Genomic DNA, 105,584 nt, shown 5'->3' on the forward strand with positions numbered 1-105,584 from the left:
CGTTTGTGTTTACCCTGTGTTTACAGGCTCTGCTACTGCTTCCCGTGGGATGACTGACAGCGACAGCTCCTGCCTGGGGGGCAGAAGCCTTGGCCCAGAGCCACCCCAACTCACCCTGACGGACCCGGAGCCGCTGTCCAGGGAGCAGCAGAGCCCAGGGTGGCTGGAACCCAGCTGGAGGGCTTGTCCTTCCCCAATTCCCTACCCTCCCTTCCTGCCCCAGGGTGGGGTGGGGTGCTGCTGGGATGCTCACCCCACTTCCTCACTTACATGCTTCACTCTAACTCCTCTACTGCACAAAGCATTTTCATTTGAAAACAAAAGGCCGCCGAGTACCAGGCAGGCGTCCATCGGCCTTGGTAAACACTGAATCTCATGCCCGTTTTGTGGTCTGCTTTTTTTTTTTTTTCTTCCCTTTCCCATAGAGGCACAATGTCGGGACAAAGTCAAGGGGCCCAGCCGTGCTGGCCAGTTCCTGCCAGCCCTCCCGTGGAAGAGACAGAAGATGGCACTTCTTGCTGCGGGTGGGAGGTGAGGTGGGGGTCCTGCCTGCAGTCATCGCCCCCTTTTTCCAAATGCAAAGTTCTGCAGCTTGCCTCTGGGCTGTGCATGCAGGGACTGGGGAGGCCCAGGTGAGTAGTGGTGGTAATGGCACCCAGGGCAAGGCAGGGTGCTCCAGGGCAGTGCCGGTTGGGGAGCAGGGGGATCAGGGGGGTGATGGGGAGGGGTGCAGGCCCCTCGTCTCCTCCCCCCAATCCCTGCCTGTCCCTGGTGCCACTCTCCAAATGGAGTTCTTTATTCTTGGAGAGATGACACTCCTCTGGCCTCCAGACTCTCCAGTGCCTCTCACTAAAACTAAGTCCCAAGTCCAGAAGCCCTGGTCCAAGCTGACCAAGCCAGGTCAGTGTCCTCCCTGTCCAGGTGGCTTCCTGGCTGGGATCACCACCTTCATCAAGGCCTGTGCGTCCCATGGGAGGGGAGGGGCCTGACAGAAGGAGCAGGGGGAGAGGGCAAGATGGGGTATAGCCCAGGACCTAGGGTCTCCGTGCTCCTGACCTTGGCCTCTCTGGGTCTGTGGGGGGTGGGGGTGCAGCTCACCAGTGCACTGCCAGTGACATCAGAGGTGGGCGTGATCTGGGCCCTCCTGTGGGCAGGGCCAAAAGGGAGCCACTGCTTGGTGGCAGCCGCACCTACAACAGGAACAGGTTTCTGTCCATTGCGCTTGCTGACAGTGCTAGGGCAAGGAGGCAAGGCTGGGTGACCTGCAAGATTCTGGGATTTCACAGTAAATTTAGTGCACTTGTGGCCAACGCAAGGCTGATACCCCAAAGGGGCTCTCAGAGAAGTCTATGGGGAGGAGGGAACCCCCAAAACTGGGCACTGACTCCTGTCCCCCGCACACCCAAATGGAGCCCCGGAGGTGCCCTCTCCCCACCTCCATGGGGCCACAAGGTCAGCAACACTGTCAACACACAAGACAAGGATCAGTAGCCCCCAGACCCAAGGTACACGCAGCAGGGGGCTATCTTCTCGGGCTGGCAGGAGGACGGCTGTGGGCAGGCCAGTGGGCAGGTGGGCAGTGGTCACTGCACGCGGCGGCAATAGTAGCCCAGGACCTTGCACTTCTCGCATAGGTGCTGTGGGTGCTCCTTGCTCTGGTCTGACACATCCAGGCCGTCTGGCTTCTCTAGGGGTCTCTGTACAGAGCAGGAGGATGGGGGCCCAAGGAGGCAGGGGAGAGAGAGAGAAAGGGAGAGAAAGAGTGAAGCAGAGAGGATCTGTAGCCAGAAACCACTCTGCCAAGGTCCCAGGGAGCTCCTCCTGCCTCCTGCCTGTGGTCTGTCTCCAGGGCTGAGGCCCTGGGTGCCATGGTCTTGCCTCCAGAAGCCTGGGGGCACACAGCATTTGGTTCTCCCCATGACCTGAAGCTCACAAAAATCCAGCACCCAGCACCCACCCCTTCCTGGAGCTTCTAGTTGCAGCCACGCCAACTCAGGCTGTCTTGGGAGCCATGGAAGGCTGTTCACAACCTTCGCTCCACAGGTGCAGCCAAATGCATCCAGCCCACGTCCGGGGCCTGGCCCTGCTCAGTGAGTCATTGCACCAACAGGACCTCACTGTTTTCTTTTTAAAAAGATTTATTTATTTTTATTGAAAGACAGATTTACAGAGAGAAGGAGAGACAGAGAGAAAGATCTTCCATCTGTTGGTTCACTCCTCAAGTGGCCGCAACAGCTAGAGCTGAGCTGATCTGAAGCCAGGAGCCAGGAGCTTCTTCCAAGTCTCAAGGCTTTGGGCCATCCTCTACTGCTTTCCCAGGCCACAGGGAGCTGGAAGGGAAGTGCAGCATCCAGGACACAAACCAGTGCTATATGGGATCCTGGTGCATACAAGTCAAGGATTTAGCCACTAGACTACCGCCCTGGGCCCAACTTTGTTGTTTGTTAATGGGAACATGGAGGTAGCCCAGGTGACTGGCCACTTGCTCACCACATGACTCAGGGAGCCTTAATGTCCATCCCTGGGAAATGGGCTGTTTGCAGCGCTTCACTGGCAGGGTTTTGATGTTTGTGAATGGGGTGGTGTTGGATGTGGACCAATTTCAGTCTGTCTCCTGCCCCCTCTTCTGCCCTTCCTTTCTGGGATCTCCAACACCAACAAAGTCCACTTCCCATCCAGCTCCCTCCTACACCTGGGACAGCAGCAGAAGACAGTCCAAGTGATTGGGGCCCTGCACCCACGTTGGAGACCTGGATGTTGTTCCATGCTCCTGGCTTCAGCCTGGCCCAGCCCTGGCCATAGTGGCCATTTGGGATGTGAACCAAATGACAGATGATCTGTCTCTCTGTAACATTCTCTCTGGTCATTGCTGTGTAAGCTTCAGCAAGCCACTTAACCTCTTTGGCTCAATTTTCTCCTCCATAAAATGGGGTTCATAAGTGGAACTGGCTGGATAAGTTTGCTGGGAAGAGAAACTAAGGCAATGCCTATAGGATGATGAGATTAATGACCACTGCAGGGAAGGCCCTGGAAACACAGGGCAGTGTTGCCCTCGTGTGCCATCACTGTCATGATGTGGGGCAGAGGAACCAAGCAGCCCTGGTGGGCAGGGTCTTGCTCTCATCCGAGTTAGGTCCCCTTGGCCATGGCCTTATTAACACTCCTTTGAGGACCACTGGGTAAGTGGGTAAATGGGGGGTAAACGACCAGGAAGATTCCCCACCTCTCAGCAGCTGGGACCACCCCCATACCCTGCAGTGTTTTCTTCTCCTGGGGTGGGGGATGCAGGGCCTGCAGCGGGGAGCTGCCCCAGCTGGAACCTGACAGGAAGCAGATGTGAGGGTTGTATCCGGGGTGGGGGAGGACAGCCTGGGTCAGGCTAGTGACAGGGTAGATCACTCCAGCCCTCTCCAACCCTCATTAGGAGAGGCCCTGAGCATTCCCCTCCCCACCAGCTCTTCAAAGGCCCCTGACTACTGGGAAGATGGGAGGGGGCACCCCTCCCCGCCTCAGTACCCCTTCTGTCATGGCCTCCATGCAGGAAGAACAATTCTGAGAATCTGCAAGGAGAATCTGGGCACTGGGCAAGTGAGACCCCTTGAAGTAGGCTGCCCTGGTGACCCATGTCTGTCCCACCTCTGCCCAGAGCCTCAGTGCCCTTCTTCTGCACACAGTAGGTGTTTGGTAAATGCTGGTGAGATGACAGGGAGGGGAGGAAAAATAGCCATGTGCGCTGGCGAGATTCTTACAGTAGGAAGCCGGGGAATGCTGGGGACAGGGAGGCTGTGCTTGGGCTGAGTCTGGCAGGATGGAGGTGAGGCTGATGTGAATCAGAAAGGGGCCTGGCCTGGGAGAAGGAACCCAGCCTGGAGCCCTGCCTGCTGGGTGCTGGGAAGCTGCAGCCAGCCTGGGGAGCCCTGCTCAGGTGCGTGAGGGTGGAAGAGTCATAAAGACTGAGACCTCACACATGTATACAGACCCATGTGTCCCCCTTCCCTCCCCACCCTGCCCACTTCTGCCACAGAAATGGACTGTTGACCACCTCTGTCCCCAGCCAGGCAGCACAGTGCTCCTTCCTGTTCACCTCTAGCTGTCGTGCTCTTCCCACCTCGCTGCGTCTCCAGGGGTCCCCTGGCCAAAGCGACCCTTGCAGCCTGCAGACCTGACAGCTTTGGGCAGCCACCCACGGCTCCCCCAGTTCCTGCGACTGCAACACTCTCAGGCTCTCTTCCCTCTTGCTGGTCCCTGATGTGACAACTGAATGCTGGGGTTTGGCAACACAGGCCATCCGTCCCTTTTCCATCTATCTACACTCTTCCTGCAGGAAACCCCATTTTCTTCCTTAGCGTCTTGAGGTTGATGGTACCCGACCGCTCAGGAGCTTTACAATCACAGATGCCACTGCCTCTGCTTATGTCTCTCCTTGGGGCTCTTGTAAACATCTCCCACAGAACCCGTGTGTCCAGACTCTCACCTTTATCTCAAACACCTGTGTGTGACTGCTCTCTTGGGTCACCACTCTACCCTCATCTTCCAGTTTCCCTCCTGAGACACATGTGGTGTCATATCCAGCCACTTGGCATCAGAATCACCTCCTGGGCTCAGACCCAGTCTGTGTGGGAGTAACAGTGGTGGCTTTCCCACTGGCTTTCCCACACTTTCACTAGACTTTCACTTCCATCCATTCATCCACCCACCCATCCATCCATCCACCCACCTATCTGCCCACCCACCCTTCCCATCTGCCTACCTATCTATCCACCTGCCTACTGATCTATCCATCCATCCATCCATCCATCCATCCATCCATCCATCCATGACTCTCTGACACAACCAGAGTTCTCTGGCTTACAAGGAGCACCTTGAGCTCCTGGGATGCTCTCATGTGGCCCTCTCTGTGCTCGCTGATGTTGACCCTGCCCCTTCCTCCTGCTTTTACACTGAGCTGCAGGCTCTAAGCTCCCCCCTCTAGTCCCTGCACCTCTGCACCTGTTGCACTGTACCCCCAGGATGGTGAGTCCCTCCTTTCCTCCCAAGGGATACTCCTTTGCAGCCTGCCTTCATCAAGTCTTCCCAGTGTGAGATGTTTCCATCTCTTCCCAGGGGCGCTGTGCCTCGCACCCAGCTGTGGGCCCATCTCCACGTGTCACTGGCATGAACGGACACATTCGATGCACACACTCCACAGCATTCTGCTGTCGTCACAGCCTGCTCCCTTCACAACCACAGCTCATTGGCTCTCAGGATCTGGAGACCCTTTTGTCCTCCTTCCTTTCCTGGGGCCGGGGGCTCCCCTCTCTTCCCCCCACCTCAGATGACACAAGTGAAGACCAAACTGGAGTAAGGAAGGAACAAATAAACAGGGAGGGTCGCCCAAGCAGGGAAAGAGCCACTCTCTGGGGAGTTGTTGGGGGGAAACTCGGCCACCTGCCCGCTCACCTGCTTGTGTGGGTACACGTTGATGTGGCACTTGATGCACTCCTGCCCCATGTTGGCCCAGGAATTGCCGCTCATCCATTTTCTCTTGCACTTGGGGCACTTGTACTCGCCAAAGCAGCGCTTTTTGCCCTGGTATGGTGTCAGCCCCTCACCTTTGGGGCGTGCCTGTGGGACAGGAGGGAAGCAGATACAGGGGACAGGATGTAGGAAGCCAGGGAGATGCCCTCCTGGGGTCCCCCACAGCCTCTGCTGTCAGCCTTCAAATCCCCAGTCTGCCTCCATGTGGCACCTTCTGGACAGCCCTGGGCACACTCCCCCATGCTACTCCCTCCCCCCCGCCCCCGTCCGAGCACACATGCAATCCATGACTGGGAGATCTGCCTGGGGCGCTTTCTTAAGACAGATGCCATGAAGGTGCAGCTGGAGGCGGTGTGGACCTGCACGCAGCTGCTTGTGGCTCCTCGGTGCAGCAGTTAAAACAGTTACGGAAGAAGCCACGTGGGCAGAAATTGGTGTACACTGAAAATGAACTCCCCCTTGTCCCTGCTATGGCCTCATGCTTCCTTACCTGGAGGCCAACTTCCTCTCTCTGAGACCACCCTGAGGGAGAACCTGACCTTCACAAGCACACTCATGCACACATACATGAATGGAAACAAGGTGAAGATCTTGTTCTAGCTTCCTTTTTTCCTTTTTAATCTAATAGATCTCGGAATCCCCCATCCAGGACAAGCAGAGCTGTCACACTCTGCTGTAGGCCAGTCCACCATACTAGGTCAGGTTCACAGTGCTGTCACAATACATCACTCTTTCTAAACATCTAGTAGTTTTCATTCTTTTGTTATTCCCAGCAAGGTTACAACAATTGTGTGTATGTTGTATATGAGTGAGTATTTCCCGGGGTAAATTTCTAGAAGCTGAGCACTGCTCACTTCTGATGAAAACACCAAATTGTCAGTGCCCTCCCAAGCTGCAAGTTAGCAGGGCAGCATAGCACACCACCCGGCGACAGAGCCTCCTCACTGCCACAGGTAGAACATCCTGACACAGTGGTGGCTCTTGGCTGCGATGTCAGTCACCATGAGCCAGGTGCAGTCTCCCTGCACACACCACAACCATCTGTGTTTGCTACATGAACTGTTAATGATTTGTTTTCCCTGTGAGTTTATATTTTCTTGCTGATTTGTAGCTACACCTCATATAGGAGAGTCTCCTGCACATGGTTTTTAGAAACAACTTGATTCACAAATCCTGCACTGTACCCATTTAAAATGGGCACCTGCCTAGTTTCACTGCATGGTCCATGTTGTACCATCATCACCACAGTCTCATTTTTCAAAGTATTTGTCACTTTCATAAATAGCCCTCCACCCCACAATAGTTCTTCCTTACCTCCTCCTAAACATCTCATATCCCACCCAGCCCTAGGCAACCACTAGAAAATAGTCCATCTCAATTTCCCTCCTGAGATATAAATGAGCCATGGCCATATTTTCCCTTCTGTGTCTAACTCCTTTCACTGAGTGGGAGGTTCCCAAAGCTCAACTCTGTCACGACACATACAGTACTTTATCCCTTTCTGTTGCCAAATAATACCTCACCAGGAGAACCTGCCATGATCTACATACCCATTCTTCAGATTGGGTAAATAGATTTTGGACTACAGAGTGTTTTTTTTTTTTTTAAGATTTATTTTTATTACAAAGTCAGATGTACTGAGAGGAGGAGAGATAGAGAGGAAGTGGAGCTGCCGGGATTAGAACCAGCGGCCATATGGGATCAAGGCGAGGACCTTAGCCACTAGGCCACGCTGCCAAGCCCTACAGAATGTTTTTATAAGCCATATTAGTTACCTCCACTCCTGAACAAAGAAGACTTCACACATACACGAGAGCACATGGGTCTAGAAGCCTTGCTGGCCAGGGTCAGGGTGGCTGGTCCACCAGGCCAATTGCATACACATCTTCCCCATCTTCTCAGTGCCTACCAGCTGCTCACTACTTGACCTGGCACCTAGGGCTAGCATCCACCTGCTAGTCCTCAAGTCCCACCTTGCACGCAGACCTGGGGAACTCGTACCTCACCAAGTTTCAGAAGCCCCAGGCTGTGTCACAGCTGGTTTCTGCAGGAACACTTTCCCCAGAGGAGCACTCATTGGTGATATCCAGAGGAGGAGTGCTCTCGCAGTCCCCAGGATACGGAAATGCACAGATGCTCAAAACAGAGTGCGGTATTGCATGAACACTTCCTCCCATAGACTTCAAATCATCCCTAGCTTATTTGTAACACCGAATACAGTGTTGATGCTATGCTAACAGTGGCCACCCTGCCTTGTTGGAACTACAGATGCAATTTTTGCGCTTTTATTCCTTGGTGGGTGAAGCCCACAGCTGTGGGATACATGGGGCAGAAGGCTGGGTGTCAGGCGCAGTGGTTGGGCTACTGGCTTCAGTTCTAAAGTCCTGGTGGGCTGTGATCTGGAGCAGGTTGGCAAAGGCAATCACCACGGAGGGTAAGGCTGTAGTGGACTTAGGTGGGCTGAGACCTTCAAATCCAGGAGCCGAACCCTGCTCCCCTTCCCCATCAGGCACCCTCAGTCTTGACTAGTATGCATGGGACAGTGCAGCAACACCCACAAAAAACCAATTCTTCCCTTTGTTGCTGCTTGAGCCTTACCAGAATCTCGGGTAAAAGATGCAAAGGGAAGGAAGGAATGGAGGGCGCAAATCTCAACTTGGAAAGTGACAATAGCACCACTCTGACCTTTGAGTTGGCTTGGAGGGCACTGTCCAACTGTCAGAGGGAGGCCAGTTATGCCAAGGAGGACATGAAGGGTGCAGCCAGTTTGTAGCAGAAGGGTGATTTTGTCTGAAGTCACTGTGGGTCTCAGGCTCCCCTGCCCCATCTGGTGCCTCAGTCTCCCTCCTCTTGCCATTCTAAAGAAAAGTCCATGCTGGGCTCACTCTGCCACGTCCCTGCCTTCAGAGGGCTCAACTTCAACCCCATCACAAGGGATTATACAGGGATGGGAGGAACCGGACACACGGTGACTGGAATGGGGGGAATATGGGGTCTGTTGCCAGCCAGGCCCACTCTGAGGTCTGAGTCTGTAGGTCCTGGGGTCAGAGAGCTACTACAATGCTGAAGCTATGCCAATAGCAGCCAGCCTGCCTTCTCAGAGGAACGATGACAAGAAAAAAGGCTGCACAGGTTCAGTGAACATGCACTATCTGAGCTCCCACAGCCAGGGCAAAGGGCAAGGGTCAAAGTGTCAGAGGGAGGGGTCAAGTCAGCCCCGGACATTGACTGCAAAATCATTTCCCATTGGTCTCCCCTTCAGCAGTGACCAGGAAGGAGACTCAGGCAGAAAAAGGAGACAGAGCATAGGCCAAAGCCAGGATAAAGGCGAAGAATGAGGGCTGGGCCAGGAAACATGGCTCCAGGTGCGGTTAGAGGGGTGGCTACCCTGCAGCAGCCCATCAGGGCCCAGTGATGGGACACCTGGCCTCTAGTGGGAACACCCAGCTCTGACACTGTGGTGCATGTCCCAGAGGCCAGCCTCCCAGCCTATCTGTGGGACCTGGGACCGGTTGCTCAGTATTTCTGCAGCTTGCTAATGACATAGCTGCCAGCCCTGGCTGTGATACACGTGTGTGTGTGTGTGTGTGTGTGTGTGTACATGCAAGTCCTGGCTCAGGGCCTCCCACAGAGTTGGTGCTCAGCAGCCAGCAAGCAGCCCCTTCCTGAGGCCAGCCAAAGGGCCAAGGGTGACCCAGAGGTGCGGGCTGAGGCCCATGGCACAAGGAAGAATATGTTAGAAAACAGGATGGGAAGCCTGGTGCGGGGCTCTCTACCCTTGGCTTGGGAGGGTGACAAAGGCTGATGGATGTTGCTTTCTGAAACTCTTATGGAAGGATCTAGAAAAACAAAAGGAAGGCCACAATAGCTCTGGAGACATGGCTGACAGGAGAAAATGAAGAGAAGTGGCGTTCTTGTGCTAGGCTCTGAGGCCGAGCTGGTCCCCTTTCAAGTCTGACCAGAACCCTGTACAGTAGGAAACAGTAGCACTCCATTTCACAGACAACAAGACTAAGGTGCAGGAAAGGACAGGGTGTGTCAAAGATCCTCCACATGTTTGAAGGGCGGGGCAGGAGGGAAGGCTTCCTGGATTCACGTCCGCTGTCTGTCACCTCCACATGTGTCTGTTTCAGGAGGCCGAGGCCAGCACTGGGCAAGAGAGACACCAGCCCCTCAGCCCAACCTGCCCTGCCCCAGCAGGGAATTCTATAAGACTGCGAATCCTGCCCCATCCAGCCTGGGGTCAGTGGTCAACCAGCAGAGTGGCCAGAGGGGCCACTGGCCTGGGGCCAGCCTGTGTCACATCCTATAATGATATGGTGCTGACCATGTTGTTTGTGCTCACAGAGGAGCGAGCACCTGTCAAAACAGCAGCAGATTTGCTCAAGTGCTTGGGGCCCTGCACCAGCATGGGAGATCTACAGAAGTTCCACGGTTCCTGGCTGTGCTTGGCTCAGCTCCGGCTGTTGCAGCCTTCTGGGGAGTGAATCATTGGGCAGAAGACCTCTCTGTGTGTCTCTCCTTCTTTCTGTAATTGCCTTTCAGATCAAAAAGAGAAACAAAGTACAAATTTCAAAAAAATGAGAGGAGAAAATGAAGAGGATGATTATCAGGCTACTTCCTGGCTTGCAGGTCCCTCCTGCCCACTAGGGGGTGCCCTGTGCTTTCTCAAGAAGGTGAGAGCCTGTGTGGAATGAACATGGTGGCTCTGCCACTGCTTCCCCTGGGTGCCCGCAGGGTGTTGGGCCTGGGATGGTCCCATGGTCATCGAGCTAAGAATTCACTTGTTGGATCCAGCACAATGGCTCAGTGATTAAAGTGCTCATGTTGCATGCCCTGGGATCCCATACGGGCATTGGTTCATGTCCTGGATGCTCTACTTCCATTCCAATTCCCTTCTTGTGGCCTGGGAAAGCAGTAGAGGATGGCCCAAAGCCTTGGGGATCTGCACCCCCATGGGAGACCTGGAAGAAACGCCTGCCTTCTGACGATGGATTGACTCAGCTCTGGCTGTTGTGGCCATTTAGGGAGTGAACCTGTAGATGGAAGTCCTTTCTCTCAGTTTCTCTTTCTGTAAATCTTCCTTTCCAATAAAAAAAGAATTTACTTGCCACCTTCTCCTTTACTCCCTGTATCCCACCTGCTTCCCCAGGTTTATGGGACAGGAGTCTCCTACATACGGAAGATCCTATGGTCTTTGCTAATTTCAGGAGGACATTGGACCCAGGAGGGCAGCTGAGGGCTGTGGCTGTGCTCTCTCAGTGCATTCAGGTCAGATTCAGCCCCAAGGAGCACGACCTCTGCTCTCTGGGTCCTGTTACACCTGTGGACTTTCTCCAGGTTCAGGTTTGCTAACTGTGCCTCCCCAGCAGGGCAGGTAGGCTGGAGAAGCTGCTGGTGTTCTAGCTGTAAGTCTTGTTGGGGCCAGGCCCTTCAGGTCTAACCAAAACTGGGTCCATATGTCAGATGAGAACCCTGAGGCAGGATATGGTCACGTAGCATGCCCAAGGCTACATTGCCAGGAAATGGGAGGATCCAGATGGGAAGCCAGGCGTCTGACTCAGGCCACTTTCTCAACCGTGATGGAGAGAAAGTTTGACAGGAAGGAGGGTACCTGCCAAATGGGGGAGGGGACAGATGGGAAAGGGGCTGCTGCTGACATGGACCTCATCCTCCCGCCCCTGCCCTTTCTTAGCGTGTCCCCATGTCCAGAACGAGGGGTGGGATGGGCTGCTGTCATCGTGTGCCTGACAACCCCATTGTGCCTTCCCTTGGTGGGGAAGAGTGAACTGGCCCCACCATGCACCCAGCTGGAGCCAAAAGAAGCAGGTGGAGGAGAGAAGGGAGGGGCTGCAAGCTGGCACGGTCTTGCCTGCAGCCTGTCCTGTCCCTTCCCAGAGTAGGGGATGAGATGGGGGCTTAAGGTGGCCTTTAACCTGGCTGTAACAAAGCAGCAGAGGCGAGGGGTGGTGTGGCCAGGCACCTACTTACATAGCAGGCATCCGAGGAGGCCCTGGGGGCCCCGGCCTCCAGCACAGACAGCGGGATCAAGAGGCATAGAAACTTCCTGTCGTGAGTCTCGTGCCTCTCTCCCTGCTTTTCTTGAAGCTGGGGCAGTGGAGGGGTCATGGGGCCAGGGATGGGGGGCAGGTTGGGCCTTGCTTCACCTTGACCTTCATCTGCTGACACCCTTGGCACCCAGAGCAACCAGGATGAGAGATTTAGAAAACAATCCTGTTCCAGGGAGAGCAGACCTTACATCTGACCTCTGACCCCAAGTGACAGCTTAGAGTGCACCAGGCTCTGTGGAAAATTCCAGGCCTATGGAAAATAAAGGAATTCTCTGCCTTCAGGGAACGCAGAGTCCAGGGCTTTGAAAGGGGCCAGTCGTGGGACATTTCCACTGATCGCAGACTACATCAATCACAGATGCCCCTGGCTAGGTGCTGCTATACTCAAGTCCAAGTCTGACCTACACCCATGGAGTGAGACATGCAGGCCCCATGTCACTGGGACAGAGACCACACAAGTGAACTGAGTGACAGGCCTGGGGCAATGCACTATGAGCAATGATCTCTGATTGATGCAACAGCTCTCATGTAGGGAAGCTGGGGGCCCTGCAAAGATCCTGATACTCCCATCCACACACACACATGCATATATGCACACTGCTCTGCAAGTGGAAGGCCTGGCAGCTGCAGGTGTCAGAGACCCCTGGGGAGGAAGTGGCAGGCAGAGGGACAGGTAGGGTGTGCCTGCTGGGGGGGAGGGGAGCCTCAAGGGTTCCCTTGTCTGAGGACAGATACCTGGTCTCCTGGTCTCTTGGTCCCTCCACTTCCCAGGCCCCATCCTCTGCTGCAGCCCAGCAGGGGCCCAACCAGCCCAACCCCCTAGCCACCCCTCCCAGGCACCCCGAACGACCGCAAAAAATGCCATCGTGACTCCACAACACTGGGGTTTGTCACTGTGCTTGTGGACAATGGGAGCTTTCACAGTGACAGGAAAAGACCTCAGGAAAGCTCGGGGAGGGGGGCACTGAGTGGAGGGGTGGAGGGGAGGGGAGGGAAGAGACTGAGATAGAGAGAACAAGGGTGGAGTTCCAGGGAAGGCCAGGACAAGGGGCCCTGGGCCTGGTCAGGGGTGAGGGGCAGCGGGGATAGAGAGCAGAGCAAGCAGGAAGGAGCAGAGGGGACAGCTGAGTGACAAGCAGAGAGCCAACTCAGGAAAGAAACCTGAAGGATGTGGAGCCTGGCAGAGGCAAGCGGGCCCCCCAAGTGCCTAGGCCCCTGCCCTGAGCAACCCTGCCTGCACTTGTGAGGTCTCCACCTTGCTGCAGCTCCTGTCTCCATCCCCCACCCACACCCCCAAGGCCTGGTGGGCTGAAGTCATCCCAGGCAGGAGACTCTGCAAAGCAAGGCCCCTGTGACCACGTGAGCAGCCACTCCCTGAGTTCTCTGTTTCCTGTCCCTGGCAAACCAATGTACCCTGAAGAGGGCGGGGAAGGGAAGAGGGGCTGGTCGGGAAGGGCGGAAAACATCCGAATCACGGCGCCTGCACAACACCCGGGCTTCCTCTCTGCACGTGACTGTGGCCACGGCGGCCATGGCAGCTACAGGGCTGGCTGTGACTTGGCTGCAGGTGGCTCTCCTGGGAACCATGTGGCCTCCTCTGTGGCTCTCCAGGCCCTGCAAGGTCCCCTTTGGGGGTAGGGTCCCCTGTGTAGGCACTCAGCCTTGTCTTCTGACCATGCCCCACTCTCCTGCCCTATGCAGCCACAGCCCTGGTTCACTTGGGCAGTCTCCCCAAGTCCTCTCACATCTGGAACACCCATCTCTGTATGACTAAGAGGAGACCCACAATGACCCGAGGTTCCATGTTGCCTCAAACCCTGCTCTAACCAGTGAATACAGCCAGGTATCCTACTCCGGGCAAGCTGGGAGGACTCTCCCATCGCAGGACCTCATGCCCTGGTCCATGTCCCTAGGCTAGACATCCGCCTAGCCCCCACCATCCATACCACCACCTCATATAGAAGGCCTGGCTCCCTCAACTCCCAGGGGAGCCACTTGCTTGGTGCCAAGCCACATCCTGCCCTGACCCAGCCTCCAGAGTGCCAGGCCCAGATTTCACCTGGAAGTGGAAGAGATTTCACCAACCACCATGCTGTTGTCCACCAGCCTTTGTATGTGTCTATATGTGTGTGTGAGTGCACACGTGTTCAGGACCCTCTAGGTGTCTCAGGGCACCAGGCCTTGGGCTGCAACTAGCAGAGGGCAGGGACATGAAGGGTGCCGTGTGGAGCAAGAGGGTAAGGTCCCAGGGTAGGAAGTGGCTAGGCTGGGACTGATCCTCATGTGAACTGTGTCCACTCCCCGGGAGCCCCAGGAGGGCTATGCTGGCTGCTGGGACAGCTGCCTCGGGCTGGCTGGCCCTTGGCCCTGCTGTATCCAACGCTGCTCCCAGTGAGGCCTGGCCTGGCTGTGATCAGCCCAGCACTACCTGGCTGGAGTGAAGGCAGTGCCCAACTCCCATGGGGAACGTTTACAAGGCGGTGAGGCCGCTGCTCCGGTGGCAAAAAAAAGGCTTTAGGGTGAGGGCCAAAGCCCAGGGAGGAGGGGATGGGGAACTCAGCTCAAAATAGTGATGGGGGAAGGGTGTGGAGGGTGGCCAAGTGCCAGAAAAGAAATGCGATCTGCTTTGGCCGGCAGAATGCTGCAGTCAGCAATTCGGGGCCACTCTGGCAGGATCCCGGAGGCTGGGGCTCCCATGGCTGCCTGGCGCGAGGCTGTGGGCTTGCTTGCCTTCCAGCTCCAGCTCCACCCCCTCATAAATCACCTCCCCTTTCTGGGCCACAGAGTGGGAGAGGAGACACACACAAGCTTTCCACCTCTGAGAGCTCCCAGCAGGTGAGTGCCAGGGGCTGGCAGTGCTAAGCACCTGCTGTGTGCCTGCTGGCCAAGCACTGGGCTCCAGGCTTCCTTAAGAGCCTCTCTCCAGGTGAGGCCCAGAGGGATTAGGTCACCTGCCTGACATCACAAAGCAAATGAACTGCGTGCCTCGAACCCTGGTCTTTGTGGCTGCTGTCTGGCTCCCTCATCCCTGAGTGCGTATCTGAGAGTGGAGCGTGTTAGCTAGCTTCTGGGTCACCTGTGATAACTCTAAGAGGACAGAGCAGGCTCTATGACTGGAGCAGGTGCTTGGCAGCTTTCCCCATAGTTCCATGGGGTCGGCTAGCCCTGGCTATGGGAGAATAAGCACTCAGCACACACCTGCTCAGCTCTTCGGGATTTTTCCAGAGGGTTCTGGGGAGGAAACAAAGCTGACATTTCCCACTCCTGAGGGCCAGGCTTCTGTTGAACCTTCTCCACTGTCTCTCCCACTCCCGACTAGGGTGGGGGGTAAGGGCAAGTACACTCCTTGCAGGAGGCAGGGTGGGGAGCTATGCCCCAGTGGTCAGCATCTCCCACTCAGGCCCCAGCTGTAAAGTCTGTGGGCAGGGTCACCACTGGCTATCTGGTATGCCAGTCTCCTACAGGTGCCAAGTTCAAGACACGGAGAGGTTGGAGGTCTGGGTGAGGTCAAACAGTCAGTCGGTGGCTTAGCTGGAAGTCTCACCATTGTCCTGTCTGTGGGCAGCCACATCTGACCATGATCCTGAGAAGGGAGGAGGCAGGGCAGGTACACATTCCAAGGCCTGGTAACCCGACTGGTAGCATCCATTCTCATCTCCACATTTGCACACCCCAGTCCCACTGCCTGGCGCACCCTGCCTCCCAGTCAAACTCAGTGGAAGCCACACTTCCTCCTGGAAGCTTCCCATCTGCCTCTCTGGGCTCTGTGGGGCCCCTTACATTGTGCGGGAAGTGGTACGCATACTCTGCAATCTATGCACAGTGCTCCTTCGCTGGCAGAGCCAGTTCAGACATGCTAATGCAGAGGTGACCCAGGCAGATGCAGGCCCTGAGCTGCCCTGGGCACCTGTCTCAGAAGAGTACTCCCACCGAAGGGGAAGGGATGGCCAGGCATGGTACAAAAGTCTCCCTTCATCCATGCAGTAACCGCTGGGGCAAGGTAGAGGGAGGGGACAGAGGCAGTAGGGGTCCGTGGCCCCTATTCATTCCCAAGCTACACAAAACCAAATCTGCATCCTTCTTTCTAACCCTGGATACCCTAAGTCCTTCATTCCTAACAGACTCTTACTGGCTTCCATGTGAATTTGTATCAGAACCGTGGGGTGGAGAGTATTGCTAGGACACAGCCTGTTAACCCCTACTCCTGGACTCCTGTTCCAAGGATCCTGAGTGAGCCTGGGAAGCAGTGTTTTTAACAAATTCCTGATGGCGGGGGTCCAGGAACCACACAGCTGTGCACGGTACAGATCACAGTCTGGGACAGTTTGGAGTATGGGTTAGTCTGTCTTCTCAGATGCCCAATCTACAGCCTGGGAAACAGAAGCATGCAGAGGGCAAGTTAGAGACAGAGCTGGGAACAGCGCCCAGCACTGTTCACCCAGGAGCTAGGTGGCCTGTGGGCCAAGCAGTCCTGTGTGGGGAGGCAGGGACATCTCTCAAACAGTAGGACTAGCCAAGGTAGCGGTGGCAGCAGCGAGGTGCTGGGGAGGGCTGGCTGGCTGTCCTGGCCCCAACCCAAACCTGTGACTCTTCAGCATCTGGAAATCATCACCAGGAACAATGCTCATGGAGCAGGAGTCCAGCCTGCCTGCTCAGGGGCTCCAGCCCTGTCTGTCCAGGGGAGTGAAGGAACGCAGGGCCTGCAGGCACCTCCTGCCCCCGCCTCCACCACCAATGTTTGCCTTGGCATTGGCACGCACAGTTCCCAGCAGGCCCAGCTGTCAGGAAAAGTCAGCCCAGAGCTGCAGACATGAGGACTGCTGGCCAGGGTGGGTGCCTGGAAGCCTGGACAGAAGCCAGGAGACCCTCAGTTTAGCTTCCTGCTCTGCTTGCAGGATCCTTGGCTTAGGACACATTGGGCCTCAGTTTCGCAGCAGGGAGCTCAGGCACTGCCCTGGCTGGGCTGGCTGCTCACTATACACTGGCATGTGCCAGCTTGGACCAGGCTGTCCCTCAGAGGTCCCCCTTGTGCTCTACAGGCCAGCAGGGGCCACAGAGTGCAGAAGAACCGGGTCATCATGCACATCTCCCGCAGATATGTACTGGGTCCCCACGACCCATAAGGCCCTCAGGTGGGGTGGTGATAAGCCTGGCATGGTGATAAGCTCCAGATGAGTGCCATGAGCAGTGGAGTGCCAGAGCAGAGGCAAATGGGGCCCCGTTCTTTAGATACCATAGGGCAGGGTCTATCCAGAACAGTCTGATCCACTTCCAGCTTCAGATGGCTTATGACTTAGACTGTGCAAAGGCAGGTGTCTCTAACCATCCTCCGGCCACTCCACCACCATCCCTGACTCAATGTCCCCAACATGTTCTGTAGCCTGGGGAAGTTCCTTCCCCATATGCCACCCAGGCAAGGCAAATCCTCCCATGACTTGCTCTATCAGCAAGAGCAATGGCTACCTTGCCATAGCCAGGGAATTAGGGGTGGCAAGGAGGCCATAATCTGTGTGGCACTCCCAGCCAAGGCACCTGCTTGAGATCCTTCAGGAGCAAGCGTGTTACCAGCAGGTGGTACACAGGATTGAGAGGCAGAGATTAGGTCCTGGCATAGGTAAGCACTTGGCCACTCTTTCCCCCACCTCTGGGCCCACGGGAGATGCCAGTTCTTACCCTGTTTGTGTCACATGTGCTTTCAACATATGACTCCGGGGCAGGTGTTTGGCATGGCAGCTTAAACTGCCATTTGGGATGGCTGTAGTTCACATTTGAATGCCTGCTTTGAGTCCTGGCTCCTCTGCTTCCAACCCAGCTTCCTGCCAAGGCATACCGTGGGAAGCAGCAGCCTGGCCCAGCTCCAGGCAGCTGTTTTAGACACTTACAGAGTGGACCAGCAAAATAAATAAATAAATAAACAAACAAATAAATAAATAAATAAATCTGCAAAATCAAAATAAATGCATTCATTAAAAAAAGATTGGCCATAGAGGTAGGAGCTCAATGCAGGGAAGACACATCCCATCTCAGAGTTTGTATTGCACCTCCACTTGTAATTCCAGCTTCCTGCTTTTGCACATGTTGGGAGGCCACAAATGATGGTGCAAGTGCTTGGGTCCCTGCCACTCATGCAGAAGACCTCAGTGAAAGTTGCAGGCTCCTTACATCAGTGTGGCCTAGTCCTGGCTGTACTAAACATGTGGGGTTTGCGAGTGGAATGGACTAGGGGTTGCAGGACTGTTCTCTGCCTGGCTCTTTGTCTCACCTTTCAAATAAAATGAAAACATAAAACTTGAAAAAGTCATGGCCCCTCTGTGACTCTCCATCTGGGAAGGCTACCCCACAAGCCCCCTGCACTTTGTGGTCTCTGCTACAAGCACCCTGGATGCATCCCTTGGCCTGTATATCTGCTGTCTCCACCCCAGTCCCCTATTCCCAGACAGATCCAATTCCCTGAGTGTGGCAGAGCAGGAAAAGATGGATGAAGAAGGGCCTCATGTACATGGCTATCAGCCTGGGCCAGGAGTGGGAGGAGGGGTGAGGGCGAGGCCTGGGGCAGGGGGCGGGCCGCGGCCTGGTCACTTCCTGGACAAGCATGGTGTTGATGTTCCTGCTCCTCAGTGTGGTCATTGTCCCTGGCAGGCTGGAGAGGCGGCTCAATGGGGCCTCTGTCCCTTTCTGTGCAGGCCAGCCTGGCTCGGTGGCAGCTCAGCCAGGGCAGCTGGGAGACGAGTGCTGAGACTTCCTGTCCCTGCTGGGAGTGTTTAGAAGGGAGACAGGAGGAGGGGCTCAAGACAAGCACCCATCTGTGTCCCCTTAGAGAAGGGCTGCCCAGCTGGGGGAGGGGATGGGAGTTGGGAGAGCCAGCCCCTGTACCCTGGGAGCTGTCAGGCCAGGCACATCCTTGCCTCACCTCGGGCCTTGCACCTGCTATTCCCGCCTCTGCCAGAAATATTTCCCCTCCAGATCCGTAAGCCCTTTGTTCCCAAATTGTTATGTGTCTATTCAAGTTATTACAACTTCTCAATGCTATATGACCTAACACTGCAGCATAACCATGTGTCATAAACAACTGTCACTCCCTTCAGTCTCCTGCGTTCCTTCCTTGTATTTGTTTCTCATGTACGGTCCTGGTAGACCCAGCACATGGCAAGTGCTCAGTGACCAAGCAGATGACAGGAACACACGTGGATCCTGACCTACATACCAGGGGATGGGCCCTGCAGGAGCATAGTCCCATGCTAGGTGAGTCTGTGACCAGGGTGGCTGCACAGAGGCCATGGGGTCGGCAGAGCAAACCAGGAGAAGCGGACATGAAAAGGCTTCCCTGCAGCTGAAACACTTTGTGCAAAGCATCAGAGGTGGGCAGGGAGCACTGGGGGATTAGGTCTTACCAGCCAGCACAGGCCAGCCCTCTGGAGCACAAGGGTGGATTTTAGCTCAGGACTAACAGGCAGCAGCCAAAGGCGGAGGATTGGGGCTGGCATGGCCTGCCTGGCACTCTGAGGACTCTCAGGCCACACATGGAGAATGGAGGAACTGGATCGTGTGAGGGTATCAGTCTGAGGCTTTGGCCCCAGCAGTGGGGAGGTGGTGCGGCCGGGCAAGGGGAGGCAGAGAGACAGTGTGGTATGAGTCCAGGGACAGACAGAAGGTGAAGTCAACAGGAGTTGGGCTAGCCTTGGGGGAGGCTTAGTGCTTAAGAATGACTCTAAAATGTGAGGCCTCAAGCATTTTGCAAAGGCAGGCATCTCCTCCTGGCCAGCGCATTTTGCAAAGGCAGGCATCTCCTCCTGGCCAGCGACAGTCCTGGTTCGGGTTGAGGACAAGAGGGACCATGCCACACCTCAGCACTGATGGATGGAAGGAGATCTGGCTACCCCGGTGCAGCTGGCAAGAGTGACAGATGGGACAGACTGGTCAGTGACCACCTGTCTGGCATCTATCCCCTCATTACCTGAGCCTGTGTAAGGTGCCCTAGGGGGCAGGACCACCCCAAAGCTCAACACACACACACACACACACACACACACATTCCCCTAGAAGTGAGCCTATTGGCTCAGATTAGACAGGGCCTAACTAGCAACAGGCAGGTCACGGGAAAGTAGTCATGCAGGCAAGCCCAGTCACTGTTCCAAGTTGACTTCCAAGTTCCCAAACAACTCTTCAGAGCCAAGAAAGAGGAACTGATGGAAGAGGTGTTGAGTCTACAGTGGAAGAAAACCCAGGAGGGAGAAGATGAGGCTGGGAACTGGAGGAAGAGGCAGCCCAGACCCTCCTGAGATGTACTGTGCACACACAGCACACAGTACACACTGGACACATATAATACACGGTACACATCAATACACAGTAAACAATACACGCTGTGCACATCGCACATGGAATATACTGTACAGACATAGCAGGGTACACAACATATACAGTACACACAGCACAGAGTACAATACACAGTACACACTGCACACACACAGTATTCTACACACAACACATACTACACATTGCACACACACAGTATACACTGCATGTGAAATCCAGCCCCAGTTCCTGACTGCAGTCTCTTGCTGATGCACATCCTGGTGTGTGCATGTGTGTGCGTGTGTGTAGTGTAGGGAAGGGAGGGTGTGATGGTTCAGAAAACTGTGTCCCTGACACTAACAAGGAAGACCTGGGTTGAGTTTCTGGGTTCCGTGACCATCCTAGCAGCTGCAGGCATTTGGGCAATAAACCCACAGATGGGAGCTCTCCTCTGTTGTGGAAAAATCAAACTGAAAGAGAAAATGGGAAACCACACTCTCTCTCCTGGAAAATGCCTTTCTGCTTCCCAGGTCCTGGGCTGCTAGCAGAGTTCTGGCTGTGGAACTTTGGAGACCCGGGTTTGAATCCCGGTTCTGCTCTGCACCAGCAGGGAGAATTTACGTTTCTGGATCTCCTGAGCCCTAGTTTTGAAGAACTCTGATGACCTCACAAATGCAAAGTGCTTGGTGTGGAACTGAAGGCTACTTTAGGGGAGGAAATATGGCCAGCATCAACACCCGCAGCACCAGGATGTGGGCACCTCTCGATGCAGCCTTAGAGGTCAGAGGTCAATATCTTCATTCCTCTCTACCCCATCAGCATTGGACTACAGCAGGTTAAATTGTCATCAGCCTTTGGAAAAGCTTCCTGGGAAATCACTGAAATCCGTAATTTCACCCTCTGTATAAACATAAGTCACTCCACGCAGTTTGCTTCAGTAAACACAAGCTCTTGTGCAAGACCCTCTCTGCCATGGTGAGCTGGCAGTGATGTGCCCTCTGTGCCTCCTGGCACCCCAGCTTTTCCCATAAGAGAATCCTGTTCACTCCTCCCAGTGGCTTCATGAATGACCACTCACTAGCCCCCAGCATGGCACGGTCTGGCTCTTCCTAGCCCACCCTCCGCCTCCTGGGGCAGTAAAATAGAAACCAATGAGGGTGAGCAGGCAGGAAAACAGCTCCAAGAGGTCACATGGGGACAGGAAGAGCCCCCTGCCCTGCCCCCCTGGCGACATCAGGAGGCCATAGATTGCAGGTGTATCATCCTGCGTCCCAGGGTCCCTGACACCTCAGAGGAGTCTGCAGTCATTAGAAAGCTCAAAACCAGGACTGGCTGGAAGGGGTCCCACTGGAGGGAGTCAGGATGCTGGTTCCATCAGCAAGGGCACCTATTCGTTTGGGGCCTTGGAGCTGCCATCTGCAATCAGGATTCTGTATACGTGTGGGCAGGAGGAAGCTGAAGGCGGGGAGGGGCTCCTCATGCAATAAGCCTCATGTGTCTGGGCCCACCCCGGCACCCCAGAACCTGGCAGTTCCAGGAGATGGGGCCAATACTGGGTCCAATTCAGAGAGGCTGCCGGGTGCCTAGCAAGCGAGCCCCTTGCACCTGCTCCATCTTCCATTGCTCTGTTGCCCACACTGAAGGAAGGGCCCTGGGATGGAGAGCTCCCATAGGGTCTCTGTTGGCTCCCACCTCCACCACACTTCCTCACCACAAGCAGGGCATGGCATGTGTCCCCTGATCACACATCCCCACCTTGTTTCTGGGAGAAGAAGGCCAGCCCCAGGCCTTGGGCTGCCAACTACCCAGATAGCATGACAGCTCGTAGACTCCCGGAATCCTGAATTGTACACAACGAGTCATTGGAACTTGGGTTCCGGGAATCATTTGCACTCATCACGTGTTCAATGGTCATAGACTGCAGTGGAGCTGGACAACAGCACTTTGGAACACAGCCCCATGTGGGAGGGCTCAGAAGCCCACAGTCTGGCCATGGGATGATCCCAGAACCACAGACTCTTGGAATCCCTCATGCAGAACGTCCATCCGTCAGAATTCTCCTAGCTTCCCAGAATAAAGCTCTGGAATCACACGATCTCCACGGTTTGGGGTTGTAGCTCACACACTGGAAGGAAGGGGACCCCAAGAATGAGTCTCCAGGACCCTTTTCCTCCCTACATTCCAGCACTCACAAGGTCTCATGCACAGCCCACCTCTCAGCTGTGCCACAGGCCAGGTGCTTTTTGCTAGCCATGCAGCAGAAATCACCTGCACAGTTTAAAACTCCCAATGTCCTGGGCTGGGCCTACCCCCGCTCTACTGAACTAACATTTCCAGCAGCAAGGAACCCAACAAAAACACCAGGGGATTCTCATGTGCAGTCACAGGGGACAATCACACAGGGGCAGAGAGAGACTACAAGTATCTGACCTGAGGTCACACAGCGGGGCTCCAAGTCAGTCCCCCAAGCCTCTTCTTTCCTCTGCCTAGACCCGGTTGGTGTTGTCCACAGTCACGGCCTCTGCCAGGGGTAGTCGCAGCAGGCCAGGGCACCATGGAGCTCTGCACAAAGCTGGCCCCTGCACACTATGCTCCCTTCCTCTAACTCACCTATGTAGATAGGTAGGTGGGGCTGAGGTTCCCTGGGGAGGACCCTTGAGGACCTGATCCAGTCTCCACGCTCTGAACTAATGGCAGGGGTGAAGGGGGCTGGAAGGTGGCCAGACTCCAGAGCGAGGCTCACTGGGTTCAAGTCCTAGCAACAACCTTGACACCCTCAGGCTCTTGAGGATGTCAGTGGCTGCAAGAACCAGGCAGCCCTAGGCCTAAGGAATATGGTCAAGGCTTGCTGCCTGCCTCTTCTGTGCTCCCCAGCCTTGCCATGCTCACTTCTTTCTGCCTTCCTCATGTATGTAGGAGAGCCCCATCTTTAAACCATGCCTGCTTAGAAATGTAGCCGAGTTGTAGGACCCTGAACAATCGCTTCCCTCTTCTATGCCTTACTTACCCCTCTGCCTCTCGGGGATCCTTACAGGGCGCAGGACAGAGGGCCAAGCGAGTCAGCCTTTGCAGGGCAGTTGCCTGGGACCCAGCGAGTGCTCCCTGCTGGCATTAGGGGCTGTGCGGTCAATGGCGTCTCCGTGGCATCCAGCTCCAGCTCGGCCTCGGATGCTGGCAGCACACACTGGCGCAGCATTAGCTGCAGGTGCCTGTGTTGGGCGCTCCCTGGTTGCTAAGGTTCAGAGTTCAGGGATTTCCTGGCCACTACTCCCCACTGGGAGATCCCAGTGAAAGTAGAAAAAAAGAATATTCAGCTGGTTGTGCAGGGTGTTTGGGGATGGCAGAGGTGGAGTGACGTCACATGCGGAGAGCTTAGAAGGCTCCATGTGAGCATCACCGGGCACAGGTGGTACATCTCAGGCAGGTGTTAGCCCTTATCATGGCGCTAGCAAGGCTGCCCCCTGAGCCTAGAGAATGAGCCATGGTTCCCATGCAAAGGTGGAGCCAGCAGAGAAGGCTAGGCCCTGTGGCCACCCTCAGTAGGCCTGATGCTAACCAGCTGTGAGACTCTGGGCAAGTGCCTCAACCTCTCTCTGCTACTGTCACAAAAGGAAAGCAGCAAGGCTGGCAGGATGGGAGGGAGAGATGGTGGGGAGGGGCAGGTGACCCACAGAGAGCCTCCCCAGACCAGGCGTGAAGTTGTGGTGAGCAGTGAGGAGAGGGCGCTGGGAAACCCAGGCCTGGGACAAGCACACTTGTGTGACTGGTCAAGCAGCCATTTGCAATGTCAGCTTTCTGTATCAGAATGCTGGTTTGAGTTCTGGCTGCTCCACCTCTGATTCAGCTCCCTGCTAATCGCCTGGGAAAGCAGTATAGATGGCCCATGTGCTTGGACCCCTGCCATTCACATGGGAAACCCGAATGGAGTTCCTGGCTCCTGGCCTACCTCTGGCTGTTGTGGGCATTTGTGGAGTGAACCAACAGACAGAAGATCTCTCTTTCTCTCTCCCTGCTTCTGAAATCAATCAATCAATCTTAAAAAAAACAAAAAGGAGAGCCAGGCGAGAGATGTCTGATTTTTTCCAGTTCCCAACTGGATCCAGGTGTATTTCTTCCTATATCTGTACCTCATTCCTCTGAGGCCCAAATCTTGGAGCATTGGGGAGACGGTGCTGTGAGGGGAGTTAAGACCCCCAAAGGCGGGACAGATTGGTGCAGCTCGCTGCCAGGCCCCGGCCAGTGTGTCTCACATTCCAGATAGAACCACAGGCTGTATGAAGGACCAACCACACAGCCGTGTGCTATGTGGCCAGCCCAGGTGCAGCAGGGAGGGGAGATGGCAGCCACCACAGGAGCGCAGGGCAGGGGGCTAGGTGGGCAGCTCCTGGCTCCAGTCCACTGTAGAAGCCACACCCTCTCTCCCACCCCCAGTCAGCTCAGCAAACATGTCCGCTTCCTGGCAGGGCCACCTTATGACTCCCAAGCCACACAAGGCTCAATAAATCCAGGTGGCCCAGAAGGACCCCAGAGATGATCCCCAAAAGATAGTTCCTTCAGGGCCCGGCATGATAGCATAGTGGTTAAGGTCCTCACCTCACATGTGCTGGGATCGCATGTGGGCGCCGGTTCTGACCCTGACGGCTCCACTTTCCATCCAGCTCCCTGCTTGTGGCCTGGGACGGCAGTTGAAGATGGCCCAAAGCCTTAGGACCCTGCACCCACATGGGAGACCTGGAGGAGGTTCATGGCTCCTGGCTTCCACCGACCGTTGTGGTTACTTGGGAAGTGAATCATCAGATGGAGTATCTTCCTCTCTGTCTCTCCTCCTCTCTGTATATCTGACTTTGTAATAAAAATAAATAAATCTTAAAAAAAAAAAGATAGTCCCTTCAGCTAGGCTGGCAGAAGTTGGGGAAAGTGAGCAGACTCCCAGTTGCAGCCTTGGTTCATGACAGCTCCTGTGGTGGGAGAGGGCTCCACAGAATTCAGACAGCTAATGGTGGGACCCCTGCCAGGGCCCCAGGCTCCAGGAGCATCCAGGCTCCAGGTGAATCCACTGAAAGAAGGTGAGAAACCACCGTGGACAAGCAAACCAGGAATGGGCTGAAGAAGCTGGTGGTTCAAGCAGGGTTTACAGCAAAAAGGCTTTGGACCCGGGCTGGCTGGGGAGGACTCCCTGAGGGAGGTGGAAGCAAGCTGGGTCCTGAAAAGGAGACAGGAAGAAGGGGTTAAAGAAAAGGCCACGAGGTGGCAGGGACCAAACACAAAGGCTGGAGAGGCCTGGGCATGCAGTGAGTGTACACACGTGTGCTGCAGCTGTTGCTGAAGCGGAGCAGGGGAGAGAAGAGGGGAGGGCTTGGGGCCTGTTGCACCCTATGCTGTGTCAATCAGCTCACATGAACTCCTGCACCAGGCTCGAAGCCTTGTGCGTTACCTGTGAGGACAGACAGCCTGGGAGGCCCGGTAGCAGGACCAGGAGCACCCCCGGTGACAGCTGCCCTGTGCTGCATGCTGGCAGATGCCAAGGATGGGATCAGAAGCTTTGTCTCCCCTTTCCCCCACAGAAGTGGCAAAGTCAGCTATAATGTGGTGAACCCATTTTGCAAGCTGGCCAATGTCACACAGTCCAGATTCTCCTGTTCTCACTGAGGTCGAGAGAGGACCAACGCACTGTCCAGCAGAGCCTTCTGCAGAACCACAGAGCCAGCTCCACCTTGCACTATTCCAAGGTAAAAATCAGCTCTGTGAGAGATGCAGACCAAGAGCCTGGCATATGGGAGGCCCTGGCAGGTGAGGAATTAGCAAAATGAGTGAGCGAGTGCTTCCGGTATTCAGAAGAGGACTGTCTCCCTGCCCCCTGGAGCTTGATGGACAGGAGAAATCACAGAAGGCTGCTTGGAGGAGGTGATAGGGTCTAAGATGCAGCAGCTCTGCTCCTGTGCTAAGTCTTGCAGGTATGCTTGGCCCTCAGGCTCTGCCAGCTTTCCTGTATTCCAGGGGCCCAGAGAAGGTGAGGACACGACATTTTATGATTCCTTGGGGCGGGGGGAGCCTTCTAATTGCCATCTGTGACCCTTTCAAAAGAAGAACTGGCAGCTGAGGATGTGGAACCGGAGCTCTTAGGCTCTTTCCTGCCAGGCGTGAGGCAGCAGGAAGGATGTCAAAGTGGCTGCCTCTGAGCCCACACCCTGGACCCCGCCCCCGGCAGCTGCTCTCACTTGTCGGTGCCAGAGGGAGCACTTGGCAAGCCCGTTCCTCTGCCTGCGCCAGCTGATGGGAGCCAGCTGCTCACAGGTACCTTGTCACCCCCTCCTCCCAGAGCACCTACCCTCAGCACCCATGCTCAGAGGAAACCAATCTGGGTGATCCCCAAAATCACGAGAGCCTTCCCAGCCCCCTGACATTTTAGACAGACTCTGGGACCTCCCGGACACAGTAACAACAGCAGTCAACAGATTCACACGCATCATGGCTGCTTTGTGCCAGGCCCTCTTGTGAGCAACTCTTACAGCCTCACAGTGTCCCACTTCGCTGCTCCACCCCGAGCAGAAATTATCACATCTTGATTTTAAACTGAACACTGGGGCTTCAAAAGATGGGGTGACCTTTCCCAAAGGCCTCTAGCCAGTAAGAGGCTGAGGGGTAGGGTGGGCATGGCTGGAGGTCAGACATTGCACATTGGCAGGTTGCTTTTGGGAGGTGCGTTCATAGCTCTGGCACTGCAAGGAAAGGACTTTGGAAGGGAGTTTGAGGCCATAACACTGAGCCTGGGGTACTTTCCGACCATGAGCACCCACACCAAAGCTACCACCTGCTACCAAGCAGCAGGACCGACGCCCCCAGCAGCACCTGTCCCAGCTAACATTCCCTGAGTGCTATTCATGCCAGGGCATGTGCCAAGTGCCAGCCCAGCCCAGCCCAGACCCCTCAGCCTATGAGGGGGCCAATGAAACCCTCTGCAATACTCTTGGATCCCTTCCACACCCCTACCCTGGGCCCACAGTATCATAGAATGATGCTCTCCAGATTCAGCTCCTTTTCCCAACTTGCCTTCTTCCCTCTGTGGATTTTCTAGAACATATCCTCCCAGACCAGGTACATGCACAGGCTGATTTTTGTGATTATAACAAAATACCCGAAGCTGGGGACCTACCCAGACAAGGGATTGATTGAGCTCACACGTTGGCAGTGCGTGGCACTGGTGTAGGGCAAGGCCTGGTGCAAGCTGATATCCAGAAGCAAGACATCACAGGCAAGACAGGAAGCCCGAGAGAGGGGCAGGACCAGGTTTGCTCTCCTCACAGGGACCCTTTCCTGAGAACTAAGCAGGGGAACCGCAAGAAATACCTTAACCACTTGCATGGCCAGGGCCCCAGGGACCAAACCACTCCCCCTAGGCCCTGCCTCCTAAACCACCACTCTGCGTGCCAAGCTTGCAACACAGGAACCTTTGCAGACTCTGGCCAAACCACGTCCCAATCACAGCAGCTCTGAGGCGGTCAATGTTTATAGACCCTTTGAGGCCGAGAATCTTTCACATGTACCTGCATAGGTGAAGATCAAGTGCAAAGTTGTCCCTATTGGACAGTTTCCCCACATGGCTCAGCTCTGGCCTGAGTCCCAGGCTCGTCTTCTGTGAAGGAAATCATCCCCACCACCCTCTGCCCCTAATTACCCACCTTTACCTCTGGCTCTGGCCACCCACCCTACAGCCGGGTCATAGCTGGACTGATAGCTTGAAAGTGTCAGGCAAGGGTCAGGCAAGGGCTGGTGCCTTGGCCTGACTGGCTGCTTTCAGGGACCAGCCTGCTCTGACCTGGGGTCTCAGAGTGGCAGAGACAGGGCCAGGGGAGAAGGAGGGGTGCTGGGCCAGCCTCCCCTTTCCATTGTGGTCTTGCCTTCGCACGTACCCACTGCCTCTCTGGGCTTCAACTGTTCTAGAAGTTCATTCTCTTTCTGGCTCTGTTTTGCTTCTTCTTTTGCAATCTCCAAGAAACCCGAGCTGCCAGATGGGTGGGGGCGACGGTTGTTTTCTGTCTGACATCTGGATTGCATTAGTGGCCTGGGGGCCGGGCTGGGGCACACTGACTCAGGATGGCAGCTCCCCTGGGCCCTGCCCTCCCCTAACCTCTCCTGGGAAGTACAGGTGACAACACCCGCAGACCTTCCTCCACAGAGTCACTGATAACTCCCCCAACACACACACACACACACACACACACACACACACACACACACACACACACACATCTGAGAGTAACTTGAGGTGGTGCTTGCTGAGGACTTAGGAGAATTCCTCCCCCCTGGGGTCAGTGCTAGAAGGGTGACTGCCAGGCAGGGTGGAGCTAGGCCTGACCACCAGCAAGGGCCGAGGGAGGACTTAGGAAAAGGATGTGTGTCCATGGCATACCCTTGCCACCCCCACCTCAGCTCTCACCCTCACTCCTGCAGAAATCAAGTCATGCAGCCCAGAGAGGCTGACTGGCATGCCTTTTTTTTTTTTCAACTGGAACTCTGGTCTTTCGACTACAAATTTGAGATTTCCCTTTAACTCCACAAGCACTCTGCCTCAGCAGCATCGGGTTCCTCACTGTTGGTGTGTGCGGGCCCTGCGCTCCGGATGCATTGTTTTTTAATATCCTATTGTCAAGGACCCACATATCACAGGTCACAGGCATCTTTGCCCGCCTGGCCCCCTTCCACCATAAAATTATTAAACATTCATTAGCTTTCCTAGGACCAGTACTGTGGCACAGTAAATTAAATTTGCGGGAATCCAGCACATGTTAGAAATCTAGCTGCCCTGCTTCTGCTCCAGCTCCTTGCTAATGTGTCTGGAGAGCAGCAGAAGATGGTCCAAGTGCATGAGCTCCTGCACCTATGTGGGAGAGCTGGAAAGTTCCTAACTCTGGTCACAGAACAATCTAACTCCACCCTCTTGGAGAGTGAATAAGGAGATGGCAGATGTCTCTCATCTCCCACACTCTCCCAACCCTCTACCTTTCAAATAAATAAATCTCTTAAAAATTATCTTCCCCAACTACTTTTTTTCTAAAGATGAATAGCCAGGAGGGATTCATAACTAGAGGCGCATGATTCTGGCATTTATTTTAAATTTTTTAATTTATTTTTATTTGAAAGGCAGATTTACAGAGAGGAGAGATGTAAAGAGCTTCCATCTACTGGTTCACTCCCTAAGAAGCCACAACGGCCAGAGGTTAGCCGATCCAAAGCCAGGAGCCAGGAACTTCTTGGATCTCCCACACAGGTGCAGAGTCCCAATGCTTTGGGCCGTCCTCACTTGCTTTCCCAGGCCACAAGCAGGGAGCTGGATGGGAAGTGGAGCAGCCACGACATGAACCAGCGCCCATATAGGATCCTGGCTCCTGCAAGGTGAGGATTTAGCCACTGAGCTATTTTGCCAGTCCCTCTTTATTTGGTTTTAAAACAAATACAGGTGAAAGCATTCCTGGGGACCCCTGAGGGTCTCCCAGTCCCCTGGCAGAGCCCCCACATGGTCCCTTGTGAAGAAGCCAACCTGGTACATACACGGTCAAAGCTCCCTGCGACCTTCTTCTTGGGCTCTGCCTCAGATCTGACCAGCACCAGGAGAAGGGCAACCTTGAAGGCACACACTTGGCTAGCGTGGAACAGGTGCTCAGAGGGAGTCGGTGAAGGTGAACCCACCTTCCTGGCAACCACCTCCACCATGCAACAGCCCTTCTCAATGCCTTTTTCCTGCGTATTCCCCACATCCCCACTCTGGGGTATCTCACAGATGGGGCTCTTTCTGAAAGTCCGCCCCTTCCTGCCTGCGTCTGCATATCCTGCCTCGTGTTGAGTCTCGTCACCTCCTTTTAGTGTCATGGGCGGGTCTGCTCTGTAGCCCTGCCTCCAACATGCCACCAGCCTGAGCCTTCAAACTGCCAGCGCCAGCATGTCACCTGAAACCCCTGCCTGGCTTTCCCCTGCCCTTCAGACACAGTCCAAGTTTGAGCAACTGGGCCCTTAGGCCCTTCCCCTCCTGCTGCAGGCACATCTCCCCACCCCCACGGCAGCAGCACCAGCCTTGTTGGTTGCCCGGAAAAGTTCCTCCTGTTATTTACATGCTCCTTGAGAAGCTTGCCACCCCCTCCCCACCTGCCACACACACACCCCTCCATGCAGGCAAATGCAGCTGACTCAGAACATGACACTGCTGCCCTGGTCCTCACAACCCTGCTCCAGCAGGGTGCAGAGACCATTACAACCAGCCCAGTGAGCAGCAGGGCAGGCTAGGCACACACCATCACATTTCTGAAGTCATCAGGTTTTCGGCTGCCACCAGAGCTGCCAGTCCCAAGTCCACCCACCCTGACATATCCTAGGCCAACAGACACCCTGCAGCCAGGCCAGCAGGAGAATCTAGTAGGCATGCTGACCTGGCCAGCCCAGATCCCACATGGTTTCTGACCACACTGCCCTTGCCCATCTGTATTCCCAGAAATTTCTCTTTTTAAAGGACTCCAACTTGTGCAAATGATATGAATGAGCCCAGTCTCAATGCTAAAGGTAGTGGCAGGATGGCAAAGACGAAACGAGGGCTCTGGAACCAAGAGGGCTTGATCCAGTTGCAGCATTAGGGGGATTTTAGGCACTTGCTTCTCTGGGCCTCCATCTTATCATTCAGCAACTGGAGGTCACTATGGTTCCTACTGAGAGATACATAAAGTAATGCAGGCAACACTTGACCCCCAATGCCTACAGACTCTTGCACTCATCTTGCAAGGAGGGCAGGGTCTCTAGCACCTTCTGTCTCTATTCTGGGGCTCCTGGTCTCCCCCAACATTACCTCTGGGACATGTGAGGGGCCTAGGCAGTCTGAGGCAGTGGGCTCTCGAAACTCCTATCCTATGCTTTAGGTAAGAGAATAATTGGCTAACAAGTTCCAAGCTGGAGGCTTCTGTGACTACTGTTAGGGCCCTGGCCGTGAGTGCATTAACCTTTGGTTCCCTTTCACCTTCCTCAGACTCCTGGAGCCCTTAAGGGAAGCTTTAGTCATTAAGGATCCCTTTAAAACTCATTCCAGAGGGTCTGGCAGCGTGGCCTAGCTGCTAAAGTCCTCACCCTGAACGCGCCAGGATCCCACATGGGTGCCAGTTCTAGTCCTGGCAGCTCCACTTCCCATCCAGCTCCCTGTTTGTGGCCTGGGAAAGCAGTCGGGGATGGCCCAAGGCCTTGGGACCCTGCACCCGCATGGGAGACCTGGAGGAGGTTCCCGGCTCCTGGCTTCGGATCGGCGCAGCACAGGCTGTTGCGGTCACTTGGGGAGTGAATCAATGGACGGAAGATCTTCCTCTCTGTCTCTCCTCCTCTCTGTATATCTGACTTTCCAGTGAAAATAAATAAATCTTTAAAAAACAGAACAAAACAAAACAAAACACCTCATTCCAGGGGCCTGGTGCAATAGCTCAATAGCTAAATCCTTCCTTGCAAGCACCCGGATCCCATATGCTTGCCAATTCATGTTCCGGCTTCTCCACTTCCCATCCAGCCCCCTGTCTGTGGCCTGAGAAAGCAACAGAGGACCAGGTGCTTGGGTCCTGGCACCCACATGAGACCTGGATGAAGTTCCTGGCTCCTCGCTTTGGATCAGCTCAGCCTGGCCATTATAGCCATTTGGGAAGGGGACCCAGGGGATAGACGGTCTCTCTCTGTCTTGCTATCTCCTTCTCTCTGTAACTCTGACTTTCAAATGAAATTAAATAAATATTTTTGAAAAGTGAATTTGTTAATACCATCAAAAGGCAGGGATCTCCAGCTTAGACAACAAAAGTAATATTCAACTATATGCCATCTATAGGAGATAAATATTCAATTGAAACACATGAACAGATAGAAAACACAAGAATGGGAGAAGACTTTTGGTTTGAATAGCAATTCTTGAGCTGGTTGGGGGCAGGCACAGTTGATGTAATTCTTAAGTTGCCACTTGGGACATCTACATCATATTTCTGAGTGCTTGGGTAAGACTTACAGCTCTTCAGTCTGTGATTCAACTTCCTGCTAATGTACATCCTGGGAGCTAGTGGAGGAAGATTCCAGTGTTCAAGTCCCTGTTACCCACATGGGAGACCTGGACAGAGCTCCAGGCACCCAGCTCTGGCCTAGCCCAACCCAGGCTGCTGTGGGTACTTCATAAATGAATCAGCAGATGGGTGATCTTGCTCTGCCTTTCAGTGTGTGTTTGTCTCTTTCCGCTTTCAAATAAAATGGAAATAACCCCCCCCCCCCAAATAAAGTAGCTCTATTAATATTAGACTTGAAAACAAAAAATATTACTATGGGTAAGGTTAAGTATTTTATGGTTATAAAAGGCTCAACCCATTAGGAAGATACAACAATTATGAATATAGGTGCACCTAGTAACAGAGCACTGTAATATATGAAGCAACTGATAAAACTGAAGAAAAATTAGATAATTCAATGATAATTGTTGGAAACTTCAAAATCTCCACTTAAATAGCATAAAATAGTCAAAATACTAACAAGGCAACAGAAGATACAAATTACACTATAAGCTGACTGGACTGATAAGACATTCAAAGAAAATGCCATTAACAGTAGCAGTATTTTTTTTTACCATTGTACATAAAACATTCTGCAGGACAGCCGATGTGCTAGGCTCTGAAATAGACCACAATAAGCTTAAAATGACCAAATAATAAATAGATATTCTATGACCACAATGGAATAAAGTTGAAATCACTAAAAGATATTTTGGTAACTTACAACTATGTATATATCAAACCACATGCTCTTAAATAACCAGTAGATCAAAGAGAAAATCACAGTGAAAACAAGAAAAAATCTTCATGATAAATGAAAACAAGTATGAAACATACCAAAAGTCAAGTATGAAACATACCAAATATCATACTGCTATGGTGCAGTATGCCTGGGACATGCCGACATCCCAAATTAGAGTGCCGGTTCAAGTCCCAGCTACTCCACTTCTAATCCAGCTTCCTGCTAGTATACCTGGGAAGGAAGCGGATGGCAGCCTGAGTACTAGAGTCCCTGCCACCCAAGTGGGAGGTGCAAATGGAATTCCAGGCTCCTGGTTTTGACCTAGTGTAGCCCTGGCTATTGTGGGCATTTGGGCAGTGAGTCAGCATATGGGAGGCCTTTTTCTCTCTCTCTCCCACAACCCAATCATGCTGCCTTAAAAATTAATCAATCAATAAATCTCAATAACCATAACAAAGTTTATAGGACATAGCCCAAAGAGAAGCTCATAGCTGTGGGTATGTTAGTAATGTAGCCTTTCAGATCAAGAAATCAGAAAGAAGAACAGCAAACTAAAGCTAAAATCAGTTGGCAGAAGGAAATAATAAAGACTGGTGAGCAAAAACTCAAAGACCAATGCTCAGACTAACATTACGATAGCCAAGATGGGACTTGATTGCCTCCAGTGATGAGTGAACGGATAAATCAAATGTGGGTCTAGCCATTCAGTCGAGTATTCTTTGGCCTTAAACAGGACTGACACATGCTACAGAATGGATGAACCATGGGGACAAGGTGCTGAGTGAGATTAAGCCAGCCACCAAAGGACAATAATGGTGTGATTCCACTTACATGAGGTACCTGGAGGAGTCAAATTCATAAAGACCAGAAGTACAAGAGGCTGCAGGGGCTGGGGTAAGGGAGAAGGGGAGTTACTGCTGAATGGGCACAAAAGTTCAGATTTACAAGAGAACAGAGCTCTGTGGGGGTGAGTGTCTGGCCTAGCAGTGAAGACCTACTTAAGATGCCCACTTCCCATATCAGAGGATCTGGCTTAGGTGCCTGGCTCTGGCTCCTGACTCTAGATTCCTGCGGATGAAGATCCTGGGAGGCAAGAGCCATTGTTCATATTACTGGGTTCCTGCCTGGACTGAGTTCACAGATCTCAGCCACAGCCTGGCCCAGCCCTGACTGTTTTGGGTGTCTGGTAGTAGCAGTAGAGGAAGTAAACCAGGGGATAGGAGCTTTTCTTTTGCCCAATCTTTCTCTCTTTCATTGTGTGTGTGTGTGTGTGTGTGTGTGTGTGTGTGTGTGTGTACATACCTTGCAAATGAATACATAACAGTTCTGTGGTTGAAAAGTGGTAGTACATTGTACAACAATGAGGATGTATTTAATGCCATTAAACCACATATTTAAAGTGATTAAGATGGTAGCTTCTATGTTATGTGTATTTTACTATATTCTAAAATAAAAAAATTAGATGCATGGTTGAATGTCACTTGAGATGCCCACATTCCATTTTGGAGAGCCCTGATTTAAATCTTGGCTCTGCTTTTGATTCCCTGCTAACATGCAGCCCTGGAGGGAGCAGATGATGAAGGCTTAAGTCCTTGGGTCCCTGCACCCATGTGGGAGTCCAGTAACTTGAGGATCCAGCTCCTGAACTTGGCCTGCTCTAGTTTTTATAGGCATTTGGGAAATTAACTAGCCAATGAAAGAGCTCTTTCTCACTTTCAAATAAAATTGAAAATAAGTAAACATAAATTTTCAAAAATAAAGAGATTAGACAGGGCTGACATTGTGGCACAATAGGTTAAGTCTTTGACTGCAATGCTGGCATCCCCTACAAGCACAGATTCTAGTTTTGGCTACTCTACTGTGATCCAGGTCCTTGCTGATGTGCCTGGGAAAACATGGTAAAATGACCCAAGTGTTTTGGCTCCAAACCCAGGTGGGAGACCTGAGTGGAGTCCCAGGCTCCTGGTTTTGGGCTAACTTAGGCCATGCCAATGTGGCCACTTGAGGAGTAAACCAATGATAAAAAAAAACTCTCTCTATTCCTCCCTCCTCCCCCCTTTTTCTCCCTCTCTTTCTGTAATTCTTCCTTTCCAATAAATAAAAAAATAACTTAAAAAAAGAGGAGAGATTACAGTGGAAAATAATGAAATTGAGAATAGAAAAACAATAGAAAAAATGAACTGGGCCAGAAGTTGATTCTATGAAAAGTTCAACAAAATAAACAAATCTTTAGTCAGAATGTCCAAGAACTAGAGAAGACTCAGATTGCAAGAACTGGAAAATAAAAAGAGGGAACACTGTTACTGACCTTACAGAAATCCCAAGGACTACAAGAGAAGACCTTGAACAAATATATGACAACAGGTTAGGTGCAACAGACAACTTTCAAGAAACATAAGCTATGGTAAATCAATCAAGCAGGTACAGAGAGAATAAAGTAAAAGAAGGGCCTACCCAGAGGGCTTTACATATGCATTCCACCAAATTGTAAATGTTAATACTGAGTTTTCAAGAACTTTCTAGAGGGGCCTGGCACAATAACCTAGTGGCTAAATCCTTGGCTTGCAACTGCTAGGATCCCATATGGGCGCTGATTTGTGTCCTGGTTGCTCCACTTCCCATCCAGCTCCCTGTGGCCTGGGAAAGCAGTAGAGGACGGCTCAAAGCCTTGGGACCCTGCATCATGTGGGAGACCTGGAAGAGGCTCCTGCCTCCTGGCTTTGGATTGGCTCAACTTTGGCCACTGCAGCCACTTGCGGAGTGAACCAGTAGATGGAAGCTCTGACTCTCTTTCTGTGGATCTGACTTTCCAATAAAAATAAAACAAATCTTAGAAAAAAAAACTCTTCTAGGAAATGGAGCAGGAAGAAACACTTTTCAAATTGTAGACATGGAAAGACCTAGAAATCACCATGCTAAGTGCAAGAAGTCAGTTATCAAAGGTTGTCCCATGATTCCATCTACATAAAGCTTCCAGAAGAGGCAAAGCTATACAGACAAAAAGTGTAGGTGTGCTTGCCAGGGCCTGGAAAATCTGGTACCAAAGAGTATGAAGCTATGGGGGCTGGCACAAGAGCATAGTAAGTCTCCTCCTGTTGCACTGGCATCACACATGGATGACAGTTCCAGTTTGGGTTGCTTCATTCTCATCCAGCTCCCTGCTCATGGCCTGGGAAAACAGCAGAGGATGGCCCAAGGCCTTGGGCTCCTGCAACCATGTGGACAACTTGGAAGAAGCTCCTGGCTGCTAGCTTCAGCCCGACTCAACTACAGCCATTGCGGCCATATGCGGAATGAACCAGCAGATGAAAGGTCTCTCCCTCCCTCTCTGTAACTCTTTAAATAAATAAATCTCAGAAAAAAAAAGTATGAAGTTCAACTTGAACATGATACAAATGTTCTACAATCACTGAACTGTACACATTAAATGGATGAACTCTATGAGAAATGAGTTGTATCTCATTAGAGCAATTTTTTAAAAGAGTATTCTACTTCGATGCATTATGGGCATGAATTCTGACCTAGTATTTTCTTTAAAACACATAACAGCCTCAACAATATTCCTTCCCTGGGAGACTTGGTGCAAGTATCCTCTGTGGGAAGTACTTGAGATGGTGCAGGTGTCAGACATGAGGGGCACAGAGGTGACTCAAGCCCAGCACCTGCCCCTGGAGCTCATGGATGTGATTCTGTAAAATCCCAGTTTGCCACAATGCCTGTTACAGGAACCCAAAGGAGAGTATAAGCACACTGCCAGCCAACACCTGATGAGAACTGTGATGGGTCTGGCACTGCGTGTCACTCCTGCCATATTCATCACACGCTCACCACAGACCCTTCCCCACCCCCTGGCCATGTCAGTGATCTGCAGGACCTGATCTGCCAACCTCTGTCCTCCCACTGCCTCAGGAGTCCTTGCCATAGCCCTGCTTGGGAGAGGACAGGGAAGAAGCCCTCACTCAGCCTTCGAAAGAAACAGAAGCTGAACAGGGATGCTGCAGAGGGCAAAAAGCACGGGGCTGCTATTGTGACGAGGGTTCCCAAGCATGTGGGCTCACTTCCCAGCACTGCACTCTCTGAAATTCTGTTCCTGCTGCTGCTGTAAACTGGGACCACTCCTTGGAGGTCTGCCATGGAGGCCACACAGCCAGTGTCATCATGCTCCCTTTCCCAAGCAGCTGCAAGTGCTCGGTTCCCAGCTGCAGAGAAGGCAACGGGAGCATACACATTCACACTCATACCTTCACAGACTCCTGTGTCTCTGGCTCACCATCTATTATGTTTAGAAATCCTCCACACAGGGCCAGTGCCATGGCTCAACTGGCTAATTCGCCACCTTCAAGCACTGGTATCCTATATGGTCACTGGTTTGTGTCCCAGTCGATCCGCTTCCCATCCAGCTCCCTGCTTGTAGCCTGAGAAAGCAGTAGAGGATGGCACAAAGCCTTGGGACTCTGCAACTGCATGGGAGTTCCAAAGGAAGTTCTTGGTTCCCAGCTTTAGATCAGCTCATCTCTGGTCATTGCCATTTGGGAAGTAAACCAGTGGATGGAAGACCTTCCTCTCCTTCTCCTTTTCTCTGTAACTCTGTCTTTCTGGTAAAAATAAGTAACTCTTTAAAAGAAAAGGGAAGAGAAGAAATCAGTCACACTGGGGGAGGCACTCTCACATTTTCCAAGTCTTCCTTCTCCAGAAAGCCTCCTTGAACTGCCAGCCAGGGTGCCTGTCCTGGTGTGTCTGAATGTCATCTGCCTGCTTAGCAATGCTGGCTGTTGGGACAGGTGGCTGTTAGAACAGGGCATACAAAGCTACTCAGAAAGCACTGGGCACCATCCTCTCCTCCTGCCCTGCCCATGACCTAGGCCACACTGTGAGATGCTGTTGTGAACGACTGTGCAGATGTGAGAGGCTGCTGCAGGAAGGCCTTGAGGATCAACTTGGAGAACCTGCATGAGGGGGACTCTTGCTGATTGCATGTACTAAAACCAGGGATGCTGGGCCAGAGGCAGAGGACAGGCACCAGTGGGGCTGCTCCCATAACCCAGGGGTCTAGGGTCAGGGGGCACAAGCCACACAGACTACCCGGGGAACTTGGGCGAGTGTAGATCTGGCAGGGTCCAAGATGGAGCTGTTTTCACTTGCCCCAGGAGACACTCTGTGAGGGACATGTCTGTTCTGAGCTGAGTGCCACAAGCACATCTAGCATCCTGCTCTCCCCACCCCACAATGGTTCTGGAAGGACCTGCTTCCACCCAGCCCCGCCCCCACACCTCCCACATCTGGAGGAGAATACGACAGGGGTCTTGGAAGTTTCCAGGATTCCAGTCTTGTTACATATAGAAAAGAAAAGCAGTGCCACACCATAAAAGAGCAAGTTGGAAAATATGAACAATAATGGGAACAGAAATCACGCATCATCACGCCTGCCACTGAGAACAGCTGCTAACCTTTCTCTCTGGGTGTGAAAGTCACGGCCAGCAGTGAGTCAGGGGCCAGTCCCTAGGGGCCTGGGTTTCAGAGCCACACCCAGCCATGGAGATGTGGTCAATGAGCCACGGCAGGTGGAGGTGGGGGACTGCTCCCAACACCCTGCTGGCCCCCTTCCAAAGAGAGAGAGAGAGGGAAAAGGAGGGAGAGAGAGAAAGAGAGATGCCCAGCTCGAGTGCCACAGGCTCTTGCCCAGTCCTCTCCTGGGGGCACATGGGCGAGGGGGGAGCGCTGGCAGGGGTGCTGCCAAGGCCCTGCTCCTCCTGCTAACCCGGGCTGAGGAGGCAGAGGTGGGGTCTGCGGGGGGAGAGTGTGCACGTGTGCATTCCTGGCCTGGAGCCCGCATTCCTTCCCTGTGAATGTGAGGAGCCTGCTGGCCCATCTTGCCCCACAGGAAGATGGCTGCAGAGCCAGGAAGGGCCAGCAGCTCTTGGTGGTGGTGGTGGGGAAGTGATGCTGGGGTGCAGGAGTCCCTGCCCATAGACTGCTGAGCAACTGGCACAGGCCCAAATGGGGGCCTCTGCCTGCTGTGCATGAGTGAGGAAATCAATATGTAAAGTACCACTCTTCCTGTCTGCCTTCCCGCCACCCTTGCCAGGCTGACTGCCTTACCTGGGGGCAGTCCTTGATGTAGTGTCCTTTGTTGAAACACAGGTGGCACAGGTAGTTGGGAGGGGGCCGCTTGCTGGGCTTGCGGGCCTCTGAGGTGAGGTTCAGGTCTGAGAAGTGCTCGGTGAGGGAGCTGAGGCCATCGGCGATGTTGTTGAGGGAGCCGTAGGGCGAGGCGCTCTTGTACACACTGCTGCTCAGTGCCTGGGAAGGGAGAGACAAGGCACACACATACACACACACAGAGTCATTTGCAGCCACAGTCTGAGCAACGGTGGGGGTGGGGGTATCCTCAGCCCTCACCCCACCCTAAACACCCAACACCCACAAGTTCTCATGGCACCTTTGGCTGTCTCCTGTAGGAGCCAGCGTGCAAATCCCACCTCTAGCAGTGTGTCCCTCGACCTGTCTGTAAAATGGAAATAGTCTTAGCTCCCCAGTTGCTGGGAGGCCAAAATGAGGACACGAGTCGGGACCTACTCAGTATAAGATGATGATGATGATGATGATGATGACTGTCATAATTATTACCGCTAGTCCTTGACACACAACCTGTGTCAAGAAAGTCACCTGGCAGGCCTAGGGCCCCTACGCTAGCTGAGGGAGGGGCCTCAGGCAAGTGGCTGCTGACTCAGTTTCCTCACATGGTCAGAAAGAGGCCCTGCAGTGAGTGTCCATGGCACAAGGTTATGCTGTCTGCTTGGGGACCACCTCGGGTCACCATCTGAGCCCACAGGAGATGGAGGAGTCGCCTTGTTGCCCTCCCTACCACGACAGGAACCAGACAACTCGCCGAGATGCGGCCCAGGCCCCGTCCTAGTATACACAGCCTCTATTTATAGGCGTCCCGGGCTCCGGGCCTCCCGGTGCACTGGAATTCAGTGAAGGTGGGGCTGTGGCCACAGGCTCCCCCCTTTCTGGGGCCAAGGCCAAGCCTGGAGAGAGGGAGGCAGCTTTCCCAGGAGAGACAGTGCCAGGCCCGTGTAGGGGGCATCTCCTGGCCTCAGCTCAACTGCCCAAAAGGGCCAGCTGACGGGGTTCAGCTCTACTCTGGGGTGTGTGTGTGTGGAAGGGTCCTTGGCTCAAGGAACGAGAGCTGGGCATTGCTCAGTGTAGGAAGAGGAGGGAGGGGGCTAAGAGCTCCTTCTGGGGTGGGGTAGGAACACAGACACCTTTCTCTACCCTTCCCATAGGCATCCCCAGCCTGTGCCCCCTGTGGTTTCTCTGTTTAGGGGTCTGCCACTCCCTTCCGTCATCCTCGGACACCCTGCAGTGTGATCCTGGCCCAGCCCTTTCCCTCTCTGGACCTCTGTTATTGCACACAGGGACTGGGTGGGTCACAACAACCATTCCACACCAGCAGTCACACCATGAAAGCCAGGGTCGGTAAAGGACACCATGCGAACCTCCAGGCTCAGCCTGCAGGCGACTCCAGCTCTCAATGATCCCCAGATGGGGAAGGTCCCCCAGAAAGGGGCAGAGTCACCCAGTCCTGGAGGTGTGGGAGCCAGCAGCTGGCCTTACAGGCTTGGGGGTGTTGCATAGGGATGATCTCCTGTGATGGCAGCTGCTGCGCAGACCCCATATCTTTGGGTCTCCTCTCCAGCATGGGAAACTGCACATATTCAAATAGCTGGCCCTCACCACAACCCTGTGAGTCACTGTCCCCATTTCACATGGGGACCCATGTGTCCCCAGCTTGATCGGAAGAACTTGCAACAAACACGGGTTTCCTGGGCCCCTATCTCAGCTCTACCTAAAGCAGCCACCTGGGACAGAGCGGGTCAGGAATCTGTATTCTTTGGTAAAATAGCCATAGTACATGCGCCCAGTGGTGCCCAGTGATGGTAAATTGGCTTTGTACTACAGCCACCAACACCCACCAGTAGAACTTTATCATCTTCCAAAAACTGAAAGTCAGTATTCACCCAATATGATTGCCAGGCACCCACCACCACCACCACCACCACCCACACACACACACACACACACACCACCATTCAACTACAGCCAGGCTCTGTGTGGCCCTGGGAGTCCCTGGACTTCCCAGGCCAGAACCCCCCCAACCCTACTCACCCCCTGCAACTGGGGTCAGGGTCAGGGAAATGGAGAGGCCATGGGCCCAGCCTCACAGAGAGAAGTTCATCCAAACAAGAAACTTGAAGATCCCAGGGGGGTGACTCAGCTGCAAGGCTAGGAACTGCGATTTCACAAAGGACAGCCCTCTCACTTTTTTTTCCCCCTCTCTCTTGCAAGTCCATGGGAATGGAGACTGTTTTGGCAGTAGATTGTCAAGAGGAAGGGGAAGTTTTGTGGTGCCAGAAAGTGCACTAATTACACCCTGAAAAGCCTCTCCCCCGCCTTGTGGCCACACTCCCCTGCCCACGGATGGCTCTCGGGCATCCTGGGGGCTGCCAGAGGCCCTGAACAGTCTGCCGTTCAGGTTTCTCCATGCTCCAAGCCCCATGTCCCATTGTTGCTGCAGAAGGCTCACAGCCGAGCCCTGCCCACGGACAGCTCCATGGTCAGAAAAATACAAGAGCCAGAGCTGCCCCAAGCCCCACCTCTGGACCAGTCCCCCTCACCTCCAGCGCCCTCCAGCCTGTTCCAGTCAATTGCTCCAGCTCCCTGCTCCCAGCCCCACATCAAAACAAATACTACCTGGCAGCTAAAAGGGCAGAAGCGTGTGGATCAGTTGACCCACCATTCCTCCCAGGTCACAGGTGGAGAGACTGAGGCCCAGCTCTTCAGGGCACCCAGCCAGGCTCAAGGGCCAGGAGTCCCGCTTCCCCGGCAGCAAAGGGTGGGTGGGGCCACAAGCCATTTCCTGCTGGCAGCCGTGCTTGAGCTCAGGCCATGGAGGTGAAAGGCGAAGCGGTCTCCCAGCTGTTTTGCACAGTCTGCAGGCATTGGACAGGCAGAGGTCAGGACACACAGAGCTCTGTCCCCTCTGGCAGGGAGCTGGGGCCTGGCTGCTTGGCTTTCCTATCTCTAAAATTAAGACAACAAATGTGGGCGTCCCTGCAGTCTGGCCTTCACAAATGCTCTGGGTACCCACAGCCCAGCCCCAGGAACCAAGGGCATTTCATCAACGCAGGCAGCGCCTCTGCTCCCACCACCTGCAGCTGGAGGGCGGGGTCGGCATCCAGGCCTTCCTCCCTTCCAACTCTGGACCTGCCTGGCTGCTCCTGGGGAATCCCCATGGGGTAAATGAGCTCCTTGCTCTCTAGTTCTACACTTGGGACTCCATCTCTCTATGTTTATCCAAACCCTCTTCAGGACTTGGCTCCTGAGCTCCTGGAACTAGCACCATCTCCTACTCCTGGCTCCAAGGAATGGCACAAAAGATGCGAAGGCAGGTGCTCCTAAGGTAGGACTCCCTGACACTCCAGCAAGCAGCAGGGACCCCAACAACTTGGCTGCAGTCACTGCTCCTTATGCCTGTGATGACCTTGGGCATGGACAGTTGCTGGTGGGCCAGGGTCCCGATCCCCCGGATAAGCAAGGTGACAGCTGTAAACTGTCACCCTGGATTTGGCTGCCCTAGGCCCTGGTAGGAGGTGAAAGCCTCTGGCCATAGAGGCCATCTTTCCTTCCTCCCCGCCCAGTGATCCCCACCACTAGCAGGAAGCACTGGATCCTCAAGCCACATCTAGAGGACCAAATGTTCCCCTGAAGCCTATTGCTTGAACTTCTCCAAACTTCCTCAATGGCTCTGGGCAAAGCTTAGTAGGAAGAGCTGACAGCGATGGTGTATTTGGATTGTGCTGTGGGTTACACTTGGGGAGATGGGAGATCCTCTCCCTTTCTTAGCTCCCATATTCTTGGCAAGAACTTTCTGGGCACGGGCACTAATGCTGCCTGAATGATGGAGCTATAAGCTGAGGCTCAGAGAGGCTGAGAAAGCTGCCCAATGTACCACCAGCACTTGGCTGAGCAGTAATCCAGATCCGACTGTTTCTTGTATCACAGTCCCAATAGGGCCTGTACAGTTTGGTGTCCCACTTACTGGAAGGGAACCCAGGGGAAGCTACCAGAGGTGACATCATACATTAAGCCCCTAGGCTCTGGTAAGGTGAGGCACCAGCTGCTCAGAGCTGTGCCTGGAGACAGTGGTTCCACTATGGAACATGGAGAGCTGACCCCAGAACAGGTGGCCAAGCTGAGCTTTCCTTCCCACCATGCACCTCACCCCAGTCCAGCACAGCCAGAGGGTGCAACAGGGGAAGGGATACAGGGACTGAGAAAAGTTCAGAAGGAAAGAGACTCCTACAGAGATGGGGCAGAACTAGATCAGGGAGGCAGGGACAGCAGCAACATCCACAGGTAAGGGCATGGCAGTGAGTGAGACCTTTGAGAAGGCAGCAGCAACCTGGGCATGGTGGCCAGACAGGTCCAGTCCCCAGGAGGCCTGGCCAGAGCAGGTGCTGAGTCCTGGAGAAGGAATTCTCTGATTCTGGATCCAGCTCTGTATAGTTACGGGGTCCTTATCGCCCCCTCCCCCAAGCCACCCTTACCACCCCCACTGCAATGTGCATACACATGAGAAAACAAGCCATATACGTCACACATGGCCCCAGGCCTTCTCCTGAGGGGGTCTGCACTTGCACCTTCAGGGCCTATCTAGAGATCAGCATACACATGCCTTAGGTGCACAAATGCAAGTGGACGTGACTAGGTTCAGGGAGAGAAAGGAGGCAACTGTGGACAAAGTAAGAAGTGGGTTGATGAGAAATAAAGTTGCCCTTGGCCTGAAGCTGCCCTGAGCCGTGCTGGACTACAGGCTCTGTACCCATTTCCCAGAACATTGGGCCTGGAAGGTACGGTGCCAGCCAGGACAGGGTAGCAAGCCTTCACCCAGAGCATGTAAATCACATATTCCTATACATACCCCAGAAATCAGGATGTCTGAATTAATTAGTTCGCATTCTCTTGGGAGGAAGGAGACAAAAAGAGGACAGGACAAGGAGTTAAGGAATCAGACAGGGGACACAAGCGAAAACAGAGAAGACCAAGGAGCTCCTCTCCCCATTCAGCTGCTAGGAGCATCACAGCCACACATCCTCTGCCCATCTAGCACTGACAGCAGGGTGTCTTTCATGGCCACCATCTATTATTGGTTGAAGTAAGACAGAAAACTTGAAGCTGAGAATTCCAGGACCACAAACAATCTTAACATTCAGCCAGCCTGGGCTATCACTGAGGCTTGGCATGCAGGGGCTCTGATCCAGGAATCCATTGGTGACAAGAGTATCCACAGTTCCCCAAAAGTCATAAGGCATCTGGGAGTGTTGTGCAGGAACTCTAGTTGTCCTGGAATTCTTCAAGGGGTCATCGCCAAAGAACGCACACTGAAGCCTCCACTGGGGTGGGAGGAGAGATATTTCAGCTCAAATAATCCGTCCTTCCATCTGTCTGCCTGCCTGTCTGTACATCCATCCACTAAACATTCAGTGTGCAGCTCCTGTGCCCTGGCATTGGCTGAGCATAAGATGCCAGCATGGCTCCACAGGAAGAGACTCAATTTCCACAACTGTCAGAGCACTGACAACTAAAGTCTTGAGACAGACATGGGCATGGCAAGACCTAATGTCAGGACACACTTCCCCTGAAGCCTGTCACAGCCACAAGACAGGGGTCTGCTCCCCTGACAGCTGGAACAAGTCCTTCTTAAAAGGAGCATCTTTATGTCACAGAGGAGTGGCTGGAATCTGTCCAGAGCACAAGGGCAGGGAATGGCATTTTAGGGAGAAGTCACAGCAAGTGTAGACACGTGAAGGAATGGGGAGGCTTGGTGCTATCAAAAGCTGCAAATAGACAGATGGCCGGGGGAGGACCGAATGAGCCATCAAACACCACCTGATACACACAGAGAACTGATCAAGTGGGTGAGACCCATGCTGGCTTCCTGGTTCTGCCCCGACTGAGTAAATGCATCACTTTCACCAGGAATAACCTGAGTCTCCCTGTCTGGTGCAGAGGGTTCCTACACTTGGGCTGTGATGTGGGAATAAAAGCACCACAATGCATCCAGCATCTACCTCCTAGGCTTCTCCCACACCAGGCCAGCCAAAGCAGGGACATGTCAGAAATCCAGTGTCCACAACCAAAGTTCTCCGCTCCTCGAAAGTTCTGAGCATGGACAAACTGCCATAGGCACTGTGGCTTGCTAAGGTGCCCCTGGTTCCTGCCTGCAATGTACTCAGGCCCAGGGCACAACGCAGGGGAGAGCTGAGATGAGGACTAACTGCAGAGTAGGTTCCAGGGGAAACTTGATAGCTGGGACACAGTTCTTCATCTAATTCTGCCACTGACCTGAGGGGAACCTTGTGGGGCCTCTGCTTTCTCATCTGTAAAGTGGGTACCCTAAGGAAAGAGATGTCCAGAGCACCCCCTAATAAGAGCAGGTGACTGCTGTTCAAGGGTCCTCCTCTAAGTGCTGACAGTGCCTGGTCCCTGTCTCTGACACAAATTACCAAGGCCACCTGCGTCCTCTGTACCACTTAACTCAGAACATTCATGAGGTGAGCCCCGCACCCACCTGGCCATTTTTCCTTCATGGAGGGAAGGTCAGGCTGCCTTGGCCAATGGCCTCTCAAAGAGCAGTCTCAAAAAAGCGGTCTCTCAAAGGTCCTTCCTTCAGGCTGCCCAGCAGTTTCCCTGGAGGGATGGGCAGGGGGAACCTTCCCAAGTTCCAGGCTGAGCTTGATGGGCCATTCCTCACAAGGCCTAGGGCCATTCCTGTCCTCGCCCCCCACCCCAAACACACAGCCCAACTTAACCCAGGCACCAAACAAAGGCTGCTGGGGGTGCGGTGTGGTAGGCTAGCGGCTAAAGTCCTCGCCTTGCACGTGCTGAGATCCCATATGGGCACCGGTTCTAATCCCGATGGTCCTGCTTCCCATCGAGCTCCCTGCTTGTGGCCTGGGAAAGTAGTCAAGGATGGCCCAGAGTCTTGGGACCCTGCACCCGCATGGGAGAGGCTCCAGGTTCCTGGCTTCAGATTGGTACAGCTCCAGTAGTTGCAGCCGCTTGGAGAGTGAATCAATGGACAGAAGATCTTCCTCTCTGTCTCTACTCTCTGTAAGTCTGCCTTTCCAATTAAAATAAATAAATAAATCTTTTACAATTTTTTTCAAATTGAAAAAAAAAAGGCTGCTGGGAGCCAGCTTCGGAGGCAGAGGCCCACTTTTGGGCCCCACCAGGCCAACAGCCGCCTTGGACAGAGGCGGGGCTCTGTCTTAGCCACCTGCAGTGCTAAGATACTATTTCACCCACACCTGTAGGCTCACAGAGGGTAACACATGCAGCCCCAGGCCTGGAGGCTCACAGAGGGTGCTCTCCACGAAACCGTGTGGACACTTTCGCTGCCATCTTGCAGTCTCTAAGCAGCAAAGAGCAGTGAGGGGTCTTTGGTGCCACAGTACATGGTGCCGGTCCAGAGAGGACAACTGTGTCACCAGCTCCCACCAAGAGCTTCCTAAAGGTGGGAGGTACCCACTAAGGGACATGCTGCTTTGGGATGCAGTCCCCCATGGGCCTGGAGATGCTTGGGAGGACACTGGCAGGTGGCCCATAGTGAAGTCACTCTCTGGTCAAAAGCAAAAGCAAAGCTTAGTGGATTTGGTAGTGCAGGCTGTCTCAGAGCCTTTACAGGGCCAGCAATCTCCAGGGCAGGATTTGGCACTTCCCAAATGTTATTTGGCTCCCAGCACTCACAAAGTAAGGGGCCACACTTTCCCGTAACTTCCATCCCCAGGGAAGGGGGAGAAAAATAACTGTCTGAAGAGCTCCCTGGAGAGGTGTGGGGGGGGCTTGGATGAGGTAGGGGGCTGCACACCCATCTTGAGGGGCCCAAGGGGCCGTGCTGAGAGAAGCAGGAACTCCACTTTCCCAGAGGTGGAATCCCAAAGCCCCTGCACTGCTGCAAATTTAAATTCCAAACAAAACTTGGCAGGGAAGACCCCATGCAGGCCAACCCCTGTCTCCACACCCCCATCCCACTCCTCAGAGCTGTGTTCCTTGAGTACCTGCAGGGGAGGGAGGAAGAGAGAGGGACCTCAGCCAGTGCCTCAGGAATCTCTGGGCAAAGAAGTACAGCAGCTGCCCCAGATCCAATTCTGAAACTGAGCTTCTAGCTTCCAGATACATCAACCTTACAAGCAACTGTACAAAGTGCCAAGGCCTGCTTTCAGGTCACCTCCTGGCACTTGCTGTGGCACTTGTACGTGAACTCTGGCACCTCCCTCTTCGCTCCCAGGACTGGCATGCCACTCAGAGCTCTTTGGCTGAGCTTCAGTGTTGAGAGCTGAGGTTCCAGGGGGGTACAATGGGCTTCTGTGCCCCCATGTCCTCACTGCTCCTCACCCACCCCCAACCCCTCATCCCAGCTGCATTCATGGGGTTTTGCTATTGTGGTGGGTGCAGGAGGGGGTGGGCTCTTGGCACAGGGGCTGGCGCAGACGGGCCGTGGTCAGTGGTCAGCATGCAAGTCACATCCGCAGGCACTGCCACCAGGCCTACCAGGCTTTGCATAGAATGGCAACTGACGCTCCTGGGCCCCTGGGGTTCCCCCCGGCCCTGCCATGAAGAGTCCCCTGCAGCCCACATACGGTTGGGCTTCCTCTCCAACCAGCCCCCTTTGTGGTGTTGAGGTGGGGGTATTTTTCTTGTCTTCTCAGCCAGTTGCTATTTGGAGCCATATTAGGTCACTGGCTAAGCCCTTGGGCGCAGGAAAGGCCCGTCCCCAGGAGCACAGCTGGGGCTCTGAGAGGGTTTAGGATGTGAAGTAGGTGGAGAGGAGTGAGGGAATGAGCATAAACGAGACACAGCCTTTCAGAAGTCAGCAGGCACGATTCTCGAGCTCCTGGCCTGTGCATATTAGAGTAGCTCCTTTGTTTTCCCAAGCCCACCCCGACCTCTCATCCCTGGCTTGTCTGCAGGCACATTCCCAACACATTTCCCTGAGATGGCAGGAACAGAGTTCACAGATGGGTAAACTGAGGTCCACACAGGGACCAGCAACTCCCCAAAGTCAGGCCTGTAGGCATTCTCCCACCTTGTCCTAGGGACTGACTTCCTTACTTCTCCCACGCTGCACCTCTTTGTGAGGAAACTGAGGCAGGCCACAACAGAACCACAGGAGGTTAGGCTTCCTGAGTCCCAGCTAGAATCCTAGACACCAGGAACATCCAATGAGAGGACAACATCCTATGCCCACAGGGGCCTCATTAGGGCCCATGCACCTCAGGTCCAGGCAGGACACACACACACACACACACACACACACACACACACACACGTGGGAGCAGAGAGACGCTTGCAGGGGCTCAGACAGTCACAACTGTCCCCTGCCCGGATGAGGGGCTCCCACAGTTGCCCTCCTCCAAGTCACCCACACCTTCCCTACCAAACTGCCTAGTCTGTATTCCTTTCCACAGCCCCACTGCCTGTCTGCTATGGGCTGTGCCTCCCCCAGGGCCTGCACAGAACTCAACAAATGTTTGCTGAGAGAATAAACAACTGAGACAAACCAGATACCCAAGCAACTCCCAACATGGGGAGGGGTCGGGAGAGGGGGAGGGCCTCCTAAGCAACCATCACCTGCAGCAAGCTCCTTGGAGAGGTGGCAAAAATCTCTGACAAGAAACAAAGTTGCCAGGCCAGAAAAGAGAGAGAGAGAGAGAGAGAGAGAGAGCCCTTCACTCTTTACAAAGAGCTCTGGCACTCACAGGCCTGGCACCTAAGATGCCTCTCCAGACTCATCCTCCCTCCACTCCGCCCACTTCTACCAGCACGGGTCAACAGGTCAGCCCTGGAAGTAAGGTCCTGAGTCTAGCGTGTCCCATGCTCATATCCACCCCCCCCCCACCCCAGGAAACGGGCTGAGTAGAAGGCATCTATGAGTCCTCTGCCTCCCACTCTCAACTACTGCGCACCCTGGCAGCCATAGGGCTCCTCCTGCCACCCAGTCAGAACTCACAGTCCTCATGTGTCCAGGCCAGTGGCCTTCACCCCTGCACTTTCACAGGGAGAGCTGCCCACTACAAGTGGAGACAGTGAGGGCCAAGGCCGGGTGTCTGTTATTCCCAAATCAGACAGGAGCAAGTGCCAGCCCGTGAGGAGGAGGCAGCAGCAAGAGGCAGGCACCTGGGCAAGGTCTGGAAAAGACCCCTCAGAGACAGAGTTGGGAGGTCAGCCATCTGTGTATTTATCTAGCTGGGAAGAAGGCCGTGAGCAGCCACTTTGTAACCGAATCCACGGAAGGGCCAGACTTTGCAACACAAGCGGTGCAGGTTTCTTTGGCAGGAGGCAGCTGGGGCAGCTGGAACCTCTCCCCTCTATCTTGCTTGTCCCCCTCCCAAGGGCTCAAGAGGATTTCCCTTTCATTTCCTTCCAAGCTAGGAGGGCAGAGGACAGCCCAGTCTGCTGGGTCAAGCCCCCCAAAAACCACTTCCTATGTTGGCTGGGGGAGGGTCAGCAACTGGAGGATATATCTGGGGGTCCCAGGGTGAGAAGTACAGACACCATGCCTAGTCACTGTTCTCCGAGGACCTGAGGACCACCGAGGTTGGAGGAGAAAAGACTGGAGGCCATCCTTGCTCCTCCCTCCGCGGAATCAGCCAGGAGGGGACAGGGCTGGGCGTGGGAAGGGGAGCTCCCCGCCCTGGCCGCACCCGGCTGTTTGGAGAGACTCCGGAGACACTCGCCCACATCCCTTCTTCCCACCCCTTCGGCACCCGCGCCCTCAGCCCCCTTACAATCAGAACTCGTCGGGCCAAGAGGGCCCTGCCCGAGGTCTGAACTACTCCGGGTCGGGCTCAGCCCGGCCAGGAGGTGACGCGCTCCCGGCGCCCCGAGGACCTCGGGCGGCGTTTGGCAAAGCTGAACGGAGCCAAGCCCAGCCGGGCCAGGCCTGGCAATGCGAAGCCGTCAGGGGGAACGGGCCAGGAAGAACCGGGAAGCTAGAATGTGGCCCGGCGCAGCTAGACGCGGGACCGGAGGAGTGGTGGAGTGGGGGCGCGCAGGGCACCCACCTCTCCGCGCTGCAGCTGGAAGAAGCTGTTGAGATAGCTGGAGTGCAGGGGCGAGCCCAGCTGTTCCGGGCGACCCTTGCCGAAGGCCAGCTCCGGGGGTGCGGCGCCGGCGGGAGGCTCCGGCCGGAAGGCATCAAAGGCACTGGCTTGGTGCGTGTCCTGCAGCGACAGGTAGACCCAGTTGAGCAGCTGGGCCGGCTGGTACACCGAGGCGGCGCTTGTGTCGATGGCCGACAGCAGGCTCATTTTGCCGCGGCGGGGCCGGCCCCTCCCCGGCTGCCCGCTCGCGCCCCCCGCCCTCCAGCGGAGGGGCGGGCACCGGGGAGCCTGCGCCCACTGCCAGCCGCCTGGGGCCCGACGGCGATCGCCTGCGCCCCGCGCGCTGCCCGCCGCCGCCGCCGCCGCCGCCTCCCCCCGACTGCGCGATGGGCGCGCGCGGGCAGAGGAAGGAGGCAGCGAAAGTTGGGCAGGAAACTTTGGGCCCCGCCCCGTCCCGCCCCGCGATCCGCTATCTGCCTCGCGCTGACCCCTTCGGTGGCCGCCCTGGGGGCGGGGTCCACGGAGGTCCCGCCCTGCCCGGCTCCCCATCCTCCGCCTCCATTGGCTGCTCCATGGAAGGGGGCAGGTCGTGGGGGGAGCGGCGCTCATCTGCATGTGCACTGGGCGTTGTGGACACGCCCGTGGGCGGTCCCCTCGCCAGCCCTGCTTCGCTCCCCGCCCGGTCCACCCGGACCCCAGAGCCTGCGGCGAGCTCGGTACCTTCCCAGCCTCATCAATCTCGCCTCGCTCGCTTCGCCTGCCCTCCTTCCCCACGACCTCCTCGGCCCCTCTCTAGAGCTGGCGTCTCCGGGGGCTCCTTTCTTTCTGTCCCGCCGACCGAATCTGCGTTTTCGCTCGCGACCCTCGTAGGCACTCGCGCGTCCCGCTCCCTCCCCTCGCTATCTCCCTAGGACCCTCCCCCTCCCACTAATTCCTTCCAGCTGCGGAATCGCTTCGCAGCCCGGCTGCGCCCAGGGGGGCCGGGTTCCTGTCCCGGGAAGGACTCCCCGCCCCCTTCCCTCCACCCCCTCTCTCCTCTCTTGTTTCTCCTGAGGGCCCCGCCTCGCTTCTCGCCGCTCTTCCCCAGCTCCGACCCCAGCCCTTCTCCGGTGCTTTGGCGAGCAGTTGAAACCTCATTCCCAAGCCAGGGTACCCGGAAGAGGCGGCTGTCACTCAACAACTCGGAAACAACCCGGCTAGGTAGGCTAGATCAGCGTGGGGGAGCCCTGGCCCGAGAGTCCCGCTACCAGCGGGGGCTCAGGATGGTCTCCGAGAGAACTGAGCAGCAGGGCCCGGTGGCGCGGTGCCTACCCAGCAGCATTGACTGCGGGTGGGGACCCCAGGTTCGTCTCTCCCACCAACTCCAGCTTGCCCCCCGCCCCACCAGCCACCTGCCTCTTGGCATTCAAGTTCCAGACCCGCCACTTTTGCAGCCGAGTGACCTCTGAGTGGCCCTCGCCTCTGCGGGGAAGGCCACTTCCCGCTGTGTGAGAGAAGCTTACCTGTGGTCCTGCCCCCGCGGCGGTGTTTGAGGGCTGGTCCAGGTGCTTCAAGAAGCTCTGGACTCTGAGCTTGCGGGGCCAGGCATCTAAGCACATCAGGGAGCTCCTGAACCAGAAGAGCCCTCTCAGAGGACCAGGTGTTGACCGTTCCCACTGGCCTAGTGTCCGTCCCATCTCCATGTTTCCTGAGAAAACAATTTGCAATAATCAATACAAAGTTTATACCGACCATAACAATATCTGCATGCACTGAGGGCACAACTGTATCATAGGAGTACCTTTTATGCTTTTTTAAATATGTATTTATTTAATATTTATTTATTTATGTTGAAAAGTCAGATTTATAGTGAGAAGGAGATAGAGAAAGAAAGATTATGTGTCCACAGGTTCACTCCCAAAGTGGCCACAATACCTAGAGCTGAACCAATCCAAAGCCAGGAGCTTCTTCCAGGTCTCCCATATGGGTGCAGGGTCCCAAGGCTCTGGGCCATCCTCTACTGCTTTCCCAGGCCACAAGCAGGGAGCTGGATGGAAAGTGGAGCAGCTGGAACATGAACACTGGTGCACATGTGGGATCCCAGCACATGCAAGACGTGGATTTAGACTCTTGGCTATCACACTGGACCCTATGCTTTTTTTTTTAAGATTTATTTGTTTCATATTTGAAAGGCAGATGTGGAGAGAGAGAGAGAGAGAGAGAGAGAGAGAGAGAGAGAGAGAGAGAGAGAAGACTCTTCTATCCTCTGGTTATTCCTCAAATGGCTGCAATTTCTGGAGCAGGGTTGGACTAGGCTCTGAAGCCAGGAGCCTGAAGCTTCATCTAGGTCTCTCATGTTGGGTGCAGAGGCCCAAGGCTTTGGGTCATCTGCTGCCTTCCCAGGCACACTAGCAGGGAACTGGATCAGAAAATGGAGCAGACAGAACTTGAACTAGTGTCCCTATGGGATGTCATCACCACAGTTAGAAGCTTAAGCTACTATGTCATGATACCAGCCCCCAGTATCCTTTATGGTTTTAAGCAGTGTTAAACCAATCTGCTTCAAGAGAAGGGAGTTATTTGTTGGGAATAAATGTGTCATAACTGAACTGTGAGAGGCTGAGAGACCCACAGAGAACAATGGAGCCAGGGACAGAATGCATACTCGCAGCTACTGATTCAAGTTCCCCCATGCCTGTCACACTAGGGCAGGGCCAGAGTGAACTTAGGAGCCAGCAACCCAATCCAGATCCCCCACTTGGGCAGCAGAGAGAACCACATGAGCTGTCAGTGCTGCCACTCAAGGTGCACCCTGATAGGGAGCCAGAGTTAGAGACCAAACCAGGCAGGCGAACCTGATTTCCTAACCACCAGGCTCAACACCTCCCCATGGCAAAACCCAGACTTCATATGTGCCAGGCTGCCGCTGTCCTTGAGCTTCCAAAGGACAGGCTGGACTGAGACCTTCCCTGGATCTCAGAGCTCAAAGCTGCTGAACAGAGAGCGATATCTTCCACTCACAAGTACACAGCTGGGCTGCCCAGAGGAGGCTTGGCACAGTCAGTTGCAGCCCAGATCTTCCTGTCTCTGCCCCCACTCACCTTCCAGATGAAGGTAACCTCATGCTGTTGAAGTGCCAACATTTGCCCCTAGCGTGGGTTTCAAAAGCAAATAGGGCACCAGGTTAATGTAATCACTAGGTGGCAAGGTCGAGTCCAGAACCAAGAACTTCTGCAGATCTCAGCTGCAGACAAAGGGTCTGATATCTGTTTCGAGACATACCTGCTGAGGTCCTTCCCAGCCCTTCAGAGTAATTTGATTCTGTAAGGGTGTGTGTCGTACCTGGTGACCCCGCAGATGACCTCTGCCACTTATGCCCATACCCGCGTAGTTCCTACAAATCGCTTGTGGATAGATAGATAGTAGACAATCAGGACTCGCTGCTGGTCAGTGAATGGTTGGGAGATGGAAGGACAAGTGGGTATATTACACTCCCCTTGGAAGTCTAAATATTCCCCTTGGAAATCTAAATGGGTTTGTTTGTTTGTTTGTTTAGTTTGTACTTTTTCCCCTCTGCTTGCCTGCAGCACATCTGATCCATACATGGACTCTGTACTCATAAGGTGATCAATAAATGTGAACAGCTGACAGGCAGTTTGGATAGCAGCTCAATGACCTGAAGTCACCCTTCAGCAGGCCACTGGGGGTGTGGGTACCAAAAGACTGAGACAACACCTGCTATGAGACAGGCACAAGGAAATTATTGGTGTGGGTGACCAGGTGGATATCAGGCCAGAAGCTTAGGGCAAGGCTATACTCTGTGCCCCCTCTTCTGATGTGTACACACAAGAAAGCTTGCACTTAAAACATGAGACATGCTAGCCCAGGCCTGCACTTCAAGGACAAGGAGGCCCCATGGACCAGGAAAAGGAGGAACAAAGATTTGCTGGGGTCACTAGGGAAGTCAGATAGGGATGCCACCTGCTCTTGATCTACCACCATGCCCTTCCTTGGCCAATCTACTAGTCTCTTGGTGAGGCAACTCTAGCAACTCTAGCCCCGTGTAGTATTCTCAGAACAGCATTTAAGACGTGTCCCTGTCCCCTTCCCTGCCTGGTGACTCCAGCAAACCCATGGTCTCCAATATAGGATAATGGAGAAAAGAAAGTTGGCTAAGTCTGGGCCCTCTCTGTCAACCTCAGATTTCCCAGTGATCAAACAGGAATGGTGATCCCATTCCCAGGAGCCTCTGTGATAGTGACTTAGCAAGGTCAGGTCAGGATAGGGAGGAAGGAGGTTTCCTGGCCATCAGTAAGCAGATTTGCATGCGTGTGTGTGTATGTAGGGGGCAGGGTGGTAGTTAGTGGCCTTGATCATTTTAATCATACTCCATAACGGGTAGCACTGAGCCCAGAGAAGCAGCAGGGCTGTGTGATGGAATTAAGGTGCAGATGGAATTGCCACTCCACTCACCTCTTGGCCTTCCTTTCCTACTTAGAAGCTTTTCTTGGATGGATAAACGTTCAAACATCCAAAAGTTGCAATATTCAAGGTCTTTGTGGCCTCTGACTTGTGGCCCTTCCCCCAATCCCTGGCCTCACCATCTGGTAAACTGGCCTTTCCTTACACCTGCAAGGCCTTCTGGCCTCCGTGCCTTTGCACATGTTGTTTCCACTACCAGGAAGAGTCTCCTCTTTCAGCCTTTCTGTAAGTGTTCTCTCATCCTCCAAGACTCAGATGCAAAAATTACTTTCTCCAAGAAGACTTTGGTGCACAAACTCCACTGCCCTCCCACCCCCATCAGCCCTGTAACTCCTTGTTTATGCTTGACCACAGGCTGTGTGCCTGGTACTAGGACATTTGTGTCTTCCCATCCCACCTGGCACCATCCTAAGCTCCCCTGGAGCTGTCTAACCCAGTCTCGGATCAGATCAAGACCCCCTATTTACTTAAGGAATCGATGGATAAACTCAGAATGTTCTTGTGGTTTGCAGACACAGATGCGGGAGACTGTTGTAATGATCTGGAACATCCCAAGACTGCAGGGGCTGCAGAAGAGACAGTGAGCCTCATGGAGCACCCATGGCCTCCTGTCACAGTTTGAATGTGTTCCCCCCAAACTTCAGGGATAGGACACTTAGCTCACAATGCATCTGTACTCACAGGTAGGTCGATTAAGAGACAAAGGAGTTGAGTCCTTGTCTCAGGAGTGGGTTATTTTTTTTTTTAAGATTTATTTTTATTGGAAAGTCAAATCAAAGAGAGAAGGAGAGACAGAGAGAAAGATCCTCCATCCACTGGTTCACTCCCAAAGTGACCACAATGGCTGGAGCTGAGCCGATTCACAGCCAGGAACCAGGAGTCAGGAGCTTCTTGTAGATCTACCAAGCAGGTGCATGGTCCCAAGGCTTTGGGCCATCCTCAACTGCTTTCTCAAGTCACAAGCAGGGAGCTGGAAAAGAAGTGGAGCAGCTGATGGGGCCCGGCGGTGTGGCCTAGCAGCTAAAGTCCTCGCCTTGAACGCCCCGGGATCTCATATGGACGCCGGTTCTAATCCCGGCAGCTCCACTTCCCATCCAGCTCCCTGCTTGTGGCCTGGGGGAGCAGTCGAGGACGGCCCAAGGATTTGGGACCCTGCACCCGTGTGGGAGACCCGGAAGAGGTTCCAGGTTCCCGGCTTCGGATCGGCGCGCACTGGCCCGTTGCGGCTCACTTGGGGAGTGAATCATTGGACAGAAGATCTTCCTCTCTGTCTCTCCTCCTCTCTGTATATCTGACTTTGTAATAAAAATAAATCTTAAAAAAAAAAAAAGAAGTGGAGCAGCTGGGACACAAACTGGTGCCCAAATGAGATCTTGGCACATGCAAGGCGAACACTTTAGACACTAGGTTTATCATTCCAGGCCCTCAGGAGTGGATTTATTAGTGGGAGAATAAATCACTTTCTGCCAATGTGATGATGCTTTCTAGAAAACCTCTCATCTTCCTAGGTGGGCAGTGTGCTCCCAGGACCTAACCCTAAGCCTAAGCCTAGCTTTTCTAGAACGACTGTAGTCTGCATCGTGGGAGGGAGTTAATTCACTCACTGGAGGGCTGCTTATAAGGAGCAGTTCTGATGCTTCCTCTCTTGAGCACATGCCCACTTATGCTTTCTACTCCCCTACCATGCCGCAATGCAGCACATGACTGAGAAACTGTCCCGGCCATCATACTACCTGCTATGGTTTATCTACCCCAAAGATTCTGTGTACTAGAAGTTGGTCACCCTGTGTGGTATGGGATGGTGGGACTTTTAAGAGGCGGGACTAGTGGAAGGTAGTTGGGTCGGGGTGAATCCATCATTATGAGTGGATGAATGCTTTCTTGTGGAAGTGGGCTGGGTTAGTTCTCATGAGAACAGGTCATTGCAAAACAAGGTCACTCATGCCCTTGGTCCCTTCTGCATGCAGTGATTTCACTCTTCCCTTTGTACCATCCTATGACACAGCCAGAGAGCCCTCACCAGGACATAGATGCTACCCTGTTTCTGACCCTCCAGCCACCAACACTGTAGACCAAATAAGCCTCTTTACTATATCAGTTACCACCTCGGGTATTTTGTTAGTGCATTCCCTAACACCGCGAAATCCCAGCTTTCTCCAGCAAAGTACCACCACCTGCCCAGGACCTGCCTGGATACACTGTCTCACCCCAGCAGAGTCACGGTTTCCCCAACCTTCCTGGTCTGGTCCTTGCTACTGAACTCGGATTTAATCAGCTTTGGGATGTGGCTTGTGGGAGACATATTGATAAAAAGGGGGTTGAGGGTCAAAGGTTGGGGAGGGATGGCCTTAGCCTGTCTCCTGTCTCCCATAGGAGTTGCATATGTCTGCAGCTCAGAAGGGGGACCTGATCTTGGATCCTTCACTCTACTTGACTCTGCCAAGGAGAGGATCCTCAAGCTCTCTATTGCTCGCCATTCCTAGAAAGCCTTGGTATTTCAGACATGGAATGAATGTAATGATAGAGTGAGTGGTCTTGGGTTTGTTCAGGATGTTGGAAATTGGAGTTGGAGCCTGGAATCTTATCCTGTGTTCTGAAGCTGTAGAGCTGTATTTACTCGTCAGGATTCCCTAAACAATAACAACTATTCACTCAACACTTGCACTGTATTGTTACCAGTCATGGCAGATGCACAGGGCACAAGGAGGATGCACACAACTCTGGTGCAAAGACTGTGCTGTTCTCCATAAGGAATTTGGACATCTGAAGATTTCACTCTCTGCAGGGCGTCCTAGACCCCATCTCCTACAGATACCAAGCATAATTTGAAGTGGTAGGGGGCCCACGCTGTGGCTGGTCTCCCAGAGTTGGGGCTGAGAAACGGGGAGCCTCCGAAGAGTATTAAAGGAAGGAAAGGCATGGTTAATATGTGCTCCTAGCTACAGAGTGGAGCTTGGGCTGGATGGGGAGGACCTAGTGAGCAGGACACTGGAGGGTAGTGATCCAGTCATCAGGAGTTCACCAAGCACCTGTTTCTGCAAGCACTGTGCAGGGCCTGGAGATCAACAGTCAACCCAACACTCACCAACCTATGCCCTCAATAACTCCCATTTTGCTGGAGGGATCCATTCAATAAGTAATTCAAATAAATAGTAGGAGAAACACATAAAGTAGGGATAGAGGAGGAGAAAAGTCCACAGTCATTATTTTAGATGAGGAAGCCATGGTCTTCTCTGAGGGGCTGGCAAGTGAAGACCCGAATGAGATGAAGGGGTGAAGCTGTGGGACAAAGTGCATTCCAGGTAGACAATCAGTAAGTTCAAAGGTGTTGGGGTGTCCTGGGACTCCAAGGGTGTGTATCTGCAAGTCATGGAGATGTATGAACTGAGAGGCTGGCTTAGGAGAGTAAAGAAGAGATTTGGGGCCAGCCTTGTGGCACAGTTAAGTCACCATTTACAATCCTGGCATCCCACATGGGAGCAGTGCTGAGCCCCAGCTGCTCTGCGGCCAATCTGTCTCCCTGTTAATGTCCCTGGGAAGTAGCAGGTGTGGGCTCAAGCACTTGGGCCTCTGTCACCCACCTGAGAGACCTGAATGGAGTTCCTGGCTCCTGGCAACATCCTGACCCAGCCAGAACTGTTGTAGCTGTTTGGGAAATAAGCCAACAGATGAAAGATTTCTTTCTTTCATATATATATATATATATTTTTTTTAAGATTTATTTATTTTCATTGGGAAAACAGATTTATCAAGAGAAGGAGATATATAGAGAGGAAGATCTTCCATCTGCTGATTCACTCCCGAAGTAGCTGGAATGGCCAGAGCTGAGCCAATCCAAAACCAGGAGCCAGGAGCTTCTTACCAGTCTCCCTTGCAGGTACAGGGTCCCAAGGCTTTGAGCCGACCTTGACTGCTTTCCCAGGCCACAAGCAGGGAACTGGATGGGAAATGGGGCTGCTGGGATTAGAACCAGCACCCATATGGGATCCCTAGGTGTGCAAGGCGAGGACTTTAGCTGCTAGGCTACCACACCAGGCCCAGGCCTCATCTTATTTGTTAGCACATGATGCTGTGATATCACACACACAAATACTCTTAGAACACTCCAAATAGACAAAAGGTAGAAATACCCCCACTGCCTATCAACTGATTAATGGGTAAAGAGGTACGAGGATTATCCAGATATAAAAATGGCCTGAGAACTGATGGCTACTACAACATGGCTAGGTCTCAGAAACTTGATGGAAAATGAATAAAACTATGCACGAAAGGCTAAATTTTGTAGGAAACTGCTGATAGACATGTTTGGAATTGGCAAATCTGTAGACACAGAAAGCAGCTGACCAGATATCAGGGCTGGAAAATGCTGGGAGAACAGTAATTGACTACTCCTGGGTATGGCATAATGAAATGTTCTGGAATTGGATAGTAGTGATGGCTGCACATATCTGCAAATGCACAAGAAACAGCCAATTGGTCATCTCAATGTGAAAAACTCTATGTATGTGAATTACATTTTAATTTTAAAAAAGGAAAACTGAGCAAATACCAGGTCGTGGCAGAGATGGCCTCTCTGGCGCCCCCTGTGGATAATTATGGATTCTGGTGCCATCATCTTGTCATGGAAGGGCAAGATAGCTGGAACATAGAGCAATAACCCTGTCATAACAGCTAGGGCAAAAGGGAAGGTTTGCCAGATGAATGTAGGGATGCCTCACGGTGTCTAAGGGCAAGCAGTGCAGGGCTTGAGAGAGAGTGGAAACAGATAGGACAAAGCTCCTGGGTGGGCCAAGACAAGATCAAGGGCCAGAAGTTTCCTCCAGGTCTCCCATTGTGGATGCAGGGACTCAGGCACTTAGACCATCCTCCACTGCTTTCCCAGGCCATTATCATGATGTTGGGTAGGAAGTAGAGCAGTGGGAACTTAAACTGGCACCCACATGGGATGCTATGTTGCAGGTGGTGGCTTAACTTGCTAAGACATAATGCTGGCCTTCTGTTCCTCTTACATGCTAAAAATAGTTTGTGTCGTCAAGCTGGAGGACAAGACAAGACTGAAGAATACGTGAATCTTGGACTCAAATATGCTGTATCTTTTGTCTCTATCTCTGTGTGCCGGGCTTGTTCTGTCACTGCAAACTGGGCTTTCACCACATGACTGGATCCACCTCAGTATACCCTGGAGAAGGAGGGATTCTTCCACTTCAACTATGAGGAGTTTGAGAAAAGAGCCTCTCTAACTCAACCCGGGCCATGAGGTCAATAGGTGTCCAGGGATGGCAGATAAACCTGGAGAAGTCATGACTGCCTATGTGTTGCTATGGTAACCCCTTGGATGTGGGATGGCTGGGATACAGAATCAGAAATCATTCAACAGATACTGATACTTAGAAGAGCATCAGAGGATGCCTTTGCCAAGAAAGCACCATGATTTGCACACCTGTGGTAGGCACACCTGTGGTAGGCACGTCTGTGGCAGGAACAGCTATGGTAAGCACACTTGTGGTAGGCATGCCTGTTGCAGGAATGCCTGTGTTAGGCACACCTGTGGCAAGAACACCTGTGGTACGCACACCTGCGATAGGCATACCTATGATAGGCATACCTATGGTAGGCATGCCTGTGATAAGCACAGACAGGGGAAACTGAGGTTCTGAAAGGCCCGTGTCAGTTAAGCAAACAGAGCAGGGTTCACTGCCAAACTCTCACTCCCCAGCTCCTTTCATTATCCTGTCTGCTCCCGTCTTTGCAGACTTCTTGGTGGCAGCAGTCAAGGCTGGGGTGAGGCGGGGCATGGATGGGAGCAATGGAGGCTCAGGGATTACAGCTTCAGTCCACATGCAAAGGGCTAGCCCCAGTTCCCGCAGGAGTCGGTGGAGTAAGGGACAGCAGAGTGTATGTTGTGGAAGTCACATCCTCCACATAAGCACAATCACTAGGAGCCCACAGCTCTTCCCTGGGACGGAGGCCATTTGTTTCTGAGCTGTAAACTACTGGCCAACCTGGAGCCCAGCCAACGCTTCCAGGGGAAAAGCTCATTGGATGCCCCCACTCCCAGCTCCCAGAAGCCTGCTCTCCCTGCTCCATGGGATGGGCCCTTGTGTGAGACCCCAGCTGTGGTGACAGGCCTGGGCGTGGTCTGTCTGCTGCAGAGAGCCAGCTCAGAGAAACGTAATCACTGTTTCCACATCCCTGTGAGCCTCAGCCGCAGAGCAGACAAAGCAGATGTGCCCTGGGTCCCCCTGACAGCAGGCAGGGCCAGGCCCAGTGGGAGAAGACACAGGACGGAATGTTCCATCACAATGTGAAGAGATACTTCTAGTGGTTACAGACGCCTCCAGAACAGATGTGGGTTCCAGGGTCTGGCACAATGGGTCAATGGCTAAAACCTCACCTTGCATGCACGGGGATCTCATATGGGCACCAGTTCATGTCCCAGCTGCACCATTTCCCATCCAGCTCCCTGCTTGTGGCCTGGGAAAGCAGTAGAGGATGGCCCAAAGTCTGGGATCCTTGTTCCTACATGGAAGACGCGGAGTCTGCTCATGGCTCTTGGGCCTTGGTAGAACTCAGCTCCATCTGTCCACTGTGGCCATTAGGGAAGTGGAGTGGCAGATGGAAGCTATTTCTCGCTGTCTCTCCTTCTCTCTGTAAATATGATCTGCCTTTCCATTAAAATAAATAAATCTCAAATAAATGTGGGCCCTGCTGTGGGCTCTGCTGTGTTGGAGGTGGATGAGCTGAGATCAGAGGTCATAGGGTAGGGTGGGGAACAGGTGAGGAGTTGCAGTATTAGAGGTGGGCAGAGCTATGGGACCTTTGTAGTCTCTTCCAGCCTGGAGCGCCCACGTTTCTGAACCTCCTCATCTTCTAAGCTTTATTTCTGCCCTGCACTTATCCCCTGCATTAGGATGACTTGCCTTCTGCTCCATGTCCTCCTCTCTACACTGCCAGCATTCCAGAACAACTGCCATGCTATCCTCTTGGGCCTGGACCTTCCCTATCCAGTCCTGGGGAGGTCCCAGTTGGCCTTTGCCAATCAGCATGGTCTTATCTCTTGCTACAGTGGGGAGCTGACCAAGGCCACTGAGGCAGAGAACTGGACATGGGGCCTGGTTGAGGTGTAAGCAGGAAGCCTTGGCAGGGGAAACCAGAGCGAGATGCATGACTTGGGTGTAAAGACTACAGGGGGTCTCTTCCCAACTGGCACCAGGCCTGACTGATGGGGCCACACCTGCTGTGACAGGTGCCCTTGGTGCTCTGGGCCACAGTCAGCTTCCGCACTTGCAGTCATTCATGCTCTTTTCTCTTTCCCAAGGTAGGCAGAGTGCCTGGTGCTACTAAATGGGAGGACTCTGACCTCCAGCTCCATGTTGGTCCCCAAAGTCCCTGGCTCCTGATTCCTGGCTTCACATTGGCTCAACTCCAACTATGGTGGCCATATGGGGGAATGAACCCACAAATGAAAGCTCTTTCTCCTTGTCTCTCCTCTCTGTAAATCTACCTTTCCAATAAAAATAAATAAATCTTATTTTTAAAAAAAGTTTATACAGAAAATCTCTGGAGGACTGGGATGCAGTCTCACAGCGACTTTGTCACCATTTTATAAAGAACTGGAGACAAAAAGAGGTGACTTGGTCAAAGACTCACAGCAAGCAACAGGGCAGAGTCAGGTTAGAACTTGGGCTGTTTGGCTGCTGGTCCCACTCTCCTCAGCTCTGTATTCTCGCAACTCTGTAGCTGGAGATGACGTTGATGGGAAGGTTAATCACAACACTTTTCCTGTAGGTATTAAACAATAAACACAGGCCAGAGGACAGAGAGAAGAATATGGTATCCACTTCCAGTCATCAGCTAAATAGCTAAGAAATCATCCTAGGATTTCCTAGGAGAGGGATTTACATCTGATCTTTCTCACGGGAAAAATCCCTCCAGTGTTTTTCCCAAGAGGAAATCAGCCTTGGAGCTGTTTGTTACCTGAGTGGAAAATGAGCTGACAGCGCCAGAGGGGGAAAAAAATGAAGGCAAAACTAAGCCATAGGAAAAATTTCAGAGGCCTTCTAACCTTGAATTGTTCTGGGATTCATGCATCTGTAAAGAAGGTAGATTTGGGGCTAAGGAACACCATGGGGCCCTTCAGATAAACCCCAGAAGAGGCATGTTCTTCCAACTACAAGGCCTCCAAATGTCTTGCCTCACCCTGAAGATCAAAAGAGTACAGCCAAGATACATGACAACTACCAAATACACAATGTTTTAGAAACATCCAGAAGAGATATGAGGGAGCCAGAATCCTTAAGACTTCCTACAAAGACTCAAGAGTGGCCTAGCACAAATGTGGCTATGAGTCCTACAGTCTTCCAGGATAAACCAGGTCACTCAGTTAGGGCTCAGGAAGGGGACAGTAGGTGTGTCTGGGTATGTCCCTGTAGGAATCCTTAGGGTACAAGCTGGGAGAGACGGTCCTGGGTGCAATGAAAAGGGGTAGGAGTTAATGGCAGAAGCCCCTGGGAAGTGGCTAAAGAGAGAGGATTCCTATCAACAGGACTTCATTTCTAGAGCTCTAAAATCATACACAACATCACCCATGTCACTCTCTCCAGAAGGGTTTGCTGTAAGTCACCGCTGTTAGGAAAATGAGGGTGGATGTGCCCTACAGGGAGAACAATGTGCAGTCTCAAGTTATTCCACTGCCCCTCCATTAGTGGCATTTCTCCAGGCCAAGGATGCCAGCTCCAGCTCTGAGAGTTGGGCAAACCATTCCTTTTGCAACAGGTTTGAATCTTCCCAGCCAAAGAGCAGAAGATGGTGCCCCAGGACCTGACAGGGGCAAGAGAGAGTTGGTGGTGGCTGGCAGGATATCTCTATGCCTTACTGACGCTGGCTCTGCCTACCTGTTATTCTTTGGCTGTGGTTTGTGTTGCGAAGGTCCATGTGCTAGAAGCTGGGTGCCTGGAGTGGGGTGTTGGACTGTGGTGATGGATTCTTTAAGAGGAAGAGTTAGTTCAAGGTCAATGGGTCATGGAAGCACTGACCTGGGAGGAGTTTAGGGTTAGTCTCTCAAGAGCACAGGAGTCAGTTGTCATAGAGTGAGGCTGCCCCCTCTGCCTGCAGTTGGTGCCTGTGCTGTTTCTCAACCATGCAGTGACACAGCTGCCTGATCTTGCATTTCCAGCCTCCCAAGCTGTGAGCTAAATAAACCTCTTTCCTTTATACAATAACTACCTCAGATATTTGTTACAGCAACAGAAAGCAGATTAAGATCACACTGCCCAGGAGTCCAGGTAAGTTTGCTCAGAGGTGCGGGTGTCCGAATCTCCCACCCATGTGGCTGGGGTTGGGAGAACTTGTGCCGGTCCAGGCTTCCTGCTGGGGCTGCTACCTCCCCGTCCACTACTGCCAAACAGTAGGTGAATCCTGAGCTTCAGCTGCTGGCTGCCCGCCAGAGAGCTCTGGGGTATTGGGGGTCTGGAATTATTGCCTAAGGACATCCATGGATAAGGCCACTGCATGTGCAGGTGAGGAATGAATCCAGAGTGACACTCAACGACATGGCCACTGTACTTGCAGGTAAGCAAGGGGACTGAGACCTGGTGGTTTGGAGGGGAGAGACTGGAACATCTATATGGGTCAGACTCATGCACCAGCCCACATGGGAATCTGTAGTTGGGCTTGTTAGCATGGAACATTGCTGACCACCACATGCCAGTTCACATAAAAGCCAAGGCTGGGGGTTGTCTAGCAGGACTAGATCCCAGTACCTGACTAAATGTTGGAACAGGAGATGGGTCATATTTGGCAGGGCCATGACACTAACAAGCATACAAGAGAACCAAGTCCAGTGGTAGTTTCTGTGGGGAATATGTGGGCCTAACCTTGTGGAAATGCAAGTCTCGCTGGTTAGCTCAAGAGCTGGGGTGGTGATGGGCTGAGCTAGGTGTGACCATGGAACCTGCCAATACTCATGGATATAGGGACCAAGAAGAGTCTGAGCAGGTCTAGGCTGCAGCACCCACATGTGCATCCTGAAGCAGGGTGTGGAGTGGGCCAGGCTGCAACATTTACCAGCTCATACTAGGCCAAAATGGATGAGCAGACTGTACTAGTCAAGGGTCTAACATCAGCTGGCATGTGTGAGATCTGGGTCTGGGAATAGCCTGAGTGGGGAAACTTGGGTAACTCCCCTAGTGGGTCATAGCTCCCACTGGTGAACACACCGTCCAGGCCTGGGAGTCGGGCAGGCTGGGCAAGGAAGCTCCAACTGTTGGCTAATGTGTGGGTTGATTTTAGAAGGGGGCAGACCGGGCAGGGCTGAGCAAACCTTAGCTCACTGTCAAGTGCAGAAACCAGGCTGGAACACAGGTCATGCTGGGTGAGGCTCTTACACCTACCAGTTTTCATGAGCCAGGGATGGGAGCAGACTGAGCAGGACCAGGTTCTAGTACCTGCCAGTGAGAGTTGGGACTGGGGGCCAGCCCAGTCAGGCCAGGTTACAGTATCTAAGGCAAAGGCCAAGACAGGTGAGGGGCAATGTCAAACTGGGTCAGAGCAACCATTAGCATGCATGAGAGCTGTGGCTGGGAACAGGCCTAGTTGGGGAGCAAAGGGGATGCCCTGGCTGGGTTGTGGTTCACACGGGTGAGTGTAAAAGCTAGAGCTGGGGCTGCTTTCTGGTCTGGGCATGGCTGCTGTATTCTTTAGCACAAGTGTAGGCTGGGTCTGAGATGTGCCAGACTGGGCTAGACTCTAGCACTCACTGGTACTCGTGAGAACCAGGGTAGGTGTAGGAGAGACTAGGCTAGGTCTCTGCCCCTACTGAGCCTTGTGTGAGTTGTGTCTGGGTGTGGACCAGGCTTGGCTGAGCTGAAACACCCAACAGTAAAAACCAGAATGGGCGAAGGCCAGTCAGGAAAGGTCACTGTTCTTTCTAGAACAGGAGGTGAACTAAATAGGGTTGGCCTATAGACTCATCTGTGTGTGCGAGATCTGGCATTGGGAGAGGTTCTGATGGAGGAGTTTAGGAAACTCCTCTGTCGGCACATAGTCCCTGCAGGTGAATGCAAGAACCACAACAGGGAGCAGCCCAGACCATGTCAGGGAACTGTACCCACCGGCATACATTTGGCATAGGTTGGGGGCGAACCAAGCTGGGCCAGTTCATATCACCTGCTGATGAATTTGAGTGCCAGAATGGAATGTGGATAGGGCCTGGTTGAATCACAGCACAACCCACTTCACATGAGGGCCAGGACTGGGGCTTGCTGGGCTGGGCTAGGCTGTAGCCCCCACCAGTGTGAGTTGGAATTGGGGGTGGGTCGGGCCCAACCAGGCTACAGAACCCACTGGCAAATGTTGGGGAGAGGTGGGTCATGTCAGATTGGGACATAGCACCCAACCAGCTCACGTGAGGCCCAGAGGAAGAGGGGGCAAAGCCAGTGGGGGGAATGTGGAGGGCTCCCCTGCTGGACCACCACTCCCACTGGAGAGTGTGAGTTGAGATGGGGGCAGACCAGGCCAGGCAGGGAAGTAACACCTGCTGGAACCATGTGAGCTGGAACAAGGGAAAGTCAGACTGGATTAACTGTTCCTACTGGTGCATATAAGTCAGTGAGGGTGGGTGGGTTGGGCTTTGCTGCAGCATCAGCTGGCAGATGCTAGCATGGGGGGTGCGAACTCTGTCAAGTTAAACTGCAGAACTACCTGAGAGTACAAGATCCAGAAGTGGGAGTGGGCCCAGTAGGGAAACAATGGGCATCTCCCTCTTGGGTTGTCACTCTGACTGGTGAGCATAAGAACCAGACAGATGGATGGGTTGGGCATGGCCAGATAGGGAGTGGCACTGGCATGTGTGTGGCTGAATAGTGGTGCTGGCTAGGTAGACCTAGGCTCCAATGCCCATTGACATGTACAAGAGCTGAATGGGATGTGGGGTTGACTGGACCAGTCTGTTTTATATACTGGCAAACATGGGAACCAGGGTAGGGGATGGACCTCATGGGGGTTATTATGGGTTGCTCCGACTAGGCTGCGTGTATGGCAGGCAGGATTGGGCTTGGCTGCAACACCCATTGGTTTGTGTGAAAAACAGGGCTGGAGACAGAACTGACCCAGCAATTGCAACCAGTAGCATGTGTATAAGCTGATTAGGGTGATGGACTGTGCTGGACACTATATTGGCGAGCACACACAAAAACTAGGTCTGGGATCACCTCAGATGAAGTTTCTATGGGGATCCCCTCAACTGAATCATTGGACTTAGAACCCCAAGCATGGAGAGAATTAGAGGTCCCATGGTCTGACAGTGGAGTGCATGGGTCAGAGGTGGGCTTCCTCAGTGGATTAGATGAAGCAGTGCACAGCATATCCAGGTGCACATGGAGGATATGGCAGCACATTGGAGTCTGTGGAGAACACCTGGTACCATAACAGGACAGAGGACAGAAAAAAAATTGATTAACTACCACAGCTAAGTGTTGGCAGTGAGTCTCTTGGGCAAATGGTGAATCTAAGGTGGACTGTGTCCATCAGTGGATTCTGGAGAGATTTCATCATGCTTGGAGTGGCGAGATCAACAGTAATTTGGAATTGTTGAACTCATGAGCAGGACCATCAAAGCATGTTCCACATCAGAGACCCTGGGGTGGTGTTGGGTGGCTGCCCTCCATCCTGGGGTGTAGAGGCATTTAGGAGGCTGTTGCTTCTCTCCTTGTTTCCCTCCTTCCCCCAGAAACAGGAAGGAAAAAAAGAGAACATGGAAATTGTGATCTCACCCACCTTCCTGTAGCCCTTGACCCAAATCACCCTAATCAACTATATAAAAATTATCAAAATAAAAACTAAAAAAAATCACACTGCCCTATCTGAGGCTATTGGGTTATGTCACTGCCTGCAAAGCCAGCATCCCACATCAGAGCACCAGTTTAAGTCCTGGCTGATCTGCTCCCCTGCCAATATGCCTGGGAAGGCAGTGGACTTGGGTCATTGCTACTCACATGAGACACCTGGATAGATTTCTACGTACCTGTCTTTAGCCTGGCTCAGACTGCAACAACTTGGTAAAAGAACCAGCAGATTGAAAATTCTCTCTTTTGTCTTTCCCTCTCTGTCACTCTGCCTTTGAAATAAATAAGTCAATCTTAAAAGAAAAACAAACAAAACTTTCCCATTGCCATGAAACTCAAATCTGGGCTTCCGGGCCCAGCACAGTGGCCTAGTGGCTAAAGTCCTCGCCTTGAACGTGCCGGGATCCCATATGGGCACCGGTTCTAATCCTGGCAGCTCCACTTCCATCCAGCTCCTTGCTTGTGGCCTGGGAAAGCAGTCAAGGACGGCCCAAACCTTTGGGACCCTGCACCTGTGTAGGAAACCTAGAGGAAGTTCCTGGCTTCTGGCTTCGGATCGGCACAGCACAGGCCATTGCGGTCACTTGGGGAGTGAATCATTGGAGGGAAGATCTTCCTCTCTGTCTTTCCTCCTCTCTGTATATCCAACTTTGTAATAAAAATAAAATAAATCTTTAAAAAAAATCTGGGCTTCCAAGAAAGGAAAGATTACTTCTGACTGAAGGTGGTGGCCTGAATGGTTGACATTAGCTTTCACTCCATTCCATCAAAGTGATACTAAAATAACAAGAAAATATATAAAATTCACAAAACTCATGAGATCAAGAGGGGGAATTATGCAACCTAATTTTTCAGTCTGGAATGCTGACAGGATCAACTGGAGAAAGCTGAATCATACATGGGCTATGAGAAACTAGGAGGTGAGTTATCTGCACTACCAGACCCCCAAATGCTTAGCAACAGATGGCATCTACTCTACAGGTGACATGAAGGTGGAGCCAAAACCAAAGGTGATTGGTCAAAAGTAGATCTCATTATACAACTGATATAAACACTCTACCTCATCAATAAAACCTGCCTGCAAATGTTTCTAGCAGCCTTATTCTTTTTCTTTTTAAGATTTTTTTTTATTTGGAAGGCAGGGTTACATAGACAGAATAAGAGAGAGAGATTTTCTATCCACTGGTTGACTCCCCAAATGGCCACAATGGCCAGAGATGAACTAATTCAAAGCCAGGAGCCAGGAGTTTCATTTGGGTCTCCCACATGAATGCAGGGGCCCAAGGATTTGAGCTATCCTCTGCAGCTTCCCCAGGCCATAAGTGGAGAGCTGAATCAGAAGTGGAGCAAGTGGGACAGAAACTGGTGCCCATATGAGATGCCAACACTGGCAGGTAGGCGACTAGTCAGTTGAGCCATCACATCAGCTCTTCAGCTTTATTCTTAATTGCCCTCCCCCCCCCAAAAAAAAAAACCTGGGAGCAACTAAGATGTCCTTCAATAGGAAAACAAAGGGATAAGTAAGTAAGTTGTGGTGTGTCCACATAACTGAATATTTAACAGAAATCAAAAGAAATGAACCACGAAGCCTAAAAAGATGAAAATGAATCTTAAATGCACATTGCTAAGTGAAGAGACCAGTTTCAAAAAGCCACAGACTCTATGATTCCAAAGATATGTCATTCTAAAAAAGGCAAAAATGACAGAGATGGGGAAAAACAAACAGCAAATAAGCAACAACAACAAAATCCCAGTGATTTCCAGAAAGGCATAGACAAAGTATGGTATTTTATTTAGGTTTGTATAATTACTTTATATAACACTCTAATGGTGCATTTGTCAAAACCCATATAACTCTACAGGATGAGGAATGAGCTTTAATGCATGCAAAACTAAAACCAATGAATTAGGAGGTCAGCAGATTTCAGGATGGAATGCAGAATGTGGCAAGACAATCTAACTGCATTGTAAGAGTCTTAACCAACTTGACAAATGGGAACAAAAGGTGAAGAAGTAACTTTGGGAGGAAGTGGATTTGGCAATATTAAAGCCCAAAACAAAACCCAAACTCCATGAATCACTGTGCTCTACTTGTCCTGTAGTTATGGCCCATGGGCAAGCATAGCAACAATTCAGATACTGGTGCATATGTGTCCTGAAATTCAGCAAGTAGGTGAGTGGGTGGACTTTGGTTTCCCACGATTGAAATGGGAGGCTAGAGATGAATAAGGGCAGGAGACTGGGATGGACCATTTGGTAATGGATGAGAGCAGGAGACAACAACATCCAGCTTCATACAGACACCATGCAGGTGGCTACATATAGAACTACTTACAGACACCTATCTGTATGTGGGTTTGTAGACACACATACATGTCTTACTCTGTCAGCCTACAAGGCCTGGAGTGATGCTAACTAAGTGTCAGTGAACACCCTAGCATCCAGACCTAATGCAATCTTCCAGCCAAAGGAACCAGGGTTCACTGGAGAAATGGTTCATTCTAGAATTGAAGCTGAAAATATACAAGATAAGCCTGGGACATCTTAGAATGGCAAAAAGTAAAGATTTACCCAATTACACACACACACACACCGACAGGTGTGTGTCAGGAGATAACTGTAAGAGCTCCAGCCAAAGCTGAAGCAATCTGAGTAACTAAATAAAGTAGTATTTTGTCATAGTTCAAAGTATAAAGTAAAATTCTGTTAGTCCATACTAATATAATGATTAAATAAATGGACGGAGGACAAGAGTCAAAACTTCTATTTGGAAAAATTCTACATATTCCCCCCTACTTCAGTCCCTAACAATTAAATCCCCTTAATTATGGGCTGTGCAGAGTGACTTCCTTCTACCCAGTACAAGGGAAGTGGTAGGGGTGGGAGAGAAGGAGAACCCTGACCAGCAATACCTCAGCCAGGTGAACAAGGGCAACATCATCATTGTGAGTCACATTGACGGTAAATAACCTTGACTTACTGTGGTCAGAACAGCACTAGGGTTAGGGTGTTTGACCTAGCAGTGAGGACACCTGCTTGAATTTCTGTGTCTTACATCAGAGCGCCCAGCCCCATCACTCTAGAGGGAAGCCCTGGGTCATCCCGGCACACCCCCTCTACATACACACACCATCCAGTCAGATTTCTGAGTGTCTTCTTCAGATAAGGAGGCAGCCAAAATCAGTCCTCTGTCATTTGGAGAAGCCTCCACAAAAAAAGACAAGCAACTTGGAAGAAGCATAGGCTGTTGTTCTAGGAGAAGAAACCTGGAGAAAAAGCACTCATGAGCATCCTTAGAGAGATGACAGGATTACTGCACACATGGACCACAAAGAAGGAGTTACAAGAAATAAGTTACAGAAAGCAAAAATGAGTCCTTAGAAATTCAACATGTAACAACAATAACAACAACAACAATCAATGAATTCAGAAAATGAAAAGACATGCCAATGACTGGGAGAAAGTGTTTGTAAAAACATACAACCTCTAAAGGACTTGTATCCAAAGAACTCCTTAAAACTCAGCAACACTCCAAATAAGCAACAAGTACAATACCTGCTGGACACACAACTCCTCAGGGAAGATGTGCAGATGAAAAGGACGCAAATGGAGATGTTCACCCGTCAGAAATCTTCATAGAACTACAAATTAAGATGGCAGTGGTCTAGCACTTAAGACTAAGCCAGGGGTTGGGATGCTCACGTCCCATCTCAGGGTGTCTGGGTCCCAGTCCCTGCTCTGTTTCCTGTTGTAGCTTCCTGCTAATGTGTATCCTGGAAGGCAGCAGGTCATGGCTCAAGTGGTCCCTGACACCCCAGTGAGAGTCCTGGAACAGGTTCCTGGCTCCTGGCTTCAGTCTGGCTCAGCTCTGGTTGTTGCAAACATTTAAAGAGTGAACCAACAGATGGGTATGTGCGCGCGCTCTCTCTTTCTCATCAAATTTCAGAAAAGAGCAATGAGAATCCAAAACCTCATGACACCAAATACTGGTGACAACATGAAGCAACAGGGACTCTTTCAGTTAGTGCAGTTGAGAATACAAAACAAAAGAACGACTATGAGACATTTTAGAAATTTTTTACAAAGCTGCTAAACAGGTGGTTATCACATGACCCAGAGATGGTGCTTGTTGGTGCTCACCCAAGAGAGTTAAAGACGTCCTCCTGACAATTGGCACATAATCATTTGTAGCAACTTTCCTGTGCATAACTGAAAGTAACCAAGATGTTCTTTAATAGGTGAATGGCTGAATAACATCTGGTATTCTCACACTGTGGACTATTTCACTCAGCATTAAAAAAATGTATGTTACCACGCCATGAAAAAGCAGGGAAGACACTTAAATGCATATTAGTAAATGAAAGAAATCATCTTTAAAAGGTTCTAGGATCCTAAGCACGTGGCATTCTGGGAAGGGTCAGACCTTAGTGATGATTCTACCTGAAATTCCAGGATTTGAGGAGGAAATGTGAAACAAAACAGCAGAGGGTAGTTTCTTTTTAGTAGGTGACATATTTACGTGACATCTGTTAAAGTTGATGCCTGGAATACATTTAGCCTAAACCTTTAGAATGCACAACACAAAAAGTGAGTCCTAATGCAAATTACAAACCCTAATTAATAATAACACATCCAGATCAGCCCATCCTTTGGAACAGAGGTACCACCTTAATGCAAATAGTGAATAATGAGGAACCTATACGTGGGGGAAGCGTAGTATATGGAAAGGGAAATACATGGGAAGTCTTGGTACTTCTTGTTTAACTTTCCTGTAAATGTGAAACTGCTATAAAAATAAGATCTATTACCGTTTAAATAGTATAAGTAATTTTTAAAAGGGACTAATGTCATGAGGAAGGAAATGAAATTGAGAAACTTCCAGGAAAGAGAGGGGGAGGAAAAAAGCAGAGATTTAGAAATCAGAAAAGATGAGAAATGCCAAAGACCATTTCAAGGTACAACTTCTGAATAACATGAATCAGAGAGAAAATGCTAGGGAGGAAAGACATGAATTCCCCAATCAAAAAAGTCTTGAGTGCCACACACATTACACCAAGATGATGATCCGATGAAGTGTCAGAACCCAGAGCAGAGAAGGTCCTTCAAGACTACAGAGACACGAGGCAGGTTACACACAAAGAGCTGTCATCACAATGGCTTTAGGCTTCACCATAGCACGCAGAAGGCCAGTGCAGGCAGGTCTTACAGATTTTGAGGAGAGAAAATTCTATGCCCAGCTAAGCTATCAATTAAGTGTCAGGGTAAAAATAGAATATTTTGGGGTATTTGATGCCAGTCAGTGTGAGACCCAAGAAGAAAGACAGGGGACCCGGAAAGCAGATTTAACACAGGAGAGATAAGAACCAAAGGCCAAAAACCCTGTGGTCAGCTGTGCTGTGGACTTGGAGAGCAAGTGGTCAAAGATGACCCCATTGGAGAAGTCAAGGTGGATGGCTGGGTCTCTGGACATGGCCAGATGCATCAAGAGGAGATTCACACAGCTGAGTTAGAGTATTGGTGTTTGAGATAAAGCAAAGTACACCAAGCATTTAAAACAACAAGTAAACAAAACAATAATTATTAATTCTCATGGAGTGAAATACTGTTCAAATGAGAAGCAACTGACTTTATGGGTGTGTCAGCATGCAGTGTTTACATAACTGTAATAGACAGGAATCCTGGAAATGGTGCTAACTGAAGCTGCGACACAGCCATGCTGGAGAATAGGGTGGTTCAGGAAGTGTGTGTGTGTGTGTGTGTGTGTGTGTGTGAGAGAGAGAGAGAGAGAGAGAGAAAGAGAAAGAGAGAGAGAGAGAAAGAGCACAGAGGAGATGGGGGTCAGGAAGGGAGTGGGAGGAGTGTATGTCAAAGTGGCCAGAAGGCAATTGTCAAGGCTTAACTGGGAAATTCATAAAGCATCAGCATGGGCAAGTTCCATGGAAGTAAACATGGAGACAATTGTTTAAGAGCTGACAGTGGTTGCCTCTTGGCAGAAAGAAAAAAAGAAGGAAAAAAATCGCAGGGACAGGGTAGTTTCTGTTGTCAAAAAAGAGAATAATTTTTTTTAAACTGAATTCATGGAAGAGTGGAATGGAGTCTTTTTTTTCTAAGATTTTTTTAATTGTAAAGTCAGATATACAGAGAGAAGGTGAGACAGAGAGGAAGATCTTCCATCTGATGATTCACTCCCCAAGCGGCTGCAGGGCCAGAGCTGAGCCTATTCAAAGCCAGGAACCAGGAACTTCTTCCCAGTCTCCCATGCGGTCCCAAGGCGTTGGGCTGTCGTTAACTGCTTTCCAAGGCCACAGGCAGGGAGCTGGATGGAAAGTAGGGCTGCTGGGACTAGAACCAGTGCCCATATGGGATCCAGGCGCATGCAAGGCGAGGACTGTAACCACTAGGCTACCGCTCCAGGTCCAAGTGGAAAGGAGTCTTACACATAGACTGTGCACCTGCTCTGAGCCAGCCTTGTTCCAGACACTTTTCACACTTTGCCTCCTTGCATCCCTCACCTCTGCAAAGCACGTCCTGTGTGACCCCTGTTATCCAGGGCAGGAAAGAGGCCCGGAAACTCTACAAACCTGCTTGGGGAAACACAGCTTGTGAGAGATCTGTCCAGTCAGTTGGTCTGTGTCAGTCTGTCTCCCTGCTCTGACCCCTCTAGGCAGCTCTCACCAGGATATTATTTTTCTTGTGAGCTAGTTCCTGTAAGGAGGAAGGGTCCGGTCTCAGCTCCAAAGTCTTCCTCCAACCCCTGCTGACTTGAGAACATAACTCTGTCAGTGGCTTAATTCAATCCAGATGGAATGCTCCACTTGGCTGTTGAAGCATGCCTATGGGGAATGCTGTGATTTGCAGATAAGTTCTGGGATGAAGGAGGGGCACAAGGAAGCAGGAAGGTGACAGAACATGAAGGCAGGGGTGGGAGAGTCCTTTAGAGATGAATTTGAAGCTGATGTATTTGCCTCCTCCACAATGGTCAGGGCATGTAGCCAGGACTTGGGACTTCAGAAGGACACCAGCCTAGAATCTCAGAGATGCGCATGCTCCACCCATGCATGGTTTCCCCCACATACTCCACAACACCCAGTGGCAGGCAAAGGGGCGGCAGCTGGAGGACAGTGCTGAGTCGGACACCAACTTCCACCTTGAGGAGTTCCCAGGGGACAACAAGAGGGACTCACAACTGAACAACCAAATAAATAAGACCCAGCAGGATCACAAAGGAGCAGTACAGGAGGGGCAGGGAAAGAGGATGGAGGAGGGCAGAAGAGCATGACAGCAGTGGAGGGATTGACCTTGGGTTAGGTCATGAAAAGAGAGTCACCGTGGCCCAAATGCATGGGGAGCCATAGAGTGCAGGTGAGAAGGACTCCCATTTCCCAGATGCCCACAAGTCGCTGTGACTGTAGTGAGGTTAGAGCTGGAAGCCAGGAACTCAATCCATGTCTCCCATATGGAAGGCAGGGGCTATCACGTTAACTCACAAGGACTACTGTACTACAAAGCTGGAGTGAGAAGCCAGAGCTGGGATTGGGCCCCTGTGTGCTCTCATGTAGGACATAAATAGATTGCTACCAGCTAAACATCCACCCCTGTATTTAAAAAATAAACAATGGAGTGGGGGCTGGTGTTGTGGCACAGTGGGTTAGGTTGCTGTTTGTGATGCCAGCGTTCTGTATGGATGCCAATTTGATTCTTGGTTGTTCCACCTGCAGTCCAGTTCCCTGGTAATGAGTCTAGGAAACTAGCAGCAGATAATCCAAGTACTTGGGCCCCTGAACTCACGTGGTAGACTTAAATGGACTTCCAGGTTCCTGATGTAGGCCTGGTACAGCCTCTGGACATTGTGGCCATTTGGGGATTGAACCAGTGAGTTCTTTGTGAGATCTTTGTCTTTCCGTTGTTCACCCCTTTCTGTAACTCTGCCTTTTGGATAAGTAAATAAATCTTAAAAGCAAGCAAGCAAGCAAGCAAAAAAACAGAGAGAGAGAAAAAAAAAGTTACATAGGGTTATTGATGAAAAATAAGATTATTAGATCAAACTGCCCGTTGCGCAGATTTACTTCCCCAGCACGACCTCTTTTAATTATTTGTGCTCTTTGTGCTCTTGTTTATTTAGGTAGTTAGCTCTAAGACTGAATAAAATCCTTACAGATTCTTTTTCTTTTAAGATTTACTTGTTTTTATTGCAAAGTCATATATATGTAGGAGAGGAGGAGAGACAGAAAGGAAGATCTTCCATCCACTGGTTCACTCCCCAAGTGGCTGCAACGGCTGGAACTGAGCCGATCTGAAGCCAGGAGCCAGGAGCTCTTCCGGATCTCTCACGCGGGTGCAGGGTCCCAAGGCTTTGGACCGTCATTGACCACTTTCCCAGGCCACAAGCAGGGAGCTGAATGGGAAGCAGGGCTGCTGGGATTAGAACCAGTGCCCATATGGGAGCATTCGAGGTGAGAACTTAAGCTGCCAGTCTACCACACCAGGCCCTAATTCAATTTTCTAGAAACTTTTTTAAGTCTCTTCACTTCTATGTCTCTTCTTGCTCTCTTTAATATCTGAATGACGATGTATGAGCATTAAGCTGTAACTCCTCTGCCTTATCTTGTATTTCCTCACTCTTACATTTATTTCTATAATGTCAAGATGGCTGATATTTACATTGTGTCCTTTAATCACCACTAAGTGTCTTTGCTTTGTCTACGGGTTACTTTTAAAGATCAAAAAACAGTGATTACATTCTTGTGACTATGTAAATATTACTTAGCATGAAATCACCACGTTATAATTAAATGCTCTTTCTTGCCTTTTTATCTTGTAGCTTATAGCTGTCCTTTTCTCCTTGTGTTGCTGTACTTTACTCTATCCTTCAGTCCTTTTAGTGTCTGAAGGATAAAATGACAAGTATAGCGTTTGTACATTATCATCTCCTCTAGCCAGGCATTTCTGGCCACTTGGGTTTCTGTTCTGTGTCCTCAATTGGTTACCTGGGATAAGAGGAATTCTTTGTTTACCCTTCGGGCCTCTGAAACTCACTTGGAATTAAACACGAAAAGATAATTTTCATTGTTTCCTATCTAAAGGTGGCATTCCTCACCATGCCCTCTGATACCCATGCACAGGCCTATTCGCCCCTGCATCCACAATGAGATCATTTTGTGTATGTGAGCATCTCTTATTTCTACTTGGCCCGTCCTCTCTTAAGCACTCCTGTGCACATCCTGATTGAGCACAGGGTTTTTCTCTAGAGTTTCTGACCATCTGGCCTCTCTGTGCTCCCTGGGCTAGCCTTGCAGAGATATGAAAGTCACCTTTTCCTTGGATCCTTACTCCGGAGTACACTTGCAGATTTTTCTCTTGTTGCTCCTACCACACAGGTTCCCACCCTTCCCTACTCCCTCAGTCCTGTTCACAGGGCAGTGCCTCCCACCCCAGACCCATCCATCCAGTGCACAGAGCAGACACCGAAGTGCAGCTTGAGATGATGCTAATATTTTTAAATCTTCACAAGCTCTTAGTCCTTGCAGTACAGAAAATGACAGCAATGATGCCTCCCTTTCATTCACAATGCCAGGTCATTATCTTATACAAAATATCTATTGCAAGCTCAGAACTGGCCCTTTGCCTTCATGCTCAATCGGAAACCAGTCCTTGGCACAGATTTGTACTCACAGCAGGTGCACAAACTCCCACCGGAGAAAGCAAGCTGCTTTGTAGTAAGATTTTCTTTCATTTACACAAAATAGAAAAATTGAGCACAATCCAGTGAATTTCCCATAGATTTAATTTTTTTATCTTAGTGAATCTTATTCTGAAAGTTTGTTTATTTTCTTTATTTCAGTTTTAAAATAAAAATGTTGATAGTAAAATTTTTATTAAAAATGTTTTACAGGGGACTAGTGCTGTGGCATATCCGTTTAACCTGCCACATGGCATGCTGGTATACCATATATGCACAGATTCAAGTCCTGGCTGCTCCACTTCCCATCCAGCTCCCTGCTAATGCACCTGGGAAAGCAGTGGAGAATGGTCCAAGTCCTTGGGTCCCTGCACCCATATGGGAGACTCAGAAATAGCTCTTGGCTTCAGCCCCAATGGCTCAGCTCCAGACACTGCAGCTACCTGGGAAGTGACCCAGAAGAAGTTCTCCTTCTCTATGTAACTCTGCCTTTCCAAAAAATAAACAAATCTTTGGGCCCAGCACAGTGGCCTAGTGGCTAAAAGTCCTCTCCTTGAATGCGCTGAGATCCCAAACGGGTGCCAGTTCTAATCCCAGCAGCCCCGTTTCCCATCCAGCTCCCTGCTTGTGACCTGGGAAAACAGTTGAGGACAGCCCTTGGGACCCTGTGCCCACGTGGGAGACCTGGAGGAAGTTCCTGGCTCCTGGCTTTGGATCGGCGCAGCACCAGCTGTTGCGGTCACTAGGAGAGTGAATCATTGGATGGAAGATCTTCCTTTCTGTCTCTCCTTCTCCCTGTATATCTGATTTGCAATATAAAAAAATCTTTTAAAAATGAACAAATCTTTAGCCAAAAATTGTTTACAGAATGATGAGTGATATACATTCAAAGCCTTGAAGAACTACACTTTGGGAAATCAGGAGCATGGCTGAGACACCACTTTAATGAACATCCTGGGAAAATGTGTAAATATTTTTGGGCTCACTACCTGCTCAGCATGCAGGCCGTCTCTGTCTGCTCTCTGCTGCTGTAATACCTCTGATGGATCATGTGTAAGGAATGGAAGTTTACGCAACTCCTGGTCCTGGAACCTGGGACGTCCAGGAGCCTGAGACTGGCATGGGTGACAGCCTCCTGGCTGCATCATGGCATGTCCAAGGGCATCGCCTGGTGGGGTAGAGCAGGCTGCCAGCTTGGGCACTTCCCTTTTTCCTCAGACAGCTGCTAACACCAGCCTGGGGCCCTGCCTTCCTCAAATCCTGATTACCTCCTGACGTCTCCAAATACCACAAACATTTCATTTTTATTTCCAAACACATGACCTTTTAGGGCACACATCAAACCACAGCCGAAAATTGGGCCCCATTTGGCCAACAAGGTTAGAGAACGGAGATCCAGGTGCTGCCTGGCTTGAGCCAATGTGATTCTATGTCCCCTCTGAGCAGTGACCTTTGCCCAGAACTGTGATGAACGGGCCAGTGGTGAGCAGGAGGCAGCGTTGACAGATGAGCTGGTGGGCTGGAGGGGATCTGGGGCCAACCTGGTGGGACTTGCTGCAGGGACATTTAGTTATGTTCAGATAAACCCTTTAGCCTGCAGACAGCCGTGGGGCACAGGGGATACGCTGGAGAGGAGTGTTGAGGGGCTGGGGTCTGGCGAGCTGAGTTCTGAGGATCTCGGTCTGTGTGCGGTGTAGGCAGGCTGGGTCTGTTACACACGGGATCTGCTCATGTAACAAGCTTATGGCCAACGCCAGGGTCCCAGGGGGCCACCCTGGGAGAAACTGGAGTGTGGATGAGGCAATACGGAGGAACAGAGGTCTGGACAGCACAGCTCTGGGCAGCGTTCCTGAACCAGCAGTCCCGGGACGAAAGGCTCCCAGCTGCAACCCCGGCAGCTCCCCGCCCCGGCTCAGAGTGGTGAAGGGCGGGTGGAGGTGGGGGAGCCGCTCGTCTTCCCCCTGGTGTCTGAAACCAGGCACTGCAGGTCCGGGCCTTACCCGAGTCTACACCCAAATGCACTGAGGATCCAGCGCCCCTTCCAGAAAGCCTCTCCAAGCTTTCCAGCCTTTTCTGTGCCCCGATTGGCCCCCACGTCTGAAACACACCTCACTCCCCCGCTGCTCGCCTTGCGGTCCCGGAAATGGTCGTTATTAGAGTTTACGGGAAAACGCAGCGTGCACATAGCTTTGTTTCAGTGGTAGGGAGCCCCGGCCTGGGTCAGCCCTCTCAGAAGAAGCTCAGAAAGACTGCAGCCAAGAAGCAACCCCCCAAGATAGAACCAGCTGGGTAGGAAGGTGCGCGGGAGCGCTCCGACCTCACACAGTCACACCTGCACAGCAGGTAGACACCCACAGCCAGCTGCCATGTGTCTTCATGGATGCTGCGGACTCAGGAGGATCAGATGTCAGGGACCCAGTGAGACAAGAGACAGGAGGAAGGGCAACACACGGGAGAGGGGTGGGCAGGAATGGGTCCCAGAAGCCGCCCTACATCAGCAGACCCCGTGATGCAGCCAGGAAAGATCCGCTTGCTTGGCCAAGCCTGCCTGGAACTCTCCCACCCCTGCCCTGGCTGCTGACTAATGTCGTAGGGATGCAAGAGGCTGGGCGAAAGCTGTGGCCAGGGAACCCTGGGAGGGCCAAGTCACAGGATCTTGAGCAGAAGTGAGAACAACAAAAGCCACTGACTTGGGCGTGGGTGACTGGGCGGGAAGATGACATTTCCTTGGTCCCCTGATGTTAGGCATTGTCATGTGACTATCTTTGGCCAATGAAATGTGAGCAGATGCTTTAGCAGCCACTGAGCAGCTGACCCCATCCCATGCTACTGCTACGGATGGGAAACAGTCAGGGCTGGTGTCTGGGTGAAGCCTGATTTGGACCGGATCCCTGAACAACTAGCCCCTACTGTTCTGTGCTGCTCCTATAATGTGAACAAGGAATAAAACTGGGGGCTGGTGCTGTGGCATAACAGATGAAGCTGCCATCTGTGGTGGTGGCATTCCATATGGGCACAGGACTGACTCCCGGTTGCTCTACTTCCCATCCAGCTCCCTGATAATTCACTTGGGAAAGGAGCAAAGATGGCCCAAGTGCTTGGGCTCCTTGTGACCCTCATAGGAGATTCAGAAGTAGCTTTGGACTAGTCCAACTCCAGCTGTTGCAGCCATTTGGGGAGTGAACCAGTAAATGGAATCTCTCTCTCTCTTTTATTATTATATTTTTAAATGATGGTTACGTAGTTGATCAGGGTGGGAAGGATCAAGGGTTAGGGGAAGATGGGTGAGACCATTGTTTCCAAATTTTCTTTGTCTTCTTCCTGTATCTAGGGGAAGGAGGAAAACAAAGCGGAGAAGCCACATCCAGCCTCCCAACCACCCCAGTACCCAGGGATGGGGAATGGCCACCTGATATCAACTCGGGGACCCCAATGTGAAGCATGTTCTGAGGATTCTGCTCAAGTGGTTTTGATAGTTCTGAAATGCTGTTTTTCTTGCTAATCCAGGGATGAGGAAATCCTTCCAAGGTCCATTAGCTGACATAGTCCACTTCAGAGTCTCCATTCACCCAGATATTTGCTGTCATCACTTGGCTGAGGTAGTTCATCAATTTATTCTTCCCTCCTTCCTCTGCTATGGCACCAGATGTCCTCTGCAGACCCCAACAGGTTGCCATATCCTCCATGTGCCTCTGGGTATGCTGTGCATTACTCCATCTTTTCCATTGAGGAGGCCCAGTTCTGACCCATGCACTCCATGGTTAATCCATCGATCCTGGACGTGAGCCCTCAGGTCCCCACATGCTCCCACCTGTGCCGTCCCTCAGACTCCTTGCAAGCCCAAACTCCCAAACCCCCACAAGTGTCCAATTCAGGCCACACTGGGTCCCCTCCAGAACAAATCCACCTGGCTCCCTCTACGCAGGCGGGCCAAAAGACCCAGGAAAGGTGACCCAGGCCTCACCAGACCCCCCGACCTGTGGAGCTCACAGGCCTGACTCCCACTGTGTGGGTGTCTAGCTCTCATTATCTCAAGATTCAGATCTAGCCTTGCTACTAATTAGATAAACTCTATAGGTAAATTACCTAACTTCTCTGGGCTTGTCTTCTCAAACAGGATCAACATAATAAGACTGACCTTCAAGCAGTTATGTAAGAATCAGAGAGGGGCAGGTGTCGCAGCATGGTGGGTGAGCTGTAGTGGAGATGCCTGAATGAACCCTGTGTCAGAATGTAGGTGTTTGACCCTGCCTCTGCCTCTGATCGAGTACCCTGTGATGTGCATCCTGGGAGGAAGCAGGTGGTGGCTCATGTGCTTGGGCCCCTGCCACCTCCATGGAAGACCTGGATGGGGTTCCTGGCCTCTGGCTTCCACTTGGCACAGCCTCAACTACTGTGGACATTTGGGAAGTGAACCAACACATGGAAGATGACTCTGTGTGTGCATGAGTGTTTTTGTGTCTGTGCCTGTCACTAAAACAAAGAGCCATCACCGTTTTGATGGCTCCTGGGCCTAGAAAGCTGTTCTTCCTGGTTTGGTCTCTCCTCGTCCTCACCTCCTTCAGATTCATGAGCCTGGGGGAGGGGAAGGCATTTCTGGAATGAGTTTCCAGGCGCTCCAGCACCATGGCTGCTCGTGGTCTCTGCCTCAGAGCTGCTGGGAGCCCTTCCTAAGCCCCCAGCCAGGGTACAGCTGTCTGCTCCCTGTTCCCCCCATCGCCGGGGGGCTGCCCCATAGGGACTGGGAGAGAGGGAAGCTGACTCCAGGCTGCAGATGTTCACAGCTCCGAGAAGACTGCTAAACTAATCCTGGGACTGCTGGCAAGACTGGGCCCCAGCCTCCGAAGTGGGCTTTCCAGGGCCCCTCCTTCCCAGTCCTGCCTGCTGGCTGCCTAGGTTGAGCTCCAATTTCCAAGGTCTCCAGCCCAGGAGCAGCTGCCTCCCTCCCCACCCCTGGCTTCATATCTCCTCCTTTCTTTCCCCATGATAGGGTCAGAGAGCACAACCTCAGCCACCTGAGTTTTCTCTCGCCTTTCAACTCCTAGACATACTTCCTGCTGCTTTCCCTTTGGCCAACAATCTCAGACTTGGCTTTGATGTTCAGACTTCTACCTATCCCTCGGCTCCCAGGATGCACCTTCGGCCCCTGTGGTGGGGCAGGGCTTCACTTGGAGTAAGAACCTCTTGGTGGGGCAGTGCCCTGCTCCCCTGCACTAACCATTTTCCCGGTCTCTCCTCCCAGATCCCCAAGTGACCCCTCACTGACCCTTCTTTCCAGTCCCCTGCACTATTTCCAGGCAGAGTGGTATGCCTGTAGAGGGGTATGATCTTCAATAGTGGTTCTGTTTTCTTTCTGTTAGGCAAATACTGGAAACGAAGAACCAGGCAGGGCAAGGAACTTGACTGGTGTCAGGAAACAGGAGATGGCAAAGGCAGGATCAGAGCCCAGCTGTGGGGATACCAGGGTTGTGCTCTTTCTCTGCCTGGAAAAAAGGCCCTGACCAGACCCCCAGCCTGGGGGCAGGCAGGGTAGCTCACTAACTGGGCCTGATTAGGAGACCCATTTGAGCAGGGAATGTATGGATACCTCTCTTGCCACCCAAATTCCATGCTGGGGGTGGCTCTGAGAGGACAGGTGGGTGGATACTGTTTCTATGTGGTCATCTACCTCCCCTGGTGGTTCCCCCTCCCCCTCCACCAGGGACCTCAGGTGGAAATCTTCTGGACCTGCATGGGGACTCTCTCAGGCTTCTGCAATGATAATCTAAAAGGGCCCTTTTGACTTTGCACAGTCCCAGTCCTGAGATAATAAAGGAGACCCCCAAATGTTGGACAGCATCACCCCTTAATCCTAAAGAGCTAATCATTCATGGTAGGATTCCAGGACCAGGGAGAAAGCCCATGGCCCGTAGGGGCCACAGTCTGATGTCCCAGGACCCCTTGCCATACTGGGTTTTCAGCATGGTGTAATGAAGGAGCATTAGGCGGGCCATAGGATCTAGGCCCCAACAGAGCTCTGAATGGACTGCTCCCTGCAACTCCAGAACCCCAGGATCCCCCTTTCACCAAAGTATCCTGAAGAAATAAATGCTGCAGGCCTCCTGAGGACTCCAGCTAGGCTGGGATGGCTAAGGACCCCGTGCAGCTCTATTCTACCTGAGGTTGCTCACTTCTGGCTCTGGACTGTGCACCAGGTCTGCATCCTGACCTGTGTCGGGCCTCACTTTATGCGTGGGGACAACACCTGTGCGGCCTGCAGGACCTGTATGGACTTCCCCTGCCCCTCCAGCCTTGCTCCATTCCTGTTTCAATCTCCCTGTGTCCTGGTCTTTTGTGACCCAGGCCTGCTCCTTCCCTGGGTCTCAGATTCAGGAGTCCATTTCTACATCACCTGGGTGTCCCAACCTGGAAACGCTGCTGCCGCCTCTTCTTTCTCTCTCAAAAGTGCATAGTTTGGCTTGAAATCCAGCACCTTTCCTACCAACCATGCACCCTTGAATGGGTCCTCTGTGCTCTGTCATTTGTGAAGTTGGAATGCAACGGTGCACTTGTTCTGAATGCTCCCTCTAAGCCAGGCCGAAAGCTAAGTCCTTGTCACAAGCACGTGAAAGGAGGGAAGGTACCTCTTTTACAATGAACTTGAGAAAGCACTCACTGGCAGAGGGGTGGTGCACATTCAGAAAGGAACTGGTATACACTAAGTGCTTAATCAGTAGGGGACTATTGCATTACAACTGGTGAAACATGAGGGGGCAGTGATTCAGCAGGAGGTGACCTGAAATGCCAGTGCCTACGGTCAAAGCTGGCTTGGAATGGAAGTACAGTAGAGGAGACTGGCATGTGGGCCAGCTGTGGGACCTCTAAAGACAGCAGAGACCAGAGAGAGGAAGAGGGAGAAGGAGCAGGCATTCTGGGGCTACCACATCAGGTCTGACTCTTCAAAGGTCAAAATGAGGGGTCAGGAGGACTCTAGTCTTGTGGGAGGAGACAGCAATGGGGCAAGGGGTTACTGAGAGAGTCATTGCAAGTATGGGTCTGTTCTGAAACCAGCTTGGAGGCCAGATGCGATTAGTTCAATGGGCTAATCCTCCCCTTGTAAGTGCTGGGATCCCATATAGGCACCAATTTGTGTCTTGACTGCTCTATTTCCCTTCCAGCTCCTTCCTTATGGCCTAGGAAGGCAGCAGAAGATGGCCCAAAGCCTCGGGATCCTACACCTGCATAGGAGACTGGGAAGAAGTTCCTGGCTCCTGGCTTTGGATCAGCTCAACTCTGGCCATTGCAGCCACTTGAGGAGAAAACCAGCAGACAAATCTTTCTCTCTTCTCTGTAGATCTGCTTTCCAGATACACAAATCTTAAAGGAAAAAATGTGTGTGTGTGTGTGTGTGTGTGTGTATATATATATATAGAGAGAGAGAGAGAGAGAGAGAGAGACAGACAGACAGACAGACAGACACGGAGAGAGAGACAGAGAGAGAGAGAGAATCCAGCTCATCCCTCCTCATGTGATGCATGTTGCACAGCTTCCCCACCACTACGAAGGCCCTCCCGGATGCAGTTCTTTGACCTTGACCTTCCCAGCTTTCAGAAGTGCAAGAAACACAGTTCTGTCTACATTCCCCTGGAGTCAGGCATTCTGTTCCAGCAACAGAAAACAGACTCAGCAAAAAGCCTGAAGGAGGAAGTCTGGCTCTGCTACTTAACCCTTCATGGTAAGTGCTGTCCCTTGTGAAATGCCTGCCAATGTTTGCATAGGACTGGCCTGGCCTGTCCAGTCTATTCCTCCTCCAATGACCATGAGGGCTCCCATGAGTCTCTGCCCCTAACATTGCTTTGACTTTTATTCGGAGCCCCATACCCCACCACAAGGTCAAAGAGGATAGGGAAAGACCAGGAATGGGGAAGGGCGAGAAGGGTGAGGATGAGGCTGAGCTCTTGCAGAAGTTTTTGAAAGCTGCTGCTGGATGTTCACTGGAGTCCAACAGTGTCACAAACCTATCTGTGTCAGCCTCACTGCAGCTCACCTGAGGCCGCAGTGTCCTGGGGCTAAGCAGGTGTCCCCAGGGCTGAGCAGGTGCCCCATCCAAATTCTCATTCCCAGCAAGCGTGGGGCAAGCGTGGAGGGGGGCTGGCTGCCTCCACAGCAGCCAGGGGAGCAAACAAGTATGTCGGCTCCTGCCAACCAGCCTGCAGGCCACAGAAGGGCCAGCCTGGATCTGAGTTGAAGCTTCCAGGCACCTCTTCCAGCCTCTCTTCTCCACCTGAGTTCTCTGACAGGTGGCCATGGGAGCCAGTGGGCATCAGATCTACAGAAAGGGTTTCACCTGAAACCCCAAGGGAGGCAAACACACCAACATTTTGGATTCGTCGTGGCTCAGGCAAACACACTTCAGCTACTGGGTTCTCCTGAAGGGATGATGGTTTGATGGCTTCGTCCTAAGAAGGGGTTTACATTTCTCCCCAAACACCCAGTCCCCAGCCCCCAGGCCTGGCTTCAGGCCCTTTTGGCATGTAATACACTTGACTTGAACCCTGGTTCCCAGTCCCAGATCCGAAGAGGGGGCTGCCCCATCCCCATTAACCTGCAGTTGCCTCGCCAGGCTTGAGCTAAATAAAGCCGATTCTTGGCCCACACTTCTGTCTCTAGAAACTGAATGCATTTTTCCCACCCCATTTTCCCTTCTATCCACAGCTGTGTCTTCCCACTGGCCTTGCAAGGAGACAGTGAGAGGACTTCTGTCCTCAGCCTCCAGGCCCTGACCTGGTCCCTAAGTGGGGGAATGGGGCCTCACACCTAGACCCTTGTGTGGGGCTCCTCCCCTGCCTCCCAGGCACATTCATGCTTTCTGAGCCCCTGCTACACAGTGCAAGACTATGGTCTACGTGCAAGACCAGACACATGCTCCCTACCTTGCCTCTCAACCCATAATGCTCACATTCTAGGGAGGGGAGACACACAGCGATGACACAGGGAGCAAGTCCACGCTGACTGGTTGATGCATGCAGGGAGGGCGCCAGGAGGAGAATGGGGGCAGGGCGTGCAGTGCAGGCAGAGAGAGAGAGGTCAGAATAGGTGTTCCTGAGAGGATGACAGCTGAGAGTTTGGCAGCACTCCAGGCCTGCTTGCTCAGGGTCCTGGCTCCCTGTTTCATGGGGTACCATGAGCCACATCTGGGGACTGACCTGTGCTCAACCTCAGCATGTGCACAACTGGGGACACACATGTCCTCTCTTTATCTTGCTAAACCCTCATTTCCAGGGGGAGCATTGTATCTACCATGTAAGATGTCCACATCCCACATCAGAGGACCTGGATGGATTTGATCCCTGGCTATGCTGGTTCCTGACACCAGCTTCTTGCTAATGTGGACTCCAAGCAGTATAGCTCAAGAAACTCAGTCCCTGCCGCCCATGTGAAAGATTCTCCCTGAAAGTGTGTGGAAAATAAATTTGCAGCACCTAAAAGCTTGCTCTGTGTCTTTCTTTCTGCCTGTCTCTCAAATTATTTATACATTAAAAAATTCAGCTTCTATCTCTGAGACATAGAAGAAGTCAAAATTGCTGTCTCTAAATTTATCAGTGCCAAGTGAAATTCTACTGTGACACAGCCTTTGTAAATTCAAAACACCAATACAAAGCACAATTTTTGGTCATTCATACAGTTGTATTGGCAGTGTTGTGGAAGGCAGGCAGGAAGTTGCTGGGGGAGGCAGGGGCAGGGTGGGAGCTGGTCTTCTCCCTTGTCTCCACTCCCCACCCCCCACTTCCCGTCAGATCCAGGCCATCCTGCACGTCCCGGGGTAAGCGACATTTGGACAAGGACAGGCTTAGTGCAGTCACACAGGAAGTGAGATGGTGCTGCAGGGTGGCCAACTCTTTTCATGCTGAGAGCCAGCAGGAAGAGATGCTTACCGATATGTACCTTCCTTTGAGCAGTTAGGAATGCGTGCACAGCATGGCAGAGCAGAGGCCCCAGCTGGGGAAGGACAGGGCCACTGCCCTGCTTTGCCCCAGTGTTTTGTAGAGGATGCTGGGAGGAACCTTGGCCCAGGCCTGGAGTTGGAGGGAGTGTCTCTGAGCAAGATTACTGCTGCTCTGAGCATGAGGCAATTGTGGGGACAAAGTAGATTAGCTGACTGGAGTGCTGTGACAACACAGAGTAAGTTTTTAATGCTTCCTTGAAGATGAAGATTAAATCCTTTTGAGAACACTCCCTGGGGAGGGCCTGTGTGGACAGCTCTAAGTCCTTCCTACCCTGGGTCTTTCTTCCTGTGGCCACAGGGATGGGACCAAAGGCTCAGACTAATCGGTCTGCCCTGTTCCAGTTCCGTGTGCCCCCTTGTGAATCTTAGTGACCCGCAGTGCATCTGCAACGCATAGTCTCCCTCACCAGGGCGAGGGAGGCACCCTCGTGCTGGGCAGTCTCTGCGCCCCCCCACCCCTCTCCATCACCTCCCCCTTTGCACTTGTGTCTTTAGCGGCCCCTCTGTTTTGTGCTCAGGAGGCTCAGTTCACATATGGAGTCCCCAGGCTGCCTGGCCTCTGCCTTTCATTAACCAGTGCAGGGCACAGCGGAGTTCTGGAAGGCTGGAGGAGACAGAGAGGGCAATTCTCCCTCACTCTGCAGCTGGGTGACCTCCGACACTGCTGCTGCCTCAGGCAGCTCCTCCTCCAGGGCTCCAGCTGACAAGGCATTGATCACAAGTTCCTTTCTGTATTAGTCAGCTCTTCAGCAACTGAGAGAAGCTGCCGAGGAGGGAGGAAGGTGGATTTAAGCTCATCAGTTTGGAGGTCCACATTCAAGGGCAAGGACCTACATGAGTCTGGCACCTGCCGAGGCCAGTGGATGGTGGAATTATTGAGTAAAGGGAGAAGGTGACAGAGAGCTGGGAAGCAGAGGGTCCAGGCAACGTGCTGTCACCTTACAAAGCCACCAGGATTCCATCACGGGGGTTTCACTCCATCAACCCAAGCCAACCCAAGCCAACCCAACCAATCCAGTCCAACCCACACAATGCAACCTAACGCAATGCAATCCAATCCAATCCAATCTAACACAATGCAATACCATCAAACCAAGCCTACACCCTGTAAGCACCACTAATCCATGACATCAGGGCTTGAGCATTCTCATCACTTGGGGAGCCAAATCCTGTTTAAGTCGTAACACTCTCCAGTCCCCTCCAGCCTTGGTCTCCCACTGTTGCTGGTCTCCCTGTTCCCTATGTGTCCTGTAGCCTGCCCACATGCTGTTGGCACCCTCTTCATTAGAGCACCTTTTAGGAATTCCTCTGTGAGCATTCTGTGGTTCCTGTGGAGCCCCTGGTGGGTGCAGCCTTCCTGGGAATATTGTGCTCCCAGCTCGGGGTTTAGACCTGGGCATCCTGACTGGGAGTCTGGGTTCCAGCCATCATCCCCAGCCCTCGTTCCTCTCCTGGAGCAATCCTGTCTTCTCCCACTGCATGTCTTCCTAGACGCATCAGTGAAAGGAGGATCTCTCTGCGTGTCTTTCCTTTTCTCTGTAACTATATCTTTCAAATATAACAATTTTTTTAAAAGATTTTACTTATTTTTATTACAAAGTCAGATATACAGAGAGGAGGAGAGACAGAGAGGAAGATTATCCGTCTGATGATTCACTCCCCAAGTGAGCCACAACGGCTGGTGCACGCCGATCCAATGCCGGGAACCTGGAACCTCTTCCGGGTCTCCCACGCGGGTGCAGGGTCCCAATGCATTGGGCTGTCCTCGACTGCTTTCCCAGGCCACAAGCAGGGAGCTGGATGGGAAGTGGAGCTGCCAGGATTAGAACCGGCGCCCATATGGGATCCTGGGGCGTTCAAGGCGAGGACTTTAGCTGCTAGGCCACGCCGCCGGGCCCCAAATACAACAATTTAAATAATCTTTTAAAAAAATTCAATTGACAATAAATCTAAGAGTTTATCATTTGGCCACATGATCCCCTCCACTGATCTTTATGTCTGACTTTAGGTCCATCCTATGCCAGGACCATATGTCTTGATTACTATTATGTGTTAAGTTTTGAAATGGGAAAGCTTGGCTCTTCCAAATTCTTTCTCTCTTTCAGTATTGCTTGGCTGTTCTGAGTCCCTCGAGTTTCCATATCGTTTATTCCTGGAGTGTTGCCATCTTAACAGCATTCAACCTCCCAGGGCCATCAGCACATGATGTCTTCCCACTGATTAAATTTAGTCCTAAGTATTAGTTTCTATTTGGAACCATAGTAAAAGAAATTTTTCAAAGTTCAAATTTTGGATTGTCAGTGGCTACTCTGTGGAACATCTTCCTTTTAAGGTCACAAAAAGAGGAATATAAATACAGGTGGAAAAGAATCTTCTAAGAACCTGTGTTTTTACTAAGAGAAACATGGTCAGTGGAACTAAATGAGACACAATCTATACAAGGCGTATTGGCATCCAGTCCTCAGTCAACCAAGAGGGATGGAGAAAAAAGATCGTGCAGCTGCCAAGCTCTGTTGGTCTGGGAAAGGCAAGGATGAATAGTCTCCAATGCACAGCCCTGTGTCTTCAGGAAGATTCTGGCCATGTTGGAACTCAGCCCCACCCTCCTCCCCAGGGCCTTTTGGATGTATGTCCAGCTGTGGAAGAGGTCATTGCATTAGCAGCATTCCCAGAGAATCATGGTATCTATCAAATGCTACCTCACAAAACCAGGAGAATGAGAGAGTAATTAATGGCAAATGACGCAATGGCAGGAAAGTGCCAGGAACAACAGGTGGAAATTATGTTCACCATATATTACCATGAGCTCTTAAGTGTCAGTAGTTCTGAGATACAAGCTTTCTAAGCAGGTACTTGAGCTCCCAGGGACACCTGCCAAGGTAACCTAGGAGATAAGACTAAGTTGGCAGAATGTGAAGTGAAAAAGAAACATTCTGGACTGGTGACTGGGAATGTTGCACTGCGAGTAGTAAAATGGTCAACCCAGGGGCAGTGTTATGGTGTAGCTGGTGATGTCTGCATCCAAAACAGGCACTGGTTCGAGTCCTGGCTGCTCCATTTTTTAAAACTGATTTATTTTTATTAGAAAGGTAGATTTACAGAGAAAAGGAGAGACAGAGAGAAACATCTTCTGTCCACTGATTCACTCCCTAAGTGGCTACAATGGCCAGAGCTGAGCCAATCCCAAGCCAGGAGCCAGGAGTTTCTTCTGGGTCTCCCGTACAGGTGCAGGGTCACAAGGCTTTTAGTCATCCTCTACTGCTTTCCCAGGCCACAAACAGGAAGCTGAATGGGAAGTGGAGCAGCCAGGACATGAACCAGTGCCCATATGCGATCCTGGCAGTTGCAAGGCAAGGATTTAGCCACTAGGCTATCATGCCAGGCCTGGCTGCTCCACTTCCAATCCAGTGCCCTCCTAATGTGTCTGGGGAAGCAGCAAAAGATGGCAGAATGTGTGGATCTCTGTCACCCACATGGGAGACCCAGAAGAATCTTCTGGCTCCTAGTATTGGCCTGGCCCAGCCCTGGTCTTTGTACTCATCTGGAGAGTGAACCAACAGATAGTGAATGGAGAATTGATCTTTTCTTCCTTTCTGTCTCTCTCTCTGTAACTCTGACCTTCAAATAAAGAAATCCTTAAAAAAAAAAAAAAAAAAAGGTGGTGGTGGTAGTGGAGGTGCATGGGGATCAATCCAGGACAACACAAAAACAGTAGAAGCAGGCAGCCGAGGATTTCCAGAATGTACCAGAAGACTTCTTGTCCATCTACCACATGTTTACTGTGAAGGATGGAGGTAATGAACACAGGAATACGGCAAACACAACAACATGCGCCTGGAAAACAACTTGGCTAGACTTGTCACTGGTGAGCACAAAAACCAGGGTTGGGGTGGGCCAGCCAGGCAAGATGGTGACACCAGTCAGCATACATGAGGGCCAAGTCTCTGGGTGGGTTGGGCTGAGCTAAGCCACAGCACCCACGGGTGTGTAAGAGAGCCAGAGGTGATATAGGATGAGCAAGAGTAGGCCATAGCAGAGGCTGGCATGTGCAAAAACCAGGACTGGAGACAGGCCTGCTGGGGGTTACTAAGGGTCACCCTGACCAGACTGTGACAAACGCTGTAATGTGTGAGGACCCCGTCTGTGGTAGGCTAACTGTGGTGAGCCGTGAGATATGGGGCTTGGGTGGAACTGACCAGGCAGCTACACCCACTAATATGTGCATTGATTGCACTTGACCTTGCACTAGCTGCTGCACACCAGGGTCAAATCTGAGCTTACCCCCAGGAAAGATTTCTTAGGGAACTCCTGACTAGGGCATTGGACTCAGACCCTGGGTCTGTGGGTTCACTGGGGTGGACTTTGTCAACTAATAGACCTTACAAAGATTTTTCTCAACCCTGGAGCAATGGAACCAACTTCTCAGAACTATCAAAATCACTCAAGTAACATCGGGGTCTCTAAGGTGTTATCAAATGACTGTCCCCCATCCCTGGGTGCTGATACAGTTTGACAGCAAGGAGTGCCCCCTCCCCCACTCCCCTGCTGAGACAGGAAGGGGGAAAGAACTGAAACATTTGTCCCACCTAATTTCCTCCATACTAACTCTCCCCATCCTAATCAGAGGCGCACAAGGTTATGCTTCTCAACTATGCAAACAACATTAAAAATAAGATAAAACATTTAAAAGGGGGGAGGGGACTAAGACCTAGGCTTCCCCTAGGGAGTGCAGCGCAGACTGTGAGGAGCTAGGGGGAGTCTTTTGGCCCATGGTGCAGGGTTCCTTGGTGGAGCTTAGCTACAATTGTCTTAAGGATGTGATTCATTTTTTTTTCCAACCTTTGCAGAGGCCTGGGGGTCCCAGGAGGCGTGTGTCCCTAGAGAAGCTGAGAGGACCTAAGTAGCACCTGCTACACAGGCAGGTCAATTAGCATTCTGGAGGGCTTGGGCGTAGTCTGAGAGCAGTTCTTAACTTCTGCCTTCTCAGTGTGGACAGGGAATGTTTCCCCCACCCCAAGAACACTAGGAGATGCCTCCCTCTAGATCTAGGGAGAATCAGTAAAATCCATCCACCTATTCCCCTGGGTGTGACCTCAGAAGTTGGGCTGGTTTTATCGACAAAGGGAGGGCAGGATGAGTTGGAGTTTATTGTGAGCACACTTTTCATAGAAGAGGGTCACTTGACTGGGCTTTCCCTGGAAAGACGCTAGGAATGGTGCGGAGCTATCTCCCATGATGGGGGAGAGAGAGCATCATGAAGGGGCCTAAAGAGCATTCATTTGTCTGCCCCTGGGATAAGAGCCTCGTTTTTGAGGAGCTGTCTTTATCATCCCCATATCTAACATTCCTCACATTCTTATGGGAGTGCTGGTGATGGCTGGAAAGCTTAGAAGAGTCAACCATTAGGGCTGACACCTTGTCAGGCTCCCGACACAGCTGCCCATCTAGTACCCTTGTCCAGCCTGTTGCACCCTTGGTTTACAATGGACTCCTTTTTTTGGCGACCTTCATGGTACGGCTGACACCTATTAAGGAAGTCGAACTGCTCCTAAAAGAAGCAAGATTAGGACTTTCTGTTTTCTAGGGGAGTTTTCCACTGTTAAATTTTCCCTTTCCTTCCCTATAGCAGCACGGACACACAGTATCACTCAGTGCAAATATCAGTGGTTTTTATTTTTCCCAATTGTAAGGCTCAAGTCAGCACAATCAGTTCTGCCTTTGGGTGCTGAAGTTTTGAATGGGAGCACAAAACAACAGTTTGGGGCCAGTACTGTGGCGTAGCAGATAAAACCGCTCCCTGTGACGCTGGTATCATATAAGGGCACCAGTTTGTGTCTCCACTTCCGATTGAGCTCCTGCTAATGGCCTGGGAAAAGCAGCAGAGGGTGGTCCAAGTACTTTGGGTTCCTACTACCCATGTGGGAGATCTGTTTTTTTTTTATACATATTTATTAAAAATTCAAATACAGAAATAAAAGCACAATATCCCACCCAGTATACAGACATCCACATAAATCCCCTTCCTTCTAATCCCATTCCCCAGAGGTTATCACTGTGAACAAGTTAAAGTATATCCTTTGAAACATTTTCCTTTGTATATACAAGTATATATAAACACACATAAATGCACTTTTGCCTTTTACAAAAATGAAATCATGTAAATGTACATATTAATCTTCAATTTCTATCTTCATTCATTCAATATACAGAAAATTCACAACAAATCTGATTATCAGTCCTCTTGAGTTCGTTTTCCATTATATAAAATTCATATTCAAGCATCAATTACAAAACTCTTGATAATATACTTCCTGCCATCTTTGAGTCTCATCTCTAACCACTCCAGTATGAAAAGACTGGAACATAAATTACCTTAAATTCTTCCTGAAACAAAGGCAGTACAATCAAACAAACAAACAAACTAGAAACGCACTCTCATTCCTAGATTTTGGCCTTTTTACTTTGTGTTACATTCTGCCTGGACTTTTCCATCTGGCAAGTCCCTAATTCTTCCAACAATCAGCTTAAAAATGATCTCTAGAAGACAAGACTTCCCAACTTTTTTCAAGACATAATCACTTCTCTATTTACCCCTATACTTTATAGCTAGCTTCTTAATTGTACTTATCTCACAGTACTGCAGTAATTCATTTACATGTTTTGAGTTACCTTTCCATCCAAAGGATCTGATGGAGTGTTTATCTTGGAGCAGGTACTCAGCAACTGTTGAGGAACCAATGCTTTAGGAACATTTGCTGAGTATCTACTATGCACAGAACCATATCCCAAGCATGAAAAGAATCTCCCATGTAGGAGATCTGAATGAAGCTCCTGGTTTTGGACTTCAACCTAGTCTAGCCTTGGCCATTGCAGCCATCTGGGGAATGAATCTGCAATTGAAAATTTTCTCTCTGTGTCTCTGTAACTCTATAACTTTTCAAATAAATCCCGTCTGTTACCATCAGGGTACCAGTTGGCACTGGGATTCTGGACACTGTCTAAGGGGTCAGGACTGCGGGAGTAGGTCTGGTGGCAGCCCATTGATGCTGTCAGGCCACCTCCTTTGTGGTTGGAAAGGGGAAGCTGGGGGAGAGTCGGATGGCTCTTTGTGGCAATGTCAGGGACATCTACCAGAGGCTCTTGGCATTTTCTGGGTCTTCCTCCTGTCAGATAGGGTTGCCCTTTGGTTTCTAATACTTTTGGCCTCTGGTGAGGTGTGGGAACTCCAGGGATTGTCCCAGAATTAACCCGAAGCCTCATTGACCGACAAAGCAGTGGCAGCTACCGATCTTAGGCACCTGGGCCTCCCCGAAGCCATAGGTCCAGTTTGGACTGTAGGCCACCGGTCTCTGAACCAGCTGTGGGGCTGTTCTTAGCACTCCTGCGGCCATTCCTGACCTTTCACATGTGGAGGGAGTATGAGTTGTTGATGACCTGAGCCAGGGCTAGCCTCACATGGGGCTGAGGGCCTCCCCACCCCAAAATGCTGGGCTCTGGTGCAGAGATCCCCAAGCCTCTCCCTGAATTAGTGCCTCCTCTAAGGGTTTTGCCATCATTCCATACTTTGGGATCCAGATGCAACCAAAATCTACCACTCCTGGAAACTTGGAAACCTGTTTCCTGGACTTGGGGACTGCCGGGGTTGGGGGGATGTCTTTTTTTTTTTTTTCCAGCTAACAGCTAGAAGTTGGTTTAAAAAAAAAAAAATATATATATATATATATAGGACTTTTCATAGGGAAATTTGGGCTTTCAAGGAGAAGACTTTGTGCCCTTATTTAGCTAAGAAAAGGAAGGTTATTTATTTTAAAGATTTATTGATTATTATTTGAAAGGTAGATTTACGGAGAGAGAAGGAGAGACAAAAAGAGATCTTCCATCTGTTGTTTCACTCCCTCAAATGTTTGCAATGGCCAGAGCTAGGCCAGCCCACAGCCAGGAGCCTCCACTCCACACACACCCCCCACATCTCCTACACGGGTATAGGGTCCCAAGAACTTGGGCCATCCTCTACTGCTTTCCCAGGTATATTAGCAGAGAGCTGGATCAAAAGTGGAGCAGACAGGACACAAACTAGCGCCCATATCTGATGTCAGCACTGCAGTAGAGGCTTAAGCTATTATACGACTGGTCCCAGAAATGTAAATTCTTTCATAGTACTGTAATTGGGATCTCAGCAAGACAAACTGGCCATCAACGAGTCGTTCTCACATTGTGTAAGGATACCAGGGTGCTTCTGGCCGAGTCTTGTCAGTTCTCTCACTAGAGTATTTCCAAATGAGTGAGGCCTGTCTCTGGAAGCCTGCACCAGCACAGTGACTGCCAGGGCATCTACACTTTGCCATTTAAAGAGGGATTGAGATTGTGCATGAAGCGTAGTTCTTAGAAAGGCATCCATGATATCCAGGACTGAATAAAACTGGGCCTCCTTAAGGATCTGGGGAAGTAGACCTTGTGGGTTTTGGATCATGAGATGGAAGGGATACTGGTGCCCACTACTGCCCATGGGTCCTGCACTCCCTGTGTGGCTTGCTGTTCATGGGGCTTGTCGTGTTTCAGGAAACGGAGTAGGTTTGATTTACCCACACTCCAAGGACTTCGGCCGCAGAGGTTGGATTCCTTCCTAGATGGGTTATCCCCTTCCTGTGGATATTCCATCCCTGGCCTTAAGTTTCTTCTGGGAGAGGGGCAGCATTGTGGCCCAGCAGACTCAGCTGCTGCCTAAAATGCTGGCATCCTACATTGGAGCATGGTCTGAGTGTTGGCTGTTCCATTTCTGATCCAGGTACCTGTGAATATGCCTGGAAAAGTAGCACAAAATGGGCCAAGTGGCCAGCACAGTGGCACAGCAGGCCTATCCTCTGCCCTGTGACACTGGCATCATATGGGCACCATATGGTTTTTGTGTAGGCTGTTCTACTTCTGATCCAGATCTCTACTTACAAGCCTGGGAAAATAGTGGAAAAAGGCCCAAGTTCTTGGGACCCTGTAGTGTCTAGGAAACCACAGGAGGCTCCTGGCTTCACATCAGTTTAGCTCCAGCTGTTGTGGCCATTTGAGAAGTGAATTGGCAGATGGCAGACTCTTCTGTCTTTCCTTCTGCCTCTTTGTAAAATTCACCTGTCACTCACATGGGAGACCTGGATGGAGTTCTAGACTCCTGGTTTTAGCATGGCTCAGTCCTGGCCACTTGGGGATTGAATTATGTGTGTGTGTGGTGGCTGAGTGGGTAGAGGCGGGTGGGACAGGGGTGGTGGGGGAAAGAGGGGAAGGATGTGTCTCCCTCTCTCAGTAACTTTGTCTTTCAAATCAGTAACAAAAAACCATCTCTACAGGGGAGAATGTTACAGGTTAGCCCTGCGAGGATGGGGGCACTGTCCCATGCAGACAGGTGTTCCCAGATCCTTGGTTCCTTCCCATGAGCTGACGTCAGGGGAGAACAGGTGCTTCAAGAATCTAGAACCAACTCTAGCCCCGCACATAGTGGGCAAGGACAAGGAGACACACAACAGGATTTCCATTGGTTTCTTTCGAACCCTTCCTCTGCATCTGCCTGGGCTTCCCTCTTCCTTCCTCCCTGATACCTATCTGTCAACCCCAGTCTCATCTTTTAATACCCTCCTACTGGGTGCTTGTAGACTGTCCTACTCCATCCCACTCCCTCGAGAAAAATAAGGTTCTGAGAGGAAGGATATGTTCACAGTACACAGTCATGAAGCAGCAGGCTTGGCTCTCTGGAGTTTGTGCTTTTCCTATCAGGAACACACTAGAAAATCACTTGTAAACAACAGGCGCTCGCTCACTTGCCGAACTCTTCCTCCAGCTTCTTAGTTTAGTGTTAGTTGTACATCTTGGAGGTGCTCTATAGAAAACGACCAGGAGGGGGCAGCATTTTGCTTTCCTGGCTCCTGCCTCAGTCTGGCTTGGGGCAGAAAAGTTGTTTTCCACGTTTTTTTTTTCCTTTTCCGTTTTCCAAGCTGTACTCTTTGCCAGGGCCTCCTGAATGCCCTTTGCTCTCACAGGAAGCCTCAACATCCTGCTTATTCGTGGAAGCAACATACTGGGCATCTGCAGACGTGGCCATTTCAGACACGGTGGAGGGAGGGTTTGCAGGGATATGTAACAAAAATGTAAAATCTTTTCCCTCTGTGGACGCTTATGAAATGGAGATTCTCAAAACAGCACTGTGTCTTTAAAAAAAACAGGGGGATAGAGGGATGTATTTATTTATTGTATCATATTTCAAGATTTATTTATTTTTATTGGAAAGGCAGATTTACAGAGAGAAGGAGAGACAAAGAGAAAGATCTTCCATCCACTGGTTCACTCCTCCAGTGGCTGCAACAGCCAGAGCTGAGCCAATTCAAAGCCAGGAACCAGGAACTTCTTCCAGGTCTGCCATGTGGATGCAGGATCCCAAGGCTTTGGGCTGCGCTCAACTGCTTTCCCAGGCCACAAGCAGGGAGCTGGATGGGTGGAAAGTGTAGCAGCCAGGACACAAACCGGCACCCATTTGGGATCCTGGTGTATGCAAGGCGAGGACTTAAGCCATTAGGCTACTTTGCTGAGCCCCGTGAGATGTATTTTTTAAATTTGAAAGTCATAATTACAAGGAGAGAGATCTTCCTTCCAACCCACTGGTTCACTTCCCAGATAGCCACAGTGACCAGCTCCGAGCCAGGTCACAGAAACTTCATCCATGTCTTTCAAATGGGTGGCAGAGACCCAAACACACAGGCCATCTTCTGCTGCTTTCCCAGCAGCAGAAAGATGGATCAGAAGCGGAACAGCCAAGATGTGAACTGGAGCCCCTAGGGAATGCCAGTGTCATAGATGGCTTTAACTGTTATGCAACAATGCCAGCCCCCAGTTTTATTCTTCAGGGATCTCTGATCACCAATGGTACCTGTTAGCATCTCGGTCCTTATTTTCTGCATGGCCACCCAGCCAGCCTGAAGCCACAGAAAACACAAACATGTGTTTGTCAGTGTCAGGGAGGAGTTTGGTGTTCACTTGAAGGAGCAAAATGACTTTCCGTGGATTTGCAAAGTGATCTGGGAAGTCTGCTGCTCACAACGTGTGCCTGAGCTGATAGGTGAGCAAAATGGAAGTGACTTCCCCCTGCTCAGGCGTCTTTATGTGCCTGCCCAATGAGGAGGGAATGTCACTACCCGTGACTGTGACAAGCTTTGGAATCTTATGGCCACTCCTTCATGTCACCTCACTGTACTGTATGGAGCCTCTCTCACAACTATCCTGGAACCTGGAATAGCTTTGTACAACTTCCTCCCGCCCAGTCTTTTCTCCACCTGTGGTCTGGGAACATCCTAAGAGTAAGTACCCACTCTGAGAGTGTGACTCATTAGATATAAGTGCATATGCATGAATACTTGGAGCCACACTGGGCTCTCACAGCTTTCTCCAAATATCCCCCAGGTGTCTGGGCTGTTTACCCAACTTCTGCCTTCTCAACTCCACTTCCCCCAGCCACACCCCTCTGTGAAGACAAGCGGAACCCCACGAGCCTCCCTCCCTATGCTGAGCACGATGTTGTGCTTTCTGAGCAGAGAAGCGGGGTGGGGACAGAGGGTGTCTCTTGCTGGCCAAGGCAGTTGGGAGGACATCCAGTGACCCTGCTCCCAGTCATGTTCTCAGAAAGTCCCAGACGGTGCCGGCCTGGCCTGGCCTGACCTGGTGTGGCGTGGTAATCACTTTAAAACTTTTCCAACAGTCAGTGCCCCCTCCACATCTGCTGTTCACACCTTCCTACCTTCCTCTACATGTCCACACATCTATAAACTCACCTAACAGTTGTGGCTAGCAGGTGCCCTGAAGGTTTACTTCCCTAGCTTGTCCATTGATTATGATTCACTCTGGCTCAGGCAACTCAAAAGATTTTTCTGCTACCCAGGGCACTATGATGATACTTTCTCCAATAATCAGTTTCATCTCCGGCCTGGGGTGCAGGAGGGGCAGGGGGGCTTCCTTGAATAGCTCTAAGGGCAAGAAGATTAGACTTACAGGGCTCCCTTTAGACCATATGGTTACTCTTTTATCAAAGTCTAATGATCCTATTAAACTTCCATTACATAAACTACCATGTGGTTTCTGTCTTTTGATTGGACCCAGACTGATAGAATACTTCGGGGCTCCAAAATATTAAGAACCACCATACCTTGTTGCAGATAAGACAAAAATTGGAAATCTCTCAGTTTGCTGCCTAACACAGAGAAAAGAGCAAATCTCGTTAGCTACATTACTACCGTGTGTTGGAGATAGAGATCAGTTCACCACAAAGGGTTGGCAGCTCTGGAGAATTGGCCCCTAGGCATTCCCTCCTGCCTGTTTAGCTTGCACAGCCTCCTCTTCTGTTGTAGCAAGAAAATAGCAAGTAATTAGAGCTATTTATGGAGCCTTGAGCACACACTTTCCATCCGGCAGGGTGCCTAGAATTGTATATGCACAGGAGGAAAGCCGAGGGCTAAGGAGATTAAAAACATCCGAATTTTCACTGTTTGTCTAGGAAATTTCTAGAACCCAACCAAGTACATCTGACTCCGAAGAGTGCACTCTTCACTGCCATGATGTATTTCTTCATAGCAAACCTCAACTGCTGAAATCAAGCTATGTGGGAGATGATTCATGGTAATCATGTCACATATTTTCCACAATACCTGTGTGGGAAACAGTGTTTTAGTCCTATTTTTACAGATGAAAAGACCAAATGTCTGACCCAATGCCACTCCAGTGGTAAGTGATGGAGGCAGGAATCAAAAGTAGTTGAGTCATGGGCCTGGCGCAATGGTTCACTTGGCTAATCCTCTCCTTGTGAAGCGCCAGGATCCTATTTGGATGCCAATTCATGTCTCAGCTACTGCATTTCTCATCCAGCTCTCTGCTTGCAGCCTGGGAAAGCAGCAGAGGATGGCCCAAGTGCTTGGGACCCTTCAACGATGTGGGAGACACAGAAGAAGCTCCTGACTTTTGGCTTTGGGTCTGCTCAGCTCTGGCCATTACAGCCATTGAGGATAAATCAATGGATGAAAGATTTTTTCTCTGTCTCTCCTTGTCTCTGAAATTTACCTTTATAATAAAAATAAATAAATCTTTTTTAAAAAATCCCTTGAGTCCAGAGCCCACATCTGTAATGTCTGCAGTGTTCTGCTTCCCTGGCTTATGTCATAGAAGTGAGGTCAGGGTAAGAATGTGCTGAGACATGGAGACCATGAAGGGAGGAAGAAGGGCATGTGGCATTTGACTCACATGCACACTTAATGATGCTGTCTCTCTCTGTGTGTGTGAGGTAAAACAAAGAAAGCTGGAGATGGAAAAGCATCTAGCAACAGATGGGCCATGTCTCACCCCAGCATGTTTACCCCTCACCCTAAGATGCAGTAATGCCCCACAGGCTCCCATCCAGACTTGTGTGTAGGCCTGATGTCCATTTCCAACCCCCACTTTCATCACCAGGGAGGGGTGCTGGGTTGGGGCGTGTCTGACGCCTAGCACCCTGATCTGCCCAGGGCCGCTTGGCTCACTAGACCATCTTGCCATGCTCTGACTTCATGCTCACCAACTGTGCTGGCCTCAGAGATGATTCCTTTGTGCTTCAAGCCTGTCCATCGAGTTAACTCTAAGACTGATGGGGAGTTGAGGGAAGGCTAAGATCCAGAGTATTTGCATGTGGCCAAGATTCACTCCAGCTCTTAAGTCCAAAGAGTATAGAGGCCGCCTCCTCAGAAACACCCCACAATAGATAAAGCAACGATGTGCAACAATATGTTTTGTTTAATGCCCCCTCAAGTGTAGGTGGATGGCTCTAAGCCAAATACAAAGAATTACACAAATTAATTTCTTTACAGATAATTCTTCAAGGAGCCAGGCAGACACCTCCCTTTGCTGCTCTGGCTGAATCGGTAATACATTTTAAAACACCTGCCTGTGTCTAGAGACTGAACAGAATGAATGCTGAATAGGACAGAAAACAGAGGAAGAGTTCATGGGCACTTACCCACAAAGAGGTTTTCACTTAGCCGAGCTTCTCAGAAGTACAGCAATGCTAGGAGATCCCAATCTACTTGACATGTAATTCTTCCCGTTGCCAGGGGGAAAATGCACCATATACCTCGTTGTGGATCATCATTGAAGACACCAGCACCAGAGAACACGTTCCTGAAGAGAAAGCCAAGCCACAGTGTGCTGAGAGTATCCCTGAAGGCAGAACCAAGATTCTCCCCAGAAAGACACCTGAGAGCTCTCTCACCACGGTCCCCATCACTGTGCATCCCACCCATCACCAGGCACGCCATCGCCATGTGCAGCAGCAATTAAAGTTGGCCTGGAAAACTGTAAAGCAGATGTGTAACTGTATATCTTATTTGGCCACACAAGCAAACGTACATATACACACTTGCAGTATAATTTTGAGCAATAAGATCTGTTGACTAATTAAACTGGTTGTGAAACATACAGGTCAAATTATTTAATAAGGTGATTTCCTGCTTGCAATTAATTTCTTTACATTCACTTTCTAGAAATCTCCTAAAAGTTGGAAGAAGTCTAGTTCAATAATGATTTCAGATCCAGAGTTGGTTGTGCCCATTTAGACAGTGGTACTTACGATTTGCGAAGACCATATCTAATTGATGGGCATCAGATAACCTGCTTTCAAGAGAACAAGTAGCCTATGGTTCACCAGGACAGGGCGGGACAGGGCAGGATGCCAGGGCCAGGCCACATTCAATAGCCCACAGGGTAAACACACTGATGCTGGCTGCTGTATATACTATGTCTGATGGTTGAACAGGCTGGTAGGAGAGCACACTGGTAATCTTCCTTGAAGTGGTTTCAAATGAGAAACCAAAGGAGCCAGGGAACATCCTTATTTGATCCCAATGGAAACAGCATAGTTGGTTTTGTCCCTATATGTGTGTCACAGGCTGGAAGAGTGTCACAAACCATTGAATACTGTTGCAGGACACACAGATCTTCCTACAGGATCATAAGAATTGTAGCAGGTACCTGCATCACAGCCTGTGAGCTCTGCCTATCAAAGTCAGAGTATGCAAATCATTAGGCAAAAGCCACACAAATGCTGGAGGAGGATGAGCAAGTCACCTGCTTTGCCAGTAACATTTCCACTTTGAGTGCAAAACAGGTTTTGTCCTGGAATCAGTCAGTTCCTGGCAAACTGGGAAGGTTGGTCCCCCTCACTGGAGGCTTCCTTCCCAGGCTAGTGATCCTGGCTATGTATTCCCATGTAAGGATGTGGCGCCAAACATTGGTGTGGGAGTGGGGCTTGCTAATATTGGAAGGAGCTCACTGCTGGGTGTCTAAGCCTCCATTCGGCTCATGCACTGAGGGGAACCAGTACATATCTGTTTGGAATGTTCATTTTCTCCCCCTGTTGAACTTTCTAGTTTTCAGTCACTCACTTCCTGGGGCCTGGCCTCCCCTGTTCCATTCATTATGTGTTTGCCTTGTCTTTGTGTTGACTCCCCACCTTATCTCCTTCCCCCCCAAATTCACTGGGCTTCTCCCAGGCTACAGCCTACAGGCTACAGCTGCCACTCCATGACAAATTGGTCTCCTGTGGGGCAGGCTGAAGCCAGGAGCAAGGACCAAGAACTTCATCTTGGTCTTTACATAGGTGGCCATAACCTAAGTGTTTGGACCATCATCTGCTACCTTCCCAGGTGCATCAATCTGCCGGAGTCCAGCTCCAGCCTGGGTTTCGGAACTCGGGAAGGGTGCGTGGATGAGGCGCAGAAAGAAAGAGACGGACCACTAGGATTCCATGATGATAATGGACTATGCAATAAAGCCGTCCGCTTTATTTATACGGAATCAGTCAAACTCTGGCTCAGACTTTCCATGTCATGGTCAAGTGGGTGTTTCTAAGGACAACCATGCCATCTGCTTTATCCAAAAACAATAGAAATTCCTGCTACAATTCTTATCTTACAACCTAATCTTGTATCACAAAGAAAAGGAGAACCTAAAGATTAAGGAGAGGATGAATCCTAAACACAGGTCCCTTGATTAGCATAAGGTCAATGGGGTTAGCCAAAACAGTAGGAATAATAGAAGGCCCTTTTGTAAGACATTATCATTGACATTAACCTCCAAGTTCACATTGTGTAAAAAGCCAGACTCACAATAACGAAAATGCCTGGACAGATTAGAATTCTTCTGCTGAGCCGGCATAGTAGGCACGGCGAATGTCCAAGCGAAAAGCACCGACACATGGAGACCAGTCTGCTCCAAAGCCTCTTCCCCCCAAGTCCATTAATAGGACGCCAATGAGTCTGCAAAGGCCAGGTGCTACTGCCTTAGGCCTGATTCCTGAGTGCTCAGCTAAAGCAATGAAAATCAGCTCCTCAGCCCACAACATCAATCCAAGGAGCTGGGTTGGAAGTGGAGCAACAGGAACATGAATAGATGCCTACATAAGTTGCCAGTGTTGCCAGTAGCAGTTTAACCTACTAAGCCACACAGCTAGCCTGAGAATTTTCTAATGTCTTTTTTTTTCTAGTGTTCTTTCTTCTTTCGCCCTTTCTTCCTTTTCTCTCTTCCTTTCTTTCTTACTCTTCCTTCCTACCTTTTTCTGTTTCTTTAAAAAGAGGTTTATTTATTTGAAAGTCAGAGTTACAGAAAGAGGAGAGACACTGAGCTCTCCAAATGGCAGCAATAGCTATGGCTGGGCCAGGCCAAAGCCAGGAGCCAGGAGCTTCATCTGTGTCTCCCACATCAGTGCAAGGGCCCAAGGATCTGGGTCGTCTTCCATTGCTTTTCCAGCTATATTAGCAGGGAGCTGGATTGGAAGTGGAGGAGCTGGGACTTAACTAGCATCCATATGGGATGCCAGCACCACTGGCAGTTTTATCAGCTATGCCACAGCTCCAGTCCCTAATATTAATATTTTCTTTTCCAGCATTTTTCCATTAGGCTCACATATTTTGGTAAAATTTACTGAAGTGAGCTGTTTTAGTCACAAACAGTATCACTGGTAAGAGTAAGCAAATTTTGATGGTTACTGTCAAGCTTGGAAACATTCCTACCAGGTTTCACATCTGAACTAGAACATTCTAGGTACTCCTAGTCAGTGTCTCACCATATTTCTTCTTGGATACAAGTATTAGCCAGCTGGCCATGGTTGTTCTTACTGTAGTAGTGGACAGAGTTTCATATTTCCTTGTAGACGTAAAATGTTTCCAGTTAAGGTCTTAAGAACTGAATCTCTTCTTTGCCAATCTCAACCGGCTAAAAGGTCAGATAAGCTAAGATACAATCAGACATGCTGGGCTGAACAGACCATTTCTCATACACAAGCATACTTCTGTCTGAAGTACCCCCATGGCCTGTGCTTTACCATACAGGAGTTCTCACACACAGGGTTCTCTAAACATTCCCGGTTGCGCTTTTGAGGACACAATGTTGTCTCCTTCCCTGTTATTTCTGGAGTTTGGCGCCGAGGAGGCAGCCTGCTGCATGTGCTCAGCTCACTGCCATGAAAAGGGACTAGGAATTTCCATACTATAACAGAACTAAGCAGAACCTACCCTACTACCTAAAATGGCTTAGAAAAAAGATGTACGGTTGCGCCCACACTCGCCCACCTTTGTCCAAACTTCACTGTCCAGCCAGAAAGACGGCTGTACCGGATGACACCCCCACCCGCATGATCAGCCCCAAGCCCACTCCAAAGGGCTTCTAGTGGGATCCTCAACGCGGGGCTGTGCAGCCGTTTGGCAGCGCCCGCCTCCCGGCACCCGCAACCCCTGTCCTCCTGGAGTGGAGGACAGAGCTGGGGTTGCAGCAGCTCCACACTTATCTCTTAAGCCTCGTTTTTCCTGCTCCTAAGCTTCCGTGCTCCCCTTGCAATGCAAATAGCAACCGGAAGCTTGTTTTTACAAACAAAAATGGGCAAAGAAAGGTTCTTTTTTTAGGAGCTAGTAATTAAAAAATGGTGAGGCGCATGAGGGCACATGCTGGTGCAAAAAGCAGGTCGATTATGCTGGTATGCTAGCATGGATAGCTCTCAAAATAGAGTGAATTAAAAAATACTGCAATACTCCTTTGGGGAAATTCATTTGCTTAGATAAGTAGCTAGCTAGCTACAGAAAGTTCTGGGGCTGGGGAAGTGAAGAGCAAATCTGTGCTTATTTTTTGAATATTAAAAAATGTTATTTTGTATTCAATTAATTTCTATATGCTTTCGGCCAGCACAGAGCTGAGACAGAAGCCCCACCCGGGTCTCTCACGTGGGTGGCAGGGACCCAGGTACTTGAGCCATCACCTGCCGCCTCCAGGGGTGTGTGCCAGTAGCGGGGCCTCGGAGCTGTTTTCTCTCATGCCGTGTTTGGGGTGCTGCGCCCTGGTTTCCGAGGAATGGCACTTCAGACACATGCAGATTCAGTTTCATCACTGTGGACGTGGACGCTGGTCGCCCGGCTGAGGGAGTTGCTAAGGCGTTTCCATCGTCGAACTATCCCCTTCGCTCCCGCCTTCCGCCTCGTCACCCCTGAAAAGGGTGGGGTCATTTTAATGTGGGAAGTTTTCTTCCCTTTAAAAAAAAAGTCGCAAAACACGCACGCTGGGTTGCAAGAGGGCGAATGCGGCTCAGAGCAAGGCCGGGCCGGGCCGGGCCGGGCCAGGCCGGGGAACGCAATCGGCGGAGCCCGCAGTGTCCTGCTCCCGCCCAGGGAAGCGCCGAGGCGCGCGGCTTTCTCCTCAGGCCGCTGACCCCGCCCCAGGCCGCCTTCCCGGGCGCTT

At 51.4% G+C, this 105,584-nt stretch overlaps 1 protein-coding gene across 1 annotated transcript; it reads right to left on the minus strand.

Moving 5' to 3' along the window:
* Positions 1-265: 265 nt before the first annotated feature.
* ZCCHC24 (zinc finger CCHC-type containing 24) lies at positions 266-50,220 on the minus strand. Its single transcript, XM_004583522.2, has 4 exons — positions 49,805-50,220; positions 38,772-38,972; positions 5,440-5,604; positions 266-1,697 (listed from the first exon to the last, which is right to left on the minus strand). Exons 1-4 carry the CDS (start codon positions 50,048-50,050, stop codon positions 1,584-1,586), a joined length of 726 nt encoding a protein of 241 aa, XP_004583579.1. The 5' UTR covers positions 50,051-50,220; the 3' UTR covers positions 266-1,583.
* Positions 50,221-105,584: the final 55,364 nt, after the last annotated feature.

The sequence above is a fragment of the Ochotona princeps genome, chromosome 13, assembly GCF_030435755.1.
Source record: "Ochotona princeps isolate mOchPri1 chromosome 13, mOchPri1.hap1, whole genome shotgun sequence".
Classification (NCBI taxonomy): domain Eukaryota; kingdom Metazoa; phylum Chordata; class Mammalia; order Lagomorpha; family Ochotonidae; genus Ochotona; species Ochotona princeps.

What these genes read in the sequence shown, in the direction of transcription:
- ZCCHC24 (XM_004583522.2), bottom strand. Translation starts at nt 50,050, where the DNA reads ATGAGCCTGCTGTCGGCCATCGACACAAGCGCCGCCTCGGTGTACCAG. An exon ending in TCCAGCTGCAGCGCGGAGAG is followed by an intron (nt 38,973 to 49,804) that starts GTGGGTGCCCTG and finishes CTCCCTTCCCAG; the next exon opens with GCACTGAGCAGCAGTGTGTA. An exon ending in ACGTGTACCCACACAAGCAG is followed by an intron (nt 1,698 to 5,439) that starts GTGAGCGGGCAG and finishes TGCTCTGTACAG; the next exon opens with AGACCCCTAGAGAAGCCAGA.